Source organism: Pelodiscus sinensis, chromosome 18 (genome assembly GCF_049634645.1).
Source record: "Pelodiscus sinensis isolate JC-2024 chromosome 18, ASM4963464v1, whole genome shotgun sequence".
NCBI classification, from domain to species: Eukaryota; Metazoa; Chordata; order Testudines; family Trionychidae; genus Pelodiscus; species Pelodiscus sinensis.
Window position 1 is genome coordinate 7,291,768 of NC_134728.1, and position 121,896 is coordinate 7,413,663.

The window sequence follows — 121,896 nt, forward strand, 5'->3', positions numbered from 1 at the left end:
ACAACTTGCTGGATTGACGGGCAGTGATCAATCCAGTGGGGGTTGATTTATCCAGTCTAGCAGAGTGATTTATACTAGACTAGACGCGATACATCAACCACTGAGCATTCTCTCATCTACTCCAGTACTCCACCAGAACAAGAACAGTAAAGGGAGCATCAGCTGTTCAGAAAAGGTGCTAAGCACATGCCTTATGTCCCAGTGAAGTCAATGAGAAATAAGCAGGCACTCTGATGCTATCTTGAACAAAGACCTACCTTTGGAAAAGAGACCTAAAGAACACCAAAAGCCTTATGGAAACCACAGGTGTCCAAGAGCAGCCTTGACTCTCTCGCAGCCATACGAGAAATCAGTGAGGTCAGGTTGGAGAAGAGGCTTCTGTTGCTGCGAAGAAAACGGTACATGGTGATTGTTGTGGCTGCAATACGAGGCTGGTGGGCTAGATGCAGGACTACCAATAGAGAGAGAGCGAAGGATACCATGGCTTGGAGGCCCAGCAATTTAAAAGGGCCTGGGGCTCTCAGCCCCTGCTGCTGTGGCAGTAGCAGCAGCCAAAACCCTGGGCCTTTTTTAATTGCCCCGGGCAGCACCAAAGGGTTGATGGGGGGAGGGAGGCTAACCTCAGCCCTGTCCCTTCATGAGGCTCTACCCATTCCAGGAGTGCAGAGCCATCCCCACCCCCTCCAGGAACTCTGTCTGCCCCCCTGGCCAGATGTTATGAAAATTAAGCAGTGTTATCTATCACAACTGAACAGTGAAAATGCCACCTTGAAAATTCTATGATCTAGATTAAGAACATTACCATACACTGGGAAAATAAAGACAACTCATATTGCATGTGTTAGGTTGTATTTTGTATCTGAGTGCATGGTATTTATGCTAATGCATTTCTGAAATACGTTATTCTGTGCACCATTCTAGGTGTACACATGCCTAATATAATGTGAAAGTGACCTAATACAGTATGTTATTTGTTGTGCTATATTGTGTAGCTTCTATGAACAAATTTTAAAGAAGCTGTGAAGCTGTCACACTATATAAAAGCTACTTATAGGTTACAGCTTCAGCTGCTAGAATTTGAAAGTGCTGTGATATTTTTAAAAGTGTTTTCCCTGACAGAACTTTCACAGATACATAGAAAAAAAATTAATCTGAGTCCATTACAATTACCAGCTTTAAGTATAGTAACAGTTAGGGAAATGATCCATTGTAACTATTTTACCATGAAAGCCTGACAAGTTAAAGTTCAAAGTATCTGCCAGAAAATATACTAGTCCAAGAAATATAACAACTATATTTTTTTGTTTCCACTATCCCAGAGATCTACAGATCATGAGCCCTGGACAATGGGGGTTGGAGGGTGGTCACTATGTTTAACCCATAGCTAGACCATTTTTCATCCTCACAAGGACATTATACAAAATAAAATGAATTCTGGTGGAAGCATGTGTCTCCCGAAGTGGGCAAATGATAGGTTAAGAGAAAGCAAATGAAAGGTAAGATTAATAGCATTTATCATGGCAGATAGACTAGCAGTTTGCTAATTAAAGTTGTTAGAACATAGAAGCAGCCAAGGATCAGTGGCTTTTAATGAGGCTGTTGTAGGGTGATTTAGGTCTAATTTTCTGCTTAATAAGGCTGGTTTAAAAAGTAATTTTGTTGGGATGTGACTTTCCTAAACCTGTTCATTATCAGTGATGGGACTTCACTTCAACACTTCAGGAAATGTTGTGTTTAATTAATATTGTGTCGGCAAGTAGATATGCTGACAGATGAGAAAAAAATTGATGAAGAACTTTCAAGGACATTGACTTCATTAAGCGGCTTCATTATAGTCTGAATAACTGGCTAAATATGTCATTTAAAAGATAATGTGCCACTTCCAACTTTTTTTTTCCTTTGGTTGTTGTTGTTCATGGAAGTAAGAAGAGGGACATTTCCAAAATAATTACTAAGAGGGGGGGAAAAAACAAGGTCAAGAGAACGGGTGAACAAGGCTGTGCCAGTTGTTTGGTTTTCTTCGTTAGACTTCTAAGCAGCGGTGGGTTATTTAGAGCAAAATATGATGCATTCATTACATTAAATTACCTTATCTTTTACTTGGAATAAATCAAGATTTAATGGTCAGTGACAATGTCTATCTTATATATAAATGGCCAATCTCCATGGCACCCTGAGACAAGACCAGAATTAAATTTTAAAAGGAATAAACATTCTCTTTTATACAATACATCCATGCATTATAAAGCACAGGTTTGAGAGGGATCAGTGTCCAGCTATAGCCATGAACATGGATATATTTACTTATCAAAGTCATTCTTCAGGCAGAATGGGGATGAATTTTTGTGTATTTAAAATCATATTCAGCTACTAAGCCCTGATCTTGCAAACACTTAAAGCAAGTCTACACTACAGGCTAAAGTAGACCTAACGTACACACTTTAGGTATGTGAAAAACATAGCTGGAGTCAACCCACCTTAGGTCGACTACCTGCTTTGTCTACTCTTCACTGGGTAGATGGGAGAAACTTTCTTGTCAGCTTGTCCCAGTGGCATACCAGAATCGACGGGAGCATATTCAGTGGTTGATTTAGCAGGTCTTCGTTAGACCTGCTAAATCAATCCCCAGTAGATAAATTGCCGCAGCATCAATCCATCTTGTAGAGAAGACAAGTGACACATGCATGCTTAACTTGATTTATGGGATCAGTCCCATTGAAGCCAAAATTAAGCACATGTGTGAGTATTTGCAGAACTGAGGCCCAGTGACTTACACATTTATATTCATTTATCCCAAAGAATATCACCCAGCTCTTATGTCACACTTTTCACCCGCAGATCTCAAAGCATTTTATGAAAGAGGTCAGTATCGTCATTATCCTTTTGAGGCACAGAGCAGTGAAATGACTTGCCCAAGCTCAACTAGCATGTCTGTGGCAGTGTTAGCAAAGGATCCAAATTGCCTGAGTCCTACTCCAGTCTAACACGGTTTACAAACTAAGTGTAGAGGGATCCCTTCATTCATCAGTGGGGTGAAGCAAAGAACATAAGAACGGCCATACTGGGTCAGACCAATGATCCATCCAGCCCAATATCTTGTCTGCCAACAGTGGCCTATACCAGATGCCCCAGAGGGAAGGAACACAACAGGTAATCCTCATGTGATCCCTCCCCTGTCACCCACCTCCAGAGAAACAGAGGCTTTGGACACGATTCCTACCCATTTTGGCTAATAGCCATTGGTGGACCTAACCTCTAAAGAACAACTTGGAGTGGTGCTCCAGCCCTTTAAACAAAAAAAAAAAAAGGGATGCAATGCAAGTATCAAAAGTACTGGTTCCAGCACAATGTGAGCATTGGTCCACCTGCCAGATGAATGTAGGAAATGGAGACTATTTTAGCCAGCTAAAATTGAAGGTTGGACAGAGGTAGGCAATACGTCATTACCTGGGCTGAAATTTGGGCCAGATCCAGGTGTCAATATGACTTTAGTGGCTGTGAGTGGTCAGGACCTCCATTTTCCATCTCACCTGAAAGATGACACCTTTTGTCGGCTCTGTGCTTCTTAAACCCAACCAGGAGAACTTGTTCAGTACTAGCACAATGGGCAGAAGGCCACATGCTGAATTGGCAACATCACTTCTTGAGGCATCTATTGGGAGAAGTCCCCTGAAGGGCTTCTATTCAAATATTGACCTGGCTTTTATCCTGCTTATGGGTGAGTTCTGATAGGGCTGGAGTATGATCAAACTAGTGTAGCCCAAGGTCATGCCTGTTTCAGGAGCTGCCCTGGGAACGACAAGTTGTGGACTACAAACAGGTTCATGCTGCATGAAACTTCCTAGTTCCTGCCAGGATGTGATCTCTGCCCCCGGGCCTGGCCAAAGGGTGTGCGGGGCCCAAGGCAGCATGCTGAGCCACACAGCCGCATGGCTCCTGGCTGTGTGGGCGGGGACAGGAGCTGGGCAGTGCAGAGTCCTGCATGTGCAGGGCCCAAGGCAACCGCCTCTCTTGCCTTGCCCAAAGGCCAGGCCTGTCTGCCCCCCAGCAGGGTCTCAGCACTGAGAGAGGTGAGAGCAGGTAGGCTGCAAGCAGAGAGGAGGCTGCTGAACTGGAATCCTGCTCTATGTTCTTTCCAGAAGAAAGCCTGTTCCTGGTGGTTTGTGAGAGTGGGTCTGGTCTGAGGTGTACACACACTGACACACAACACAGAGCACACAAAGGAGCCTCAGGCCAAGTCTCCCAAAGTTGTGTACAAAGTCAGAAGGCTTCCACTATGTTGAATAAGCTCATACTGGGCTAGTGAACAGGACAAGCTACACTAGCAAGAGAGAGTCTGTTATTTGGACTCTTTAGGACAACAACAAATCCTGAAAGCTGATGCCTATAAAATTGTTTTCCTGAGGTCAGGAAAAAACAAGCATTTGACATAGCAACTGTATCCGTGTGAAATGCACCCAAAAGGAATACAACAAACATTTTAGAGAAAAATCATGCTCTCAACCAGTGGTTCTCAATAACCAGTTCATGGACGGGCACTAGGTCCTGAAAACTCACTGACACAATTTAGGAAGAAGACAAGCCAGCCCCAGAATCAAAAAAGTTGAGAGATACAGCTCCCAACACCGAATTGTTGTCATTTTCTGCATTTCAGTTCACATTTTGTTACTCAGGGTATGTCTACACTACCCTCCTAGTTCGAACTAGGAGGGTAATGTATGCATACCGCACTTGCTAATGAAGCCCGGGATTTGAATTTCCCGGGCTTCATTAGCATAAGCGGGGAGCCGCCATTTTTAAATCCCCGCTGCTTCGAACCCCGTGTAGCGCGGCTACACGGGGCTCAAACTAGGTAGTTCGGACTAGGGTGCCTATTCCGAACTACCGGTACACCTCGTTTCACGAGGAGTACCGGTAGTTCGGAATAGGACCCTAGTCCGAACTACCTAGTTCGAGCCCCGTGTAGCCGCGCTACACGGGGTTCGAAGCAGCGGGGATTTAAAAATGGCGGCTCCTCGCTTATGCTAATGAAGCCCGGGAAATTCAAATCCCGGGCTTCATTAGCAAGTGCGGTATGCATACATTACCCCGCTAGTTCGAACTAGCGGGGTAGTGTAGACATACCCTCACTGAGCATCTCCTTTGAAAACATTTAACCTTCCTTTTGTTTCAAACTTCAGAAGGTTTACCTCTAAACTTTTTAATCTTCATCATTTAGCCCAGAGAAGAGGACAAGGCGAGGGAAGGGAACAGAGGTGCTGACTGCAGGCGACAGCTGGAGTTTATCGGATGCGTCAGTCCTCTTTAGCACCTCCATTTTGTTGCTGCTGTCACATTTGACCAACTCCTTTACAGCATGGGATTCACTAAAACATTCTGTGAAAATATGATCAGGCCTTTTCTAGGTGGGAGAGCTGTCTCTCCACATTTACACTGATGTTTGTACTTCTATTTCAGCATACATTTAGAGAGACATTTTTATGGATAAATATGTTGTGTCCCACAGTATACTCATGTGAATTCTACCACATGCCAGCAGAAGTCATCCATAACGATTCTTTGTTTGGGGAGACGACACACCTACACACACTCTCCAATCTCCTATTCAAGCCAAGGGAAGTTTTGTTTTTCAGTCCAGTAAGAATTTGTTTCCCTGACTTTTTTGTTCTTATTTGTGTGCATTGAATTGTATTAATCATGGGTTAGCCCTGGTGCTGAAAAAGATTTAAATCGTCCTCTGTGTCACTCATTATTCTCTGTGGAAGTCTTTGCTTTTAATAACTTTATCCGTGTGCTTTGTATAAATAATAAAAGCTAGAAGTCCACTATTGATCTGTACCAACCAGCTGGAAAAGATTCCATCTGTGCTCACTTTCCCTTGAGCCAATTTTCAGTTTACTACAACAATCTCCCTTAATTCCATGACTTGGCACTCTACACCTTAAACTCAGTGTCAGAACTTTATGTAAGAAATTATGTTGACTTGAGATTAGTGGAACAAACAAATAGAAACATGAAGACTTCACTTAAAATCCAAATAAATCTAATTCTAAGTATAATTACACAAAAAGAGAGAGATAAGAGAAAACACCCTCTGGTTTGGACTTACTTACAACTTACAAAATAAAGCAGTCCCCCTCTGCTCACATACTGGTACATATTTACAGCCTTCTGGCGATAAGTAAGTGGAGAGCATACTTGTTCATATTCAGGCTTCCCCCACTGGGCCATCCCTGGTGACCCCCTGGTCTCATCATCTTTTTCATGATCTCCCGACACATGCCCACAGCCATACCTGATAAGGCTTCAGAACTGCCTTGTGTGCTATTCCAGCCAATATGTGACTTCCTAGCTAATCATAGCTAAACTTCCAATAGTTCAATTAATGTCCCAATAGTTTTGATACATCAGTGTGGTTTCTCCATGGTGACATAGATCCTAAAATCTGCTAGAAATCCATTACAGGTTGAACCTCTCCAATCCAGCACTCTCTGGTGCAGCAATATCCCTCATCCAGCATGATTTCAGTGAGCTGGATGTCCACTTATGGGCATGGCCAAGTTTCCTGTGGTCCTATAAAGTTTGTTTACAGCCACCAGTCCTGGCTCTCAGAGTTCTGTGCTGTTATTTAGCTCTAATTTACCCCTCACTGTCTCCTAAGATCCCAGTAAGCAGTGGAAGTGTTGGTAATGCTACTAGACAATATTGATCTCCCATAGTTCGACATATTCTCTGGTTCAGCACTGGTCAGATCCCAAGGCTGCCAGACTAGAGATATTCAACCTCTATTTCCAATTTCTGTGATTTACTTGTTATCACAAGCTACATATTGCAAAATATCACTAAACCTTTTAATTTTAAATTAAGCAGTCAGGCTAACTCATTTGCTAGTTAGGCTTACTTGCAACACTACCAACTGGCCCACAATGCCTCTCATTACTGCCAAGCCTACCTTAGCTGTTATACAAATTACATTTCTCTACTTGCACATTTTACATTACATTGTGGAATGGCTTCTGTTTCACTAATTCAAAGTATTTTAAGGTGACTTAGCACATGAGATATAATTTAATCTTGTACCTAAAAATCAGGTGAGGGATTACAGATCAACACTGTTTTACAAATGGGGAAAATAGCGAGTAGCTTGCAGGTGGCCGAGAGATGAATGTTGTCAGTTATGTGCAGTGCACTGAAGGATGAAGTCCTGGGAGGTGTTAGTGGCACCTCCTGCTGCCTGGACAAGAAGTGACATTACACCATGGAAAACAGACAGACCCACTGTAAAGGGGGCTCACCCTCTTGCAAGCACCCCTTTGTGGCTGAAGGCATGTGTGCACAAGCTCCTATGCTCTGACTGGCTGTGGGAATGGAGGTGTCCCAGATGGCCTTTCTGGTTGGTCGGTGGGGGGGAGGAGACCCAGACCCACCCACTCCTCTGGGTCCCAGCCCAGGGACCCTGTAAGTAGCAGTGTCCCACTAAGGGTATGTCTACACCATGGGACAAAATCGAGTTAAGCTACGCAATTTCAGCTATGTTAATTGCGTGGCTTACATCGAAATAGCTTGTTTCAGCTTTTGGCGCTGTCTACACAGCAGGAAGTCCAAGAAAGAGCACTCTTCCTCCAACCTTCCTCACTCCTTGTAAAAGGAGGGTTTCAGGAGTCAGAGAAAGAAGTCCTCCAGCTTGCCATTATTTTGACATTATGTCGAAATAAAAGCTTGTTGTGTAAACACAGACTATGTTATTTCAGAATAACATCGGTTATTCCAAAATAACACTGCTGAATAGACGTACCCTAAATGCCCCTCGGTCCCTTACTACTCTCTGCCTAAGCCACTTCTCCAAGAAGCTGCTCCGTCCAGCCCTCCCTCTCAGGGTGTTGAGGTCAAGTTCTCACAGCATTCTCTTCAAGGTTCTAGGACTTCAGCCACCACATCTAAGCTTCAGCCAGATCTGAAATCCAGCTCACACTCAGAGCTGTCTAAGATGCTGCTGTCTTCCCAGTCCATCCCTGGATCTGTAAAAACAAATTGACTGCATGGAGCTCCAGGGAGGACCTGCCAGGGCCCGGCCCAGCAGCTTCTTTATAACAGCTTGCTGGGCCCTGATTGGCTGCAGAAGAAGCAGCCACTCTAGCTTGCTTGGAGGACCTATCTTCTGCTCTTTTCTCTGGGGCAAGATGCAGCAAAGCCACCAGCCTCCAGAAGAGAGCTACAGGCCTAGTCCACCCCATCACACCCACTTACATCCTAAATTTCCACAGATGTGTCCAAATTTTCAGGCAACGTGAGAGGTTGAGAACCCAAGCATCACAAACTCCTGGAAGCAGGTGAAGTTTGGAAAGCTCTGTTCAGTAGTGGTTTCTGGAGATGAGCAGGTATCCTATTTCAGGGTTAAGCATCTTACAAGAGAACACTGCAGCCTTATTACATAGCCATGCTGCAAAGCTAGTAGTAGATAATGCATCTGAACAAATGATGTTCGTAGCCAGTAAGCACTTATTTAACACAGGCACCTTTTTGCTCAATGTATCTACTCCCTACGGACCCATGTCACTGCTGCCAGTAGTTAGTGCTACTCTGTAGAAGTCATTAGAGTGAAACCTACTTACATCAGTGGCCCTGTATGTAGCCATGTAGCTAAAAAGTAGCTTTATGCAATGTAACATGCCTCGATGTACCTTCCTAGCCATCCTTTCTGACTTGCAGAAAGGAACAGCCCAGTGCTATTGTTAAAGATGCATTAAGCAGGCTGTTTTGTGTAGGCTATTAATGTTAAAGGAGGGATAGACCAGAAAGCTCTGCTCGTCAGTACTTTCACTGTTAGGATTGTTTTCTTCTTTACTTTAAGTTTCTAGGAATGTTTACATACTAAATTTGTTTTTACAGAAGCAACTAATGCAATTTTTGTTTGTGTGAGTGCAGAATAAGAAACATGTTTTAGAAGAGAAGTGTGAAGGCCATTACTGGACCAGATGTTCTAGGAAGGATCTGAGGACAGACGGAAAGGCACCAGGAGATTGCTGTATGTCCTTATTGAAATGCAGATGAAGGGCAGATTAACGACTCTAAAAGATAAGGCAAGCACCTATCCATTGGGACAAGATAGCTGTGATATGAAAAGAACAACTTATGATAACAAGCACTGGTCTTTAAAGTGCTACAGAGTCCTGTATTTTGTTTCAGCTACACCAGACTAACACGGCTACATTTCTATAAATATTTAGTTGAGCTCTTACGTTCATCTCCACCATCTCCCCATCCTCCTAAATAGCAGAAGATCTCCAAAGAGAAAATTCTCCAGTTTCTGAATATTATGGTCTCAGTCCCCAGATACACCAAGCTCAGAATCAGAGAGAGATTTTTTTTAACTTTATGGTGCAATAGTTACCACTAGGCCCAGTTTTCAGACACCTTCCGTAATTGCTTTTGCAGTATTTTCAAATATGTACACCGAGCCCTACATTTCTAGATCAAATCAATTCATTCTATGCCTAATTATTCAATGCAAACATGAAATTTTGTATAAAATTATGCAAAATTGCACATCAAAAAACACCTTGTACTGTATTACCAATGTGGTGTTGAAGCTGAGAAATCAAGCACTCAGAAAATGCAGAGCTAAGGTTAAAAGTTCATACATAACTTTGTCCCTTTCTGCTGATGCTTTAATATATAGTTTCTCTTTTTTATATCATTATTAATAATAATATGTATTGGGACATCATGTGTGGAAAAATGTTCTTGTAGGTCTTTTTCTCGGTGTCAGTTCATTTAATTCAAAGCCTGCCTTTCCTCTTTTATCTATACCTCTCTCCTTCACTCTTCTGCTGATATTTCATATTTTGGCTTTGGAGGAAGGGATATATGAAAAACACCATTAAAATAAGAATCTGATCTAGAACTACTTTGCAACCAAAAATTCTAACAGGAATCATTAAGCGTTTGCTTGCCCTGGGAAGGACAACAGGATCTGTATTTAAAGTTCCATTGTATAAAATAAAATGGTATATAATTTAATCATAAATCGAAATGTATTATGCAGTGTGTGTGTATATATATATATAGAGAGAGAGAATGTAGAATAATAATTATATAATTATAAAATCTCCAAACATTGAACATTTTCTGTTCTATGTAAAATAATGCATGTATTTATTTACTTATTGCAGTAACACCCAAAATGTAGTATGGCTTTACCAAATTCAAAAGAAGGCACAATTCTGGCCACAAAGTGTGAAAAGTAAATACTGATTCTATAGAAACTCATGTTTAGCTTCTTAAATTCATGTTCATAATTCTTTATAACACCTACAGGGATGCAGAGATTTTGCTTAAAAAGATGCTTATCCCACTATGACATGAAACCTACTATAAATACTCTCTTCATCTTTCAAGAAAGCATTTAAAAAGACCAAGAATATATCATCTGAATTAAACACACTTTCAGTTTTGAAAGAGTGTGTATCAAGCAGAAAGAGTAAACACTGCACTTTTTTATGTGAACCTCCCATGGAGTTTCTTATAAGCAAGGACTACATACCTTATTATAAATCGTATTTTATGCTACTCCCAGGACAGAAAGATAATCAGAGAGCTATCTTCATAAACAGAGGGTTATTCATAATCCCTCACATGGCATTTCAATTATCAGTCTGATGACGATGTGACATTATGGATGAGGTTGTGATTAAATTTTCTTGTGTAATGACCCTAAGTAAATCTTTGCAATTTTCATTTTGCTGAGATTTAATATAGATTGGTGGCCTGTTGTTTGGCCCCTGTTTAATCCAAAATCGCTCATTAAATTGGGACCAGTAAACATCTGACTATTGTGTTTCATGGACTGCACTATGAATTTAACATATTAAATCTATGTTCCAGATGGATATAAGCATCTGTTCTCATTATGGTTATTGGTGTTAATCTGGAACCTTGACCTGTTTCTCCTGACATTACACATATTAAATTTGATACAAAAAAATTCAAAAAGACACTGGCATGAGGGCAGCATGTGGCTAACATACCTTCACATGCCACCGAATCCAGTAAACGGTTAATTGTAGAATTCTTTGCAAAGCAAAACAATGACAAGAACTTCTTCCTTGCTTTATAGGGATGTTCAGCACCACAGTATGTAAAACAATTGTTTATGGTTTCTGACATAAAAAATGCTGTGGCATGCCACTAGTATTTGAACATGCACTTGCCAATCACAGAGCAGGAGCTGTCTTATTTAGGACTTGCCATGTAGCTAATTTGTAAATCTGATTTGTCACTAAATCTCTGCAGAGTACAACCCAGTACTTTCCTCTGCAGTGCATGCACTTGTCAGGCAATGGACAGCTTCCTGTGCTTCATAACCAGTGAACTGAAAGTAAGATTAATCAATGACATCTAAAGAACATTGGGTGGGAAAGATATTTGCGACTCGTACTGCTGCGAGCTTTTCTACACAGTCAGACTGATTTGGATTTATAGCAGCCTCTGCTCAGAATAATGGGAAATTTTAAATGACACACATTATATTACAGGTAGACTTAGCAAAATATTATCTCACTGTTATTGTAATTCAAACAATTCCCGGTGTCAGCTCACATCACTTCTAGTCAACCACTGTGTGTCTGAGGGATAGGATTATTGAAGAAAGAAAAGCTAAACTGAAGAAATAAAGTACCTCGCTCAATTGTGACTACCAGGTTGCAGTTCAAGATCATAGACCAGTGGTTTTCAACCTTTTTTCAATTTCAAGCCCGTAAAAAGTTTCAAATGGATGTACAGCTGCCTTTGGAAATCTTAAGGTGTGTAGATGCCTCCTCCCCTGGCCCCCACCCCAAAGGCTCACGGACCACAGCTTGAAAACTGTTGTTCTATGGTAACAACAATCTTTTGTAGAATCTTAGCCATAGCCTGTGTGGATCCCCAAGGGTCTGAGGACCACAGGTTGAAAACCACTGTATAGACAATACAGTGAAGCTCACTACAATTCAGAGATGCACTTCAGGTCCTAGCATCCAGTTGCTGCATCTTAGGGCCTGGTTCTATTGTTCTGAGGAGCACTATTCATCTGAGTAAGGGAGTAGACTCACGTCCTTGTAACTTTCTGTGCTTCATTTTACCCCTCTCTAAAATCTTTTTTATAATAACACGTATTTGTGTTATGGTAGGACCCAGGAGCCCTATTCATTTCTGTAGGCCTCACAGTTATCTAATGGGGGTATGGTGAGGAGTAGCATAGGAATCAAAGACGGAATTGGTATCCCTGCCAAAAAAAAAAAAATACCTTTCATTACTGTGTGTCTAACAGGACATACACGAAAACTTGAATAGATCCCAAGCACCATCAAATTATTTTTTAATTAATCTTACATGAAAGACAAATGTTCATAACACAGGTCATTTTAATGGAAAATTAGCCCAAATAAAACAAAACAAAATGACTTTTTTTCTCACCTAAAAATTTTTACTGGTTGTGGCTTCAGAGTCTCACCCTGAACGTTTGTTTGGAGAGTGCTCGCTTCTCTGTCACCTCTGTCATAGATTAGGTCTACAAAATCGAATGTGTGTGTTTACTCACATGTGCATGCATTTACACTGCTTTCTGTCTCTCTGAAAAGTAAGTATCTTTGCTAACTGGCCTGTAAATCAAAAGACGGCCCTGATTTTGAATTTCTGATCTGATGTCACAAATCCCAGAGACAGAGGTACTGAAAAGTATTGATGTGCACAAAGTAAGGTTTTCAGGCCTGGATTTGTAAAAGTGACTAGTGATTTTGGGGAACCCCCATTTACAAATGCCCATCTTGAGACATCTTGGAAAATCCTCCCTCTGAAAACTGTGCTCCCTCATGAAAGCAGCCAAAATCACTAGTCACTAGGGTTAGTCAAAATATGTTTTTTCAACTAAATGAAAATGTTCATGAAAAGAGTTTTCTTTGTTTAAATGGTTTTGATTTTTTTTTATTGACACCCTAACCTTAACCCAGACAATCACCCCTCTCCTACAGAACTGAGCCGACCTCCCTGCTCCAGGCATAGCAACCTGGCAGAGGTGTTACAGAATCACTTAGAGTATGTCTACACTACAGCGTTAATTTGAGTTATCTTAATTCAAAATAGTTAATTCGAATTAAGCTAATTTGAATTAACGCGTCTACACACAAAATATAGTTCGAATTAGCATTTTGTTAATTTGAAATACTGCATCCACACTGACTGGACACAGAATTGGATTTAAGGCCAGCCAGAACCAGGTCAGGCAGGGCATCAGGTCAGGAGTGTCTGTGTGTGGCTACTGCCTGAGGCTATATGACGCCTGTGCTTAAAGGGACACCTCCCCACCCCTGAGCAGCTGGTTCTCAGGTGTCCCTCTTGCTTGCCTGCCTCAATGAGGGACAGCAAAGCATTTGTGTCTGTGTGAGCTGGTTGCCCTCACTTGGGACACCACAGCACTCTGCAACACAGAGCCAGAGCTGCCCCTGGGCACCCTGGTGCTTCTTGTGGATGTGTTGCTGTAAGCCTGGCTGCACTTTCTGCAGGCTGCCATCCCAGAGGTCCATCGGGGGGCTGTCAGTATCCAGGAGGCCCTGCAGGAGAGCTTCCACCCTGAGGAGCACTAAGAGCCTCCCTGGTGTGCCCCACTGGGGGCTTGTGCCTCATTCCTCCTTCCTTCCACTTACCCCTCCCTAACCCCCCTTCCTGATGTCAAGTAAAAACACATTTTTTGCCAAAAACAAACTCTCTTTATTGACCAAAACCGGGGTGAAAGAGGGGAGGAGGGAGCTGGAAGGGGGAGGCAAAGAGGGAAGGGGGAGGAGAAGTTCAGTGTTGGGGGTCTTGCCAGCCCAACTTGTTTTTCATGCAAACCTGCTCCTGGGTTCCCATGTGGCCTTTGGTGGCCAGGCTGGCAGCTTTCCTGCCTTAGATGGCTGCGTTCCTCTGTCTAGTATGGAGATCATGGACACTGGGGGCATCCCCCCAAACCTGAGTATGATCCACCCTGATCTCCGCCCTGGACCAGGAAGGCACCCGCCTTCTCCAGGCCCTGGCAGGCTCCTGGGAGCTGGAGAGAGAAGAGTTTTCCTGGTTTGGCCCAAAGTGGCCAGCAGGGGAAACTGAGAAGGCTGGAGGCCAGCTAATTCAGACTAAGCATCTACACAGTGCTTATTTTGAATTAGCTAATTTGAGTTTGGCGTTACTCCTCGTAGAATGAGATTTACCAAACTCGAATTAAGCACCCCGTTATTTCAAATTTAATTCAAAATAGCAGTTTGCTTGTGTAGATGCTATGGAAGTTAATTCAGAATAAAGGCTGTTATTCTGAATTAACTTTGCAGTGTAGACATACCCTTAGAGTCCAGACTGCATCTGAGGGGGTAACATTCTGACCTGGCTTCAGAGCTGGCGTGACCATCTAGGTGAACTAGGCAGTCACCAAAATTCCCTGTAAGCTGCTTTTTGTGTTCTGCTCAGAAGTTCAAAGCTCTCACACAGGCAGGGAGTTCAGCTGACCAATGCGGAGCAGGTCGTCGTCTCACTGAGCAAGTAGCTAAACAGAGCTGCTCTGTGCTTGAAATGAAGCAGCTCCCAGAGCAGGTAAAGGGAGATAAGGAGACAATGAGGCTACATCTACACTGCAGGGTTCTTGCGTAAGAAGCCTTTTGTGCAAGAGTTTTTGCCACACTGCATGGATGCTCTTGCGCAAGAAAGCGCTGATGGCCATTCATAGAATGGCCATCAGAGCACCTGTGCTTTTTTTGGATAGTGTCTTTTTGTGCAAAAAACCCCTGTTGAGAGTCCACACTTGCCTTTTCGTGCAATAGCTGTAGCGCAAAAAGGAGTTATGCCTCATAAAAGGAGGTTTACCTACAGGAAAAAGCCCTCTGTTCTGCCATTTTACTGCCCATTTACTTGCACAAAAGCGCATTTGAAGTGTGGATGCTCTGCAGGTTTTTGCACAAAAACAGTTGTTTGGCTGTGCCCCAGTAGCTCTTGTAATAAATACACAGCCTTAGGTTGCCTTGAGATTTTGTGTGGAGGGTCTAGTGATCCAAATCTAGGATTATTTCACCAGCAGGTTCCTAAAATACATTTTAGTAGCTGTTTGGTTCAGCAAAGTACAAGCAGTTCTAAATACAGAGGCAGATGTATTACTTTTATGGGAACAGGCCAGAAGTTTTGACCAAAAGTGTTCAAAGGCTGAATAAACCTTCCTATATATTTTAGAAATGTCTGTCTATCTGTTTGTTGAAGAATCCCTCCTAAATGGTAAGAGTTAGGACCACCAAATTTGATATGCAGGTTCCTCTTATAATAATTTAAAGCAAGGTCAGGGTTTGGTTTTGCCAGGACAATGAAATGTGCCTGAAATGTGACTGTTTCTCATAAAATGGCAAGGGAGAGGTCTGGTAGAAGGGATAGTTATATTGTAGGATGATCACAGGGGGCAGCAAGGGGCCAGAGATGCGGGCCAGGACAGCCATAAGCCCATTGGTCCAGCAGGGCACAAGGATAGAGAAAGGGTCCGTTTTCTACTATGTATTTCAGAGAGTTTATCTGTTTGTGTGCTTGTTTGTGTGTCTGTCTGCCCCCCAGACAGGGGACATACATCCCTTCCTCAGCTGTGCCTGCTGCAGCTGTCACAACCATGGACAGGTGCTTCTCACCTGGCCCCAAGCTGCTGCGGTGAAAGAGGGCTGGGGTTGTCCTCTCTTCCTGGGGCAGCCTGTACCCTGAACCCCTCATTCTCAGCGTCACCCCAGAACAAAGATTTCAATGAAGAAAAAGAAAACTTATCTGAGTGAAAGACCCGAGCCACGCCAGGTAAACCTTCTCGTACCCCAAATGGAGGACTCTTTGCACCCTGAACTAACTTGAGAAGCTGACAACTTCTTGTTTCTGTGCCCTGTCTCTTCATTCTTCAGTTGCCTTTTATAATCAAAAAATGCACTAAGCCTATTTTGTAAATCAGAGGTAATCCCTGTGCTGAGGTAGAAAATAAATGTAATCCACAGCTGTTCAGACAAAGACCTGGAGTCTGTTTCCTAAAATTTACATTTACATAGTTAGACTAAAATTCTGCCAATATTCTAGACATGGGCCCAGTCCTGCAAACCCTCGTGCATGTGGGTAGCCCACTGGGGGATCTCAATGGGACTTCATATCTGGGTAAAGTCTATTCACATGAGTAAAGGTTCCTAGATTCTAACCCTTTCACAGCAGGGATGGGACAAAATGTGCTGAGAAATTTCGGCCCTGAAAAGATGGAAATCTTTCCGAAACCTGGATCCATTGTGCCCCATTCCTGCCTTGGAGTGGGGAGGGGATATTTATTCTCTCTGTGGTCCCGTCCTCACACGGGACACCATAACCTGATGGCCTACATCAGTTTCAGTTGTCTGCCTTCAGGACAGTGTGGCCTAGTGGTCAGAGTAAATGACAGCGGCCCTCTTCTCTCAGGCTCCAATCTAGGGCCCTAGTAGCAGCTGGGTAGCTCACCACAGGGTCAGCAGCGAATCAGACTGCGACACGCTGACTCACTTGGGTGGGAGGTACCACTCCCGCCATGGGTTACTTCCTACCCTATCTCTTGGGGCTGCCATCCGTGGGCTGTTGGGGTCACTGAGCTCCTCTGTGAAAAGAATATTTCAGGTTTCCCTGGATTATGGGCTTTGTGGATGCATGGGGCTACCCGTTGAAGGCTGTGGTGATTCTTCCACAGGAACCTCCACCACGGGCCCTTTCTCTCCAGCCATCCACCCTGAATGAACAGAGCTTCCCCCTTTTATATCTGGTCCCTAGTTGGAGCATGCCCAGCAGGGCTGTGGGGGCATGACCTCCTCAGCCCGAAGAGTGGAATTAACCCTCACAGTACCAGTGTGGGGCTGATGCGCCCTATCACAGGCAGTGTAGGCCAGGTTTCTCTTGGTCTCAGAGAGCAGCAATCATAGAACCATAGAGCTGGAAGAGACTTCAGAAGGTCATCAAGTTCAGACCCCTGCTCTAGGCAGGACCAATCCCAACTAAATCAACCCGGCCAGGGCTTTGTCAAGCTGAGACTTAAATACCTCTAGGGATGGAGACTCCACTACTTCCCTAGGTAACCCATTCCAGTGCTTCACTACCCTCCTTGTGAAATAGTTTTTCCTAATATCCAACCTGGACCTCTCCCACCACAACTTGAGACCATTGCTCCTTGTTCTGACATCTGTCACTACTGAGAACAGCCTCTCTCCATCCTCTTTGGAACCTCCCTTCAGGAAGTTGAAGGCTGCTATCAAATCCTCCCTCACTCTTCACTTCTGCAGACTAAATAGACCCAACTCCCTCAGCCTCTCCTCATAAGTCATATGCTCCAGCTCCCTAGTCATTTTGGTTGCCCTCCACTGGACCCTCTCCAATGCGTCCACATCCTTTTTGTAGTGGGGGGGCCCAGAACTGGATACAATATTCCAGATGTGACCTCACCAAAGCCGAATAAAGAGGAATAATGACATCTCTGGATCTGCTGGCAATGCTCCTCTTAATGCAACCTAATATGCCATTAGCCTTTTTGGCTACAAGGGCACACTGTTGACTCATATCCAGCTTCTCATCCACTGTAACCCCCAGGTCATTTTCTGAAGAACTACTACTTAGCTGGTTGGTCCTCCGCTTGTAATTATGCTTGGGATTCTTCTGTCCCAAGTGCAGGATGCTGCACTTGTCCTTGTTGAACCTCATCAGATTTCTTGTGGCCCAATCCTCCAATTTGTCTAAGTCACTCTGGACCCTATCTCTGTCCTCAAGCATATCTACCTCTCCCCATAGCTTAGTGTCATCCGCAAACTTGCTGAGGGTGCAATCTATCCCCTCATCCAGGTCATTAATAAAGATATTGAACAAAACCAGTCCTAGATAACCAGTTGATTTCCCTATCTTCTCCATTCGAATCAGGGGTCCTCCTTTCTTGCTCATTCCTCTCTCCATTTCTTCCCGGTATCCAACTTTCCCACTCCCCTCAGGGTTTTGGTCACCATCCCCCAATAAACCTAGTTTAAAGCCCTCTTCACTAGGTTTGCAAGCCTGCCTGTGAAGATGCTCCTTCCTCTCTTGGTTAGGTGGATCCCATCTCTTCCTAACAATCCTTGTGTCTGGAACAGAGTTCCATGGTTGAAGAAACCAAAGCCCTCTCTGCGACACCACCTGCACAACCACGCATTTACGTCCTCAGTTCGACGATCCCTGCCCAGTCCTTTCCCTTCAACAGGGAGGATGGATGAGAACACCACTTGCACTCCGAATTCTTGGCTCTTTCTTCCCAGCGCTACATAATCCACAGTAACCTGCTCAAGGTCATTCTTGGCCATATTGTTAGTTCCCACGTGGAGAAGCAGGAAGGGGTAGCGATCCAAAAGTTTGATCAGTATCCAAAGGTCATGGGACATCTCTATGGTTTCTTTGGGCTGCACAGAAAAATGACCATCCATGAAAACTGTAAGCCCTTTCTTATACCTGAGAAAACCTGAGCTAAGTAGCACATGGCAGGGAGTTTACCATCTGAGGGCATTTTATTCTGTCTCAGAATAAAACAAGAATAAAACAGTGGGCATTTTATGCATGGGGATAGAAATCTTTTAAACTGTGCTTTGTTGTTTGGGATCTCAGGGAAGAGCTGCTTTTACCTATGTATAGACGTGGCTCTAGTGTGTGGGGTGGGGGGTTCTGAAGCTGGACAAGAGTTTTCCAACTGGATCCTAGGAGGATCCCCCCCACGAGTATCCAGACAGTACATGGAGCAGCATTTGTTAGCGCTAACCAATGGTCCTTTAATTTTTTTCCATCCCTGTGTGGAATAAATTTTGTTCTGCACACTGCAGAATGTCTGGGTGTGTATCACCAGTAGAAACACATGCTCTTCTGAGCACTCTGCTTATCAACTGGGTGGCTCTTGAATCTCTCCTGGGTGGCCATCCAAGTGCCCAGCCTACAGAAACACTGTTGCTAACTGGACCGTGCTGCTATCGAATTAATGCTCAATGGGGAGGGAACTCGCACTACAAGCTGTAAAAGCCCTAGGTATTATTTAAGGAATGAGGCATATGAGGCAGTGACTTTCTGGATGACGAGGGGAGCCCATAGCCTTTGTGGGCCCCTGGGCAAAGGGAGGGATGGGGGACTGGCTTCACCCTCCTGGAAGGAGCAGGGCCTTGATGCAGAATGGACAGGATTTGGGAAGGCAGCCCCGCACATGGCCCAGAGCGTGATGCGCCCTCCGCCCCAATCCTCAGAGCCACATGGAGTGCATGGCACTGCAGCAGCAATTTAAAGGACCCATAATGGCAGCCAAGAGTCCCAGGCCCTTTTGAATCATCAGGCCATGTGGCAACTGCCCTCTTTGCCCCCCCCCCACCATTTGCCCCTCCCCCCCCCCGGCCCTGTTAGCAGGCCTGTGTGTGACAGCAGAGCATTGTGTGGTAAGGCTGAAAGATAAGTGGTGACTTTAATCACCAGAGAAGTGCAATGCCTTGGTATACTGTACAGGGATCTGTACATTAACGTAAAGAAAACAGACTGATTTGCCTATTTACTGGGTTCGGATAACAATATCTAGACTTAATCAGAAATCTCCCTCTGCATCTGGCATTCAAAAGCCATTGGAGAATGAAAAACAAAATTCTAATCTCTCAGCTACAGATCCAATCTCAAGGAATGAAAAAAAAAAGATAGCAGACTTTAGGGAGTGAAAATGGTCATGTATCAGGTCTGTTTATCTGAGTATTTGTCATTTCTATGTGTAGAAATGGGAGCGGGTCTCTCTCATTAGTAATTAAGACTACACCCTTCACGGAAGAGCTATTGTACATATGCAATGGGGCTAATTATCTCCAATACACTGTATGATTTAAAAGAGTTTGGTTCACACAAACGCCCAACTTCACTCAACATGCTGCCACACAGCTATGTTGGCCGCACTTCAGTCAGGCCCATCTGACTTCAGATCCTCGCCCTGACAGTGGGAATTGGAGGCCGAGGAAAAGCATTGTTATCACAAATCATCTTCTGAAACTCCTGACAGTCACATGGATAGGAAAGTTGGAGCAAGGCAATTATATAGTACTGCAGCAGGCACACTCGCTCAGCTTGCAGAAGTAAGACAAGCCGCTGGCGCTCTGCTGGCTGAAATTATCAGACCTGCTTCGTTAGCTCAATGGCGGAGGAATCATTTCCTCCCTCCATAACTACTTTGTTGATAGGGTTGTATCGCCGGCTGTTCCAGGAACATGTGTTTGCTGTGTGCTTTAACAATGGGTCTGTCAGATTGCTGAGCTCTGCCCTTAAAATCTGAGTCAGAGATGTGTTGCCTTGATAAGTCAGCTCTGTGAAAGGGGTTCAGGTTTTCCAAATAGACAGTAAAGAACTGGATTTATCAGAGAGATACTGAGGGTTTTTTTTTTCTAGAGCTTGGTATTGTAAAAGTGACACACTCGATCTCACAGAACAGGAGGGGGCCAGCCGCATAAGTCTAATGATACCCCAGGATGGCTGACTCATAGCACAGCGTACGCTGTGGTCTCAGAAATGTGCCACACAAAGCCATTCCAAGCTTCTGCCCAGATAATCCTCTGCGTGAGTCTGCAGCATGGGGAAAGGAGAGTTAGAAGAAACTGGAGTAAACAGCAGTCACTGGCCATCCTCCAGACTCATTTACTTGGGAGACCCACAGTAGCAAATGTGGCACAAACTAAAGACAAAGCTCTCGCCGTGGCCATAAGGTTCACGCTTGAGATTCTTTTCGGCCGGTGAAATGAGGCTTTTTAGAAGGTTAAGTGGTGGCTCACGGGAACTCTGCTGTCGCTCCTAGCACAATGGACCAAAAGATTTTAATTGCTTGTTAACTACTATTGTTGCACACAAGTTAGCAAAGCTGAAACTGTCCAACATAAATCACACGTATCAGCCCAATAAATCTCGGTTTTAAATGACAGCTTTGCAGCCAGCACTAAATTAGAATGGCCACTGCTCAGAACTGTACTTACGACTCCTGACTGCAAAACAGTGACAGATCTGTCGAGACCAAAACACTTGGCATGCCGCTAATGCCTATCATTATCATGATTGATATAGCCTTCTCTATCACATTTTGCAGTTGTCTACCTTTGCAAAGCTGTATTAAATTGCCTCGTCTTCAAAATGTTAGCCAGCATGCTTGGAACTAAATGACCAATAACAGTCACAGTGACAGCTGAAGCTTTCTTCCAGCTATAAAGACCTCAAAAGCATAAATAAGACAAAGCTTGGATTTTTCTGACTTTTTTCTAGCTAGAGATTCTAGGCCAGAGTCTAAATCTGAACAGGAGAATTACCCTGGGTTATGACTAATGTTTTTATGCTTTGCGTTTTCTAGGAAAAGTGCATCATACAAATCATGGAAAGAGAAGCTGTAGGAAGAGGCTATGCCCATTTAAATGAGCAAATATATAGGAATAAAAATTCAGAGAGTAACTAGCAACATTCCTATTGTGATGGAGTCAAGCCATAGGGGAACAGGAGAGTGGCCGAAGGAAAGTCTATTAGCCTTAGATTGAGTAGGTCTCTGTACCCAGGGTGAACTAACAAGGGCTCTCCCAGAACCAGAAGAACCTGCTAGAATCAATCAGACTAATTGAAGCACCTGGAGACAATTGGGAGCTTTCCAGAATCAACTGGGTTGGACTAATCAGAGCACCTGGGGTCAATTAAGAACCAGCTGAGACTGGTTACAGAGAACTCCTCTGCAGTTACTTGGGAGTGTGTGAGGAGTTTGGAGGAGCCCAAGATCTGAGAGTGAGAAGTGTCTGAGTGAGAGCAGGGGCTGCAAGTCAGGCAGAGTGCCAGGGAGGAGCAGGCCAGGCTTGCTCAGGTACCAGAGGAAAGGTCCTGGGAGGGATGATTGGGGGAAGTGACCCAGGAAAGTAGCTGCCTAACGAGGAGCAGAATAAACCTTGTCTGTTGCTGCTCCCTTAGGTTTCTGGGGTCAGAACCCAGAGTAGTGGGCAGGCCTGGGTTCCCCCACAACTGTCCCCCACACTACTGTGGAGTCTGCCTCAGAGGAGAGACCAGATCTGTTCAGGGGTTTCACCCCATACTATGGACAATCCTGTGATGAGAAGGGCTTAGTAGGTCATGACCCTTGCCTCTAATAAAGGGCAGGGAGCTGTGACGAAGGTCACAGCAAGCCTTTGAGGCAAACCCTGACCACCAGAAGCACGGGACTCATGGGGCAGGGTCAGAGCTTTGCCACACAATGTACAGTAATATAAATCACATCCCATGATATTTCACTATTGTAACCCTTGGTTTCATGCACTCTATCTCCACCATTCAGTTACTATCTTTTGTCCAATCAAGGTCTCAGTCTTGCTCAAATGGATCCACTGAGGCAGACCTAGTTGCATGCTTGGGGCCTTAGGTTTTAAGCGCCTGAAGGCCTGGCTGTCATCTATTTATGTCTCTCACTCGCTCCCTTTACATGGCTTAATACCATGGTATCAGAGTCTGGTTGTCTGCAAAGTGTGTTGGAAACCCAAAGAACAAACTAAAGAACATATTTGCTCACAGAGTGCTATCCAAAGGTATTGTCAACCATGGGAATAAAAACGACGAGCAAAATAAAGAAATAGAACCCAAACCTCAGATCTGGCCAAACTGCTTTCAAGGCAGGGTTCAAGGTGGGTAAAGGAATGGAAACCCACACCCCTGGAATGCGGCAGCCTTCCTACATCTTCACTCTGAGGAGGATCAAAGCTGCCACAATCGATCTTCCGGAGTTTGGTTTTACAAATCTAGTGAAGACTGAACTCAGAAGGTGCCCCAGCCAGCGTAGGGTACTGCTGCTCTTGCCAGGAGTAAGAGAAGCCAATGGGAGTGTTTGCTCCCATCAGCCTCTTGCTGTGGGGACACCGCCAGGCTCAGTTTAAAGTAAGTCCACTCCAGCTACGTATTTTACATAGCTGGAGCTGCACCCCTTAAGCCGAGCTGCTGGGTCTAGTATAGACCTAGCCTCAAGAATAGGAGGCATCTGTTCTATTCCAGGCTCTGTGACTTTGGGCAAGTCATTTCACCTATATGCGTGTTTCCATCCCCACTGTTTGTTGTGTGTAGTTAGACTTTAAGTCTCCCAGGGCAGAGACTACCTTCCATTATGTGCACACACAGCACCTATCAGAATAGGGTCCCAAGTTCGACCTACAGGCAATACAGCGATATACATGACAATGATAATGGTGCTTTCCACCATCCAGGAGCTAGCAGGATCAAAGTCCTTAATGCTTCTTTTATAACTGTAAAGATTTGGAGGTTCATTTTCAGAGCCCTCTGGGGTGGAGGGGGGGAGCAGTTAGCTTTATGACTCCCTTAGAAAGTATTCCCCTTCACCTGCCTTTAACGAAAGCTACGGTAACAGGTGCCATTACATTATACCCTACACTACTGAAACTCACATCTTCACAGAGACTGTAAGAGTGTGACTATATGGATATATTGATTCTATAAATCCCCTGATATTATCTTTTTATTGGTAGTAATAAATGTCCATATTAATTAACTTAACGGTTTTAACTGCAGTAATGACTTTGTATTAAACTAGTGCACATTTCATGTCCCATATAAAAGCTGCAATAATAAAATTTGTCTGCAGTATTTTTGTAGCTTCCATTGTTCTGAAACAAAGCAAACCCACAGCTAGAATAGTCTAAATTCTTAGCTCGGGAGACAAATGAGTTTTGGATTAAAGTACTTTCATTTAAAAATGAAAATATGTCAAATTGCCTGAAGGTTTTCGGGCAACTCTATCATATGCTGTTTGTGAACATTCTGGTTTATCCTCGGCTGTGTCTAGACTGCACCCCTTTTGCGGAAAAGGGATGCAGATTAGACACAGCGCAATTGCAAATGAAGCGGGGGATTTAAATCCCTTATGCCTGATTTTAAGAGGAATAAGGGATCTTTCGGAAAAGGTTTTATTTTCCGAAAGATCCCCATCTAGACTGGCGCTTTTTGCCAGCAAAGCCCCGAGCCGGAAAAAAGCGGCAGCCATGTTCATGCAAATGAAGCGGGGGAGATTTAAATCCCCGCTTCATTTGCAATTGCGCTGTGTCTAATCTGCATCCCTTTTCTGCAAAAGGGGTGCAGTCTAGACACAGCCCTCGTATTTCTGAAGGGCACTCCTATTTGCAGGAATATTTTTTATTGTGTTCCAGTACATGTTTGAGTGCAGTATGTGTGTGTGCCTGACACCATAAATGTTACAGTCATCCAAGCAGAGACAGTACCAAATGACTTTGCTGACCACTACTGAATAGCAAATACCACATACGCTCTCACATTACTTTGTACGTCAACACTGCAGAGGAAGACCGAAGCTGCTGCTGTTGATCTTCCAGGGTTCAAATTAGCAGTTGATTTAAGACAGCTAATTCAAACTTTGACGGGCACTCCTGTTGATGCCGGTAATCCTCTTGTCATGAGGAGTAAGGGAAGTTGAAGAAAGAGTGCTCTTCCTTCAACTTCCTTCAGTATAGACAACACCAAAAGCTGAGTTAAGCTACTTCATCTTCAGTTACACAAATAACATAGCTGAAGCTTATTTTGACTTTGTCCCACAGTGTACACATACCCTTTGGCTGTGTCTAGACTGGCAAGTTTTTCCAGAAAATCAGCTGCTTTTCCGGAAAAACTTGCCAGCTGTCTACACTGGCCACTTGAATTTCCGGAAAAGCACTAACGATCTACTGTAAAATCATCAGTGCTTTTCCGGAAAAACTATGCTGCTCCCGTTCGGGCAAAAGGGCCAGTGTAGACAGCACAGTACTGTTTTCCGCAAAAAAGCCCCGATCACGAAAATGGCGATCGGGGCTTTTTGGCGGAAAAGCGCGTCTAGATTAGCCACAGACGCTTTTCCGCAAAAAGTGCTTTTCCCGAAAAGAGTCCTGCCAATCTAGACGCGCTTTTCCAAAAATGCTTTTCCGTTAAAAGCATTTCCGGAAAATCATGCCAGTGTAGACGTAGCCTTTGTGTTCATCCCATACAGTTCATCCCAATTCATTTGCACACAGTTCACATACTTCTATGTACAGGGGACAAATTTCTTAAAAGTCTGTTTGTTTGCTTCCATTAGAACAAGGCAAGAGTACAATAGCACAAATATGGTTCCATTTGGGACTACTCAGATATTCACAATGGACAATTTATTAGATGAATGCTAGCCTTTGTTTGTTTGTTTGTTTGCCAGTTTGCTACATTTACATAAGCAAAAGAAATAAACCAAATGGGGCCATATGTCAATACATGAAAAATATCTGTGGGCCCAGTTTGGAGGGATTTTAACCTGCAAACGAATAATTAACTGTACAAACACTGTCCCCACAGTCTGCAGTTTTGTCTGCAAATCCAGTTTTTGGTTCATGCCAGAGGATGCACACCCAACAGAAACTTACCAGATATTGGACTCAAACTCTAGTAGCAGAATCAGGCTATGTCTAGACTGCAGACTTCTTTCAGAAGAAGCTTTTTTCAGAAGAGATCTTCCGAAAAAACTTCTTCCGAAACAGAGCGTCCACACTGCAAAAGTACATCAAAAAAGCGATCTGCTTTTTCAAAAGAGAGTGTCCAGACTGAATGGACATTCTCTTGCATGTAAGCTGTGATTGCTATGGACGGACTGGCCACTGGGGCACCTGTGCTTTTTCCTCTTTCTTCTTCTTCCAAAAGAATTCCCTCTTTTCTGTCCACATACGCCTTTTTGCGAAAGAGCTCATTTGCAAAAAGGCTTCTTCCTTGTAGAATGAGGATTACCAATGCTGGAAAAACCCCTCTGTTCTTTTGATTTTCTTGTGGAAGAACGCAATTGCAGTGTGGACGTAATTGAAGGTTTTTTGGAAAAACAGCCATTTTTTTCTGACAAAACTCTGTAATGTAGTGGTTAAGCAAAGCTTACAATAATAAAGAACTCATGTTGTATCCTAACATAGTTTTAATATAACCCTTAATGCATGTTTGTTTGTTTTTTTAATCTATACAAATTCGTTAGGTCAGATCCTCAGATGGTTTAAATCAGAGTCACTCCATTTATACCAGCTGACAGACTAGCTTAGATTTTTTTTAATGATGATTATTATGCTCTCCCCAACTTTATAAACATAAACAGATGAATGAATAGGCAGATACCTCCTTACAATACATTTAATAAGCACGCCTAGATAATGCTTAGGAATAATAGGTATTAACTCTCCTAGCCTCTAAAGCTAGTCACCACCTTCATGTTTTATTTTCTGTGACCAAACTGAAGCATCTCATAACTTTCAACATAAACATTTCTGAACCAATTTACCTGTGCGCAACTCAATTAAACTTGAATTGGGAGATGAAAATGAAATGTACCACAGAGAAAGCTCAAGGAATGAGCTGCAAGAAAAGGCACTCAAAGTGGTTCTTTGTGTTGGCATCTTCAACACATTTAGTAAGAATGTTTTTCTTAATACTCATGAATTACAACAGAGAACTGCAAAGATCCTGTATTTATTATGTTTTAGATTTTGCAACACCGGAGCTCTCTGTCTTTGTTTATAAGATGAGCAGTTATACTTTTTAACAGTTACCACTCACTTTAAAAGTTCTAAAATAAGTCTCTTCAGAGAAAAAAAATTGCAAAAAAAATCTTCATTGATGAATCAAACTAAATACAAAGTGAAAACAGCTAAAGAGCTCTTGAGAAAAAAAGTGAGTAATTAAAATAACTTCATATCCTGTTGAATAATCTGGATCTTAAAGGAGCAAAATAAACACAAAAATTTATATTGGCCTGATTTAACAAATTAAGCATTCAATTGGGTGTCTCATTTACACATGTGATTAGCACCACTTGTTTAAGGACATCGAGAGTCTCAGATTGCAACCCCAACAATCTTGACTAACAGCCATTGATGGACTTGTCCATCCTCCATGAATTCACCTAATTTTTCTTTGAACCCAGTTATTATAGTCTTGGCTGTCATAGTCTTCCCTAGCAATGAGTTCCACAGTTGACTGTGTGTACTTACTTATATTGGTTTTAAATCTGCTGCCTATAAAGTTAGTTGGGTGACCCCCGGGTTCACGTGTTATTGAAGGGGTAAGTAACACTTATTCTTTTTCTCCACATCGTTCCCTATTTTATAGACCTCATTCCTATTTATCAGGGATGGTCTAGATGGTACTGGATCCTGCCATGAGGGCAGGGGACTGGACTCGATGACCTCTCGAGGTCCCTTCCAGTCCTAGTGTTCTATGTTTCTATGATTCTATCCCCCTCTCTCTCGTCATTTTTCTAAGATGAACAGTTCCCATCTTTTTAATGTCTCCTCATATGGAAGCTGTTCCATACCCCTAATCATTTTTATTGCCCTTCTCTGTACGTTTTCCAATTCAGATACATCTTTTTCTAAAGGAGTGACCAGGACTGCATGCACTATTCAATGTGTGGGCTATGATGGCTTTATATAGTGGCATTACGAGATTTTTCTTATTTATTATCTATTCCCTTCCTTATAGTTCCGAGTATGCTCTTAGCTTTTCGGATTGCCACTATACCTTGAGTGAATGTTTTCAGAGAGCCATCCACAATTGCCTCAGCTAGCAAATGCAAGAATCTCTGGAACTACTAGACCCATACAACTATATTGGCACTGGCAGAACAATTCAGCTGCCACTCCATTGCCTGGGGAAAGAATTCCCCCTACAAACCTTCCCACTCTCAACCCAATGGCTTGGGAAACGATCGCCTCCTATAATGTTTGTAAAGTGAAAAAAAATATATAATTTTCCATTGTTTTGGTTTCCATTTTCTCTAAATCACCAGAAGATTTGTTCCTTTCTTCCTGTAAACTCCCCAACACACACACACTTTCCTCCTTCCCACCTCATCTCCTTCCCCCTGCCTTGAACCCCCCAGTGCCTCCCAACCTTCAGTCCTAAATCACTCACCCCCTGCTTCTCTACCCCCAAACCCTTACTCCAGCCTTAATTTGTCTTAATACAATCATTGAAATAAAAGCATGTACATTTTTCATTTATTTTAGAAAAAATTACCTCTGTTAAAGACCCAAGCAATGTCAGGTACATCTGCTAGAATTTTTGTAAGACATCGGCACTAATGTAGTGAGCAGTGAAAGTTGCTTGATGATGCCAAGTGTTTTAAGATCTACAGATGTGACTAATAAACACACTGAAATATCATCTTTACATCCACTAAGAGAAGGAGAATCATTATTATTATAGTATCTCGGCAACTCACTCACAGAGCAGGACCTCATTGTGCTAGGCATTGTATAAACAACAGACAAAGATGGGCCTGCCCCAAAGAGCTTACAATCTAAGATATATTCCTGTTATATTCCAAAATTCAGAAGTTGGTCCAATAGAAGATATTACCTCACCCATCTTGTCTCTCTAAAATTCCCTTTGGCATTTAATTCTCGGGACTTGACACATTTTTAATCCAAAAAGTTGTTACTATGGTTGCAATGGTTTGAAAGCTTCAACCCTGTTTGTACTTTTTAGCTGACTTGGATGCATGGCAAAAGATGCTGATTTAGCCTGCTTTTTGTGGTCAACGGCATGTCTCAGAGATTCCTTGAAGACGTGGTTTTATTTCTGTAACTGTTGCCTGTGGGGGTGCTGGTTATTCTGGGAACATTATGTAAATATTTTTAATTGGCACATCTGCCTGAATTATAGCCATGCATTCCTGGATAGCTGATTGTAGGTTGTAATTCAGCTCTAATGACCAGTTTACATAAATTAGATGGTTAGCGGCAAGCAAATGATGAAGAGTTGGGCTACAGATTTAATTCATTTTTGTGAGCTACTTCTAGATCAAAAGTCGCCACTGTTTGCACATGTAACTCCTCTTGAAGTCCCTGGGAGTTCTGTATGAAACAAATGCAACACAACTGCCGGTTGGAATTACACAACAAAACTTTGTCCCGTTCTTTGGCTTCACCCCAGCTGATTTTACTTATATGAGTATGCCAATTGATTTTTTTCAGGTAAGTAAAATGAGCAGGATTTGTCTCTTTATTTCTATGGTATTGTTGCCCCTCTTAGCCCAAACAGAATCAGGTATTTCTTTGATGCATTCCAATTTGTTTACATAGAATGTACAAAGTCCTGTTTCCTTGAACACAAAACAAACCAAGCACTAAGAGACAGCATTTTTTGCTCACAGTTCCAACCCCCTTTCAGCCAGCACTTAGCCCAAAGGTGCTCCTCTCAATGCTTATTCGGACGGTGTCTTTGACTTTTTCTTACTGTCTTCTCTCTCATTTGCTCAGATCATTCTGCCTCTTCTTCACAGACACACACACCTTCACAAACCAATAGCCAGGGAATTCCTCACACACACACACTTTGCATCTGCCTTTGTTTTGGGCAGTGACAAGCTCCTGGGGATAGCCCAAGCTTTGAGCCACTGTGTTAACTCTCTGTCTCAGCATGAGGGAGTTTCGCTGACAGTTAGACTGGTGTGGCAGGGAGCTGACACACAGGCTTTCTAATAAGCAACTCCTCCCGGTTTTCCTGATTCAAGTCTTGCCTATCAGGTAACAATCGGTGAACTCCAGTTGCTGAGCTCCTCAGAAATGTTTCTTTACAACGCACCTCTCCTACCACTGTGCATTCCCAGAAAAGACTGAGTTTGCTGTTTTGTTAAAGTACAGTACCTCACAGATTCTTCGTTCAACTGGGATAAACACACCCTTCCCTTCGAGCACAGCACTGCATTAAGTTTTAGGAAAGGTAAAAGAAGCTGTTTAAGGGAAGAGCCTGTATTAAGTGATACAAAGTAAAAGAGAAAAAAGGCAGAGATAGTTACAAGAAAATGCAAGTGAAAACATGCATCTAAAAGTGTAAAACTTAATCTAGCAAGATGTTCAAGATGGTTTCTCTCACCCAGTCTCCTTTCCAGGTTTTTATTGGCCAGTCTGGGCCAATCACAGAGATTAGATCAATTGGTTTCTTTGTCTTCTAGGTGAAGGGTAAAAATGGAGTCTCTCTCTCTCTCTGGGTATGTCTACACTGCAGAGTTTTTCCAGAAAAACAGCTGTTTTTCTGGAAAAACAATACTTACATCCACACTGCTATTGTGTTCTTTCAACAGAAAGTCAAAAGAAAGGAGGGGTTTTTCCAATGATGGTAAACCTCGTTCTATGAGGAAGAAGCCTTTTTCTGAAAAAGGCATGTGTAGACATAGAAGAAAGTTTTTTTTTTTAAATAAGAGGCCTCCAGGAAAAAGCACTGGTGCCCTGGTGTCCACTCCATCCAAAGTAATCACAATTAAATGCAAGATAGCATCCAATAAATGTGGACACTATCTTTCAAAAAAGCACATTGCTTTTTCATTGCGCTTTTGCTGTGTAGATGCTCTCCTTTCTAAAACAGTTTTTGGGGAAGATTTCTTCCAGAAAAGCTTCTTCTGAAAGTAGCGTGCAGTCTAGATGTAGCCTCTCTCTCTCTCTCTCACCTTATATTCACAAAGGAAATACCTTTTTCTTACATGTCAGGGAGACCTTCTGGGATTCAGTCTCCTGCTTCTTTCTGTGCTGCAAGAGCATATTAATCAGTTCTCTGTCTTTCACATTCAGGAATGGGATAACCCCCTCTGGCTTAGCTCAATGGCTTTGTTTATTGCTAATATGTCAATGGAGGTAAATCCATATTCCTTGGTGTAGTACAGACCTTTACCGAGGTTACCTTGTCTCAAACATGTTCTAGGAGAGTGCTTTTCAGCCTCTGGTTCTCAGATTTCTGGGATTCCAAACACTCTGGCTACGTCTACACTGGCATGATTTTCCGAAAATGCTTTTAATGGAAAAGTTTTCCATTAAAAGCATTTTTGGAAAATTGCATCTAGATTGGCAGGATGCTTTTCCGCAAAAGTACTTTTTGAGGAAAAGTGTCTGTGGCCAATCTAGATGCAGTTTTCCGCAAAAAAGCCCCGATCACCATTTTCGCGATCAGGGCTTTCTTGCGGAAAACAGTACTATGCTGTCTACACTGGCCCTTTTCCGCAAATGTCTTTCAGAAAAATACTTTTGCCCGATCAGGAGCAGCATAGTATTTCTGGAAGAGCACTGATGATCTTACATGAGATCGTCAGTGCTTTTGCCGAAATTCAAGCGGCCACTGTAGACAGCTGGCAAGCTTTTCCGCAAAAGCAGATGATTTTGCAGAAAAACTTGCCAGTCTAGACACTGTCTCTGTGTAAGGGGTGAATGAAAGGTTGTTGTTACCATACAGCAGTGGCTTTCAACCAGTGGTCTGCAGACCTCTGGACTCTGCAGAGTATGTCTAAGATTTCCAAAGAGGTCCACTCCTCCACTTGAAAAATTGATAGGGGTCTGCAAATGAAAAAAAGTTTGAAAACCATTGGTCTAGGAGTATCATTCAGAGGGAACACAGAACATCACCTATAATGTTAACACATTGATTTTATAAAGATAGTATTAGCTTTCATATGAAACCTCACATGGTATAATTTATACAAATGTGATTGCAGAGGTATTTAGGGTGTGAATACAGGAGTGCCTGTGGTCACACATATCTGTGTTTGGGGTGGAGTCTCTATTGTTTCACCTACCTGATTCCAAAAAGGAGCTTAATTGTTTCTTCAATGAAAAACAGAAGCTATACCCTCCTGTAACAGGATGGTATTCACCACCTGCAAGCACCCCCGACCTGGCCAAATGCACATCCTGCACTGTCACTCTTCAGTCTTCAGGCCTTCTGGCTATTCAACCCTCAGGCCAAGCCACTCCTGTGTAATCCAACCCCCTTCCAGGGTACACACCTAACAGGGACCCATCCCAGGGCCTTCTGCTAGTGTCCTTCTGCTTCTATCTCTCTGTTTCCCCACTCAGGAGAGAGTGATGCCTCCACATCTTCTCCTCCTGAAGACAGTTCCTTCTCCCTCGTTCAGGACTTTACTTCAGTTCATCATAGTCTCACAATAGTTCTCTCTCTGGAGCTGTCCATGGTGCTGCCTTTCCCTCAGCCAGCCAGTCACCCCGGTCTTCTTTCTTTGAGGTCTGGGCTGCAACTGACTGTGACTGTGCTTTGCAGTTTCTTTTATAGGCCTTCCTGGCCTCTGATTGACTAGTTCTTCCACAGCCACTCAGGCCTTATTGGAGGACTTCTCTATGCCCTTTTCTGGCCTCAGGGCCTGGCCTGCCCCTCACAGCCCCTCTTCCCCGACTTCCCCTCCCAGATTTCAATGAGTCTTAGCTCAACCCTTCACAGTATATTGCTTAATTAGTAAAAATTGGCATAGCTCGTTTGTCTTTCTCAGGTGAAGCTCTGGTTCATTTGAGTTTTCTGTGCACTTTCTCCATAACCACAAACAGTTTGACATAGGACATACCTACAATATACAGTATTTTAGATCATGATTGAGCCAGATCCTGCATCTCTTACTCAAATGAGTAGATCATTAACATTAACAGGGCTGCTCCTGTAGGTGCTACCCAGTTGGGTTTTTACAGACCTGGTAGAAGGAAATAACACACAGTGATGCTTGGGTATCTTTCTTTTTCATATATTTATATTAAATATCTTTATGTATTTTACTGTAATATTAGAATGAAATGTATATATACAATCCTTCTGAACAAAAGGGATAAATGCAGTCAGTCTTACAGTTAGGTTTCTTGTCCAGTATAATTCAGGGAGGGATTGTGTAGGTCATTAAATGGGTCCTTTTCTTTAAAATTGTGTTTGTTCCATGCAATGAAAGACTGATATCTGGTCAGCAGCTGAAACTTGCACTGCTGCAGAAGGAAGAACTAAATGCTGGTCACTCATGCAGCTTTCCCAAAATAGCCCATGGATACACATAGGCTGCGGCTAGATTGGCATGATTTTCCGGAAATGCTTTTAAGGGAAAAGTTTTCCATTAAAAGCATTTTCGGAACAGAGCGTCTAGATTGGCATGGATGCTTTTCCGCAAAAGCACTTTTTGCGGAAAGGCATCCATGGCAATCTAGACGCGCTTTTCCGCAAAAAAGCCCCGATCGCCATTTTTGTGATCGGGGCTTTTTTGCGGAAAACAAATCTGAGCTGTCTACATTGGCCCTTTTGTGCAAAAGTTTTGCGCAAAAGGACTTGTGCCCGAATGGGAGCAGCATAGTATTTCTGCAAGAACACTGACAATCTTACATGAGATCGTCAGTGTTCTTGCAGAAATTCAAGCAGCCAGTGTAGACAGCTGGCAAGTTTTTCCAGAAAAGTGGCTGATTTTCCGGAAAAAAACTGACCAGTCTAGACACAGCCATAGAGTATAGAGGAAAATGCACTGAGTTCTTACTTCTTACTAAATATACAGAGCAAAATTCTAAGCTAGGGGCCAAGATGCTCAACCTAGTGGTTCTTTAAAATTCCAAAATTTCAATGAAAGAGGCTCATGTATGGATTGTTAGGAGGCCAAATTCTGAATATGAATGCATAGACCGCTGATTTTACATGCTACCAAACACAGATAGATAAACCACCTAGGAGCTGAATGAGAACAATGGGTGCTCTTAGTCCTTATATATAGGCTAAAATTCTAACCCCTGAAATATAAACTGACAATTTTAAAAAGAACTGTGAGCACATATCTGAAAGCAGAATTGGACCTTTTGTTTGCATCAATGCTTTCCATACAACTAAAGGCCAGATTATTTACAAAATTAAGTAGACACATATGTATGCAATTATGTGCCTCATTTGCATGCACAAGCCTTTGAATGTGCATGCAAATCAGGTAATTGAGCATGCAGATGGACGGTTAGGTGCATTTACGTGTGCAATTCCCAGTTTTCCTATTAGTTTAAATTGTGAGCATTTGCAAGATTAGGCAAGCAGCTAGATGCTCATTTCCTCAAACCTCCATCCTTAGAACAGAATCTATCTGAAGGGATCCTCAAGTCTTTTGGAAAAGATCTCATTTCACTCTCTGTTTTGTGCCTGACATTAATATGGCATAATTGAAATGTTCATGCCACATCATTAGGCTCTTCCAAGTTATCCAGTGTTGAACACCACAAACATTTAAACAATTGATGCAGCCATTTAAACATCAGGCCATGTGTATTTGCCCTAAAGTTTAATGAGTGTTTGGATATAAACTGTACTGCATCTCCGTCCTGTAACGTCAGAGTTTATTTTATTATCATACTAGCAGATTTACCTGGTATTGTTCGGGTCCTTAACTGTAGTAATGGGGGGATTAAAAGGAAAATGTAGGTGCTTTATTTAAATTGTGAGGCTCAGAGCAGATGGTTGGGGGACAGGGCAGGGAGTGGAGGCTGCAGAAGTCAAGGCAGGGGATGGGAGCTCAAGGCAGGAAGTGGGGGTGCAGGAGTCAGAGTTGAGTTTGGGTGAGGTCAGAGCACAGGTTGGGGATAGAAGAGTCAGAGTAGGAGTTGGGGGCTCAGGGCAGGGGATGGCATTGAGGAGTCAGGGTAGGGATTAGAGGACTCACTGCAGGGTATAGAGGTGCAGGAGTCAGGGCAGGGAGCTGGAAGGTGTGTGGAGGCAGGAAGTGGAGAACTCAGTGTAAGGATGTGGGTTGGCTCAGGGTCAGAGCAGGGGATAGGAAGCTCAGGGCAAGGGTTGCGGGGGCGAGGGGCTCAGCACAGCTTAACAAAGTGATAGTTTCATCTTTGTCAGAACGTGGCACTTACAGAAATGCCCCAAGCAGATGTTTGTGACTAAGAGATCCCTCTTTTTCTTAATAAAGATTTACAGCTAGTCACTGAAATTTGCAGCATAATACTGTAGGATTGCCATAATGCGTACCTGTAGTCAGGGCCACATTATGACTTTCGTGAGCCCTAGGGACTTTTGCCTTCGTGGGGCCCTTCCTACATAAAAAAAAAATATTAAAAATTATTTTTGATATAACTTTAAATACTTCAACATTTTTTTTTCTGTTCTAGGCAAAATTTAATAGATTTTCGTGGGCCCTAAAAGTTTTGATTTTTTCTGATGTGAGAAAAAAAATAAAACATTTTCTTCGACCCTAAAAGTTCATTTTTTTCTTTTGATTTTAAAATAAATTAAAACTTTTTCATGGGCCCCTAAAAGTATCATGGGCCCTAGGCACTGTGCCTAGTTTGCCTAATGAATAAACTGGCCCTGACTGTAGTATGTGTATGGTATGTGGCATCTTGTTACCATGAAGCTTACTGCCTCATTAGAAGCAGTCCTATATTAGAAATACTGAAACATTTGCAATAAGCATTACTTTGTAGAGGCAATCACCTATTTTATGGTGTCACTTAAAAAAAGAGAAAGGACATCTGGACAGGGTCCAGAACAGGATCCAGGTTCTATCAGAATTTGGAGTGGTTGGAAGGGAAATCCAGTGAGATAACTGATCTCTTCACAATATCCTCATGCTAAAATGGAGTAAATCCATAAATGTAAGCAATGGTATTGCAGCAATCTTGGCCCCAGGATATCAGATACTCATAGTAGGAGAGGTCATATCTTTGACTGGACCAATCTTATTTCTCTACATCCATAACGGTAATGCTGTGACTTTTGCCCTTCTTCACCCATCCTTTCCTGACCCTTTGTTACTAGAGCTGAACAAGAAATGATTTCCCCACCCCCACCTCGCACCATTTTTTTCCATTAAAAACAAACTTAAATCATTTGTGATTATTTTTTGTTTGGTTTGATTCTAGTGAAAAATCAAAAATTATTTTTTTTTTTTTTACAAAGGCAGATTTTTTTTCAGGAATGTTACCATTAAAGAAAAAAAGTATTTTGATGGGATTTTTTTTCACTAGCTCTACAAATTACTCTTCCATGTCTAACACTGGACTGCAAAAAACCCCGAAACCAACCTTAAAAACACAACAATGGTCCTATGGAAAAGTAGAGACTATCAAAAATATATAAATAGTATCATGAGCTTCTGTCATCATTTGTCATCTGAAGAAGTGGGTTGTGCCCACAAAAGCTCATGGTGCTATTTATATATTTTTGTTTAGTCTCTAAGGTGCTACAGGACCATTGTTGTTTTTTTAATTTTTTTTTAGTTACACACTAACACAGCTACCTGACTGCAAGCTCTTCAAGGCACAGGCCAAGCCCTTATTCGGTAAATTGTCTAGTACATTGGGCCCTGGCTAATAATGAACACACCCTGTTCAGTATCTCCTGCTGCCGCCTAGTGCCCATTTATGTCTTAGGTGGAGCCTTAGAACAATATGCCATGTTAAATACACTGGCCTGTATTAATCGCTGATGTAATTGATTTCCTTGGGGTTACCCCAGTTGTGAGCTTGGCCCTTTCTCTCTAACTCATACAATAAGAAGGGTGAATTTTGTTCATTTCTGCAATATTTTAAACATGGTAAGTCTAACCCAAAGCCCAGAGAAGCCAACTGAAGTCTTCAGTAGGTGTTGGATCAAGCCCATTGTCACATATATTTGAAACGTGCAACGGTGATGAGGCATAGCACTAACCCTTACAACTAGACTTTCTGAAACAAAAGCTTTAGTTCTTGCTGTAGTTGATGGAGTCTTTCCGTACGATCACTCAGGGGCCAGGCTGCATTCTCTAATTGTACAGGGCTGTCATCCTCATACATATTAAACATTGCTTCCAAGTGTAACTGCAGTTCCTTTCATTGCACAAAGCATGGATATCCCAGCTGAAACCATCCAGCTTCGTAGCTGGTGCCTGCTGCAAAAGTGACAGTGGTTCAAAATATTTATCAATGCTTTGTTGTATGGGGAGAATGCTCAGTGACAGATGGACACTCTCTTTAAAACCTCAGCGTATGCAAATCTCCATACAAAAGAGCCCAGGATGTTTTTAATATCACACACTTGCCTCAGGACATGTTTTTAAATCCCCATTTTCCAAGGGCCCTGGCTTTTTATCAGTCAAACGCCTTAAGCACTATGTCAGTGTGGACATCTGGCCGCATGTTTTTAAAAAATATTATTTGCTAAAATATTTAGTGGTGTGACAGGGGTTTTAGCTGGGGACAGTAGAACTAATGGCATATGTTTCAACCCAACTGCTCATAGAGGAAAAACTAATAAAGTAGCTATGGCGAAGTAGTTTACCATTTGGTGTATAGAGTAAGCCAAAACCAGCAACTGATAGGATGGTAACATAACTAGGCAGTGTCAAGAACTGGGATTAAATGTACTGTAATCGCTCACCTTGTTCTGATGCCTTTATGCCATCATGTTACTTCTTTGACATGCAAGAGTCATATGAAATATGTGTATGTATCTGAAGAACATCCCTATCCATTTCAAACTGTCCAAGTTACCAATGGGGAATAATCCTGATCTATTCACACCTGGAAAATCTTGTCTTCTAAGATAACAATGCAATGGAAGAAGGCTACCGTGAAATGTGGGTTAAAAAAAGAGACATGTAATTATATCAATTTTATATTAAATAATGAAGAGCAGGAATACCAATCCTATTTGAAAGCCCATTGCCATCTCTTGGCTACTTGTAAATAGTTCTCTGTAAGGTTCCATTGTTGAAGCTGAGTATAGTATCCAGAAAATTTGTGCTGGTGTGGGAGTGTTGTGGAGAGATTTTAATGGATGGGTGATGGTTGTTGAAGTTGTGGTGGAAATCTATGAGGGAGTTAGGTCATCTGTTCCTGGATGAAAATACCATTGAATTGTCTGAGATATATCAACCCACCTGTCTCACTTATAGTACCCATGGTCTAGACAAAGTGTTTACTGTTGAATGTAAAACTGTTATAGTTAAGGGAGAAATAGATGAGTTTGGTAATGCATTTGGGATGGTGTGATGGGGCAGCGGCCCCTCACTGGTTTTTAAGGGGTTAAAACAACCCTAGGGAGGCAGCCAATAAGGAAAAGGCTTATAGAGACAGTCAATTATGAAAAGAGTTGTTGGAAACAGCCAATCAGGGCCAGGTTGACCCATATAAGAAGGGGATGCTGAGTAGAGCTGGGCAGTCACTCCCTGGAGTTTGAGGGAGGAAGAATGGCTACCTAGAGGGTTGACACACCGTGGACAGAGCAGTACTGGACAGAGTCAGCAGAGTATGAGGGAGCTGTAGGCTACTGGACCAAGGCCCTGATACCTGAGGCAGGGAAGGTGTTGGGGCTATGGGAAAGTGGCCCAGGGAAGGAGTTGGAAGAGGGGCAGTATGTTGCTGTTGGCTATAAGGTCCCTGGGCTGAAGTAGTGGTGGGTCAAAGTTCCCTCCCATTTTACCTTCACCTGCCATTGCAGATAGTGGCCAAGGAATGGACTGCAGTTGAAACGAATGACTAGAACCTAGACTACAGTTCACCACTAAGGCAAGAGGTTGTACTGAGGACTGTTAATTCCCCAGAAGGCTCTGTCTAAAAAAAGGGTGCTGTGGTCTGGGAAGTGATTCAGGTCAGAGAAGTGGAGACAGACATAACAGCGGGTGAGACAACACTAGATGAAGATGCTCTGGCAAATCACAGCTGATTTCCAGTAGGGTCAGCAAGAGGCACCACAGTAGTGAGTCACACTCCATTACAACATGGTGGAGAATGTAGGCACATGGTCACCTCTGATGCAAGGGGAACATAGAAGACTGTAAGGTCTATTGCCTGTTTGAGAGACTGAGGGATAGTAGAGATGGAGAAAATGGCATCAGAGTACTTGAGAGTCTGTGAGGCCCAGCTAGTTGCGAAGCAGCTTTATCTACTTAAGCTGTGAGAGAAAAGGCCCATAAATGTTGCAGAAAGAGAGAAAGGAAGCCAGGTACCAGGGCCAGACGGCCGGTGTCTGGGCATGGAAAGTGTTACACTTGTGTGCACAGGGCACTTGAAGAGAGACTGCCACTACTAGACAGAGGAATATTGGAGGAGAGAATGTCCCTACTGGGCAAGGGAACAGAGACCCCGCAGAAAGAATAAAAATAGGGCCCAGGAAAGTCCCCTCTGTGAAGTGAGCAGGGAGGCAAAGGGAAGGTTGGGCTTGTGAGAGGCCAGGGCACCTGAAGGAGTGCCTAAGTGGGGGCTGCAGGGCCCAAGCTAGCCCAGGGGTAGAGCCAAAAAAAAGGCCATGGAAGGACCATGGATAAGGGAAGGTACTAAGTGTGCTTCTGTAACCCACACACCTAGTGTGGTTACTGAGCAATGCAAGTGTTACCTAGGCCACAGCAACAGTTAAGCTCAAGAGACCTCTACAGCATGGGTTGGAAGCCAGCTGGCTTTTAGCACAGAGGGTAGAGGCTCCTATACTCTGCTTCAGAGAGCCCAGGTTCAAATCCACCTGGTGGTGGTTATACTTCCAGTGCCATAACAAGAGCCATAGAAAAAGCCATTGCCCCCTTATGAGAAAGTGGGGGAGGCCACTGATGCCTGGGAGCCAGACTCAGTCAGAAACTGGCTAAAGGGAAGTGGCAGTGGTGACCAAGGCAGAAATCATCTCTCACAGACTGAAGTAGGGAGATAGTAATGTGATTGGTTGGGGTCACTGGGGTCAGAAAGGCCTCAGAAAAATAGGGGAACCCACACAGGAGCAGAACAGGCTATGGTGACCCTGAAAGAGGAAAGCAAGTTGCAGAGGAGAGTCTGTGGCAGGAAAGAGAGATCCTGCCAGGCCCAGTTGAGAAGGAAGTTGGGAAGGTACAAAAACTCCCTCCAGGAGTATAGTCTTAAGAGTGTGTGATGGAGCAGCTGCCCCTCACAGACATGTAAGGGTTTAAAGCAACCCCGGGGGAGGCTTCCAAAGTCCCTTCCTTTTCCCCTTATCATTGGAAGGGTATTAATGGGCTTACCTTAGACCAGGGCTACTCAACACGCAGTCCAGGGGTGGGATCCTTTCAACATGGCCTCCACTGGGAACACGCTCCACAATGGCGAGTCAATATAATGGTCTTCTGTTACTATGCATTTTAGTAGTTAAATTCCTGGACTGTCATTGCTCATTAAAAGTGCTGTCTCATGGGTGGAAATTGGGTAAACATTGTATTTTATTAATATCAGCAGAACTGACTTAAATGGGGCCTGGATGTTGTGTAGTATTGCTTTAAACTTTGTATTCATGCCATCAGTGTGAAAGAAGCTATTTGCATATATTTTTATATATATTTGCATGTATATGCAACCACACTTATGTTGCGGCCCTTGGCATGTTTTGTGAGTATTATTGTGGCCCCCGGGGCTTCCAAAGTTGAGTAGTCCTGCCTTAGACCTTAGTCCATCCCATACTTTTCAGCACTTTGGGCTACCCACATTCTCCAGGTTTGCTTATCAATGTAACCTATCCCCTCCCATTTGAAATTAAATGTTTCTGTGTTGTTGATAATTGTACACTTCCAAGTCATTCTAGGTGCGCCCCTCTTTCTTGTTGGATTTTTTGGCTTCCAACCGAAAGCCATAATCAGTAGTCTGTTACGATCCATTAATGTGATCTTTTACAAATCATTTGTGATAGAGACCTCACTTTAGCCATTTTTCTGACCTCGTTTTTCGTTTTTCTTTCCTTATCGCTTACTCCTAATAGTCTTCACCAGCACTAGTGATGAAACACATCTAACTTCTGAGCATCTGTTTTCTTAAGTTGCCAGGTTTCACTGCCGTAGGTTTCTATGGCTACAAGGACGGCTAAGTAGCCACCAAGTTTTGTGTGTAAAGATATGGTATTAACTTTCCAAATGTTCCTATGTTTACCAAAGGCTACATTCACTTTGCTGATCCTTATTCTTATTTCCTCAGATCATGTGCCATCTTGGCTTATAGTGCTTCCAGGATATTTGAATCAATTTACCCTCTCTAGCTCTTCATCATCAATGTTGATGTTTAAATCCATCTCTCCAATTATACTGGTTTTACATTTCTTTACACTGTATCACAGTCCTATCTTCTCCATCATTTCTTTAACTTCATTTGTGCAGCTTGAAGTCTTTCAACATTTTCATGTAGAAGTGTGACATCATCAGCGAAATCTAGATTGAATAAATTCAAATTATTCCACCTTAAGCCACATTGATTATTCTTACATTGCTTGAGGCCATAATCAATGACAAGCAAGAACAAGAATGGAGACAGGATGCACCCTTGCCTTAGCTCTGTCTTAATTTCAGATGACTTACTTAATCCACTATCCATGTTAATACACATTCAGAGTTAGTGTAAAATGCCTTCATTAAATTGATGTTTCATTGGAATTCAATACTACCTAACAATTTTCCACATTGTATTCCTATTTACACTATCAAATGCTTTTTGAAAGTCTGGGAAATTAATATGGAAGGTTCCTTGAAATTCATTTGTATTTTCAACAACCCTTCTTAACAATTGTGTCTGTACATGAACGACCTCACCTAAAACCATCTTGTTCCTTGAGAAGAATGGTACCATGTTTCCTTTCATCTTCTTAAACACAATCATAGCTAAGACTTCTCCTGTGATAGAAAGAAGTGTCACTCCACTCCAATTCGAGCCGCTATTTATATCTCCCATTTTCGGAAGCTTGATGATAGTACCAAGTATCCATTCTTCTGGAACATTTTTTTCCACTCTGTTGTATAATGAACATACCTCTGTTATCTACTCTTCACCCACATATTTGAGCATTGCAGGGTGAATGCCATATAGCCCTGGTGCCTTGTTATTTTTTTAGCTTGTGTAAAGCTTCCAAAGCCTCATCAACTTTGATTTGAGATACATCAATATGTAACTCCGTCAGTTCCTCTTCACTGTTTTCAAGCTGAGTTGCTGGATCAGGCTGGTTAAGTATGTCTTTGAAGTGTTCAACCCATCTGCTCTCTTGTTCTTCTTGAATCTTAAGAGTTTCACCAAATTTCCCTTTCACTGTCACTGAACTCTACTGGAGTTAAATCTATAGGCTATGTCTACACTGGCGGGTTGTTCCGCAAGAACATCTTGCACAAAACTTCCTGCGCAAGAACTCGTGACAAGAACATGCCCACACAGCCCTATGCTTTTGTGCAAGAATATCCATGGCAGTGTGGATGCTCTCTTGCGCAAGAAAGCTCTGATGGCCATTTTAGCCATAGGGTTTTCTTGCGCAAGAAACCCCTGCCGCACATCCACATTGCCTTCTTGCGCAAAAGCTCCTGCACAAAAGGGCTTACACCTGTTAGAAAAGAGCATAGCTCTTGTGTAAGAAGCCCTCTCTTCCGATGCTGTTCTATGAATCTTCTTGCACAAGATTGGCAGGCAGTGTGGACGCTCTGCGGAAGAACAGCTGTTCTTGCGCAAGAACCCGCCAGTGTAGATATAGCCATACTGTGCTTGCTGTTTCAAGATAGTATTGACAATTCTAGTGTCATTTTTGTTTTGCATCTTCAGCTTCCTTGGCTGCACTTTCTATCCAATTTTGTTTATCCTTTTTACAGCATGTCTTTATTTCTTTGTCAGGATTAATGGGCTATTTTTCCTTAAAGCAGGGCTACTCAACACACGGTGTGTGGCCCGTTTGTTTGCAGCCCGCGGTGCGATTTGGAGTTTATGGTGCAGTTTGGGTTGAGATGCATTTTAGTAGTTAAATTCCTGGACTGTCATTGCTCATTAAAAGTGCTGTTATATGGGTGGAAATTGGGTAAATATTGCATTTTATTAATATCAGCAAATTGACTTAAATGGGGCCTGCGTGTTATATAGTCTTGCCTTAATCTTTGTATTCTTGTCTGTCAGTGTAAAAGAAGTTATTTGCATATATATTTGCATGTATATGCAACCACACATAAGTTGGGGCCCTTGGCATGTGCTGAGAATATCATTGTGGCCTCCGGGGCTTCCAAAGTTGAGTAGCCCTGCCTTAAAATGTCCTTAAATTTCAGCATCCTATTCCAGCTTGTATTTAGCCGTGACACTTCTGAGTACGTTTCCCAGACTGGAAGAAGAGCTCTGTATAAGCTCGAAAACTTGTCCTTTTCACCAACAGACGTTGGTCCAATAAAAGATATCATCACACCTACCTTGTTTCACTACACTGAGGATTAGTCTTTTTAAAGTTCTCCACCATCTTCAGGGGAAATGGAACTGACATTTGGATACTAAGATGCACTTATATTTACCTCTCTTATGTCTTATGCCAAAAGTTTGGCAATGTTGAGATCATTAGGTGAAAGTGAAATTAACCAAATGGTGCGCAGGAGGCTTGCCTTTTAGAACATCCCCTGAAGCTGTTTTCTTGTGATGGGGCATGCACCCCACACAGGCCCTGAGGGGGTTGATGTGCTCCTGAGAGGCCAATTAACAGGCAAGATGGCAGCAGCTGCAAGAGAGGAAGTTGGGTTTACCTAATAATGAAGCCCAGCTCGGTAGGGACTGAACAGAGATTATAAAGCCAGGAAGTTTGTACTAGAAGGATGTGCAGGGAGAGACTCTGGGGTTAGAAGAGAGAGGAAATGGTCCAAAGAGGCAGAAAGGAGTCTGAGGCAGTAAAAGTTGGCTCCCACCTGGATTCCTGGGCTGGCACCCACACCAGAAGGAGGGTCAGAGTTCCCCTATTAGCCATTGAGAAAGGTGGGGAGAAGGCCTCTGAGGTAAGGCAAGTAAGTTATATGGAGTCCAGAGATAGTCAGAAAACCTGCTGTAAAGGCATTAGATTACTACAGCTTGATTTGACTCTGTTACCCCAGAAGGGCTGATCTAAAGCATGACTTGGCCAGGGACCCCAGTTGCAAGAAGAGAGACCACTGCAGTGACAGAGCAACCATCAGCAAGGGAGTGCCATACAAGGAGACAGCCATGTGTGAGCCCTGTTCCATTCCCCAAAAAGGGAGAAATGCCAGAAAGACTCTATGAAGTCCACTAGGGGCTTTGTCATTGCTCTTCATTTTCCAGGAAAGCTGTCCAGGTACAGCAATGATGGCTGGAAGGCTAAACCCCCAATGGAGATAGAAAATAAATACTCCTCAGACATTTCTCAATATTGTGGAAAATGCAGCTGCTTCATTGCACAAAATAAACTAGTAAAAGAAGAACAGCCATAAAGTTCATCACTTGTCTGGGGAATTCTCTGTTCTGACAAAGATACTCCTTTCTGATTCTTAAGCCTCACACTGCAAACTTCTTCAAAGCCTGCACTTGTTCTTTCCTCAAGGAGATGGTCATTTTATTTTCCCTTTTCTGGAAATCCTTTCATGTAGCAGGCAAAATGACAGAACTAGATCCAAAAAAAATCCAAACAAAAAACCAACTAACAACTCAGGGTACCCAGAAAATGCTACGGTATATTTTTACCGCTAATTATTTTTTCAATATAATAAGTTGATAAAGTAATTGTGTGGTTGAAAGTTTTTAGTTTGAAACCTAAATTACCTTAATTTCTTCCTTTTAAGAAAAGTTTGGGTTTTTTTTCAGTTGCATTCATTATTTTCTTTGTGTCATGTGTTCGTCTCGGCTGCATTTCTCCAGAGAGTAGCTGGTCACTCAGTTTCTATGAAGTATTAATACCCCACCAGTGATTTTTATGTACCCAGATCATTTCTTTCTTTTACCTTTAGATGTTCAACAGCATGAATATTCTTATTTTTTATTTAAAACTAATTTGGAGTTCTTGGCTCTCCAAGGGGTTTCTAATCACCAAAAAGTGCCCGAGGCTAAAACTGATTGACAGGAAAACGTTGTGGCTTCTGAAAAGTAAATTGGCTATTGACAGAGCAGTATACAAAGGAAAATGCTAAATGCTTATTATTTATGAGCTATTAGGGAAAATGTTATTAGCATCTGTTTCCCACATGGGCAAAAACACCTGTCAGACATCAGGAAACTATAAAACGATGCACCGTTAATAGTTACTTTGTTTAAAAAGTCATTAAAATTGAATGTCAGTTAAAACTTAGGAAAACATTGTTCTTCAAACAACTTTTAATCTTGCTGTTCAAAAATAAAAAGCCTTACCACAATTTCATTTCTGGAAGCCTAGAGGAAATAAGACATTTGATTTGACAAAGATGAGACAAATTGCAGTGCACAACAAATAAGTTCTTTTTTTAAAGTAAAAGAAGGGAGAACTGGAAATTTATAATGGGGACAATATGGAGGGAGGTCAGGCATTTACAATGCTTTTCATTGCAAGGACGTTTATACCCCACATATATCTGACAGGGAATATGCATTTAATTCTTTTTACTGAAGTGCATTTCCCAGATGCTCTCACAGGATATGACAGAGTCATCTTCCATTCTGAGTCATTGTTCTCCACTCCTTTTCTGTCCCCTTCCTGCTTTATCTGGCCATAAAAAGAACAGACATTTCAGAGAGGTGATCTGCTGATGACCTTAGAAGCACAAGTCCTTTACTCAGTTACAGGTGAGCATCCACAGTGGTATAGACTCCATCACTAAGCCTAAAGCCTCTTCCAGAGGGATCACCTTTAAGAGTAAGAGCACACTTCAATCAGGTACAGAACGCGTCTGCTCCAAAGCCTATTCAAATCAATGGAAGTCTTTCTATTGACTTCAGCCTCAGGCCCTGATCCAGCAAAACACTTCAGCATGTGCATAACTTTAAGCACCTGAGTCACTGATGTCAGTGTGCTTTGAATGAACTGCTCATTTGCTTAAAATTTGCTGGCCCTGATCCAGCAAAGTATTTAAGCATGCACTGAAATTCAGGCCCTGCAGCAGCCCTGTGTGGGGAATTTCCTCAGCCAGGAGTGTGCGCCCAGGAAATGGATCAACCCCCAGTTGGTACCAGAAGAGCAAAATGTACAAGGCATCGTATGCAGAACAAAAAAATTCTTCATTTTGTTTCTTTTAGTTTTCTATCTCTTTTGATTTTTAATTGACCGACTCTCTAACGAACTAATAAAACCCTCTCAAGCGCTACAACAACGTTTTCCTGTCCTGACCAACTCTCTAACAAACAAACAAACTAATAAAACCCTCTCGTGCCCACTGGGGATTAGAAGACTGTTGTCTTTGAAACTCTAGCCGAGCTAAATCATAGGGGTCACATTATCTGCCTGAGGCTTCAGATGTTGCAACCTTTAGTACTAAGAGAGGGGGTGCAAAAATATGGACATCTCTTTGAGATAGTTTCTTATGTCTACCAGAATCCATTTTAGTAGATGTCTGGATAAAATGAAGCAGGTTCTCCAACATGCCACGATTCACCTATCATTAAAAGCAATCTACCAGCTTCCCAAGACAGCTGGGGCTATTTCATCTTGTATCCATTTGGCTCTAAACATTCCCTGTGGGTTTTGTTTTCAGGTACCATACAAAACCTGTTCTCCAACTCTGGCTTTGCTTATTGTTGAAGTCCCACTAAGAACAGACACTGTTTGGTTTGTCTGGTCCCTAAAAGGCAGAAATCGGGTGAGAACAGCTCAAGAAATTTCAGGACCATTGTGTCTGAATCTGAGCTCTAACCCTACTCCTGATTTGGAATCCAACTCAAACCACAAACTCTAATTCAATCATGCAAATGCACGTCCATAATGTGACCCGACTGCTGTGTCAGCAAGGGAAAAAGCAGCCAGAACTGCACAACAGAGACCATAGATATACTGAGCACAGTCTCCTAGCCTCGTGTCAAACTTTAGCTATGTCAATCATTTTCATTTTAGAAAATTACCCCACCATAAAGTGCACTTACAAAAAAAAAAGTCAGGCAAAGTAATCAAATCTAGAAATCTGTCAGTGCCATAAAATAGATGCCAGATGATGGAATTTGTGACAATTCTGATCAACCCAGCCTATCCTGTCCAAAATAGTTAGATTCAGTCTCTCAGGACCAGAGCATCTCAAAAAATTACCGCCCACCTCCCCATGACACTTTCACAAAAATATTTTTTCTCCGTTTTGTCAAGCATTTCCAAATATTCACTTTAAAAACATTAATCAATGTTTTGTTTTTCAGTTGCTGAGAAACCAAATATTTTTATGGGTTGATATGCTTTTTTTACAAACACCTGAACATTCTTGACAAAAATGGACATTTTTTCAACACACATTTCTGTTCCCTTGAAAGGCCATTTTCTGTTAAAAGAGTTTTGGTGCAAATTTTTCAAGCATGTCTACTCAGGACACAGACAGCCATCCTCTCTGTTTGGGGAGAGCTGAGTGTATGCACAATTGAGTAAACAATACCAGCAGAGTTGACGGGTTTCATGATAAGTATATATAAATTACGTCACGTTCTAAGTGTGCATTGAAGATGTGCATCACTAACCCCTCCAAGTGGAATGCAATATCAGCTCAGTTTATTAAACCAAACCTAGTAGAAAAATTGAATCTATGTGGAGGTTGGTGACATGAAGATTGACCCCCAAATATACACCTGATTTGTGTATAAATTAATTAGTACATTTGTCTGCACGAATCAGATAAGGGTGAGCACAAGTACATTTTAGTGCAATTAGCCAGCATGCATATAAAGGTTAAGCATGCCCATGCAAACATATATTTGTGTGTGCACAGTTTGTGCTCTCACTTCACATGGGATTTAGGCCTGAGATTTTATTTGGTGAAAAAGAAGTAACGAATGTCTTTAAAACGAGGCAAAAAAAAAAAAAAAAAAAAAAGTCCATGCATCATTTTTTCCCTTTTCGTAAATAAGATCTTCCTGACATAGCAGTCCATTTATTATATGAGGACATACCCTTTGTGCCACCAGTAAAAATGCCACAGAATTATGATATAAAGCATTGCCTATCCATTTAAATTATTTAATGTTATTAACATTAATTACCATACTCCAATAATGTGAGTGAATCAGACTTTCCATCCCCCAACTTCCCAAGCAAAGTTTAAATCTTAATTAAACACGCTGGGTTTTTCTCCATCCATTTCTTTAAAGGGACAGTACCAATCTGAAAAAAATGAACTATCAGTTGGACAAGGGCCTGGGGCCAGCTCTTGCATGGTTCCTTCAGAACCTCTCATTGAGGTTCTGGCTGCACTTTTCCCCTCACCTTTTTATTTATGTTCACCCGACTTGTGGCCCCACAAAGTCGCAGGATCGTCTCATCAACCTCCTCCTAGCTATGCCCAAGGTGGCCATTCATAACACCAGGGAGTGGAGGTTGGCTGGAGGAGGGGTCTATGATGGCAGGGCCTATTTTTGCTCCTTTATCCATTCATGCATCCAGGTAGAGTTCCTTTGGGCAGCATTTGCTGACTCCCTCGATGCTTTTGAAGAGCTGAGTGCACTGTCCAGGGCTTTCTGCTCAGTGTCCCCTTCCAGCTCCCTTGTTTTGGCCCTTTGACCATCACATCTGTCTCCATTTTCTTTTTATTTGTCCCAAGTACTTATCTGGTTTCCAGGGCTCAGTAGATCCTCCCCATAGGGCAGGCTTACACCTGCCCTCTTCCCGGATTCCAAGAGGATCAGCTCTTGCATTCTTGACTTTCATCCCACCACTTCAGATGAGTTTGCTGATTACTTCATTCCCTATGCGGTTTCCCTCTTGTGCAACACAGACCATCCAAGCCTTCATTGGCACCTACAGCCTTACACACGTTATGCACAGCATATACTATTGGCCATGATACCAAGTCATCAGCACTGGGCACTCCCAATGCCAGTGTAATGAGGAGCAACATTGGACACCCCTCTGACCCTCAGATTTGACCCCCACAGCCAGTGTTTTGTGTGAGCTGTGTGCTTGTATGGCCACTCAGGAAAGATTCAAATGTCACCCACTTGAGTAGCAGAGTGCCCACAGCTAGGTGGGTTTTTATATTTGTTTCTACTGATGGTGCACCTTCCAACATGCCTCAGTGCACACAACAAAATGTATTCCGCACAGAGATGGAAAAGATTAGAGGGAACTTTGCCCACAATCTCAAATTGGAGCAGAACTTAATCACAACCTCACTCATTCATTTTTGGTAAGACTTCATTTGGAATCCGTGTACAATGCTGGTCACTTATGTCCAAGAAAGTTGAATTCAGAGTGGACTAGGTACAGAGAAGAGCTACTAGGATGATCAAGAAACTAGAGGGCCTCTCTTGTGAAAAGGGAATAACAGAATTTGTCGTATTTAGTCAAGAAAAATTAAAGCTGAGCAGGGATGTGATTGGTCTCTCTAAACGTAAAAACCATGGAAGGAGAAAAGCTACTTAAGCTGAAGGGTAAAGCTGACCCAAGAACAAATGGGTATAAACTAGCCATGAAAACATCCAGGCTGGAAATGAGAGTATGGTTCTAACCAACAGAGGAGTGATGTTCTAGAACAGGATTCCAATAGGACTAGTGGGCAGAAATATCCAACTAGTTTTAAAATTGATACGTTTATGAACAGAGTGTTATGACGGGTTTGCCTGAAAGAGCAGGAGACAGGATTCAACGACCCCGGTCCTCAATCCCATATCACACTCCCAAGGGGCAGCTGTCAGATTGTAATAAATTTGGTCATGGATGAGTTGGGCTGGGTTTGAACTGTAGACTTGGAAACAAATGGTACTAGGTTCCCATCAGTTCCCTGGCAAGCCATTTCCCTGGAATTTTGTTATTTTGAGTGCATGTTTGGAAGGATACGCGTAAGAAGGACAGAAATTAAAGTCAAACACTCCTCAGAGGATTACATAAGAACATAAGAATGGCCATACTGGGTCAAACCAATGGTCCATCTAGTCCAGTATCCTGTCTGCCAACAGTGGCCAATACCAGATGTCCCAGAGGGAGGGAACACAACAGGTAATCCTGACAGGATCCCTCTCCTGTTTTCCACATCCAGGCAAAAGGATTCCAGCACTCCTGTGTAATAAGAACAACAATATTTTCATTTCAAAACATGAGTTTCTTAAACTCATTCAAGCTGGTGGGCTCAGTAAATTGGCAGAAGTTTTGGTCGAATTTCCAGCACAGCGTATGGAATTGCAGGACATCTGCTATGTCTAACCACCCAAGAGAGGCACATTTCCCCAGAGTAGAGCAAGCCCACAAAGGCAGCTCGTACTCTTTGTTTAGGGCCAGCATTGTGAGGGGCACTGTACGATGTACACCAATAAAGGCAGTCTCTACCTGGAGATGCTTACAATACAACATAGGTTCACAAAAGGCCTCCTGCTTTGGGAAGGAGATTGTGGATTCTTCTCTACATTTTCAGTTCTACAATTCATTTCTAGGGCTGGTCGATATTTTTCCAAATTGCCAATGTTTCAGCAAAAAATGGCAATGACTCTTTTCTGGGACATTTTCCAACCAACTCTGCCCATTTCTTGGACACATCCCAGGAGAAGAAAGGTATTTCTAAGAGAGGTTTGAATGAGCAGGGAACAGTGGCTTGGGGAAGCAGGGAAAGGAAGATATTTCATCCACACGGGGTAATGTGGAGACTATCCTAGAAGCAGGAGAAGGACATGAAGGACATCAGGCCCGGTGTGGTTGGTGAGCAGAGGGATCATGGGGTGAGGGCAGAAACAACAACCTTCTTCATCTGAATGGACTTTCTGCTCAACTTTCTGGTGAAACCTTGTCTGGAAAACTTGAAATTCATAGGAAGAGCACAAGCATTCAAGGGCACTGCAGACTAGAGCAAGAGAGAGAGAGAGTGCACGCACACACACAACTGGTTTTCCAAAATCAACAACTCCACATCAAAGGCAAACTCCAGAGCGCACTGAAGTCAACAGAAAGACCCTCATTGACTTCAGCAGCCTTTGGATCAGGCCCTAAGCCTCTTCGCCTCTCCCTCTTATCTAGCATTATCAACAGCAGCCAACTCCTCCTTATCCCATCTCCATTCTCCAGGCAGGAGCCCCCCTGGGTGGACATGTGAGTGTTGCTCTTGAGCTGCATTTGATCTGCTGGTTCCCTTTGAAATGCAATGCCTCACTTACTTAGCCCAGGTCCCATTTGGGAAGCTTCCTCTTGATTCTTTCATATCAGGATATCAGGGGAGCAGGGTTTGTATTTTTGTTTAAAGGAAGAAGAAGAAAGAAAAGATAATTTTGAAATTATTGTTTTAAAGTACAAATGCTTTTTTATCAACACAATTCCAAATCCCTTTTGTTTGTTTATTTAATTGGCCTGACACTTTAAATAGTTCTGATAGAGCCATTGCCTCTTACATCTGTTTTCCTAAACTTCCCCTTCCTCTTATTGCATAGCTAACTAGCACATTTACCCAGTGTTGCTCTGGTTCCCTAAGGAGGGGCTCAAGGCCAGGGACTAGGGGTGTGCAGGAGTCAGGATTGGGGGTGAGGAGGAGCTCTGAGAAGGGGACTGTGTGTTTGTATGGGAGTGGGCAGGGGGGGTAGGGGAGCAAAGCCCCCAGTCCCATGATTCATACCAGGGCTGCTTGCTCTTCCCCTTCATTTCCCTGTCAGGGAGTGAGAGCCGAGGGCACAGCTTGTCTGTTCTCTGCACTCCCCAGCCAGAGTGAGGAATGCAGCAAACTGTGCACTTTCCCCTCACTCCCTGATGAACAGCCAGCAATGTCCCCATACGAGTTTGCGGAAGGGGAGGGGAGCTTTGCCTCTCTTCTACCCTTCCTACGGAAAACCTGGTGGGGGGATGGGAGGCTCGGGGTTAGGGCAGACACAGATGGAGGGGGGGCATGCCCCCCAGCCAGCACCTTTAGCTCATCTGGTGATTCTGTCTCTTTTCTGTATGATTTTCTGGGCACATCCCATTTTCCTGGCACCCTTAAATTGATTTATGTTATGATAACAGGAAGCTGTATACCGAATTTGATGGTCTTAGCTCTTACCGTTTAGGAGGAGTTCTTGAACAAATAGACAGACAGACAGACAGACAAACTCTTAGGGTATGTCTACACTACCCTCCTAGTTCGAACTAGGAGGGTAATGTAGGCATACCGCACTTGCAAATGAAGCCCGGGATTTGAATTTCCCGGGCTTCATTTGCATAAGCCGGGCGCCGCCATTTTTAAATCCCGGCTCGTTCGAACCCCGTGCCGCGCGGCTACACGGGGCATGAACTAGGTAGTTAGAACTAGGCTTCCTAGTTCGAACTACCGTTACTCCTCGTGGAATGGGGTTCGAACCAGCGGGGTTTTAAAAATGGCGGCGCCCCGCTTATGCAAATGAAGCCCAGGAAATTCAAATCCCGGGCTTCATTTGCAAGTGCGGTATGCCTGCATTACCCCGCTAGTTCAAACTAGCGGGGTAGTGTAGACATACCCTACGATATATAGTAGATATTGTTGTCTCCAAATGCCTCTTTCCAGGCATATGTTGGGGATCACTTCATATATATATAACCTTGGCTTACAGTGAACAGAAATCAGAACTGGGCCCCACCAGTAAAATGTAGAGAGCCCAAAATCTACAGCGTGCTAAGCATTTACTGCAAACTTTTTCTAGGCGTTTAGTGGTTTAAACCTCTCACATTCATTGAAATGTGATAGTAACTTAGTATCATGGGAGTTTCCATACTGGATCAGACCAGTGATCCATCAGATCCACTACCTTGTGACAACTGGCCAGCAGAAGACCCAGTTGCTTGGTTCTCCATAACCTCAGGAGCATCACAGAGCCGGATCACTCCTTCTTGCACCATATCTCTTACATCTGCAAATCTGCAGTGCTGCCTATATCTACCACCGCCTTCACTCCTCCTGTGCTGAAATCCACATCTGAGCCTTCATATTCTTTTGTCTTGACCATTTCACCTCCCCAATTCCAGCTCCCCAGATTCCAAGAAGTGCGGAATACTAATGCGCACTGTTACATATGTCCAAAGAAGCATCAGCCACGCACCCTATGCGCACGGATCTCCAGCGGCTTCGGCGTCTTTCAAAATTTACCTCTGTGCTTTGCACAACTCTCCACAGACTTTGCAGTCTGCCTTCTTTCTCTAATCCCATCAGCCCTTCCTCTGCCCACCTACCGTAGCTAGAGCTGCCATCCCTTCCTATTGTGGAGGTTCCAAAACCACCCGCCAGGCGGCTCTGTCATTACATTCTCATGAAGGTTTCGAATGAGCACCTCCTGCTGCACTGACTCAGTGGGCCACAAACAAGGCTGGGGCATGAAAAGGAATAAATGAAGCGATCAGCCCGAAGCACTGATAGTGGGTCAGCTACAGAGGGCGGAGGGTTTGGTAGCATTCGGCTCTGGTAACAAACTGGTGCGAGCAGAATTTGAGTTACATCTACATACTCTCTCACTCGCTGATCCAACCTGATCTTCCAGAAAGAATGATGGCTATTAGTCTCCCATTAGCAGGCCTGGGACCTCAGGCCTGTAATTGCAGCTGGTGTGACTTCACTTTGAAACTACTGGCACTTAGCCTTTGAAAAATAAATAAATAAAAGACTAAAAAGCCTAACCTTTTCTCCTCTGATTTTTTCAAAAGTTAGAAACATCTTTTGTATTCCAAAGGCCAAAGGGCCAAACTTGCCGTTAATTAAAATGCATATTCTTTAATTAAAGGCCCCATAACACATGAAGGGCATTCATTGAAATACGATGTGTGACATAGTCATTACCCTGCTGTTAATTACTAATTAATGAAGCTATTTCAATTAATAGCTTCCCCACTGTCACTCTCACTTTGACAGGGCTCCGTGCTGTGAAGCTGCGGCAGAATCACAGACAATCATAACTCCTGGAACACCACCAAAAGGCGTCAGTTGAATATTCATGTCGCATGACTTTAACACTTTTCAATTAAACATAATAAAGTAAAATCTCCGTCAAAAAAGTATATCAAATGTGCGTCAGCTTTTTCCCTCTCCCTCTGTCTTTCTCGCTCTCTCTCCTCGCTTGTCAAAAATAACTAGAATGAAAGAGGAAAAATAGTTAGTTTCTTTTTTTTTCTTTGACACCTCAGGCTGGAATGTGATTTATCAAGCAGAGCTCTGACCACACTGGGCTGCTAGACAGAGATAGGATTTACTATATACTGTAGCTGCATTTCAAACACATACTCCCCCATCTCTTCTTTCTGACACCTTGGTTTAGGGGCTGATCCTCTTCCTCTTGAAATCTGTAATAATAATTCAATGGGAGCAGACCCGCAAATTGCGTTCTTGCCCTGGGTCAAACATTTAATAGCTCAAGACTGACCTGTTTAATTTTCATTCCGAGAGAAGGGATCTCAGAGTGCAGAATCTAATCACCTAGTAGTTGTATTATTGCAGCGACTGCTGTTAATGGCAGATGTAAAGAGCTGCATAAAGGAAGCCATTTGCAGATCACAAATTTTATTGGGCCTACAAAACCCAGAAATTATGCTACATGTTGTTGAGCGCCATCTACTGATATCTCATGTGTTAATTAAAGCTGTACTAGAGGTGATTGAAATGTTTCATTCAAAAGTTTTGGGGGCAAAAAAATGATTTTGTCATTAAGCTCTAAATTTCTGTGGGAATGATCATTTTAACAAAAACTTTTAGCCCAAGCTGCTGATTTTTTTTCAGTTGTTGGTGTTTCCGTTAAATATTTCTGTGCAAACAGGAAAATAAATGATTTTCAGCTACAATAAATGTTTTTTTGAAAAATAAAAAGCTTTCCCAAACCACCCCACTGTTTACAGAGGGAGGGGGGCAATCTTATAGCAGTTGTGAAAGTAGCAAGGAGTAATGTGACTTGGAATGAAGATTCTTCCAACACTGAAGAGTTAAAATAGACCTTCCTGTAGCAGGTTTTGCTGTAGAAGAGTAGACACTTGTGATTCGGGAAAATGTGTTTATTGAAGTAACAAGTTACACACAAAGGTGATAGGAGCTACAAGTAGGGAAATAGATTGAAAAGTCTCACTGGAAGTTCTATTTGAAAGCAAGTGAAATAACAATCAATAATACACCTGTGTATTATCAGAGCATTTTCAAATTAATTAGCAGAGGGCACGACATCTAATGAGTACAATAAATAAATCATGGACTTTTTGTTTACTCTGCATCTCAAATCATACTTCTGATTTCCTGCATCCAGATTGTTTTCAGGGTGTTTGTGCGGATTTCCTCATTGTAACTTTCCTTCTCTCCCATTCTTAAGAGTTGTCCCCTGGAAGTAGCAAGAAAACCAAAATCCATTTTTTGGCCAAAAGACAGACACAGAATGACACGTCAATCACTAAACATTATTTGCAACCACCTCTCATTTTGCTAAGGAAGTTTGTGCATGGGAGAGTTCCTACACAAAGGAAACCACTGCTTTTCTGTTTAGACATTGGCACACAATGCTGTGCAGAGTATTGATCAGGCTGATTGTCACCTTCAGGATTATCCAAACTTAACAGTGAAAAAGCTTCCAGAGCTATTAGCAGAACACTGAACCAGGGAAAGAACCACTCAAGTGGTAATGAAGCCAACCCTAAGCACATACAAGCAGTTTCTGAATTTACTGGTTAGTCTACAATTTACTTTAAAACTATTTCATTAGTGGGTTGCTGAAGATAATAATATCACGTCTCTAAAAAAGTGTCATTCCCCCAGGCTGCCATCAGGTATGGGGTACCTGTTTAATAGCACTGTGTAGAACCCCATAAATCTTAAGAATGGCTTAGCTTCCCAGAAAAACGTACATGTGCTCCCATGGCTACCAAGCCTGCAAAATTGCCTTTCCATGGTATTTCAGTACTTCCTGCTCAATGAGGAGGAAAACAGACTCAAAACTTCAAGAAAGGTATGTTTCAAAAGCACTCTTTGAGCCTCAAAGGGATGGGTTGTATCAATACGAATGCCTATTATTGCTAGTATTAAGCCTAGCTCTTACAATGTTTCTCACCAGCAGATCTCATACCGCTTCACATTCTTGCATCTATTCCCACAACACACAAGGTAGGACCTTGCTATTAGCCTCTCTGGGCCTTGCTCCCTCAGCTATAAAACGATGTTAAGTGACTAGCCCAAGGTTATACAGAAAGTCTGTGGCAGAATTGAGCACTAAATCCCATCTGCAAAGTCTTAGGTTGGTACCTTAATGACTGGACCAACCTGTCATAGAAGCTTACTCATTCCATACCCTTTAGCCTTAAATGGTGGTAGGCTGAGGCAATCAAGGGTGTGGTATGCCACAGTAAGCTATTTTTATAATATTTACTGAATATTTTGCTGTATGTAGAAGTTACTGGAATGTCAACAGACTCCTGGTTGTCTGCGCAGAATTGAACCTGGGACATGAGCCTCTTCTGCATGAGGAGTGTGAACAAAGATGGATGGTCAGAAGATAGATATTGTTCCTTTCAGTGCTTTTTATCAAACAATTTTCTTTCAGTTTTAATTTTTTTTTTTTTTTTTTTTAGGATACCAGCTCAAACCCAGGAAAGACAGGGATTCTGGGGAACTCCATGTGATCTGTCCAAGCGTGATTGAGAAACCATCATTTACCATCTGCCTGGCTGGCAACTGAAGATTAGTCTCTGAGGTCTCACTTAGGGATCACCACTGGCTCACTGCCCCCTCTCCCGGGAAGCAGATTGCCCATTCTGCTCAGTTATACATAGTGGCTACGTCTAGACTGGTATGATTTTCCGGAAATGCTTTTAACGGAAAAGTTTTCCGTTAAAAGCATTTTTGGAAAAGCGCGTCTAGATTGGCACAGACGCTTTTCCACAAAAGCACTTTTTGCGGAAAAGCATCTGTGGCCAATCTAGACGCTCGTTTGTGCAAAAAAGCCCCGATCGCCATTTTCGCCATTGGGGCTTTTTTGAGGAAAACAAATCTCAGCTGTCTACACTGGCCCTTTTGCGCAAAAGGGACTTTTGCCCAAACGGGAACAGCATAGTATTTCCGCAAAAAGCACTGATTTCTTATAGTAGGAAGTCAGTGCTTTGTGGAAATTCAAGTGGCCATTGTAGACAGCTGGCAAGTTTTTCCAGAAAAGCGGCTGATTTTCTGGAAAAACTGGCCAGTCTAGACACAGCCAGTGATTTTACCTCACATAGGCCAGGTCAAGATGGGTGGAGCTTTAATTTCCACTTATGCTGATAACCTCAGATGCATGATTCAGAGCCCTACATCCCTAAAACAGCTTCACAGATTGCTTTTATGATGTAATAGGCTTTTGATCTGGTACAGGGTGTAAAGGCCAAATTAATTAACTTGACACGTCTCAATTTTGTTTTAATCCCATGCCTCCTCTTCTAAAATGCTTCTTTAGATAACCAGTGATATTAGATGGAGGATTCATATTAGACCTCAGTGATGCTGGGAACTGAATTAAAATCTTTACTGTGTTGTCCAGTAAAGATTTTACATTAAACTGTAAACTATCCACTCCTGAAAAGATTTCTCCTTTGTTTGCATGAAAGACACCTGACTGAAATAGCCTGTGTTGCAAAAGACCCTGCACTGAAGTAGCATGTGTCACAAACTACCTGTAGCGTTGTTTCGACTCATTGCAGACCTTCATACTTTTGGCAAAAGTCAGGGATGTTTCAGCACATTTTCGGAGAAGTATTGGTGGAGATATGAGATGCCCTCCCCAGAACACATTAATCCACCAGAGATGGACAACTCAAGGGGAATAATCTCTTCTAATACACATTCAGCAATTCAGTTCTGCACTCTGGTCCTTTATCCAAGTATCTCCAAGAAGGAGGAGGATGCACCAGCACCATCAGAGCAGAATAAAAACTTGATACTGAATGAAAGGAAAAGATAAATTATCATCAACATGCCTCGTGATATTTTTTTACAATCCTGGACCTGAATGTTCCACCAATGAATATTGAAACCCTGAGCAATGGTAAAAATATATGCCCCTTCTTCAAACTAACTCTAGATTTGCCTAGACCCTGGCATAAAATGACATGGGCCAGAGCTGGGATCCAAGAGGCAGAAAACGAAGCTTGACAGCTGATGCTATGGACTTTGTGCCAGCACCCATTTAAAGTCACAGGAGGTTTTTAGTTTCATCAAAAGCAATACTTTTGATGCTTTTTCATGAACAGGAATCATCCTTTTCACTTTGTTTTACATAATAACCCTATTTCCCCCCACAGTTTATACTTTCCTTTTGGGAGATATCCAGGCTCATGTATACTGTCATATATCAAGTATACTGTAATATACTTTTTGGAAATAGTCTGTTAGACTTGCCAACCAGAGGGCTTCTCTACAGAATCTAGATGCAGAACATGTCCAATAGTGCTCTGAATAGTGCTAACTTCCAGCAGTCTTGTAGGGGTTACATTTACAAACCAGATTTTCAAATTAGCTAGCTGAACAAATACACATCCTAATGTATATGACCAATAACTAGGATAATATGTACAAATGCCTGTTGTACAGGAGTGGCTATTTGATTTGCATGTGCAGCCATTTCTATTGCACTCAGAAATTTGGTACATACCTGTGCATGCATTCACGTGGAAAATCTGGCTCAAAGATTTCATTCTGAACATTCTGAGTTACTACAGAGATTTTTTTCCCAGCTGTTTGGCTGGTGGATTTTGCCAAAAATACTCATGCTCTGACTGACGCCATGTTTTGGGGGTGAGAAGGAATTTTCAATGGGTCAGATTTGCAGAGACCTTGGGGGTTGGGTGGACAAGGTCGCCTTACTCCACAGCATGGAGCAAGGGTCACTTGCTGATTTCAACTAGTGTAAATGGTGGATTCTCCATAACATGACATTTTTAAATTATGCTTTGAGGACTTCAGTGACTCAGTCAGAGACTATGGGCCTATTAGAGGAGTGGAAGGATGAGGTTCTGTGGCCTGCAATGTACAGGAAGTGAGACCAGATGATCATGATGCCCTAAACCAGACCAGACAACCATAATGACGATCCCTTTTGCCCTAAAGTCTGAGTCAATGGGACCTGCCTTTTGACTTGCTCTTGGACTCCTGACCCCAGCTCTGACCCATGTCTCTGAATCCTGCTCTCGGACAGCCACTGCTCTGACTGGTAGGCATAGCTCAAGCTATGAGTCTAAGGCTAGGAGTCTGTTGACAGAGGGATGCAAATCAAGCATGTCAAAATTGCTAATGAAGCAGGGATTTAAACATCCTGTGCTTCATTAGCATAAACATGGCTGCTGCTTTTTTTCAAAACGGAGCTTTTTCTAAAAAAAAAAAGGGCAGTCTAGATGCAGATCTGTCAAAAATAAACCCCTTTTCAACAGATCCTGCATTCCTCAAAAAATGAGCTTTACAGGATCTGTCGAAAAAGGGTTTATTTTTGACAGATCTGTGTCTAGATTGCCGTTTTTTTGGGGGGTGGTTTCGAAAAAGCTCCATTTTGAAAAAAAGCAGCGGCCATGTTAATGCTAATGAAGCGCAGGATATTTAAATCTCTGCTTCATTAGCAATTTTGACATGCCTAATCTACGTCTCTCTGTCTACAGAGAGAAGTAGTCTAGACAGCCAAAGAGAGCTTTGTTTGGGGAGGTGGTACTGTTTTGCCAACAGAAAAATTCCTTCTATGCATGACAGCTGAATCAAAGCTGGGGGCTATGTAGGTATAGCTATCTCAACATAGGCTCTGGAGTGTAGAGGCACCCTCATGTAAAAAGTGTTTCAAGTCCTCAGATTTGCAGAGAAAAGGCTAAAAACATAACTCAAGTATGTCCTCGAGGCTCAGAAAACAGAGATACACAAAAAGACCTAAAATAAATTGGAGGTTTTTTTCTCAGTATAATTTCTGGCTGATATAAGTGGCATGTAGACACATCATTTTTGTTCCTGGGTAAGTAACAGGTGTCTTTGTACAATGTATATGGCCACTTAATGCAATGGATGCTGATGTTTGACAGGCATACCATGCATCTGGGTTTTCCAGGACATGACCTCCTTTTTGGTCCCCCAATCTCCATCCAGACAGATATTTGAAATATGAAAAACTTCCCTGAGACTCTAAAACCACTTGTATGGAAGTTGCGGGAAAGGATCTGCCAAGAACTACTAGCCATGTTGGACCCTCAGGACTTTAGAGAAATCCCTAAGTGTAGCGTTTCTCATACTGGGGGTTCCCACCCACAAAAGGGGTGGCAAAGCAAGTGCAGAAGGGTCACTAGCAGGGTCACCATATGTTTCGGTTTTCAGGCTTTAGTCCTCTGATCTCTGTCCAGATCGACTTTGGAAATATGGAAAATGTCCATGATTTTTCCTTGCTTTCAGAGCTGGTGGCTGAAGTGGCAGCTGCTCTCAGCTTGGTAAACACTGCCACAGCCAGCAGCAGCTCCGAAGGAAGGGTGGCAATTCCATAGCTTGCTACACTTCCTTCCGTACTGTTGCTGGTGGTGGCACAAACTTCAAAGCTGGGTTCCCACCAAGGTTCCCTCTAAGCTGCGCAGTAGCATGGCCCTGCAGCTGCTTAATGAGCCCCGCCCAGCCAGGGGCTCAGGGCTGGTGCACGGAGCTGCATGGCTGGGGAGGGGCACTTCTCCCTCAGTGACAAAAGCAGCTCCCTGCTGAGGACAGAGCAGTGAGTCTCTCCTAGCCCGTATGGACACGTCTCCTCCCTGCAGTCAAGACTCCTGCTGCACCTTTCTCCAGCTTCTCCTCAGAAAAGTCTCTTCTTCTCTGTTGTCTCTCCTCTTTCAGAGCTGTCTGGCTTGGTGAGGTGGTGCATCAGTGCAAAGGTGCGTCCCGTGGCCAAATGGGGGACGGGGAGGGGGGGAGGATGTAGCTCTAGCTCACTCAGCTCAGTGGGGCTGCCAGTCTACTCCTCATGCCCAAGGACGTGGAAATCCACTGTGTGTTCAGAACCATCAGAGGGTTTGGTCTGTTGGCCTCTTTGCCCCTTGCTGGCGGGGGTTAGGGAGGCTCTAGAAGTCTGCTAACCAGAGTTCCTTTCTCCCGCCTGCTCACTCCTCTTCAGCAGCCCCACCAGTCTACTTGCCAGCCCGTTGATCCTCCCTGCTGTTAGCCGGCCAACCAGCAGTGCCTGGATTACCCCTTTGGTTTCTGAGCTGTGTGGACATGTACACCCCTTGACATGCTCTTTTTGAAACTCTTCCTCCAGCTGAAGCAGGTTCTGCAGGGGCAACGGGGTGGGATCGCAGTGGCCCAGGCATGTTTTCTAACCCTCCCGGCTCAGCGTGGGATTCTACATCCCATCCGAGACACCCTAAAAGAAACAGGCCTTGCAGAGCCTCAGGCACCTGGTGACAGGATCAGGTGGAGTGGAGCTTGTGCGTCACCGTGGCCGTGATGTCCTCCTGCCTCAAGAGAACAAGGGTGCGTCAGTGACTTGGATGCCCCCAGGAATCAGGAAGGATGATTGGCAACTGTCACCCTGGGATGGACTTGTCTTCCTCTGTCGTGACCTTCAGTGGCAGACCCCTCCTACTCCAGTGTAGGAGTTCCTGCCTCCATTCCCTCTGCCTGCCTATGACAGCTATTCCTTAGAAGCTTCTCTCAGATTGCTCTGTCTGGTTCTGGTGGCTATATTTGTCCATTCCCATTGGGTTGTATCTTCTGCCCCCACAGAATAGCTGGGTTCCCTAAGGTGGATGGAGTATCTTCGGTGCTTGGGGAGGGGGGCTGATCCTAAATGGAAATGGGGGAGAATGAGAGACAGACTCATCCTCCAGCTAGGGCCAATCTCAGACGACCATCCAATTAGCCCATCATAAGATGGGATTTTCAGGTCTCTCCTCCACGTCGGTCTTCTCTCCTGAGCCTCCGGTCTCTCGTTCCGTCTCTCTCTCTCTCTCTCCTCCTCCTACTTCCTCCCCCCCCCTCTCTCTCTCTCAGCTCTCCTCCACCTCCTGCCTCTCTCTCTGTCTCTCTCTTTCACTTCTCCTCCCCCTCCTGCCTCTCACTCGGACCACAGAGCCCAAATGGTCGTTTGGACTCCGCACTCCCCGTGCTGCATGGGAGGTGCGGAGCCCAAACGGTCGCTTGCAAGGCTTGCTACCACGCGGTGGCCTGGCTAAGCAGCGCAGAAGTCAGCCGAGCACCACAGCGGAAGGTGAAGGGGGGCGGGGCAATGATGTTCATGGCCAGGGGGCGGGGCCTGGAGCCGCTGTCATGCCGCACATCACCGCCCCGCCCCCCCTTCGCCTCCCACTGTGGTACTCGGCTGACTTCTGCGCCGCTCAGCCGGGCCTCCGCGGGGGAGCAAGCGGCCATTTGGGCCCCGCACTCTCCATGCAGCATGGGCCGCCCAGAGGGAACAGCCAGCATTTCGGCGTTACAGACTCTCAGACACTGGGCTACTATATATATGATGTGATGAGTTTCAACAGGGCTCCAATTACCAGTCGGGGACAGTTTCAGATGGGAGGTGGATCATTTCATCAGGGAAATGTCTGGCTTCTGTCAGTGTCACTTTTCTATTGGATCCCATTTCCCAGCTGGGTTTCTCACCTCTGGTGGAGCAGCAGTTTGTAGAGCTGGTAAATCCCCCTCCCGGCCAGCCGGCCGGTGTCCTAAGCTGGGTCACTGATGGACTCTTGCAGCTAAGTCACTAAGCTCCGTACTTTGGGGCACTGAGCTGAGTTCTAATGGAAGGAAAGGAGAGGGGGCTCCATCAGCTTCTACAGTCAGCTTCCAATCTCCCCTGGGCCAGGAGTCTCTCTCCCCCAAGTCCCTGTGCTGGAGACACTGGGAGAGAGAAGCTAGAGCAAAACCCTCAGCTCCTTCTGCCCCCCAAGGGATCCTGGAGCAAAGGGATGTGGAGTTTGACCCCCAGCTGCTCCAGGATGACAAGAAGGGTTGCAAGCCTGGGCATGAACCTGGCTGGAGCTGGATTTGGAACATGATCCCCTTAACATCCCAGGATCTCCACTGACCGAGGAGATGAACTTGACTCAAGTCTATCTCATTCCCTGCTCTGACTCTACCTTCCCAAGGGGAACACTCTCACCCCACAGCCCCTGCAGGTCCTACAGCATGTCGGAGCCGCCTGCCTACGCCTGGTGCCAGGAAACTCAGGTCACTTATATCAAATTCAGGGTGGGGGATGATAAATCAGAACTGGGCTCTGCTGCTCCTTGCAGTCTTGGCTGACTCTTGGGACACTCTGGACCTGATGCAGAAGCTGACCCATGGTGGGTGAAGGAAGCAGGTCAGGATCAATAGACCGGTGCACATGCTGTGCAAATGTGCCCACCTCCATTCCAGGGTCTGAGACATTGTGCTCTGGGTGGAATATCTGATTCATTGAGCTTGGCACTTGAGAAGGGAATTGTCACAATGTGTCTTTGTCTCTCTAAAGTGGGACAATGCTCAGTGTCTGGCCTGGTCTCGTCCTTTCTAAACTCCTGATTCATGGACATCTGATCAGGATGGAGACAAATCTTTTGTCCCTCGCTGACTCAGAAGCTCTTAGTCAGAGGCAGGGAGTGACTGGGAGGACATTTCCTCTCCTGCCCCTCTAATCTTAGTGCTGGTAGGAGAAAAAAGTTGACTCCCTTTGGGCCCACCTAATTCTTTAGTCTGTGACTCTTCTGCGAGCACCTTCTCCTGGATCTCTTGGCAGGAGTGAAGGAGATTGGGCAGAGGGTGGGAAATTTGAGACTCTTATTCCCAAAGCCAGCCAGGGCCCTGACTTGAAGTTCTATCTACTTCTCTTGCCTCTGAAGGAGGAAGGGATCCTCATAGCACTGCCCTGACCAAGGATGGTTCATTGGGATGCAGGCTAGGAGGACAGAGTGGAAAATGGATTTCCAGTCTCCCCTTTCCAGTCTCCCCCAGCACTAAGATAAAACTGCTCCCTGTCCTTCCTGACCATACTCACTTCCAAGATGTATTGGAGCCTGCGTCTGGGGACTCTGCCAGCAGGTTCTCCAGCATGGCCTGCCTGATGTTAGACAAGCCCTTATACAGGGCTGCATAGGAAGGGACAGCCAAGAGTCACACTTGGGATATTGAGAGAAAAAAAAACTCCTCCCTGTTAAGAGCCCCCTGCTCGGCCAATCAGCATCAAAACTCAAAGAAGGTGGAGGCTGAGAGGTCTCAGCAGATGTCCTAAAGGATGACTCAGGTCACCATCACAGGGGATGTCTCAAACTTATTTCAGCCCCACCTCTTTGGGATGGCTTCCCACAAAGCTATAAGGGGGGAAGTCTCTGAGGCTGTCCCTGCCTTGCATCTCTTTCCTGCTTGGTTGATTTCAGGGTCTCTCTGTGAGGTCACCACCTCCCCACCACTGTGCCCCAATAGACTGAGGTCCTGTAACTGGCCTTTGTGATGTCACTGCCACACCCACCCCGATGTCCTGCCCGTAGCCAGTCCCTTGGGACTCATTGATTGATCAGAATAGTGCTCTCAAATGAGCTACAGACCAACAATTGCTCATAGTCATTATTCTGCAAGTATTTGAGAAGAACTGGCACAGTAGAGCGAATCAGGAACTGTGCAGAGACAATAATTGCAGAGAAGCAGCACCATCAATCAAATACGATTGTGACTTATTTGTTTTGTCTTAAAGAGAACAAAAGGACCTGAGTCTTCCCAGTCAATAGCCACCTGCTTGGCCAATCAACATCGACAGAGCTGGGAGATGGAGCAATCTCAGCAGAAGTCCAAAAAGTGGCCCAGGTCACCTCTGGAGGGGATCAGTTTCTGAGCTCTCTTCCAGCCTCCCCTCTTTGTGAGGGCCTCTCACAGTGACAGCAACTCCCTTGAGACACACACACACACACACACACACACACCTTCCCAGGTGGAGGCAGGGAGGAATGGAAAAGGGGGAAAAGGAGCAAGAGAAGAGAAAGGGGGAAGGAAGGAGGAAAGGGAAAACCTAAAAAGACAAACTCCTAGTGCCCTCAATGATTTGTGGGACTCTTTGGTTAGAAATCAAATCACCTTAAACTAGTGATTTCTATCCCTAAAATTCAGCTGGTACCAAGTGGATCAGACTGCACAGGTTCCAGACCTCTCTGAGACTTTTACCTTCTAAACAGGGACTACAAAATCAGCAGTAGGAAAGGAGAAAACGCCAGTGACGTTCTTCCTCATGCTCACGTACATTCATCCTAATTCTCTGTCAGTCCCTAAGGAGACACCTTGAGAAGGGGTCTTGCTGCTGCAAAGCCACAGGAGTCTCTGAGGTTGCCCCTGCCTGGCGCCTTTGAACTGCCTGGATGATGTCAGGGTCTCTCTGTGAGGTCACCACGTCCCCACCACTGTCCCCCAGTAGTCTGAGGTCCTGCAACAGGCCTTTGTGATGTCACTGCCACACCCACCCCTGCCATGTAAGATGGGTGTCCTGACCCTGGCCAGCTTCTTTCAATGTTTGAGCATCCCACTTCGTGATCGCTGAGCCTGTGGGTCAAACTGGCTGCACTGTAAAGCCCCAGGTGCTACTTCCTAGGCCACACACCGTTTTTCATTCATTCGTAGGCTTTCAGGCCAGAAGGGACCATTAGAGCATTAAATCTGACCCCCACATATTGAGCCCTCCTTCATATCATAGTAGATAAGTTGAACCAAGAACACACCAGAAAGGCATCTAGTCTTCATTGGAAGACATCAAGAAATGGGGAATCTGTCACTAGCTTTGGTAATTTGTTCCAATGATGAATCATCCTCACTGTGATACAGTTGTGCCTTATTTCTAATATGAATATGTCTGTTTTCACCTTCCAACTCACTGATCTTGTTCTCTCCTTTTCTGCAACATTACACAGCCCTTTCATCTCTGATATTTTCTTTCCAGGTAGGCACTTAGACACTTCCATGAAGTCACCTCTCAGCCTTCCTTTGTAGAAGCTAAACAGACTGGGCCTCTTTCAATAGCTCACAAGAATTTTTTCTTCAGCCCTCAAAAAATTGGGCTCTTTGCTGCCCCTTCTCCAATTGTTTAACATCTTTTTAAATTGTGGTCCCAAAACCAGGATATAGTATCCAATCTCTCCCCTCTTGCTCTGCCCCTCTTCCCGTGCCCTGCCGCTCCATGGACCCAGAGGAAGATTCAAAGCAGCAAGAAACTCTGCCTGCCCCACCCCCTGGCTCTGCTGCCACCATCATTCTGCTAAGCTGAGGAAGGGGCTTAAAGCAGCCGGAAGCGCCCTCCTCCCAACCTGCTGCTCCACAGATCCAAGCTCAGGGCTCCTCACAGTTGCTGCCATGCTGCATCAGCAGCGCTATTTAAAAGGACCAGGTCAGGGCTGCCACTGCTGCACAGCTGTCCCGGGGCTTCCTTAATTCCACCGGGCCCCTGTGTAGTTGCCCTCTTTGCGCCTCCTCCCCTGTTGGTGGTCCAGGATGGGTGGCATTCGAATCTCTCCTGGGCGGCTGCCCAAGTGCACAGCTTAGAGGGAACACTGGCACTTACTAATGGTGCAGTTGTGCCAGAGGACCAGGGACACAGCGTGTTAGGTTCTGAACAAACGGAACAGAAACGGTCTTTGCCCTCAAAGAGCCTACATGCTTTAGTGCCAGGGCTCCATGCTGCTCCTGGGGACGCCTCCCAGGCCACTTGTCGAAGTCCCAGGTGCTTGAGAGCCGATCTCCAGGATGTGAGAGGAGAAAGGATCATGTGACCCTTCTGTGTCCATGATCCTTACCCATTGTCCCTTTAATCTTCACCTTTGCTAATAGGACTCAGGATTCTTTTCAGTGTCAACCTACCTCTGTTAATGTGGGCTTCTTTATTAATGTTAGACTTTGTTAGTAATCGGTTAAGTTGAAATGGTTTAAGTTGTTTGTTTGTGGGTTCACCATTTTGTTCTGTTTAGAACAACAGGTGAGCCTCCATTTTGATGAGTCTTCTTCTTCCTTGCTCCTGGAGAAGGCGGGAAAACAGGGAAAGAGAGGGAAACAGGAGTGCATAACTAGGGGGCGCTCAGAGTGCTTGGGGCTCTCTTCCTCCAGCCTGCTCACTGACAGGGTGCAGTGAGTGCTGGTCAGAGAATTGGTCACTGGTTTGGAGTGTCAGGCGGGGTAACATCAGACAGTGTATTTGATTATTGGGAAGCATGCTCGCACACACGACTCATCAGGTTAGACAGGGCTAACACACACCCGAGATGGCACAAAGGGGTTAGGGTGGGGTCTGAGTTAGGACCCAGCCTAGGCGCCTACTGTCACTGAGTTGTTCCCGACCCCTGTCATCTGGTGAGCAGGCTTGAAGTCAGCATTCCCTGGAGCTGGGTAAGACAGGAGGCCTAACTCCGGCTACCCTCCTCTGTGTCCCTACTGTTCTGTGTGACTCCCGCAGTTTCCAGACCCAGTTATTCTGTCCTTCCCTAGTCCTTTTTACCTTCCCTATCCTATAGGTAATAAAGTTTAGTTTCCTTTATACTTTTGTGTGTGGACCTCTCATTTGGTGCCCTGATAGAGGGTGAAAGGGGTGAGAACCAGATAAGAGCTCAGGTGGATCTCTCTGGAGTCCTCCTTTCTCTTACACCTCAGTGCTGCGATGCTCTCTGGGAGCTGGTCCTGAGGTCAGTCAGACAAGCAGGGATGTGTTGTTCCTTTGGGGGCGGAAGGCCTGGTATTGCTGCGGGTGCTCAGCGGTGAAGGGGCTCTACCCGCCCAGGAAATGCTTTTAAGGTGCATGGGGAATGGGGTGCTTCTGTTTTTACCCTGCCTGGGCAAAGGAAAGAGTTCAAGCCCAAGATCTGGACTCAAGCCCCCACTCTGCCAAACTCTGTGCATGACATAATCCCACCACTTCCAGATCTGGGCAGTGGGGATGGAACATCCCCATCTCCCAGGTGATTTCAGGTGGATTATTTTGTATTCTAAAGGGGGGGGGGGCTCATCTGCATAACTTTGGGGGATCCATCTGCACATCCTTCCCAGTCATGACATTCATTCTCTGCCCCATGCAAGGGCTCAACAACCTCATCAGCCATCTGTGGAGATCAGAATATTTCTTCTCCCTGAGGTTCCCCCACAGTGAGAACATCAGCATCATCTGTCACAGCAGTGGGCAAGATATGGCCTGTAGGCCGAATCTGGACCACTAAGCCTTTTAATCTGGCCTGCAGCCTGTCCTGCCGGCACCCTCAGGCAACCCTATGGCTCAGAGAGGCTGGCTGCTCCATATTCCTCTCTGCCGCACAGAAGGAAAAGGGGTGAATTCTTCGCACGTGCGGCCTCTACTGCCAGCACAATCTCTCAGTTCCCATTGGCTGGCTTCCATTGGCTGTTCCCCCCCTCAGCGCAATCTCTCACCTCCCATTGGCTGGTTAACTAACAGGACGTCAAGTATGACTTTGCAGTCACAGAGTGTTTATGCAGCCTCCCACCTGCCTTACGCTTTGACCCTCTTAGAGCCCCACACACAGGCCAGCGCCTTACGGCCGGTTTTGTGCTTTGCAGCACAGAGTCCAGTTTGGAAGGTTAATGCTGGGTGTTCACTCACCAGCTTCCATTCAGTCTGCTTGAGACTGGCCACCAAAAGCAGGGGTGGGGGGCAGTTCCGCCCATTTTAGGACCATCGCACTCTGAGTATTGTGACTCAGGGCCTCATGCTGCTGTTGCTGCGGAAGCCAGGGGGATATTGCAGTTGACACCAAGGTGGGCAGGCCCCATGTCCACTCCTCAGCTACCAAGTGACATGTGGGATGTGGGCAGTGACCCATTGGAATCCCAGTGGGAAGGAGCAAAGGGGGGAGATGTTGAAAGGGACCTGAGCAGGGGGATAGGCGAGCTGAGGTGCAGGGGAGGTGGTCTATGAAGGCAGTTAGAACCATATTTAAAATGGCTACCTCGCTGCATCCATTTCAGACAGCTGACTTTGTTTCCAGGAGCAAAATCGTATGAAATGAGTACAGCAGAACTGCTCGGTTCAAAAGCAAGGAACCATTCTGATACTGATTGCCAGAGCAGGAGCCTGGTAGACAGGACTAGGGAATGCAGGATAAGCACCCCTATAGGGAGGCCACCGAAGAATCAACAGCCTAAGGCAACACAAAGCTGCAGTGCTGGAAGATTTCAAAGGCAGCGTTTATGGGCATGATTTTCCTCTGAGGAACCCAAATCAAGAGTGGCCACAAATCAAGAATGGCCACTTTGAGGTCACTGGAGTTAGATGGGGATAGGAGCAGCATAGGAAACAGCAAAGTCAAGCTCTTTGTTTTGGACAAATGGGCAGGCTATGGGACCCAAAAGTTTCCAATGGGGAACTGTCTCTCCTCACAGCAAAGGTGCACTGTTTGTTCTGATTAGCCTCGCAAAAGGCCCCGAGCCAGGCCTTTCCGCAGCCCAAGGATAATTTTTAAGAAAAAGTGTTCACTTCACTCTCACTCACATATGCCCACATGAGAGATTATAAATTAGGGTTTTTATAGGTGACTTGGATGGGAAGAAAAAACATGAAAGAAAGTTAACAGCTGCCATGAGCCCAATGGTTTCACTGGAAACTCCCTTGTTAACTGCTAACTGTTTTCCATTAATGAGAATGCAGGATGTGTGCTGGTAGGTTTATAATTCTTTGTATAAAATTCTAACACAGATAATTGCTACACATGTACCAATCCACTGTCTCCCATGAAACTGAAATTATTTTTTTCTTGAGAGCTGAAATTAAAAACAATGTATTAGAGAATAGTTAATGAAAAAGCACTAGAAGAGTACACAAAGTTTTGAATCGAATACTTGACAGGAGCTTGTCAGTAAATTGTATTAGGAATTTCAGCGTGCAGAGAACTACACAATTAACCGATAAATCTGAGATTATCAGTTAATCTTGTCTACTACACACATTCCCGCCCGCTGCCTCTGATAAAGTACCAGAGTAAGGGAAGTTGAAAGAAGAGTGTTTTTCCTTTGACTTCCTGCTGTGTAGACAGTGCCAAAAGCCAAATTAAGCTATTTCAACTTATGCAATGGACATAGATAACTTTAGCTATCTTAATTTGACTTTTGCCCTGCAGTGTAGACATGCCCTTAGGAATAGAAACCCCCAATAAAAAGAGACAGTATTCTGAGGTTCATTCTAAGGACTAAAGGTAAAATGTTTCCTTCCATTTTGGAATAAAAATTACCATAGCCCCAAACCTGCAATGTGATCTGACTGGCCAGAAAGCTGCACCCATTCATTGGAGTTTAGTTCTTAAGTATGTTTGTTATTATTTGCATGTTATAGTATTTCTGAAAGAAAATAGATATTTGATATCACAGAAACTAGGGAGTAGAAAAGTGCTCTATGGCGGTACGTCTACACAGTGTCATTATTTTGAAATAACTTAGTCCACATCTACACAGCAGGCAGTTATTTCGAAATAATGTCGAAATACTGTCAAGCTGGAGGACTTCTTACTCCAACTTCTGTAACCCTCATTGTACGTGGAGTAAGGCAAGTTGGAGGAAGAGTGCTCTATTTCGAAATAAGTGCTGTGTAGATACTCCCAATTTCAAAATAAGCTACGCAATTGACATAGCTCAATTTGCATAGTTTATTTCAAGTTAAGCCCTGCTGTGTAGACGCACGCTTCTAGTCCTCCGCCAGCTCCTGCCAGGACAGGCATTTTCCCTTCTGTTTTGCTTACTATATTCTTAAGCGCATTCATGTATTTAATCTCAGAGGGGTAGCCATCTTAGTCTGTAACTTCAAAAACAACAAGCAGTCCAAAGCTTGAGCTCATGATATTACATATATATTTTTGTTAGTCTCTAAGGTGTCACAGGATTGCTCATTATGTATTTAGATGTATATAAACTGTAATAAAAAAGCATCCGTCCAATGTTCTGTGGGCCTCTTCCATGCACTGAACCTGCCCCAGACAATTTCCAAATAAAGAGTGCGTCTCCACTGCAGGGCTTAACTCGAAATAAGCTACACAAATTGAGCTACATCAATTGTGTAGTTTCTTTTGAAATAGCTTATTTCGAAATAGGGAGCGTCTACACAGCCCTTATTTCGAAATGGAGCATTCTTTCTCCGACTTCCCTTATACCTCATACAATGAGGGTTACAGGAGTCAGAGTGAGAAGTCCTCCAGCTTGACTGTATTTTGACACTATTTCAAAATAACTGCCTTCCGTGTAGACGCGGAGGTAGTTATTTCGGAATAGCACTAGTTATTTTGAAATAGTGTTGCAGTGTGGATGTACCCAGAGAGACCTGTCAGTTCCCCACAGATCTAGTCCGACACACAGCAACAACATAAATCTATTTAGTGATTGTGTGCATAAGAGGATTCATTGCAGAGTCCCAGTTCATTATTCGGCCCAACCCACCACCCTTATCCCCATGGCAAGAGCAAAGAACTGGCCTGGAATGTTGACAAACTTACCTAGTTATGGCCCCCTGAAGGAAAATAGTTGCAAAGCCCTCTTTCTATCGATGAGGCTTAATATGGTGGCAGTATTTCACCAGGAAAGAGACAGTCTCTTAGGCAGATCTAAGGACATTTAGAGCTTTTATTGCTCAAAATACCTTACTTAACTGATGAGATTTCACATCGTTGTGGGCATAACAAAAGACTCTAGTTGGGGTCCCAAGCATGGTGATGTTGCAAAGGAATTCAGACTTTGCAAGCCACTTCACTACATTGCCTGAAGACACAAAGTTTCATGCTGCACTACAGCTACTATAGACACTGCAGGAAATAGAAAGAAAAAAAGAGTAGCTGATGGATTCTGTGATCCTCAATTCTTTATTAACTAGCAGATTTACCCAGTGTTGCTTGGGTGAATAAGTCAATTATAAGGAGGGGGTTTGGAAAATAAAAGGAAAATAGACATGCTTTATTAAAATGCCTGTATTTTTCAAAAATACTGTGTTATTTTTATGAAGTTAATTTTTATTTTGGATTTCTTTAACAAAAGGATTGTCCAAATTTTTCCATTGAATTTCTTCAGACTTTTTTTTAATGGAAATTCTTTGTCCCTATAAACTTTTATCATTCACCATGTTTTAACAAAAAGGGACTATAGTCAGTTAGGTTTCCAATAACATTGTCTTCTAACTTTCAATGCTTACGCATTAATTTAGCTGTGCCAAACTAGAGCATTACTCCAAATTTCTCCATTTTATCTCTTTTCTTGAGAAGCAATCCTATTCCAGGTTCGTCCTATTTTTCTGGTTCATCTTGGTCCAGTCTCATTCAACATTTGCTCAGTTATATCAGTTTTGAGGACTGGACTTGCTTTGGTGATTCTGTCTCTTTTCTGCTTGGTTTTATGGAACGCAATTCCATGCACATCCCCTTTTCTTGGCACAACCAAATCCTTACTTTGCTTTAAGTTATCATCAGAGGAAGATGTATCCGAATTTGGTTGTCCTAACTCCTGTCATTTAGGAGGAGTTCTTGATCAAACAGACAAACTCTCTAAAACAGTGTTTGAGAAAGGTGCTGACAGACTGTTTATCTAAAGCCTCCACCGTCTTGCAGCTCCCATTGGCTCTGGTTCACCATTTCCAGTCCAGGGGAGCTGCAGGAAGCAGAATTCTGGACCACATCACTTCCCGCAGCTCCCCTTGGCTGGAAACAGGGAACAGGATCCAATGGGAGCTGCGAGGCTCTGTGGCTGCAGAACCTTTAGATCAGCAGTTCCCAATCTTTTCCAGATAGGGACCCATTTAGACAATTCAGGAAGACCTGGTGACCCAAGGCAATTCAAAAACAGGAGATGGAAGGGGGGCACCTGGGGAGACACTTGGCAACCCTTTTGAAATATAATGGTGACCCATATTTGGATAAACAAATTTAGATAAAGCAGAGTGGCCCATTGGTAGCTTTCTCAAAGTAGCCCGGAAACACTGCTTTAAAATATATAGTAGTGGGTTTTTTAACCAGTTTTCAAATATGTTTTAAGGCTATTTCCACTTCCATTAAAATGTACATCTTAAGCTTCTTTGTTATATCACTGTATAGCTGCTGAACATGCACATGAAAAAAGAAATAATACATGAGCCTAAGGAATGATTGTCTCTGTTTATATGAATAACAGAGGTGAGAAACTTCAACAAGAAGGGTTCCTACTGGTGTCCTGGACAGTCAGCACTGAGGAAACAACTTAACTCCCAACTGTACCAGTGGTGCCAGATTTTCAGAACCATGTCAACAGAAAGCTTGCCATGAATTGATACATCCCAAATCTAACAGCTCCCTCTGTTGGAATCTTCATGAACCTATTAGGTAGAACAAGAGAGTGTTCGTCATAGCACGTTCCCTGCTGAAAGGGATCGGTCTACAATGGGCAAAATACTCCATGACAACTCTAGTTTCTTACTTGCTCAGTGGTTAATGCAATAATTTTACATGTAAAGATAAATGTAATTAGTACCCAGTTACTGGTATAACTTAAAATATGAATAATGAAGGATTAATACACTGTCCCAAGAGTCCTAGATATTCAGTTAAAAGATGGACAGTTGTAACTAATTAACAAAGAGAAATTCAGATTATAAAATATCAATAATAAATTATTTGGATAATTGAACAACAAATTAAAGGGACACTATCAATCTGTGTGGGCTAACTGTAAACCTTTCTTCAAGGAAGACACATCTTGTAAGGCATTCCTACAGGACAATGATTAACATACAAGGGAGAGACTGTTACTTTGTTAATAATTTAATTATATTGTAAATAGCTTGAGTCTATTTCAGTACTTGTGGGGGAAGTCTGCATCACTGTGCACGTACAGATTTCATGCCCCCCCAGAGATTTCTTTGCATTACAACCGAAAAGCAAAGACTTTTGATAGGGATGCAAAGGAAACATGCAAGAGCATTCACCTGTCCCTTCCCATCAGCACGGACAGGTTGGTTTAGGTGCCCAGAGCAGCCAGGAGGATACAATTCACCTCAGAGATGGTGGGGGCAGGAGCTGGGCAGTCATACATGAGGGAGAGAGACATTCTGTCTCTCACTGGCTATTGCAGCACATTCAGCTTTGAGGGGTGGGGCTTTGGGGGTATTTCTGAGGAGATAGGAATGGGGCAGGTTCTGTTCCCTCAGGTATAGCAAAGTGCAGCAGCCTGCCTGCTTAGTGAATTGTTCCCATTCTCTTTGTAAATTCCCCCAAGAGCATACAACATCTGTAAAAGTTTTAAGGTTCCTTTACATTGCTAGTGATGTAAAGGAAAGTGTGGCCTTATAAATGCTTATAGTGCTTTAGTAATTAGAAATGGTCTGTATTTTTTTGGACTAGCAAAAGGTGCTCCATGAACTATTTGCTGCTGACCTTTCTGGAGATGGTCAGTAGCCAGAATAAACAAAGCGTTTCAGTCCCTAGCCCTCACTTGCTCTTCAGTTGCTCATGATGTTGCACTGAAACTATGGCTGCACATATTTGTTGACTAATAACTAGAAATAAAGGGTTAAACTTACCTACATTACTATTAGCCAGAGGCAGGTTGGGGACTTCTTCCATTGCTCCCCACTCCCATTCTCCATCATTGTGTTTGTAGTTTAAATAAACTACCAAAATAATTGAAACCAATGTGGTTATACTGAGTTATTTTGCCAAATAAAATATGCAGAATTTTAAAATATTGGCTGTAGAATTTTAATTTTTTTATCTGAATTTTAATTTTTTTGGCGCAGAATTCCCCTAGAAGTACAGTGTTAAGTTTTTGCTTTGCTAAGGAGCCAATGGTTGCCCCCTCCTGGTTATTAAGGCCTGATTTGCAAAAGCTCAGATATAGAACTGCATGCACAGAAATGTGTAAGCCTACTTTATATGTGCAGTTACCATGAGAGCCTGCACAACTGGCCATTTGTGCATGAAATTAACTGATTTGCATATGCAAATGTCTTAACATTTGAAAAGTTAAAAATCTCATTAAAATATTTAAAGGATGCAGGGATTCACTTTTCTGTAATAGAAGTTTTTTCTTTTCCCTGAAAAGGCTGTCTATTTTAAGCAAAACTGAAAGACGCGGGAGTCTTTCATTTTAAGTATGCACATGGATATTGAGAATTATTGTTTTTGTGTAGATAATGGAGTAATTCAGTATTTACCCTAGATCATAGTATGTGATAGGATTTTTGGTTTGTGTCCATGGCCATTGCAGCTGCAGCAGGCACAGCTGGGGGTGGGGTGCATGTCCCCCAGCTGAGGGGACAGACAGAAAAACTTTCTGAAATATATAGTAGATAGCTGTCCCTTTCTCTATTCTTGCCCCCTGCTGGCCCAATGGGGTGATAGCTGTGCCAGTCTGCATCTCTGGCCCCTTGCTTCCCCCCTGTGATCATTCTGCAATATAACTGTCCCTCCTGCCAAACTTCTCCCTTTAAATTTTTTGTGAAACCATCAAATTCCAGGCACATTTCATTGTTCTGGCACAACCAAACCCTTACCTGGCTTTAAGTTATTATAAAAGGAAGCTGCATGCCAAATGTGGTGGTCCTAGTCCTTATCGTTTAGAATCGATGGACAGACAGACACACATTTCTAAAATATACAGTCAATAAGATTGGGTTAGCAGCTGAGTTGTGAGCTGGGTTGCTGCCTTCCCCTGCATTAACAACTCAAGTCCAGCAGCACTCAGACTTCAACCCACTACTCTTGACAGACCAGCTGCTCAAGCTTAAAAGCACCGCTTACCTTGAGCTAGAGATTTTTGTGTGTAGACTGGTGTTAGATTGGACATACAACTCAAGTTACACCTTGAGCCAATGGCTAGAGTGGTCAGATGTCCTGATTTTATAGAGACAGTCCCAATATTTGGGGCTTTTTCTTAAATAGGTGCCCATTATACCCACCCCATCCCAATTGTTCACACTTGCTCTCTAGTCGCTCTGCTGACAGTGAAGACAAACCCATTATGCTTTCTTTTTTGAAGGTCTTGACTTAAGAATTTCCTCCAGATCAGAAGGGATTATCGACGTGTAGGTTTGCATAGGTATAAATGTGATTTTTAAACAGACTGAGTTAAAGAAATGCAAAAGGCTGGGTGTTTCCATTTAAGCTAGACTTGTTTAATTTAATTGACATTGGTTAGAAGCAGGGTTAACCTAAACTGAAATAAGCCACTTTTACATTGACATGAGTGTAGAAAACACAGGTGTTTGCTCGAGTTTCATGTGTGTGCAGATTTGTATGTGGGCTCCTCCAGTTTTTTTATAAACCTTCTTTCATCTTCCCAGCTCCACCACTCCCAAACTCTAAAGTAGAGAATCTCTGCCAGTGTTCCCAGTGAGCTGTGCACTTGGGCAACCACCCAGAAGATATTCAGGTGCCACTCAGCTGATTAGCAGAGCACCCACAGCTGCCCACAGCCGGCAGGCTGTGTTTATGTTGGTAGTGCACATCTGCACAGGCCTCGGCGCACATAACAAAACTTATTCCGCACACGGGTGGAAAACGGGAAAATTGCCTGACACCACGTTTTAATTAAATATGGTTTCCACTCTGGATACTGACCAATGGAATTCCTGATTGACTTAAAACAAAAACGTCCTTGTTAAAACGCTGAACAGCAGCATGGTCTGGTTTCCTGCTGAATGCTGCAGGGCTCTGCATGACCAGATCTATAACGACAGACAGGTCCAACATTTGAGACACTCTGTGGTTTCCTGCATCAGTTTCACCAATACAGAGTTTGGCTGATGGAGGGAAATGTGAACCCGAAGATTTAGACTGGCGTGTTCTCCTGCAAGTCCTGTTAATCACATCTTTGTTTTCATTTTACTGATAATTTTAAAACACTTCCCTGCAGTGTCATCTGGTCACGATGTGGGGCACTGAGCTATATCCACAAGTCCACCGCTGACCATTAAGGGAGAAAAACCACATAAGGAGGAGAGTTTGGTTCCTCTCTCTGGTCCCCAGCCATTCTCATGATGTAAACCAGTGGTGGGTAACATGCAGCCCAAGGGCCACATGCAGCCCATCAAGGTTCTGTGTGTGGCCCGTGAGACATTTTGTTTACTGTTGCCCGTGTGCAGTTACCAGTTTTTGCTGGTTTCCATCCACATCGGGTTTTTTCCCCTTCCGATATTGCTGAAGTGACATGCATGTATACCAAGGCATGTGAAGTGAGGTGCATGCCGATTACACAGTATTGACTGTGCATCCTATCACAGCCCTGCTATGGTTCAATTGGCACACCCCTGCGAATTCTACGCACATAAGCGCAGTGAGCAAAACTACCCTGTTCTGGGAGACCGTCTTGGTTATGACACTCTTGCAGCCCACTGAGATGAAGGAGGCACACTCGTGCAGCCCACTCACTAGCCTAGGGTGCCCATCGTTGTTGTAAACTGTTGTCAAGCCATTGGACAGGATCACCATGATGGCCTATTAGTACCTCAGTATCCATTAAAGTTCAGCACATATTAGTCGAGCCCATTAGCACCGCTGCAGTGAAAAGGTCTGTCAATATTTTCATTATGAATCTCTGCACTCAGATGTTTGACTTGTTTGCTTGAGGTGAAATTTGCCCCCCCCTCCCAAAAAAGGGGGGGGGGCACAAATTTTCAAAGAATCTGGGCATTAAATCTGAGCCTGCAAATTTCACACCCACAGCTATTTGTTGAGTGAAGGTTTGGCAGCAGATGTGAATTTCTGTCTCTGCTATGTAGCAACAATTATTTACACCCATTTAAGGCCTGGACCTGAAATCCTTTAGGACACACTCACTTGTCCCAACGACTGTCTTCCTCAACAGACAATGGCACACGTACCAAAGCAGCACAGTCGCTAGGTGTCATGTGAGGCAGCGTTGCGAGTGGCCCACAAGGCCAATTTTCGAGTGACAGTTCTTGTCACAGTGTGGGGCATAAGAACGAGACATGAAACCATGATGCCAAGTTGAAACCCCTTTGAAAATTTGTCCCCGGCTCATTTGCTCCGCAAGGACAATGTCTTAAAACACAAATGATGAAGAGAACCAAATGGAGACTTTGTATAAGTTATAAGAACGGGGGCAGGGAGAAGACATTTAATAATTTGACATGAACATTGGTATTTAAAATAAGCCCTAACAGAATAAAATTGCAGGCCGTAAAAGCCTTCTGTTCCTGGAACACTCGTTGAGTCTAGAGAGAGGTCCACTGGAGACAGCTGCAGAATCACCTCTTTAGAGCATAAAGTGGACCATGCCTTTCTGGGATTTAACGTAAAAAATGATGAATCACTTAACACACACAGGCTCAAAAGCATGTACTGCAGAGGCACAGCTGCTCCTTTGGTGAGCATGCAGCAGTAAGAATCCAGAACTCAGAATCAAGCTCTACACCTCTTGTAAATACATTGCATGCAGTTCACAGGCTCTTTGGAAAGTCTCCTGCCCTCCTTTCAGTGTATACTGGGAACAGATCTAGTGAAGCAGAAAGCACTTGATATGGATCCATAGTCCTGTGAGCCACCCCTCATATGCATTCACAGCTCTGAATCCATTCCTTTGTACACCCTGATGGCACCTGTTGTCTATACAACAACACTGACGCACACAATAACACGTTAAAGACAGTCCTTGGTATTAAGTTCGTGTAGTGTTGATGAAAGGAGCTGATCGACAGCCCCGGAGATGGGCGTTCTCTTCTCATCCACAGAACAGACAACTGTAGAGCACGGACAACTTCAGCATGGTTCCCGCACTGCTCAGGTGTCTCATCTCGCTCTTGGAGGGACGATCTCTCCAGATGAAGGAGTTCACTCTCAGTGAGCCATTTGACCCTGGGCCTCTCTGCTGAGACGCCCAGCTAAGGCACCATGCAGGTGTTTCCTGCCATGTGGGCACTTCTGCACTAGGAACTTGCCTACAGGCACCAATGATTTCAGCTGCCTCGTTCAATCACTAGGAAATTCAAATGTAAACTAGTGACCTAGAGCTGAAAGGCTCCATAACCCATCAGCGTCCCCTGAGCAAAGTTCTAACGCTGGATTTCCTCCCTCCTCTGGGTTTAGTTCAGGCCTGTAATAGTCTCTCAATCGATTTTTTTGTTTTGCTGCTTAAATTCTACCTAATAATAATATTTTCTTCTGCAAAGAACCATTTGCACAAGAGTGATCTCTAGGAATTACCATCCTAACCTCTTCGACAGGTGAGATTTGCTGAACTCATCTTTGCAGCGACTATAGATCTATGTAGGCAGAGTCTGTGTCCACCCTTTGGGCTTCTCCAAAGACCAGGAATGTGCAGAGTCCCAGGACATTAACTGTTGCCACAAGGTTGAAAACAGAAGCCCAAGAACCAGTGGTTTCAATCAGATGCCCGGCTAAGTACACACAAACGACACCTGTGTACAGAGAGAGAGCAGAAATGAATCAGATAGAACCAGGCCAGGTCCTCGCCCAGCAATGTCAGCCCACCCAGAGGAGTCCCCAAATGCAGGACAATCCCAGGAAAATCCCTTACCTAATAGAGCGCCGCCTGTATTTGCAACACCTGCAAAGAACAGAAGGAAACCACTGCATCACATCAACCTATGCACAATGCTTCTAACCACGAAATACTTGCTAGGAATCTGGGAACACACATTTTGCAACAATGAGTGACTTAGGTGCATGGTTTCTATCTGGGCTTCTATTCTGCCTCCACTTTGGGGGCAGGCAAAACTGCCACCGGTAAGAAATTCTAACACTGGCATGCGCCCGTTCGCTAGCCTGACTCCTGTGTGTGCACAAGCATTAGGCTAGTTAAAAGACATGCAGGTGCAGGTGAAAGCACTTGAATAAGCAAAGGGAGAGGCTGGGGGTTGACAATCTAGCTCTGGCTGTGCACAGTGCTACTCCCAAGACTTTTTACTCCCTTTGGGTTGGCTCATGCTGGTTAGGCCCAGCCCCACTGTGTGGGTGTCGGTGCAGAGTAGCTCCTTAGCAAGTAGCATGAGAGAGAGCTCTGGGAAGTGGAATCCCCCCCAGAGCTCACAGAGACCTTACCCATTGCTGCTCCTTCCAAGTAGCACAGCACCTACATTCCCTACGGTGCACTGCTCAGCTGCCCACCTCCTCCCCATCCCCTCCAGGATGTCTGACTCTCCCAGGGGGATGCAGAGACTGCCAGTGAGTCTGGCTGCTGGGTCGGAGAGATGACTCCTTGCACACGCCCTGTGTCCCTGTGTACCCAGAAAGCCCGTCAGCTTCCTAAGCACCCAGAGTGAATTTGGGCACAATCAATTTCTCTCCAACCTGCAGCACAGGGCCGTGACTGCTGCTGTGGCACTTACACTACAAGCTTTCTGCAGAGCTGGGCCATGGCCAGGGGCAGATGACTGTTTTGCGGGGCCCCGGGCAGCATAACTCCGCGGGGCCCCCCTTTGCCACGGCGCATGCGCGGGGCTTTTTTAAGCACAGGGCCCGGGGCGGCCGCCCCATTCGCCCTGCCCTATATCTGCCCCTGGCCATGGCTAAGAACAAACTCTGCCTTCGGTTTCACATGGGCAAACCTAATAAAATCCAGGGGTTGCCTGGATTGAGCTACGTTCTGCCCTCAGCGCCTGGCATTTACACAGTGTTCTCTAGGACTCATCTCCCACACCAAGGTATTTTCTGTGCAAATACAAATTGTTCAAAACCTTCCCCCCTCCCTTACCAAACAACAAGCCGGCACACGACGGGGCCAGATCCTGGACGTTGACTGAAATGCCGCTGTTTGCAAAGAGAGGAGAAAGTAAAGTATTGTATTATTAAGCAAGATTTGATGGTTTTCCAGTGTGTGCATGAGACAAGCACGCCTTTGCTCATGAAGGGAACCAATTCTAACCAACCCCCTGAAGAGAAGACGGAGGAAACTGAGAACCAAAATAGAACTGAAATTGAACCAAATAACTGAACAGAAAGACTTCAGCACCAAAGCAGCAGAGAGTCAGAAAGTACAATAGAGGCAGTGCTGCTTGGATGGCTGCAGTTGCATTTATACAGTGCTAGATGGGGCCAGGATGAAATCTGAAGTCTTTTTAGTGTGCAGCCTGCTAGAACGTGCCAGCTTCACATGGCAAGACCACGACACTTCCTCCTGCTAGACTAGGATGTGGTGTTTCTGTACCCCAGATCAGACCCACTGGGCTATGAAGTATTCTGCAGAGACCAACACCTAATGCTTTGATTAAGAGCTTTTAAAGCCAGAAGGAATCATTAGATCATTTAGTCCTGGGATCTCAAACTCCTGGACCATGGGTCATCCCCAGCAGGAACAATGGCACAATCTGGCCTGGGACTCCCAATACCAGCCCCCAAGCCGTCCTTTCCCGCCATCACACCCTCCATGGCACCCGATCCCCGAGAACACAGATTTGGGGATCACCAGGGGACCTGGTGCCATGCGGTGGCAGCCATGCCCCCCTCAGTCCAGAGCCACAGGGAAACAGAGTTAGGTGTTACTCCTATGATGATGATGATGATGATGATTACCTATGGTTAAAGGTCTGAAGTCCAATTGAGACCGATGCAAATACTATAGCTTTGCAAAAACTGGATGTGTGACCCATGCACAAGGCAAAAATGCTTGAGACGCCTGAGCCGATGACCTGAAGGAAAAAGAAAATTGCAGACCTTAGAAGAGTCGCAGCAAGTTGCAGTGAAAAAAAGCAGCTGTCCCATTTTGAAAGGTGAAGGGCTTGCTATGGTTCTGCTCAGAGCTGGGCGGCCCTTAGGACTTGCTCTCCTGTGTACTGCTTTTGTGCACCCCTAAGGCATCGGCCCATCTGCACAGGCAAGTGCCCTTTTGCGAGGCAGAGGTGACGGAGCATGTGAGAGAGCAGCATTTCCCAAACCATGGGTCCTGGTAGTGGGAAGGGTCTACATGGGTTCCCAGCCACTGCCCCCCATGCCATTTCCCCCTGCCTCCCTGGCTGCTCTTTTCTGCTTGGCCAAGGAAGCAGGCAGCGGCCTGGTGAGCATGATCCAGGCAGCGGCAATGTGGAGGAAGCTGCCGCCTGTGGCCAGTCAGCCACCTGGTACTGACTATGGCCTCGTTGTAGGGCGAGAAGGGCTGACTGGGTGCAGCAGGAGGTAGAGCTGGGAGAGTGAGAGCAAGGGGCTGGGGGGAGGGAGCTGAGCAGAGGGCGCTGCTAGGCTGGTGAAGGGTTGAGAAGGGGAATGCGGAGGAGAGAGAGCTCAAAATTGCTGTTGTACACTCACAGGATTCAAAACACAATCGTTTCTCTACCAAACGGTGGCCTCCCAGAAGAGACCAAATGCAGTTGCTGGGGGCACCTTAATAAAAAGTTTGGGAACCACCGTTCTACAGAAGGGGTGGGCTGTAGGAATTACATTCTTGTTTGTTCTTTTGCTGTTTCCCTGACGCTAAGTAAGACATTCAGTGAGAGAGAACATGCTCACTCCGCGTGTCTGACAAAAACCCTCCATATCACTCACAAAATCACCACTCGGGGCAAACTGGTAAAATGCAATGGTTTGTCAAAGCCCAATGAAAAAGTCATGGCTTCTCTCTGTATTTCCCCCCATCCATGCTGGTTACCATGCTATCTGTTGTCTAGAAAAGCTTTTTTTTTTTTTGGTAACCAACACCTCAAGTTCAGTTTCCCATAGAGATGTACTCTGATTTCCACTGTTATACTTTGGCTAGGTCTTTACTAGACCCAGAAGATTGGCTTAAGGTACGTAACACCAGCTATGTCACTAATGTAGCTGGAATCGACATACCTTAAGCTGGGCTTGGCGCTGTCTCCACAGGGAGAGATCGACGGGACCAAACACTTCCCTTACTCCTTGCGAGGAGCAGAAGTACTGGTGCCAACAACGGGCAACCTCAGCATTTGATTCAGTGGGTCCTTACTAGACCTGGTAAATCGAACACCAGAAGACTGATCTCTGGCATGGCAAGTGGAGACGTAGCTTGACATGCAAAGTAGACACTAACAGATAACTGATGTTTCATTCATAGGCTTTCATTTTCTTACCTGCATGAACTTACGAACAGTAATAGTTTTATACCCTGAAAGGGAAAAGACAGATAATTGGAGATATTTAAACTAGATCCCTCTCAATAAAGCTGTGACAGTTTTTTCAGTCTCCAAGGCTACATCTAGACTGGCATGATTTTCCGCAAATGCTTTTAACGGAAAAGTTTTTCCGTTAAAAGCATTTGCGGAAAAGAGCATCTAGATTGGCACGGATGCTTTTGCGCAAAAGCACTTTCTGTGGAAAAGCGTCCGTGCCAATCTAGACACAGTTTTGCACAAGAATGCCCCGATCGCCATTTTCACCATCGGGGCTTTTTTGTGCAAAACAGTTTTTAGCTGTCTATACTGGCCCTCTGGTGCAAATACATTTGCGCAAGAGGGCTTTTTCCCGAACAGGAGCAGCATAGTATTTGCGGAAGAACACTGACAATCTTACATGAGATTGTCAGTGTTCTTGCGCAAATTCAAGCGGTCAGTGTAGATAGCTGGCAAGTTTTTCCGCAAAAGCGCTTGCTTTTGCGGAAAAACTTGCCAGTCTAGACGCAGCCCAAGAGTTCAACACGGATAGCTTTGGGGTCTTACCAGGAGAGTGAGTAGGTAAACTTCACACTCTCAGGGGCAGATTCTGTTCTCAGATAGGTGCTTTCAATTCCCATGCAAGACAAAGGCATTACAAAAGTGGGGTATGTCTACACTACCCCGCTAGTTCGAGCTAGCGGGGGTAATGTAGTCATCCGCAGTTGCAAATGAAGCCGGGATTTGAATTTCCCGGGCTTCATTTGCACGAAGCCGGCCGGCGCAATTTTTAAATGCCGGCTAGTTCGAACCCCGTGCCGCGCGGCTACACGCGACACGGAGTAGCTAGTTCGGATTAGGAAGCCTAATCCAAACTAGCTACTCCCGTGTAGCCGCGCGGCACGGGGTTCGAACTAGCCGGCATTTAAAAATTGCGCCGGCCGGCTTCGTGCAAATGAAGCCCGGGAAATTCAAATCCCGGGCTTCATTTGCAACTGCGGATGACTACATTACCCCCGCTAGTTCGAATTAGCGGGGTAGTGTAGACATACCCGTGTAGAGGACAGGGTTTATCCAGCTTCCAGGCCAGAAGCTCAGCTCCCCCAGAGAATAAATGTGGCTCCCTTTCTATCAACAAACCAACCCCTCTCATCTAGGCCTTTCTTTGCCTTATGAAAAGACAGAGCTGGTGAACCACTGAAGAGTCTCTTACCTTGATTGATCAGGTGATCAGACAGGAATCCGCTAAACAAACTTGCTGGGATTGCAACCAGCCATGGCACGACATTAAACACCCAGCCCTGAAAGGGAGAAAAATCCTCACAGGAAAAGTGAAGAGAAGCAACTTTTGCATCCTGCTCGTGTAGCAGGGCTTGATTGCAGCTAAAGGATTTGATAATTGAAGAGGACGGGCGAAAGAAAGGGGAATTATTCGGGTTTACACTTTTTGCTCACAACACTCTGCCTGATGCTCTATACAATTCTGCTGCAGCTACGGATCAGTCCTCAGGTCTATTATGTATGTGCACATTCGGTGGTATATGAATAAATGAACTATTAACAACCCTAAGGTCTGATTGGCTTTACACCCATGATAGAGAGGCACAAATCTCTCTCAACCTCAGTAAGGAAGGATTAAAAGTGGCAGACTTTACTGGTGAACTTTCCCGACCAGCTGCTATTAGTGCCAATGGTGTACAGTCCGTCCGGTCAGGGAAGTTGGCAACCCTACAAACAAGATTTTGAAGCACAGAGCCAAGATGCAAAGTGTGTTTTCTGTCCTGCCTCTTGGATCACCAGCAAAACTGCAAACCAGATTCTGACTCCACACACTATTATGTTAGCTAGCTTAGCGATGAAGCTGAGGGACCATCGCTGGATTTTCTGACGCCAAGGTTGGGCTTTCAAGACTGATAAAGTGGAAAATCCAGCCCTTAGTCACTTTTAAAAATGGAACTTAGGCTCCTAAATTGCTTGGGAAGCTTGAAAATGTGAGTCTGGATTTCAGAAGCTCGGTTCTTGCTGCTCCCACTGCTGCCAGCTGGAGCATTTCTTGCGCAGTAGCTCTAAGCCTATGGCCCAAAATATACATAAGAACATAAGGAGAAACAACAATGCCACCTTGTTATTTTACAGGTCCCTTTTCAAATCCTAGTTTACCTCCTGGCATGGGCCTGAGGTGCAGGATTCTCTTGTTTAATTGGATTCAGAGAGAAAAACACCTCATCTGCAGCATGTATGTTTGACCAGTAGGTGACATAATTTTACCACATTAAGGGTTATCGTCAGCCCTTTAAATTCACATAGAATAAACCCACATTTTACTAATATGTATGAAGTGATAGCCAGATGCAGGAACATTATGTAGAGCATTTTACATAAGGGCACAGGAATGAAATGCATAACAGATGGCTAAATTACCAAATCACTCCTTCAAAAGCCTATTAGAAGAGGTGCTGCGAATCTTGTTGTGGCAATATGTTTGTGGGTTTAATACATGATTTTAATATAAATATCAAATATGTCATACAGCCCTTTGTCAATGCAATACATGTAAGTAGGCCTGGGAAATTCCAGAAATCCATGACAGAGCCACCATAGAGAATACAATCTTAGTATTTCTGCAGCAGAATGGATTGTAAAAATACAAGCTCTCAGCCGGGAAGAATTTTAACAAAGTTTCAGAAAAAGCAGGAGATTTGTTTGTGCGGGGCAGAGAGCAGCTTCCTGTTCCCTCCCTCCTCCCTTTGATCCCCTCCTAGCCCAGCTGGGCCATGCACTGGGTTTCCTAGCTCTTGTCCCTTTGCAGCCCAACTGGGTTGCATGTGCCAGGTCTTTCACCCCCACTTGCATCACGCCAGGCTCCTGGCTTCCCACCTGGCGCCCACACGCGTGCACACACACACACACACACACACACACACACACACACACCGTGCCAGGCTCCTGGTTCCCCCCCAGACACACACATACATTGTACTGGGCTCCCAGCCCCTGCCCCCCACAAGGTTCCTTCCAAGCTGTGCGGCAGCACAGCCTTGCAGCTGCTGAATGAGCCCTGCCCAGCCAGGGACTCAGGACTTGCACCCGTGCATGGAGGTGCCTGGCTGCGGGAGGGGCACTTCTCAACAGGGAGCTGCTGCGGTTGCTGAAGGAGAAGTGCCCCTCCCCTAGCCAGACAGCTCTGCCCCATGAGTTCTGAGCCTCCGACTGGCCAGGGCTCATTCCACAGCTGCGGGGCCCTGCTACCGCACAGCTTAGAGGGAACCTTGACCCTCACCCCAAGCAACACACCTGGACTCTCTGATATGGGAACATCTGTGGCCATGCCGGACCATGGATGTTGCGAAACCAGAGAGTTCCGGTTTAGAGAGGTGCAACCTGTAATGAAAACTACCATTGTAACAACTAACAATATTGTGCCCGTTGGTGCATTTGCAGATTAAACAATATGGCCGGATCCTGCAATCAGATCCCTTGAATCCAATAGGCAGGTTCAAGAGTCCATCCTCAGGCTTCAAAAGCATGGCTCAGTGTCTATAGTTGTAGCTTTGTTTTAGAAGGGACGTGTAGGAGAAATTAATAAGACTGGAAACTTTTCAGCTTGGAAAAGAGACACCTAAAAGCGGGGGGGGGGGGTCTGACAGAGGTTTTTAAAATCATGGCTAGGGTAGAGAAAGTAAATAAGGGAGTTTTATGTACTCCTTCTCATAAGAACTAGGGGTCACCAAATGAAATTAATAGGTAGCAGGTTTAAAACAAATAGAAGTATTTCTTCACCCAATGCACAGTCAACTTGTGGAACTCCTTGCCAGAGGATGTTGTGAAGGCCAAGATTATAACAGGGTTTAAAAAGGGAACTAGATAAATTCATGGAGGATAGGTCCATCAATAGATATTAGCCAGGATGGGCAGGGATGATACCCTTAGCCTCTGTTTGTCAGAAGCTGGAAATAGGTGACAAGGGGATGAATCACATGATGATTACCTGTTCTGTTTATTCCCTCTGGGGCACCTGGCCACTGTCAGAAGACAGGATACTGGGCTAGATGGACCTTTGGTCTGACCCAGCATGACCGTTCTTATGGTCTTACGCGTGGAAAGTATTAAATAGCTGGACTCCTGCATATATCAAGTACATACTCCCTGCTTGCCAACACCCTCACTTAAGAATCCGGGGTAAAGGCAACTGGCAGCCCCATGTATCTAAGGTTACAGCACATTCATATCTGGCAGAAATCATTCCTCTTTCTTCTTCCCCCTTCAGCAATGTGTGATCCCAAGAAAAAAATGTTTCTCTTATATTGACAGCGTCTTTCGATCTCATCCAAAAATCATGGGTGCTCTCCTAGACCTCAGTTCCCAGCTGTGTTTTGGTAGTGGTGAGGAGCTGCCTCAGATCTTTTGGGCTACAAAAGAAGCTTTGGACAATGCAAAAGCAGCTTCTTCTTGAGAGTTTGACATTATGGAGCAACTGAGAGTGTTACTCCCAGACACATTCTAGGCAGGCTTCTGGTAGCAAAACGTGGGACGTGACAAAATGTGAGTGAACCAATCAGAACAAGACCAAAGTGTGAGACCAGTCAAAATCAAATGTACGGGGAGTGAAGGTTACTAAAATCAACCTCCTACTGTTACTGGCTCAGATGCCAAAAAGGGCTGTTCTCTTCAGGCCTAATCGGGAGACTGCTGAAGTCAATGTAAAGATTCCCAATGCAAACGGGAGCTGTGTAACTGCACAGAGAATACCACACCCCCCTTTGTTTGTGCTCAGCTTTGAGAGTCTCCTCTTCGGTGCAGCGTCAGCCTACCTTAGACTCGGGAAAAGTGTCCTTAAAGAAAGTTGGCAACCAGGAGAGGAGAGTGAAAAATGTGCTGCCTGTAGAAAGCTGAGCCACTATGACCGCCCTATAAATATACAATAGGGCAAAGAATCAATCAAGATGACAGATCACATTGGATACAAAAAGGGGATTCTGCTGCCCACTATTTCAAGGCAGTGGGGTCAGGCATATCAATAAACCCTCTAGTTCGGTGGTTTTCAAACTTTTTTTCTCATGACCCAGTTGAAGAAAATTGTTGATGCCGCGATCCAACTTAATTTGACTAGAGTGTGGGCTCCAGGGTGGAGCTGAGGATGAGAGCTTTGAGGAGGAGGCTCTGGCTTGAGGAAGGGGGGGCAGGGTTGGGGCAGGAAGGGCTTACTTTGAGCAGCTCCCTGTCAGTGGTGCAGCGGAGAAGGGAGGGGGCTAAGGCAGCTTCCTGCCTCTCCTGGCACCGCAGCCCACGCTGCACCCCAGAAGCAGCCGGCAGCAGGTTCCCAGCCAATGGGAGTGCGGAGCTAGTGTTTAGGGCAGAGGTAGTGTGCAGAGCCCTCTCCCCCTAGCAGCTGATCCTGTTGCTGACCACTTCTGGGGTGCAGCGCGGTTTGCGGTGCCAGAAAAAGGAGGTAGCCGTCTTAGCACCCCCACTGGTCCCCTGAGCCCCCTTCAGCAACAAGACCCAGTGCCTGACATTCCACTGCCCAGTACAGGGTCGTGACTACAGTTTGAAAACCACAGATCTATAGCCTCGAAGCAGCTTCCTGCGATTCACTGCAGATAACTCCACCCCAGCTGACGGCCAAAGCAAGAAGATAGAGCAACACACCCGCTTATTCCCACAATGCTTTCACCACAGGCCGTGCTGAACGGGGCCTTGAACAAAGCTGATGTCCTGATACAATCGGTGCGGATAACATCACGCTCTTCAGTTCTAAGAGCCCCATTAGCTCCTTCCTTACTGCAGGACTCGTGTCCTTCCTAGGGATTTAGCTTAGGTTGGGGTGGGGAACCTTTTTTGGGTCGGGAGTCGCACACAAGTGAGAAGCAAAAAACCAAAACCAAACCCTCATGGCCCCGACTGAGGAGAAAGACACTCCCCACATTCCCTTCACACACCAGAGCCTGGGGGAGGCAGGAGCAGCCTAGTAGATTGTGTGTGCTCAGCCCCGCGGGGAGGCAGCGGGGGGGGGGGGGCTGGAGCACTAATGTGGGCTCCTCAATGCTGCGGGGAGAGCCCTGAACCTCAGGGACCGGATCCATGCAAGCCAAGGTCCACATCCAGACCCCAGGCCTTAGGTTTCCCACCCCTAGATTTAGGTCCTGCTAAATGTCGGTCAGTGTGGCGTAGTGGGGGGCTGTCTGCTCTGTAACCCAGGGTCCCCCTGCGTTGTCATGTGTGATTCCCACTGTCTCACCCAAATGTGTATTAACCCAGACACCTGGGCTCAGCCTGAGGAGATAACAGGGGATTCCCAGGGAGAGAGACAAAGGGAGAGAGGAGAAAGGTTCAGTTGCTGGTTGGGAAACAGGAGGGAGTGAGCCTAAACTGAGAGCTGGAGGTGTAAGGGGGGATGAACCCCCCTAACCCAAGAGATCTGAGGCATCCTGGCCCAGACTTCTGTAGCAGTATCACGTCTATTCTGTGCTGTATCCTGGAGGAGCAATAAAACCTCTCTATTCTCTGGCTGGCGGAGTCTGTTCTTGCTGCTACAGGGCTGCAGGATTTGGGGGAACCCCGACTCGGTGTCACAGTCGGCCATGCATGTCCATTCACGCCCAAATATTCATAACTAGCCAATTAGACCATCATAAGATGGGATTTTCAGGTCTCTCCTCCACATTGGTCTTCTCTCCTGAGCCTCCGGTCTCTCTCTCCCCCCTCTCTCTCCTCTACTGCCTCCCCCTCTCTCTCTCTCAGCTCTCCTCCGCCTCCTGCCTCTCTCTTTCTCTTCTCCTCCCCCTCCTGCCTCTCACTTGGGGGACCGTGGAGCCCAAATGGTCACTTGCGCCACTTGCTCCCACACGGCGGCCTGGCTGAGCAGCACAGAAGTCAGCCGAGCACCATGGCGGGAGGCAAAGGGGAGGGGCGGGGGGGGTGACGTACATGGCCAGGCCCCGCCCCCTGGCCATGTACGTCACCGCCCACCCCCCTTCCCCTCCCACCGTGGCGCTCGGCTGACTTCTGCGCCGCTCAGCCGGGCCGCCGTGGGGGAGCAAGTGGCGCAAGCGGCCGTTTGGGCCCCACACTCCCCATGTAGCACGGGCTGCCCGGAGGGAACAGCCAGCATTTCAGCATTACAGAGTCACAGACATTGGGCTACTAAACATATGATAATAAGCAACTGATTTAATCTAACATGGTAGCAGGGCTGGTGTTAGCATTTAAACAATAGTACGTTGGGGGTGGAGGAGAGGATAAACAGAACCATGTCTGACAGGACACTGAAATGCAAGTGTGCTGGGAGAATTACTAGCCTCATGTTACACCCATTAGCAATTATCACTAGAGCTTTGTTCTTACCCGTGCATCCTCTGCACACGAGCACTGGGGTATTGTCCATTTCCCCACTTATCTCCGTACTCTCTGAAAAGTCATGTCTGCTTTCCCTCAGATCCTGTCATAATCTTTCCTTAAATGGTCAGATGGCCGATGCATTGAGCTACACAAAACCACTCCCCTGCTCTGGTCTGGACAGTGTTAAATCCAGAACCCTAAACTAGGAAGACGTAACGTCTCCTGAGAGAGTTCATTAAATCAGAGTGACACCTGAAAGGACATTTTTTGGCGCTCTCTCCCCCTCAGGAGAGCAAAGATTACAGCTCTCAGCATCCCCTGAGTCACAAATTCAGAGTGTATGCAGCGTTGTTGCAGCCGTCATTCCCAGGTGGGAAGGTGATGTCCTTTATGGGACCAACTTCTGTTGGTGAGAGTGACAAGCTTTTGAGCCACAGGTCTTGGAAAGATCTTAAGAAGAGTTCTGTGTAGCTTGAAAGTTTGCCACTCTTGCCAACAGAAGTGGATCCAATAAAAGATATTACCTTCCCCACCTTGTCTCTCTAAATTCGGAATATGCCTTATGCCAGGAGTGAGCAATAAGCGGCCTGTGGGCCAGAGGCAATTCACCAAGGTCAGCCCCTGGCAGGCTGCTAGACACTTATTTACCTGTGCATCCATAGGTACAGCTACTTGCAGCTTTTGTAGTCCATGGCTTGCTGTTCCCGACCAATGAGAGCTGAGGGAAGTGTTGTCCTGGTCTGTGCCACTTCCCACAGCTCCCACTGGCCGGCAACGGCAATCTGCGGCCAATGGGAGCTGCGAGAGGCTCTACCAGGGCCGGCCCGAGCCATTTTGGCGCCCTGGGCCCCAGGCGCGCAGTTCCGCCCCCGGGGCGCAAGGCCCCACCTCCGAGCGCACAACGCATGCGCAGGCCCACCCCGGGGGCACGTGGGCGGACGCACGGAGCATGCGCTGCCCAGTCGGCCCGGCCACTGCTGATGGCGCGCAGCACAGGGCCGGCTGTGCCTAGCCATGCAGGGCCCTATGGCCGCGGGGGGAAGGGCACTGCTGGCCGGGACTGCAGCGGTTAACACGGCCCCCGCCTCAGGTGGCCACTGCAGCCCGCTGGGAGCCGGGCATCCCCCATAGGTGGTGCCCTGGGCAGCTGCCCGGCTAGCCCACCCCATAGACCGGCCCTGGGCCCTACCTGAGGTAAATAACACATCTAGCAGCACACCACGGTCTAACCCTGGCAAACTGCATCTGGCTCGCAGGATGCTTATTGCCCACCCCTGCCTTATGCCCTGGGCTGTTAGAAGCACTGCTTGTAAAACAGAAACACTGACAAATATAATTCACAGAGGATTGGATGGTGTAAAGAGACTCACGCTATAATGCCCAGTTCAGTGGTGTGATAAGCTCAGGGGCATAATGATTATTGTGTTGACTCTGATGTTTACATGGCAATGATTTGTAAAGCTGATAAAACTTCCTTAAGAAATAAATACAGGTTGAACCTCTCTAGTCTGGCACCCTCGGGACTTAACCAGTTCCGAACAAATTTTCCAGACCACGGGAGGTCAATATTGTCTAGCAGCATTACCAAGACTTCCACTGCTTACTGGGTCATTTAAGGACATTTAGGAGTAAATTAGAGCTAAATAACAGTACAGAATACTGAGAGCCAGGACTGGTGGCTGTAAACAAACTTTATGGGACAGCAGGAAACTTGGCCACACCCATGAAAAGTGGACATCTGGCTAACTAAAATCATTCAGGACGACAGATGTTTCCGGACCAGAGAGCTCTGGACTAGAGAGGTTCAACCTGTAGCTATAAAATTAAAATAGCAACCTTGGAAAGACCCACCATTCTGCCCTCTGCTGGAGTAGTTTGGGGAGGTAGTTAACTCCAGGAGCAAGATATAAAGGCTCCAGAATGAAAGGAAGGTGAAACAACAACCACAAAAAAACCCAGATTCTGCAAGGAGTGGGGCTGCCATGCACAACACACATGCCCATAACATTGACTTACCAGATAGGGGCCTTTTTAAATAACTGCTTCCAGGGAACTTTGGTCTGTTTGGATAACGACAGGCTCTTTGCTAAATAGTCTAACCGAACGATGAGTTCTGCAGGGAAGAAATATCACAGCCAAGTACACTGGGTCTGTTCTATCCTAGGGCTTAAACCCACGACTTCAAAATTGCTTATAATGGGCATTCAAAAAGGTAACCCCAGAATATCTAGGCATTAAGCCATAAAAGCTACAAATGCCACCTTATCCTGCTCGCATCCACTCAGAATGTTGCTGCAAAGATCATTTTCCTTGCCCATCACTTGGTCCCCATTGCCCTTCCCTTCACATCCCTCCTCTGGTTCCCCTTCTCTATTGCATCAGACATAGGCTACTTGTCTTCCCTTAACAGCCTATCCCGCACTGGGATAGCTCAGGGCAGTCACCCCCAGGCCTTTCACTTTGGGGGACCCCATAGTGGCCACCTCAGTCATCCGATGGATGGGTCCTAAGGTGACCTGGAAGGTTCCTAGGGGTCATGGCGTTAGCTGCTGGGTTGCTCCAGATCCCACCACCACAGTGTGTGAGGGGCCCGACCCTCACTCCAGCCTATTACACTCTACCCTGGCCCGCTCTTGGGTGTTCCGCTTCCTGTCGCCATGGTGAAGCAGAAGACTAGAGGCTGGGAGAGGGCAGCAGAGCAGGCTGCTGGGCTTTGGCAAGGGGGCTGGGCAGGGGCAGGAAGGGGCAGGGTGGGATGGACCAGAGGCAGGGCGCCTCAGGCCCCACATCCCCCTAGGGACAGTCCTGTCCCCCCACCTTTACCAATCCTCTCTCATTCACTGTCAACTCCTGCCTGCCTCCATTGCTCAGCTGATACATCTTCGAACTAGCGTCTTTGTGTTTCTCCCATGCTGCCCCTTACACTTGGGAGATGCTCCCCACAGGGGCCCCCATCACTTTTAAAAGTGGGACAGCTATGGCCTCCTACTTTTTACCAGACTAAGGGCAAACAACAGGAAGGGAGGGGGCAGAGAGGAGCAAGTGGAGGCAGAGCCTTGGGCGAAGAGGCAGAGTGAAGGCAAGGCCTGGGAGAGGTGGACCAAGGGCAGAGCCTTGGAGGAAAAGGCAGAGAGAGGGCAGGGCCTCAGTTCAGATGCTGGTACCCTCCCCACTCTGTGGAGCTTCCCCATAAATATCCAGAAAGCCACCCAATTATTCCTCTTCAAGGTCCTCCTTAAAACTCTCCTTTTCTGTAATGCCTAAAAACCATTAGCAGCAGCTCGGCTGCATTCCAGGAAGGTACTTAGGTGCCTAAATCCCTGACTTTGGCACCTAAGTCTCAGGCTTAAGGACCTAAGTCCCAATTCTGGCTCCTCTGCCATTCGGCAATCTATGCCAACCACTGTAGGTGCCTAACCTCACTCACCACCGACATTTTTGCTGCAAAGGTTCCCAACACATTTAAGTTTCTGCCTAAGTGGCTGAGAAATTCACAAACCAGGAAGAGAGGCTTTCGGTCACAGAGATCACATGTGGGGCTTGCTCAGAGGCTACCTACGTGCCACTCAGAGTCCAGCCAGAGGAGGAGGAGGAGGTGGTGCCATCTGGCATTTGCCCCAGGGTTAACAATTGCAATACATCACTTTTCTGTCATTCCACAGCACAGCCGAGTGATCAGCTGGTGCCGGTAGGAAGGGACCAAGAAGGGGGCTTACCTTTCTCATTCAGGATATATTTGCACATGCAGTAAACCCAGAGCAAAGTGAGCAAACCAGAGAAATAGAAGACACTCTCCCAGCCATACCAGTCCAGAAGAAGGGACCCTGCCCCACCAATCACCAGCGTCCTGGAGGGAAAAGCCAGAGAGATCATGAGCCTGATAAGAGCGAGCTTTGGGCAAACTCACAATCCATTCCTCAATGCTGAAAGTGCTACTGAGTCAACACTGGTTTACTGGGTGTTGTTTATCCAGCCCTCAGGAGCTGTTCATCTTAACAAGCTGTTGCACTGGCTAATCAATAATGCTAAGCGGAGAGGCAACCTTGCTATTATAGCCCATCCCATGATACAATCGACTCTTTTATTGCACTGCACAGGAGAAGAACCTGCTTGGTCTCTTATCATTGGACACTTAGGGCCAAATCCTCAGCTGATGTCGTTGGAACACGGTCAGCGTACACCGGCCACAGACCTGAAATCTGAAATCCCTGTCAAGGGCAGGGTGCCACAGAGCACTCGGATACACGTGGATTGTCTGCCCGGAGATGGGACATTCAGCATGGGAAGAGCTCTTAGTCCCTTAGGTGTGTCTGCACAGCAGTGAAGCAGCTGTCAGCTTGTGGCCATACTCTGGGTCCGTAGGGCTGCAGGGCAGACATTTAGGCTCAGGCTAGAGCCCAGCACTGGGACTCTCCCCATCCCTCATAGAGTCCTAGAGCTCGAGCTCCAGCCCTGGGGTCTCAGCCTGGAGGCATGCAAGCCACCTACAGCCCGAGCTGTTTCACAATTCGACCTGGGAGTCCCTGTGGGGGTGATGGTCAGGCATGCGGAGAAGGGAGAATGGGAGCAATTGCCCTGGGGCCTGGTGATTCAAAAGGGCCCAGCGTTCCCAGCCATGGCTACTGTGGCAGCAGTGGTGCCCGGAGCCTTGAGGTGGGGGATACAGCAGCCCAGGCAGTGCTGAGGGCTGGCTGCCCCCATCCCACCCCTTCTGCCTGAGGCCCTGCTCCTTCTGGGAGTGCAGTGCCAGGCCCCCTCCCCAACCTTGCCCAGGGCTCATCAAAGCTGTTAGCTCTCCTGGGTATGTCCATCCCCATCCCTCAAGCCCCACCCCTTCCTGCCCCCATCCTGCTCTCTTCCCCCTGTTGCACCCCTTCCCCCAAAGAGAGAGCAGTTTTCAGGTGTCTAAAAGGGTGTCACAAGGAGGAGGGAGAAAAATTGTTCTTCCTGGCCTCTGAGGATAGAACAAGAAGCAATGGGCTTAAATTGAGGCAAGGGAGGTTTAGGTTGGACATTAGGAAAAACTTGCTGACTGTTGGGGTGGTTAAACACTGGAATTAATTGCCTAGGGAGGTTGTGGAATCTCCATCTCTGGAGATATTTAAGAGCAGATTAGACGGGCATCTATCAGGAGTAATCTAGATGATGCTTAGTCCAGCCGTGAGGCTGACCTCTCAAGGTCCCTTCTAGTTCTAATGTTCTATGATTCTAGAAAGCCACCTCCTCTGAGGGACCCGGCCTTGGGGATTACCAGGGGGTCCCCTGAACACACCGTGACAGTGTAGGGACACACACACACCTTGGGCCTCAGAGCTTCCTAGTCTAGATTGTGAAACTGTTTGGGCCATAGGTGGCCTGTGGGCCGTGAGTTTGAGATCCCTGCTCCAGCCCAAGCCTGGATGTCTGCATTGTCATTTTATAGCCCTGCAGTCCAAGCTCTATGAGCCCGGGTCAGCTGACCGGGGCCAGCCATGAGTGTTTAATTGCAGCATAGACATACCCTTTGTTTTTCTAGCAAGATCACCATTTATACCCAGGAGTACATCCAGCCGCATAAGGTAGTCATAAGACAGAACATATGGTGCATTACATACTACTGCTGCCTTGAAGCGTGCTAGAGCCCTTTCTATTGGAGATTCTTCGAGAGCTTTACAAAGGAGGGAAAGTATTATTAATCCTCAATTAACAGAGAGAAACTGAGGCTCAGGGAGGTTCAGTGATCTGCCTTGGGTCATGCAGCAAGTTAGTGAAAGGGTCAAAAACAGAACTCATGATCCTAGATAGTCCATCTTGCTCTTCCTGCTGCCACCGCCTATAGAAAACCAAATGGCAACTCCTTGAAGCTCGCTGTTCAAAAGACAAAAATCCTACAAATCCTCAACACACTTGGAAGAACAAAACATTGTCAAGGACTCAACAACTTCTGTAATGAGTGTGTATATTTTGTAGCAACCGTCTGAGCTTTCTTCAACGGGAATGGATGCCCTCCAGGACCCGAAGTTCCAGGTGTACTTTGTGGGCTGGTGTTTTAGCCTCCAGCAGTTAAATTGCACTTTCTCTCCTACAGCATCCCTCTGAGACTCTGGCATTTGCTGCTCAAAGCTAAGGAAACATCGGCCTACCGGGACTTACCCAAATTGAGAGCCAGTCCCGACTGTGCTGCATGTGAAAGCTCGCTCGCTCTCCCGGACCTTCTGAGAATAGAGGCTGGCCAAAGCTGGGAAGTACACACCTAGGAGTGGAAAAAGAGTCAGCCACTGTCAGTCGGGGGAGGCCTCAGTCAACCTGGTGCCCGCATGTGAGTGTGGTCAAATCAAATCCAACCATCGATAAATGTCCAACCAAGTCAACGAGCTCTTTGCTGTCCCCAAAGAAATGACTGCGTCACACGCCAGTGTGACATATGCCAGCCCACCGCTCCCCCAATGGTCACTTGGAAGCTCATTGTACCATCTCTGTCGCCATGCCCCGCCCCTTATGGTAATTGTGAGCCCCTCCGAAGTGTGAATTCATTTATCCACACGACATCCCTGTGAGGCAGATGTGACCGTGCCCTCACTCATGGGCAACGTGAGCGTCTATCTCAAGCCTCTTTGAATCCATTTGTCTCTTACATTCTGCCTCCCTGTCTGCTGCTTGGGTTCTGTACAGCTCCAGTGTCTTTTGAACCTCACTCTCACTCACTTGGCAGATTTTCCTGCCTCCAGTTGCCAGAAATGAGCAAGCAGAAAATAACAAACCAGTAACCACTTTGTCTGCCTTCTAAAACCCACACTTAAAATCACTGCTAGCATCCAGCGCAACCAGCTGTGTACATCTACCCTGCTCACTGCACACTGTGTCGAGGTGCAGTCACAATAAGGCAGGGCTGTTATACCCATTTGCAGCCAGGAAAGTGAGGCAGAGACAAATTTAGTGACTTGCCAAAGATCACACAAGGAGTCTGAGCAGAGCTGGGAACTGGCCCCAGCTCTCGTGACACACAGGCTGGTGAACCTTCACCATCAGGCCAACATTTTACCATTGCGCCATAACTGAGCCACACCAAAAACTGATCCTTCTCCTCTCGCCCTCCCCAGGGCTGGAAAAGCTTTTAATCCTTATTAAACAGTTGCCAGCTTCTTCTTATGGTGATTCATCCAGGTTCTGGGAATGACAATATCATGTGCTCTGCTGAGTAGCAGGGCTAGATGAGATAGCATGCAGAGACTTTGCAAAGGAATAGCTCGGCATTGAAACCAACTGCTGCTATGGAGACAGATGTGGAGAGGATGTGAAACTCCCAGGGGAAACGAGGGGAATTCTAGGATGGGTCGGCTGTTGCAGTGGTTAACACACAGGCTAACGTGTATACGGTTAAAATTGGCATGGATGCTACCTAGTCCTTGATAAATGTTTGGCCCCAAATAATAAACACAGAGAAAAGGAGGAGTACAAAGAAAGACAGAAAAATAAAGAGTAGGCAGGAAAAAAGGCCGTCGCTGACAAGCTCTGTGACCCTGGTAGTTAACGAAAACTGGAACTACCCCAGCCCCCTCTCACCACATCAGCTTGGGGCCAGGTGAAAATCACCTCACCGCTCTGGCTGCTGCAGTGCCAGCGGGCACAGATGAGGGAGTGGTGATGTCCCCCAGCTGGGGCAGGTCCAGGTTCGTCTGCCCCCTGCGCTCCCCAGTCAGAGTGAGGAATGCAGCAAACTGTACGCTTCCCTTGCTCTCTGATGATGGGGCACAGCCAGCAATGTCCCCCTATGAATCTGGGGAGAGCTTCAGACCCTCCACCCTCTCAAAAGTGCACCTAGGGGTGGGAGACTCGGGTCTGGAGCATTCCCAAATGGTGGGGACACCCTCAGCCAGTCCCTCTCACTTGCTTGGTGATTCTGTCTCTTCTGTACGGTGTTATGAGGTGCAATCACATTCCAGGCATATCCCATTTTCCTGGCACAACCAAACCCTGACCTCGCTGTAAGTGAGGATAAGAGGAAGCTGCATGCCAAATTTGGTGGTCCTAGCTCTTACCATTTCAGAGGAGTTCTTGGACAGACAAACAAACACACAGACAGACAAACTCTCAAATATATGGTCGATGATGTATCAGGCACCCCCTGTTTGTGGAGGGAAAAGCCCAGACAGAAAACCGTGAAAACAACCCAGCATTTCTTATCGATTAACTGGAAAAAGTCACCTGACCAACTTTTGGGTAGCACACACTTGGCGTTTATAGATCCAGGTCCAAGATCCACAAGGGGGAAGAGAAAAACAACCCAAATGATCAGAGCTCAGACGAAAGACCAAAGAAACCTCCCGAAATGCAGGTGCTTTGAAGCATGTTTACCATTTCAGAGATAGGCAGAGAGATGAAAGCTTCCTAGCGTGATGGCACCATTCTCATCATAGATGTCTTTCTCCATGGGCCCCATTCGGTAGCCTCTCTGCACCCAGCTGTAGTAAGCTGAGGGTCAGTAATATGGAGTCAGCAGGCCTAAGGCCTGCAACATGGAAACAGCAACAGGCCTGCAATCTAGTGAGCAAGACTTTGGTTCAGTAACAGGAGCCAAGAAAGAAGCCCTATTGATAATTGTGTGATTGTGTAAGTTAGGTCGAGCATGGAAGGACACAGGGAGGCACTGGGTACAGACTGTAAGCCAAAGGGGAGTAATGGAACATCTTAATAAGAAATGTCTTGGTACAAAAACTCCCTAAAAACTAATGCACATACCGACCTAGGTTCAGGACCAGGTCAGAACTGACAGCATGAAGGATAGTAAGTAAGCTCCCCTTCCATAAGGTGAGGGGTGGTAACTAGGCAACAGAGGGTGGTAACCTGGTACGTAAAGAAATGATGTAAGTTGTTTGTACCTGTCTATAAAAGGACACTGCAGAGGGTGCTCTCCGGCCGACTTTGCGGGGGGCGCACTAGGCACCTGAACGGCAGATGTCATTGCCTAAGCTTACAGAATGCACAGTAGCTTAACTTTGACTAACTGCTGTTAATATCTGATATATGGCAATAGGCCTGCCCGGTGTTGGTAGGGCATAGTGTCAACGCAGGCCATAGTGCCCAGTGGTGTAACATTGTACTGATCTCTGTTACCAACTGGTAGAGCTTCGCATTTGACAATAAACCTGCTCGATTGATTTCAAACCTTGCCTGTATCTGTCGTTTCCGGGGCGTCTCAGAGATCTCCTGTGTTGACCCAAGTGTACGGGGTCTAACACTCTAGATAAAGGGAGTATCGATTGTTACGCAAGCAGCCGAAAGTTTATCACCAACGGAGTAGAGGTCCTGTCTGGAGCACGCCAGGACGACCCTGACCAGACGACGCTGACACTGACAGTCCAGACCACCGAAGGTACCGAGGTACGAAAACACCGAGGTACAACACCAGCCACACCAGGTTTTATAATCAGAGTTCCCGACATGGGGTCAGCTCCAAAACAGAAGCTCACTCTAACCCCTGGCCCTGCAATTTATGCATCGCAATGATGCCTTTCATTCGAATCCAGCCTACAAGGCGTTTCAGTAGAAGCAGGTTCCCAGGAGAACGGAACGAATGCACGCACCATCCTGTGTCTCACCTTGCAGCAGTCCCATGAGGAACCGGGCGATGGTCATGAAAAGCAGGTGGGCAGAACTGATGTAGGTGAACAGGGGAGTGACCGCGGTGACGAAGCCCCAGGCAGATGCAGAGAGGAGGAGGACTTTTTCTCCTCCGATCCTGAAAGATAAGCAAGAATGACGCAAGAGGGGACTGTGGGTAGGGGACGGGGTGGGCGCAAGGACTAGGAACCAGGACTTCAGGGTTCTTTTCCCAGCTGTTTGATAAGGAATGTCAGCCAGGCCTGCCCATCTGACCGTCCCACCCCACTAAGGCTTTCAGGGATGGCAGGGAGCTGTGCAAAGTAGAGCCTTTCCCATTGCCCCTGGGGTCATCTCTACACAGCATGGGTATGTCTAGACTACATGGCTCTGTCGACGGAGCCATGTAAAATAGCTTACTCAGCACAGTCAAAGAAGCGGGGATTTAAATAATCCCCGGTTCATTAAAATAAACATGGCTGCCGCGCTGTGCCGACGATCAGCTGATCTGGCACAGCGCGGCAGTCTAGATGCAGCGCGGTCGACAAAGGCTTCCCTTCTCGACCGATCCGCGTCTAGACTGCCGCGCTGTGCTGGATCAGCTGATCATCAGTACAGCATGGCGGCCATTTTTATTTTAATGAACCGGGGATTATTTAAATCCCCACTTCTTTGACTATGCCAAGTAAACTATTTTACATGGCTCCGTTGACGGAGCCATGTAGTCTAGACATACCCCATGTGTCCTGTGCCCTCACGCAGCAGCAGAACATGGCATCATTCTTACCATTTACCTACACACCTGAGAGGCCCTAGAATGCCCTGGGAGTGAAGGGTACCCAACGGAAAGCCCCATCTGCTCCCCAACTGCAGCAGACAATGGGGATGAGTGACTGACCACAGGCATATTCAGACTGTTGGGGAAAGTGGGGCCCCACTCCTGTCCGCATAGTTACAACCTTAGTGATGTGAGGGCAGCCGCAGGCGGGGGCGGCAGGGTTGTACAATTTTTGGTGGTGCCCAGAACAACCCCTCGTGTGAATGCACACAATTATAAAAGTGCCTTATGTATGCCTAGCTTATTCCTTTTTCTATACAGGAGTAAGTAGTACTAGTATAAACTAGGGATGTAACAGAGGAACCATTTAAATGGTTAATCGATAAGAATGATCTTATCAGTTACCATAGCGGTTACATGTTGGCTCCCAGCCCTGCTCCTGGGGAGATGGCTGCCCCCACCCCCCGCCCCGTATCAGAGCCTGTAGCATGGGGTGGCAGCTGGATCCCTGGGAGCGGGACTGAGAGCCAGGAGTGAGACAACAGCGTGAGGGGGCAGCTGGCTCCGCAGGAGCAGAAGCAGCAGGCAGGAGCTAGTACACATCAGAAGCCAGCTTAAAATCTGGTTTCTTATGTGCACCGGTTCCCGGGGAGCCAGCTGCTGCCCCACATTGTGTGCTCTGCAGTATAAAGCTTATGCTGAGGAGCCCGCAGCCAGCTCCCCAAGAGTGGGGCCGGCAACCAGGAACTGGCTCCCAGCATGCACTGGCTGCCGGTTCTGTTCCTGTAGCAGTTACACAATTACCTAATTAACCACCTTCAAACATTCCTAGTATAAATGCCTATTGATATAACTGTCCAGAGTAGTAGGGGCTATGCAGCTTGAACTATGCCAGTATAGTATAAAGCACTACACTTTTGCATGTAGGTAATTCCTAAACTGAACTTGGGCCACAGCCCAGCAAAGCACCTGTGTAACTTTGAGGCTTCATCTACACCACACCCTGGATTAATGCTCAGATCAATCCACCGGTGGTCAATCTAGCGAAGACGTGAAGTGAAAATCGACTGCAGATCGCTCTCCCATCAACCCTGTTACTCTGCCCAGGTTGAGAAGAGTAAGAGAAGTCGAAGGGAGAATTTCTCCCAGCATAGAGCTCGTAGTAACTTGACTTAAGGCATATTGACTCCAGCTACATTATTCACATAGCTTGGAGTTGCATAGCTTATGTCGACTTCCTGCGGTTGTGTAGATGTAGCCTAAGATCAGTACCAACTTAGAAATCAATGGGAACCACTCACATACATAAATTGAGGCACATTCTTCAGTGCTCTGCTGGACCAGAACCATAGGGCCTGATCCAAAACGTACTGAAGTCAATGGGAAAACTCCCGCTGACTCTAGTTGACTTTGGATCCGGTGTTTTTGCTATAGAGACGAATACATCACAGGTGGCTGAGCAGTCCTCACTCATGTGGGGTGGAGGTTGGGGACAAGGCAACTTTGCCACAAATTGTTATGGCAAGACACGAGCGAGGGATAATAGAAGAGCGTTGTGGTACCGATCACTGAGGTGCCCTCCGATGACCTGGGTTAAGCAGTAGCCCCAGAAGAAGCTGCTCAGAACAATGCCGGACTGTTTCTTGTCCCAGTCAAAGTGACGGCTCATGGCCACAGCACAGATAGGCATGGACACTCTGGCACAGTAGAGCAAACACGTCCCAAGCAGTAACATCCCAGTCCAGATTCGAGATTCAGGCCTGCGAGGAGGAAGAAAGAGATGGGGAACAAACAAGCGTGAATACAAACCGGTTTCGGATTCAGCTCACACAATGCGGCCGCGCAGGTCGGGCAGGTTTCCCGGAGTGCTTTCACAAGCCCGGCAAGTCTGTCTTTAAAGAGCTGAATGTCACAGCAATGCCAGCGTCGCGCCCTGTCACTTCATGCTGCTTTGATCAGAGCTGTGACACAGCGAGTGATGGTGGGCTTTGTCGCCGCGTCTACAATGAAAGCACCGCTGTGGGAGTGCTGTAAAGTGGATGCACGCCCATGGCTGGGGTGCTGGAAGGGCGCTCTAGGGAGGTAAAACGTTAACTGGTTAACCAGTAAGCCTCACTCTAAATGGGTAATGCTTACAGGCAGCCCCCGTCTGCGGTAGGCCCAGCCTGGACTCCCCCCACCACAGGTTACACACTGGCTCCCTGGGAGCAGAGTTGGCAGCTCTTGCTGGCTTCGCTGCATTGGCAAAGCCTCCTCGGCAGTGTTCCCTGTAAGCTGAGCGCTTGGGTGCCCACTCAGAAGAGATTCAGGCACCTCCCAGCAGATTAACAAAGTGCCCACAGTTGCCCACACACAGCATCATGTGTTTCTATTGGTGGTGCACATCTGCACATATTTTGGTGCACATAACAAAATTTATTCTGCACATGGATGGAAAAATTAGGGAGAACATTGCTCCTGGGGAGGCTTTGTTGTGGGCACTTATTTAAGCTTTATACTGCAGAGCTTTCAGAGTGTAACCGTGTAATTGATAGGATTTTTAGTGGTTACACGCTTACCTTTTTAAATGATTTTTTACATCCCTATTGTAAACCATCTCCTCGAGGGAGTGACTAACAGCACTCGTGCCCATTTACATGAGTGCTCTACAGCACTTCAACTTGCTGTGCTTAGAAGGGTGTTTTTTCACACCCCTGAGCCAGAAAGTTGTATCACAGTAAAATGGCCATTTAGACTTAACCTGGATATTTAAATTGCAATCTTTAGGTTTCAGATGTATGTTGTCCTACAGATTAAGGCACAGGTCACTGTACTGCTCACACATTGTCCTTGTTTGGAAGAACTGTTGCTGCTGTTTTTATAACCAAACAGATTAATAATTATTCTTTTTTTAAATATAAACACAAATGAAAGGTCAGTGTAACAGGTTGGCCACATTTGCCCAAGGCACTTCACCTTGGTAGTCAGTGTCGATTAGACTGAGAAAGGGCTAAGTGAGTCCTACTGACTCACAGAGGCCTATGGTTTGCTACTGCCCAAATATAAGGAAAGTGGGAGGAGCTTTCTACAAAGAGAGGATCTAAGGTGTGAGCTGATCTACCCAGGAGGAGGATCCCTAAGAAAAGGCAAGGCCACAAAGGTTTGAGCTGAACTTTATTCATATATTATTTAGGGATGTAATCGTGTAGTTGATTAACCAATTATCCGATAAGCAAAAGCATAAAGGTTAATGCTATAGACTACCCACATTTCCCTCCACCCCTCCCCCCAGACAGGGGCTGCTGCCACCCTGCGCTGCTTACTCTGTATCAGAAGCAGAAGCACAGGGCAACAGAAAGTCAGTCTGCGAGGGGAGCTGGTTTTTAAACTGGCTCTCCTCGTGAACCAGCTCCCACCTGGCACCCCACACAGAGTGGCAGGGAACTCCTCAGGAGTGGGGCTGGAGTGCACTGGCTACCAGCCCCACCTCCGGGGACTATAGAATAGTCGACTAACCGATAAGAATTCATGAGGTTACTCGACTATTCAATTAACCGATATTTAACATCCCTAATATTATTGCTAGGTTTTGAATTAAGAAAATCAAATCCCAGGGAGAAGATGGAATACCAGTGTTTCCCAATTATTTGGCCAAGGAACCCTTTTCAGCCTGAAAAGAATTTCAAGGAACCCCTACGGTTGCCAAGGTAAAATTTGTTAAGAAAAAACAAAAAACAAAAACAAAAACGCCGAGTTCCACATCAAAAAGGCTCTGTCTCTTTAAGAGGAGGCGAGGGAGTGCCAAGTTCTCATGGAACCCTTACTTTCGCTTTGCAGAACCCCGGGGTTCCACGGAGCACCAATTGGAAAACACTGGTATAGACTGTACAGGATGCACACTGTGTTTGAGAGCAGGGAATGGCTCCCTACTTCAAGTCTGGCAAACAATTCTGCCGTAAAGACAAATGTTCTGCCACAAATGTAGGGCCTGATTTTGAAAGGGTACCACATATGCACCGGTGCTGTGTTGAGCCCTGCTGAACTTTAGCATGGATGCATTCGCCCTCCCGTACACTGTACATTCCAGAACAAGGGCCTTAGTGATTGGGAAATAAACTATTATTTATTTTTTATTATTATAGCCGAGGTCAGGGCTCCCTATGCTAGGTGCTGTACACATGTATGACAAAGAGGCAGTCCTGACCATGGAATACATGGAATCCTGGCACTAACCCGCTGCACTTTCCATTCTCCTTTAGCCATCTTTTGTACAGAAAATGACTCTTTTTTCAGTAGAGTTAATTCTGATAGATCTGGGACCCCAGCTCTCCCAATATAACATAAGTCCATTTACAAACATGTCAAAGGGCCCTGTCGCCGAGGAGATAGCGCACGAGTGGTAAAAACAAGCCAGGCTGCTGTGCCCGTTAGAAATTAGTCTATTGTCCTCTCCTGAATGGTAGGGCAAGTGGGACAATGCCAAGTGTTAGCAGGAAGCAGAAGGGACTCTTCATTCTGCGCTTTCGAGCTTCCCCTCCTCTCCCTTCTCACACACGATAACTAACTCAAAAATTACACATCCTGGACTGACGAATAATTAACCACAATTCATCTTGCCTGGCTGATTTAGCAAACAGCGATGGGGAAAATGCTCTTAAAACGCCCTTCCAAGGTTATGTTAAATGGAGACACTGCAGCACTGGAAGTTTAATTCCCTCCTAAGCCAAATATGATCCTTTTTTTTCCAACTGCAAATAGAAACACTCCTCTTTCCAGCCTCCCCCACCGTCCCCGCTGCTCCGGTGTTACTTGGGAACTCTCAGCCGGAAGCAGCCCGGACCTCGCTTTGTTTTCCGTCGTCAGCTGGTCCCAATAAAAATGAAAATGCAGCTGTATAAAGTTTGAACCTGTGGACTGATGGAAGAAGGGTGGCGGAGTCAGGCTGGGTGTATCAAACACGATGCTTTTGACCCTCCTTCTTTTAATGTGTGACATTCAGTGTTATGAAATGTTTGCTATATTTTTTCTGCTCTTCCTTAGGACAGAAAAGAGACCTGTTGCCTCTTGCTAGGCATCTTATAGGATCCTCTAGGGCTGGGCAAAGGGGATGTGAGATGCTAACATGCTGAGGCAGTACACAGGAGCGAATAAGTGTGTGGCAGTACAAGGCAAGCGAGACTCAAGCCTACTAAATTCACTTGTTCTTTATAATATTGCTTTACACCGCCTGCAGTCCTTTGAGAGGCAGGCTCAGACCCTCTAAGGCAGGGGTGTCCAAACTTTTTTCAAAGAGGGCCAGATTTGATGAAGTGAACATGCGTGAGGGCCGACCATTTTGCCTGACATTCTTTGAACCATTAAAATTAAATGCAAATTAACTATTTTATGCAAAGTTTATTGCAAACGGCAAACGACATAACACCAACTATACATGTTGTGTCCAAATATATTTATAACTGATTTAGACCAACTGACATTAACTGAGATTTTACAATGTATTCATCTCAATTGAAAAAAAAACTTGCCTACACTAATGTGAAGGGTGAAACTGAGATCTGGACTGCAGTACATAGGCTAGGTCTGGTTCAAAGGCAGTCCCTGATCTCAGCAGCTGCGGAGTCCGTCCCTGCACTCTCAGCCCCAAGGTAGAGGGCTTGCAGGGTCAGAGGCGGGCGGAGAGCGCAGGGCACGCTGGCCTCACGGCGGCCCGGGGGCAGGGCGAACCCGTAGCCAAGCGGGGGAGCGGGGCTGCGGACGTGCCCTACACGGAGGACTTTAGGACCGCAGCGGCCGCCATGGACGGCGGCGGCGCGACCGGAAGCGGCGCCAGTCAGAGGAGCGCCGGGGAGCCAGGGGAGGGGGAGGAAGCGGGGGCTGTCCCTGCACTCTCAGCCCCAAAGCGGAGTGCAGGGGCAGGGTTTGGGACCGCCGCGGCGGCGGCGGCCCGAAGCGGCGCGCTGAGCGCGCCAGTTAAAAAAAGCACCGGGGAGCCGGGAGAAGTGGGGGGCCGTATTAAATCCGACCGCGGGCCACATTTGGCCCGCGGGCCGGACTTTGGACATGCCTGCTCTAAGGAAATGTAAAGGAAACTTTGAATCAGAATCAATATTTTTTTGCTGGAAGAAGATCCCACCTCCCAGCCCTTGACTTCAATGAAATGTAGGAGCCTAAATAGCTTTGGGGATCTGTTTGCAGTGTTGTTGGAGCTGTGCTGGTCCCTGGATGTCAAAAAGACATGGTGACTGAGGTAACATCTTTTACTGGACCAGATTCTGTTGGTAGAAGAGACAAACTTTCAAGCTTCATCGAGCTCCTCTGCAGGTCTGGGGAAGCTACCCACAGTGTCTGAGATTGGATACACATAAGTTTGGACAGATTGTTAAGCATGTGAGGTCCGTGAATGCTGAAAGAGCCCACGTACATGAAGTGGGCAATTAAGGATTAGTAGGCAGGGTTGTTACAAACTGTTCCAATGAGCCATAAAACCAGTCCATGGTTCTGAGTGGCTCGCAGGGTTAGGCATTTCAGTTCTCAGGCTCATCTTTCGCAAGTTCCCTTGGAGGATGAGGACTGAAAGGTCAGACACAGAGTTATTGATCGCTTTGGGAAAAGCATTTGCCTATGGGGGAGAGGCTACTCTCGACTTTTATCATTTTTCCATGTGAGTTCATTCAAGCGCATAGTAACAGTTTGGGCCAAAGTCCCTATGCTCTATGCAAGTGTGCACAGAAACACACATGGACAGCCAAGTACGTTAGGTGCAAATGGCCTAACCCAAACTCAGAGTGGTCAATGGATATGTTCCCTTGACTCCAGCAGCGGTAAGGGGATTGTCTCAAATCAATACAGTATCATTCTGACACCTGCAACAGTGGTGTCAATGATTTCACCAGGCAGTGGAGTCAGGCCAGGATGTTGACAGGGAGTGCCCTGGTCTAGAGAGATATGAATGTTTGTTCCTCAACAGGCAGACATGTGGCTTAACTCATACTTCCCTGTTAGGCATGTCTCTTCTTCATGCAGTGGTCACCAACCAGTCAATCAGAATCTTCTGGTCGATCTCGGAGCCTGTGACAGGTGATCCTGAGGGTATGTCTACACTACCCCGCTAGTTCGAACTAGCGGGGTAATGTATGCATACCGAACTTGCTAATGAAGCCCGGGATTTGAATTTCCCGGGCTTCATTAGCATAAAGCCGGCGCCGCCATTTTTAAAAGCCGGCTAGTGCGAACCCCGTGCCGCGCGGCTACACGCGGCACGGGCTAGATAGTTCGAACTACGTAGCCATTCCGAACTATCTGTACACCTCGAACTACGTAGCCATTCCGAACAAGGAGTACAGATAGTTCGGAATGGCTACGTAGTTCGAACTATCTAGCCCGTGCCGCGTGTAGCCGCGCGGCACGGGGTTCGCACTAGCCGGCTTTTAAAAATGGCGGCGCCGGCTTTATGCTAATGAAACCCGGGAAATTCAAATCCCGGGCTTCATTAGCAAGTTCGGTATGCATACATTACCCCGCTAGTTCGAACTAGAGGGGTAGTGTAGACATACCCTGACTGGTTTGGCCAAGAGACTGTCATCAAGGGCAGGCACTTCAGCTGCCCCTCCCCACACTGCTCTGCATCTCCTGCCCTTTGCTTTGGAGCTGTCCCCTCAGGAGCTGCAGCGGAGGGAGAGAGAGGTGCTGATGTCAAGGTGCCCCCTCCCACTCTGTATCCTTTCTCCACAGAGCAGAGAGGGGGCACAACTGGACTTAGAATGGAGTTTGCTGGCTGCTTAGGATGGAGTTTGCTGGGAGTGGTGCAGGGCCAGGGCCAGGGCCAGGGCCAGGGCAGGAGTGAGTGTGCCTTAGCCCCACTGCATCACCACCCAGGAGCCACCTGAGGTAAGAAGAGCCCAGCTAGAGCTCACATCCCAAATCCTACCCCAGTCACAAACCCTCCTCCTGCACCCCAAACCCCTGCCCTAGCCCAAGCACCCCTGCATCCAAACACCCTTCCAGAGCCTGCACCTAGAACCCCCCTCTGGCACCTCAACGGCTGCCCCAAGCTCAGCTCAGAGTCTCCCCTCACACTCCAAATCCCTTAATCCAGGGGTTCTCAAACTTGTGATACCACAACCCACCTCTCAGTTGCTCGCGACCCCCCTCTAAGTTGTTTGCAATCCCCCTCTAAGTTGCTCGTGACCCCCCCGGGGGGTCAGGACCCACAGTTTGAGAAATGCTGCCTTAATCCAAGACCAGAGCCTGCACCCCAACCCTCTGCCTCAGCTTGGTGATAGAGAGGGAGCATGGGGGACGGAGGGAAATGTAGCGAGCAGGGGACAAGGCCTAAGAAAAGGGGCATAAAGGAGGTAGGGCAAGAGCATTGGGGTGTGAGGTAGATCTCGGATTGCATTTATATTCAAAAAGTGATCTCGTGCTTCAAACAGTTGGAGACCCCTGTCTTAGAGTAACTGGGTGGCTTCACCACACAGAATCCGGGTCCCCTGCCTTCTTTATCCCAGCGCAAAATGTGTTCCCTTGGAACACTCTGCACTCGCACTCTGTAGGATCATGGCCTACAGCATTTTAACTAAGGGCAGGAGAAAAGAGGAAAATGAAAGAGAGAAAAAAGACACTGATGGCTAACGCACTAGAATGGGATCCAAGAACGTTGGTTCAATTTCCAACTGTGTCACAGATCCTTTATGTCCCCTTTGGCAAGAGAATTAATCTCTCAGATTCCTATGGAGAATAATAATCCTACCTTTGTCTGTCTTTGTGTTTTTGGATGGTAAGCGTTTTGGGACAGGGACCATCTCTAATGGTATGGTGGTGTAGTGCTTTGCATAATGGTACCCTAATCTTATCTGCCATCTTTAGGCTCTGTCTACTGTAATAAAAATAATAAATAATTTACAGAAATAACAAGAAGGGGTTATCAGAACACAGTCCCCAGCTGGTTTTTGACCAAGTTTCTATAGAAATTTTCCAAAACCTTTAGTTGTTAATCCTTTTTTTCCCCTTGAAGGTGGCAGATTATTTCACGCAGCCTGAATATTCTCTTTGATAGCAATTCTGTTCCACAGGTTGAACCTCTCTAAGTCCAGCACCCTGACCAGTGCTGAACCAGAGAATTTGCCAGACCCAAGGGCTGTGTCTACACTGGCATGAATTTCCGGAAATGCTTAAAACAGAATACTATTCAGTTTTCAGTTTTTCCGGAAAAGGAGCGTCTACATTGGCAGGCTGCTTTTCCGGAAAAGCCCTTTTTCTGGAAAAGCGTCGGTGGCCAATGTAGATGCGCTTTTCCGGAAAAGAGCCCCGATCGCCATTTTCGCGATCGGGGCTTTTTTCCGGAAAAGACAACTGGGATGTCTACACTGGTCCTTTTCCGGAACAGTGTTCCGGAATAAGGACTTATGCCCAAGCAGGAGCAGAATCGTTTTTCCGGAATAGCGGCTGATTTTGTACAGTAGAGCATCGTTGCTATTCCGGAAATTCAAGGGCCAGTATAGACAGCTCGCAGCTTATTCCGGAAAAGCGGCTGATTTTCTGGAATAAGTGGCCCAGTATAGACACAGCCCAGGAGATCAATATTGTCTAGCAGCATTACCAACACTTCCACGGCTTACTGGACTCTTGGAAGACATTTAGGCATTAATTACAGTTAAACAAGAGCACACAACACAGAGCCAGGGCTGGTGTATGTAAACAAACTTTATGGGACCATGGGAAACTTGGCCACACCCTTGATAAGTAGATATCTGGCTAACTGAAATCATGCCAGATGTTGCCGGACCAGAGTGCTGGATTAGAGAGGTTCAACCTGTATTGCATTTATTGTTTTGATTTTTTTAATGTGCAGCTGTAGATATAAAGCACAAACCAAGTTGAGAACTATACAGAAGACTTAAAAACAGTACAAGCTTCTTGAGCAGCATTTCTAGCCAGAAAATCCACCCAAACAATATTGTGTCACATATAAATGCTAGCTGTACACATCCACACCAAATTATTGAAAGAATTAATCCTGTGCAAAGATCCTGATGTGCTTACCTCATAGGAAAGAGCCTTAGATGCGGAAGCATTTTTCCCTAATTATAGTTATCATTGTAACTGCAGATGAGACATGGTTCTGCCTAGTTCAAAACAACAACATACGAGGCTATGAGGAAATTCTCTACAGGCCTGAGGAGGGGAGCAATATACCCTCTCTCAAGAACTAAATAGTAATAAATGAATAAAACATTATTTTGCATGCCTACAGCACTCTTCCTCTGAGAAGCTAAATGTGCTTCCCTGGGTGAGCTAGATGAACACAATGGTCCCGTTTGGCCTTAAAGTCTATGATATGTTAATAAATTCCACCTAAGAACCTCCCTCAAAGTGAGAAAACAAAATCTGCCTATTACCGATATGGAAACTGAGTCACAAAAACAAGTCTAAGTGACTTGCTCAATGTTCCACATGGCAGCCTCCAACTTGGGAATGAACCAGTTTTCTGACTCCCAGGCATAAGAACGGCCATACTGGGTCAGACCAAAGGTCCATCTAGCCCAGTATCCTATCTTCCAAGAGTGGCCAATGCCAGGAAACCTCATAGGGAAAGAACAGAACAGGGAATTATCAAGTGATACCACCCCTGTCATCCATTCCCAGCTTCTGACAAACAGGTTAGGGACACCATTCCTACCCATCCTGGTTAATAGCCACTGATGGACCTATCCTCCACAAATTTATCTGGCTCTTTTTTGAACCCTGTTAAAATCTTGGTCTTCACAAAATCCTCTAGCAAGGAGTTCCACAGATTGACTTTGTGTGGCATGTAGAAATACTTCCTTTTGCTTGTTTTAAACTTGCGACTGTGACAGGGCGCCTGCCCTGCACTGGCCCTTTAACACCAGGACTCCGGCCCGGAGCCGGGGCTAGCAGAAAGGAGACCAGCGGGAGCTAGTTAGGACTAGAGAGAGCCCAGCTGGCAAAGATCCCGGACTGCACGAGTGGCTGGTAGAAGCCAGCTGAACCCATTAGGGCGAGTATGAGCACAGCTGGCACGTATATATAGAGAAGCCCAGGTTGCTCAAGGGGGAGGAGAGAGAGGCCAGTGAGGGGCTGACTGTGGAGGAAGCAGGAGCTCTCAGGAGGGAGACCTGCTGAGGATAGCCAGCAAGGGCTGGGAGAAGGCCAGCTAAGGCTACCCTGACTAGGGGATGGAGGCAAGACCTGGGCTTGGAGGCAGATCACAGCCTGGCTTAGGTAAGTGGGCCACGGAGATAATCCCAAATGCCTATGATGAGCAACCCATACAGACTGTATTCTGCCCTGAGAGGGGCTATATGAAGACAGTCAGGGGGCACTGAGGCACACTGGGGTGTGAACCCCCTGACAGCGACCTAGTCCTAAAGCTTTGTTGCGTTTTTAGTCCCAGTCTGTCTTCAGGAGCCTATTGGGTGCTCTCCACTCTCTTCAGAGACTTGGGATCAAGAGCTGATCCTGCTGATCAGAGGCTAGGAGTGCTGGAGAGACAATATGGTCCTCAGCTGTCCCATGGGGTGCTCCAATCTCCATACTTCAGGGGTTCTCAAACTGAGAATCATTACTTCTCAGGGAGTCATGAGGTTATTACAGGGGGCTTGCGAGCTATCAGCCTCCACCCCAAACGCTGCTTCACCACTAGCATTGTTTAAAGTTAAAATGTTTTTAATTTATAAAGGGGGGGGGGTTGCACTCAGAGGCTTGCTACATGAAAGAGGTCACCAATGCAGAAGTTTGATAAGCAAGTCTAGCAGCTGTCCCCCAGCAAAAGAAGTGGATATAGGTCTGCTCCTACAAGGAACTGAACATGCATCAGCTCTGCCCCTCTTCCCTTACCTGTACAAAAACTACCCAACAACTCCAAAACTTCACAGGAAATCATAAAGATAAATAGAAACCGGCAGTTCCATCCCTTTCCCTCAGTGTCTGTGTGTGATGGGGAAGTGCACCCCACCAAGATAGCAATCTTTGTTTTACCAATCCTTAGCCCACACTGGGACACACCTATCTTTAGTTCCTGTGTTTGAGCCACATTAATGCACATAGGCTTAGGTCTGGTTTGTTTATTCCAACTACCTTCCATTCAGACAGCCCTATCTGATTACCTTGTTTTTAATTCTTGTAGCTCTGTCTCTATAAAAGCACTCAGATCGCTGAGGCCAGATCTACACTAAAACAAATCAAGAGATGTAACTGCAGCTACGGTACTTATGTAGCTGGAGTTGATGTACTTTGTTTCGAATTTCCCTGCTGTCCCCACAGTGGAAGGCCAATGGAAGCAAAGGCTCCTGTCAGCTTCCCTTACTCCTTGCAGAAGCAGGATTACTGGACCTGACGAGGAAGAGCTCTCTGAGTTTGATTTAGGGAGTCTTAACTAGACTCACTAAATTGAACTCCAGAAGATCGAACACAGCGGCATCGATCTTATGTTTAATGAAGACATGGCCTCACTGTTCACAGCAGCTCAGCTCTGAAGCATCCTTAGGTAGCAATGCCTTAGGAATCCTGAGCTCACTTGACCTGAATAGCTCAGGTGAAAGCAAACATCACTCTCTACATTTCTGTGACCAGTTGAGGACAATTATACCTAATTTCCGAGGATGCTGCCGAGCTCCAAAAGGCAAAATAAATAAATAGCCCAAAGCCAAGGGGAAGCCAAGCCAACAGGAAGCCAGCAGCATAGTGTTCCTTTATTTTCAAAGTGTTTTCACCCTGGAGGAATTTCTCTAGTAGCTCCCACAGAGCAAATATTTGTTCAACTTCATTTCCCTTGACTCAGGCATTACCCCTTTCCCTCAATGCGCGGTTCTGTCGACAGGCGCTTCAGCTGACTTGTCAGATGGATTCACTGGAGCTCAAGCTACCATGAGAGTTTAGTGTATGCTGCTCCTCAGGCTGCAATGAGGATTGTTGTAGGTGTACTTATTTGAAGGAAGCAGCAGGTTAGTGCTCAGACCACAAAGCTAAAAACAGTCTCATCCAAGTACAGGGCCAGTAGCCCCCGATGTTTGTTGATGTTTTTCTAAAGAGAGTTTCCGGTGACAGGAAAAATAGGTTCAGAGTCTGGTTCCTGTTAATGCTGCTTTTTGTGGCTCCTGATAGGAGGTAAACCTGGGCTCTCATGATTCTACAATGGAGCATGGACCAGAGCTGCCCTGTCTCCTTGAGGAATCCACCCCAGTGTCTCTGCAGCTCAGCTTCTTTCTCTTTATAAAAGGGAGGCAGATGCTCTCTTCATCCCTGGTAAAGTGTGGGGAGACCGTGGGAGGCTGGTGTCTGCCCATGTGTTGTCACGCCCCTCATACATGTCTTCACAGGGACGACAGCACCTGGCTGCAGGTTTTCACTGCACAGACACTCGCCAGAGGGTCCTCTTCCCTGTGCTGCTGTCTCAGAACCCGAGGGTTGTGTCTAGACTGGCCAGTTTTTCTGGAAAATCGGCTGCTTTTCCGGAAAAACTTGCCAGCTGTCTACACTGGCCGCTTGAATTTCCGGAAAAGCACTGACGATCTCATGGAAGATCATCAGTGATTTTCCAGAAATACTATGCTGCTCCCGTTTGGGCAAAAGTCTTTTTCCGAAAGACTTTTGCGCAAAAGGGCCAGTGTAAACAGCACAGTAGTGTTTTCCGCAAAAAAGCCCCGATCGTGAAAATGGCGATCGGGGCTTTTTTGCGGAAAACCGCGTCTAGATTGGCCACGGACGCTTTTCCGCAAAAAGTGCTTTTGCGGAAAAGCATCTGGCCAATCTAGATGTGCTTTTCTGAAAATGCTTTTAACGGAAAACTTTTCCGTTAAAAGCATTTTCGGAAAATCATGCCAGTGTAGACATAGCCCAGGTGTTCTGACTGCACTCCGTCAGGGGCAGATGACTGTTTTGCGGGGCCCTGGGCAGCATAACTCCGCAGGGGCCCCCCTTTGCCTCGGCGCATGCGCATGCGCGGGGCTTTTTTAAGCGCGGGGTCCGGGGCGGCCGCCCCGTTCGCCCTGCCCTGCCCTATATCCGCCCCTGCACTCCGTGGTCATTAAAGAAGCCCTTCGAAAACCTAAACCCACCTTAGATCACAGATCACTTTTTCCTTCACAGGCTGCTGAAAGCACAGAGCCATAACCCTGTTTCCCATCCTGTTTGATAATCCCCCCGGCTTGGCGTCCTATTCCTGCGACTTCTTCTGCAGTTTACTTGTCCGTTGCTTTAAGGTACAGCCCCTTCGTGGCAACTGTTGATGTGCTATAAGCACAGCACAGTCACACAAATAACACTGTATGGAAGCAAGTTAAATCAAAGATGCTGGTGCTGCCAAGGGGGTTGGGTAATTTTTAACGCCGTTTGACAGCTGTCTTCCCTGTATTTGTTTTTTCCTCAAAAAATGACTGCTCTCACCTGGTGCTTCTGTAGGGTATTTCCCTTTCCTGCCCTGTGTTTGCCTTAAGCTCTCTAGTGCACGGATTTGTTACTACAGATTGGACCTCCCTGGTCCAGCACCCTTGGGATCTGAGTGGTCCCGAACAAGGGAATTTGCCAGACCATGGGAGGTCAGGCCTCTGGGCTCCCCTCCTGGTTGCTGCCCCAGGAGAACCTTGGGCCTGACCTCCTTTTGGCCTGATTTATTTGGCTCTGCTACCTCCAGCCCACTCGTGGGGTTCTGCTTCCTGCCCTCCAGCTCCATGCAGGGCAGCAGCTGCTCCGGGGCTCCATGCCTATGGCCACCCGGCCTGGTGCCAGGCGGCAGCTGCTCTTGGGGGGGGGGGGGAAGGGGGATCACCTGGTTCCACGTAGCATAGCAGCCACTCCCGGATTTCTCTGCCCCCAGGTCACTGGCCCAGCAGGCTGCCCCCTGCCATACCAGCTCTCCTCCCAGCAGCTCTCAACCTCTGCAGCTGGGGCTCTCGGGTCCAACATCTGTAGGACCACATATGTTGCCGGACCAGAGATCCCCGGATGAGAGAGGTTCAACCTGTACTCTGTTCAGTGTCTATTCCTGGCTGGCCCATAGGCAGTCATAACACGATTAATAATCAATTGTCAAGAGACAATCCTTCCACCCCTCCCCCCAAGATTGCAATGTGTCCTACACAAGCTGACACTTTATGATCTACAGCTATCAAAGGTAGCTTTGATTTTTCAAATCTATCAGCTAATGACCAACTAGAATGACCTACAGGAGAGAGGTTATTTTCCACTCTGGGAAGACAGTTTGTTTATTTCATGCATCTCTCCTGCCATAGTTGGCCACAAGTACCATTTAGCAAGAGCAGGTTTGTATCCATTCCCTCTTTCCATTTCTTGCTTTGGGCAGAATATAGATGGAATTTGATTCTAGCCAGTAGTAGGAGCAGAAAATCACTGTTAAAACAGTGTGGAAGAGGTGGAAAGGTGCAGGCGTAATCATACACAGACATGCTGGACACTGAAACAGAGACATCACTCTTGACAATCCTGATTAATCACACCTGGCAGATGGCTTTTTGATTAAAGATCCTCAAATAATGGGGGCTTAGCAAGTATGTTATTTAACAAGATGAGTGTCTCGTACAGTAAAATAAACTAAGGGGGCTTGCATTGTGACAACCAAAAAGCTGTGAGCAGAACACTTTTCAGTGTAATCCATGGGATTGGGCACAAGCCTAGCAGACAATGACCAGGGGCCAGATTTTGGCCTCTACCATAGCTCCTCTGCATATAGCAACTGCTCTAGTTTATTCCATGGGTCTCACTGGCCCCATGTGTAGCTCAGAATCTAGGAGGCGCACGGCCCTCAAACACTGTTGAGTTTTCTGTGCTACACCATCCAAGGGGCACAGCCCAGAATCTGCCCCATACAATCAGCATTCTGACCCTAGATCCACCAGTAACTTTGCACATACTCTTGGGTAAGGCCTTTCATTTCTCTATACTGTAGAGTAGTTTCCCATCTGTACATGGGGAGTGTGTGTGTGATTATATTTACATATGTCCTGGGGGCCCTTGCTTATAGAGTACTTTGATATCTATGAATGAAAAGTGCTCTCCAAGTGCTAGGTGTAATTAATTAATGTATTATTGTTATAAAAGGACATCCTTTTCCTGTGCAGCCTTAATGAGAATTTTTTGAATGTTGTTCCTTGTAACAGAAGGGATTGTTTGGGATAACTGAACCACTAGCAAGTTCCCTGAAAGTTTAGGGAACTTGTACCCACCTGTAGAGGGTAGGATAATACATATGAGAAAACCAATAGAAGGGGAAATGAAAACTGAGCTGAAGGGAAGGAGAACAAAGGGGGAAGCAGAATAAACCCGAGAGAACAAAGAGAAAAAAAACCAAACATTCAGTGATAAGTGGTTATCTATCTAGGGGGCATGGAGGATCTGGAATGCTGCCTGGCCTTTCTTTTGTTTCAGTATGAAAATAGATTCTCTGTAATTTCTCCATATGGATAAATCTTTGTTTCAGTGACAACAGCTCATTAGTTTGAATGAGGTCCATCTGGAAATATTGATATTTATGTCTATTATTTTAAATATATAATAGATTCAAAAGCATCCACCAGGGCACACAGTTAGCTTATATAACTACATTAACCTGCCACTCACCTGCTGCACGACCTGTATTTCCCTTCCCTTTCCTTGACTGTCTTGTTCTGGGGGGCAGTGACTGTATCTCTCTGTATGCACGTGTGATGCATAACACCATAGGGCTCTGACACAGCTGCAGCCTGGGTGTGCGTCCGCAGTACAAATGATAAGCTAATTGCAATGATCTTCAACATTTTTAAGCACAAGATCGCTTTTTGAATTGAAGTGCAATCCGAGATCTACCTCACACCCAAATGCTCTTGCCCCGCCTCCTTTGTGCCCCTTCTCTGAGGCCCTGCTCCCTGCTCACTCCATCCTCCCTCACTATCACCAAACTGAAACAGAGGGTTGGGGTGCAGGCTCTGGTCTTGGATTAAGTCATTTGGAGTGTGAGAGAAGCTCTGAGCTGAGTTTGGGGCAGGCCGTTGAGGTGCCAGACGGGAGTTCTAGGTGCAGGCTCTGGAAGGGTGTTTGGATGCAGGGGTGCTTGGGCTAGGGCAGGGGTTTGGGGGTGCAGGAGGAGGGTTCGTGACTGGGGTAGGATTTGGGATGTGAGCTCCAGCTGGGCCCTGCTTACCTCAGGTGGCTCCTGGGTGGTGGTGCAGTGAGGCTAAGGCAGGCACATCCCTGCCCTGGCCCTGGCCCTGGCCCTGGCCCTGCACCACTCCCAAAAGCAACCAGCAAACTCCATCCTAAGCCCTATTGTGCCCCCTCTCTGCTCTGTGGAGAAAGGATACAAAATGGGAGGGTCCACCTTGACATCAGCACCCCCTTCTGCCTCTGCTGCAAAGCAAACAGGAGGCTCCTGAGGAGACAACTTCAAAGCAAAGGGCAGGAGAAACGCAGAAGTGTGGGGAGGGGCAACGGAAGTTCCTTTCCCTTTGTCTCTTGGCCAAATCAGTCAGGATCACCTGTCACAGGCTCCAAGATCAACCAGTCGATCCCGATCGACTGGTTGGTGTTCACTGGCTTATTGCCATTTTCATGAACCTCCCAACTTATCCCTCAAAAGATTAATCATACCTACTCATTGCTAGAGCTAGTTACTGGGCACAGGGACTGTCAGCAACTAACTTTTCATCAAAAACTAGAGGTTCATGAAAAATCTTTTTCTGTTGGAAGACATTTAGATGCAAATGTTCAAAATCTCTCAATGTTTCCCTTTGAAGCAGTGGGGCAGACTTTCATGAAAATTCCACTTTTTTTTACTTCTTTCCACCTTTTTTGTAATGGGAAACAGTAAATGAACCAGGAAAGCACAGAATGAGGAGGCACGAGGTTGAAACAAAGTTTTCCCCAAATTAAACTTTTCTTCAGATTTTTTTGCATTGGCCCACCCTTTCCCCCCATGAAAAAGATTGGCAATTTAAAAAATGTACTTTGGTGGTAAAAAAAAAAACCAAAACAGTTCTATTGGTTCCAACTTCTTTTAAATTGGGCTATAAACTTTGGGGCTGTGTGTTTTACTTTACTTTATAGCCTTTATTGTCTGGTTATATGGAGTGTAGCATTGTGTTGCAGTTCCAATTCTGACTGAAGTGTCTGGGTGAGGCCACAATATAAATGACCCAGAACATTAGTTAAAAATGACTGCAAACTTGTCATCAGCGTTGTTTTCAATGAAAATCAAGAAAAAAAATCAACTAAGTTTTACAGACTGATTGTTTCGGTTTTCTTACCGCTCTCCAGAGAGCTTTATCCAAAGCCCATGAAATTCGCTGGACTCTTTGGCTTCAGTAGGTACTTTCTATAATATGTATGTGGGGGGAGTCTTTATCAGCCACCTATGCAGTGATTATTTGCTATAAATCACAAATTTTAAACCAAGAATAAGAGTTCTCGCCATGGTAATCTTTCAGTTTTGCAAAGCTTCTGACAATCAATCAATCTTTCTCTTCCCGTCTCCAAAGCATTTCACCAACATTAACCAACTAATTTCCAACAGCACCTCTGTGCATTTTTAGTGTGTCTGCAAGCTGAGGCCTGGCCATGGCCATGGCCACAGAGAAGAGTAGGACTTAGAGAAGAGATTAAAATTGGTAATTCTTTGGTTCTTCTACAGAGCACAAGGCAACCCTGAATTTACACTTGACATCACTGTCAAAGGTAGTAAATATTGGCTTAATAACGTGGAGACTTGGGTGTCTTCCAAACATCAATGTATAATGGTTATTATTATTATTGTGGTGGTAGTGCCAAGAGGCACCAATCGGGCAGTGGAGCCTCATTATACCAGGCACTGTACTCACGTGTAATGAAAATGGGCAGAATATAGCAATTTTACACGGGTCACCCAATCACTTAGCACATGCCATGGACTTATACAACTAAGTTCACACACAAAGTTTGAACCTGTTTTCAATATTACACACACAGCGGAGAATACACCATCAGTTAGGAAATCCTTCCCCGATCAACTCAAATTAAAATCTACACTGCAGCAACCTCTAATAGTTAAGCCTGGGCATCTAAACCATTTTTAATGGGATTTTTCACAATGCACATTGTACTACTAACCTCAACTACTACTATGTGCATCACACTGATAATCAGCATAAAGGCAGCTTGGATACACATCAATTTTTTTTGTTTTAACTTGGGGAGACTATTATTACTGCTCTAGCTACTTCTAATCTTAATTAGTTAATATCTACTGTGCAAACAAAACTGTTGAGAGCTTTTGATAAAAAGCTCTTAATGTTTCAAATGACATGTTTAAATAACCAACTTCAGGGCAGATTTATGCTCAATTACTTTGCATTTTAACAAATTCTATTTTATGAGGTGGTTACATTTTCTTCCTCTGCTGGGGTGCAGTTTTGTGTATAGTTAGGATTAAAAATGCCTGAGTGAAATGGCACAGCTTTGCAAGGAAAACAGTTTGCATCTATCTCTATGCAGATTCTTCTTTTGGCCCCCATTACCACACAGTATCTGAGCCCTTCATAGTCTTTACCGTCCATATCCTCAACACGCCCCTCTGAGGTCAGGAAGTGCTGTTCTATTTTACATCTGGGAAAGGGACATAGAGAGAGTAACTGATTTTTCCTGTGGGTGACAAAGCCATACACTGACCTCAGCTCTGCTTGTGTCCACTGGACCAGCCTTATAAAATGACACTCTCATTCAACACCCCTAATGTGTTCGGAGCTACAGCTTAAAAAGCCAACTCTGCCTATTAAAACTATATAGCAGGTGGTTGTGCCCAAGGAAAAGAACTGAAAAAAAAACCTGTATAACGATTCAAACTGCATTCTTACCTGGACCAATAGGAATCCACAGTCCCTTCTTTTTTCGTGCCTTCCTTAGGTGTAGTCTTTACAGGCTGTTGCTGCTGGTAGTGGTGGTGATGGTGATGCAGCGAGACCAAATCAGAGCTGTATACCTGGACCCCATTCCTGCCAATACTGGAAGCCATTCTGAAGATTTGGGTGTTTGTTTGTTTTTTAACAAAAAGAGGCTTCCCTAAGGAAAATGACCTGGCTCTGATTGCACTGAAGAAGGATGCTGGCAAAAGGACAGACAGGGAAGCGCCCCAGAACAGGGTTACATAGATACCCGACGCCGCTGCACTGCAAGCTGCTTCAAGAAAGGACAGAGGCCAATTGCAAAGTTCCCCGCGGGTGGATGGGGCACCCGGCACTTGGCCCACGCCTCGCTGCGCCGGTGTGGGGCTCGCAAGGGAGTTGTCTTCTTTGCACGACGAAGTCCACGTGTCAGTTTTCAACTTCTCTTCCTGTTGGAGCTCTTCCAGGAAGTAAGCCGGGCCGCGGCTCCGGACTGCGATCAGCCCGGGGGGGAATTTACCAGCTGGGTTGAGCGGCCAACGCTTAGCAGAAGCCGCGCTGTGAAAACTCAAGATGTAGCCCCCACGCGGGAACAGGACCACGGCGGAGCGTGCCCGGCTCCGCTTCGGGACGGTGATAAGCAGTTACACCCAATCAACTCCTCCAGCCAGGGGTGACGTGAGTGGTTAGGATACAGAGAATTCCTCCTGCCTTTCCCTTCACGTGTTGCTGCTATTCCGACGTGAATCCGAATCCGATGGAGTTTATTCCGCCCTCGGTATTTGTCCCAACTATAACCGAGGAGCAGTTAACACTAGACCACGTTGCAGCTACACTGCTGAGGGGCGGTGCCTGCTTCTAGGAATCAGGGCTGGAGGAGAAGCAAGCTAGATTCCTAGCTGCTAAGAGAAAAAGGTCTAAGAGGGAGGTTCCAAGTAGCATCATCATATAAACCTTTCCCATTCGGCCGGGGAATGGGTGTTTTGGGGAACTGAGCAACAACTCCAGGAAAATACACATTGCTTTTTATTCACGTTGACTGTATCTCTGCAGAGTCGTCAGTGGAAGTGGCTCAGCTCACTGAACTCTTTCTCGTCCCTGTTTTTATACTGAGCACAAATGCACCGTGCATATAAAAGGCAGAGCTAGAGAGACACTTGTTAATAATTTTCCCTGCCTTTCAGTTTTCTGGCTTTCCAGGATGCAGGGCCTAAAACTGGTTTCCCTCTCTTACTCACAAAAGGAAAGCAATAGGAAATTCGAACCTGAGGGGAGTGCCCAGAGGAGCCAGTGAAAACAATTCTTCCCTACCCGTTTGATATCTGATTCCTTTTAGATGTCTTGCCACCAGCTTTCCCAGGAAGCACTCACCCCCAAGTGACACTGATTTTCCAGAAAGTGTGGCTGATTTGTATCTTTGCAAATTGTTAGCAAGGTTACCCCCTCCCCTACGGGCAGAAGTAGTCAACTGTATAAATGACTAGATTTATTTTCTCAGAGGGGTAGCCCTGTTAGTCTATGTCTGAAAAATCAGAAAATCCAGTGGCACCTTAAAAATTAACAAATTTATTTGGACATACACATTGGTGGGTAAAAACCACTTTGTCAGATGCAGGGAGTGGAAATCATAGAATACTAAGACTGGAAGGAACCTCGAGAGGTCATCGAGTCCAGTCCCCTGCCCTCATGGCAAGACCCAGTACTGTCAAGACCATCCCTGATAGACATTTATCTAACCTATTCTTAAATATCTCCAGAGATGGAGATTCCACAACCTCCTTAGCCAATTTATTCCAGTGTTCAACTACCC

General features: G+C 45.7%; 1 protein-coding gene and 1 long non-coding RNA gene across 4 annotated transcripts; both read right to left on the minus strand.

Moving 5' to 3' along the window:
* Window positions 1-53,350: 53,350 nt before the first annotated feature.
* On the minus strand, window positions 53,351-64,867 carry LOC112546297 (uncharacterized). Of its 3 annotated transcripts, XR_012896424.1 has the most exons (4): window positions 63,555-64,867; window positions 62,183-62,316; window positions 54,835-54,926; window positions 53,351-53,697 (listed from the first exon to the last, which is right to left on the minus strand). It is a non-coding gene; the product is annotated as an uncharacterized LOC112546297 (long non-coding RNA). The 3 variants fall into 3 exon arrangements; XR_003089963.2 differs by lacking the exon at window positions 53,351-53,697 and having other exon boundaries at window positions 54,450-54,926; window positions 64,712-64,867; XR_012896423.1 differs by lacking the exon at window positions 53,351-53,697 and having other exon boundaries at window positions 54,450-54,926.
* Window positions 64,868-75,536: 10,669 nt separating this feature from the next.
* Window positions 75,537-121,140, minus strand: SLC17A9 (solute carrier family 17 member 9). Its single transcript, XM_006126190.4, has 13 exons — window positions 120,060-121,140; window positions 101,808-102,005; window positions 99,467-99,606; window positions 96,021-96,120; window positions 93,605-93,735; window positions 91,905-92,001; window positions 87,362-87,458; window positions 83,764-83,851; window positions 82,533-82,567; window positions 81,022-81,137; window positions 80,204-80,259; window positions 79,028-79,057; window positions 75,537-78,908 (listed from the first exon to the last, which is right to left on the minus strand). Exons 1-13 carry the CDS (start codon window positions 120,215-120,217, stop codon window positions 78,745-78,747), a joined length of 1,410 nt encoding a protein of 469 aa, XP_006126252.1. The 5' UTR covers window positions 120,218-121,140; the 3' UTR covers window positions 75,537-78,744.
* Between the last annotated feature and the right edge of the window lie 756 nt (window positions 121,141-121,896).

What these genes read in the sequence shown, in the direction of transcription:
- SLC17A9 (XM_006126190.4), bottom strand. Translation starts at nt 120,217, where the DNA reads ATGGCTTCCAGTATTGGCAGGAATGGGGTCCAGGTATACAGCTCTGAT. An exon ending in GTGGATTCCTATTGGTCCAG is followed by an intron (nt 102,006 to 120,059) that starts GTAAGAATGCAG and finishes TCCTCCTCGCAG; the next exon opens with GCCTGAATCTCGAATCTGGA. An exon ending in TTTAAAAAGGCCCCTATCTG is followed by an intron (nt 87,459 to 91,904) that starts GTAAGTCAATGT and finishes GTATATTTATAG; the next exon opens with GGCGGTCATAGTGGCTCAGC.